This window comes from Lepus europaeus, chromosome 5 (genome assembly GCF_033115175.1).
Source record: "Lepus europaeus isolate LE1 chromosome 5, mLepTim1.pri, whole genome shotgun sequence".
Lineage (NCBI taxonomy): Eukaryota > Metazoa > Chordata > Mammalia > Lagomorpha > Leporidae > Lepus > Lepus europaeus.
Window position 1 is genome coordinate 31,622,405 of NC_084831.1, and position 141,635 is coordinate 31,764,039.

At 49.7% G+C, this 141,635-nt stretch overlaps 3 protein-coding genes across 8 annotated transcripts in view; 1 reads left to right on the top strand and 2 right to left on the bottom strand.

Moving 5' to 3' along the window:
• Nucleotides 1-25,203: 25,203 nt before the first annotated feature.
• Nucleotides 25,204-80,793, bottom strand: TRIT1 (tRNA isopentenyltransferase 1). 5 transcript variants are annotated; one of them, XM_062191039.1, is made up of 12 exons: nt 80,619-80,793; nt 52,203-52,345; nt 44,332-44,428; nt 43,482-43,627; nt 40,373-40,515; nt 35,780-35,891; nt 35,340-35,452; nt 35,030-35,107; nt 30,017-30,126; nt 29,590-29,707; nt 27,359-27,549; nt 25,204-26,997 (listed from the first exon to the last, which is right to left on the bottom strand). In XM_062191039.1, the coding sequence occupies exons 1-11, from the start codon at nt 80,790-80,792 to the stop codon at nt 27,380-27,382; spliced, it is 1,404 nt and encodes a 467-aa protein (XP_062047023.1). In that variant the 5' UTR covers nt 80,793; the 3' UTR covers nt 25,204-26,997; nt 27,359-27,379. The 5 variants fall into 5 exon arrangements, 4 of the variants coding, with proteins under 4 accessions (XP_062047023.1, XP_062047025.1, XP_062047024.1 ...); XR_009865915.1 differs by lacking the exon at nt 25,204-26,997 and adding an exon at nt 27,807-28,066 and having other exon boundaries at nt 27,459-27,549; XM_062191038.1 differs by having other exon boundaries at nt 25,216-27,549.
• Nucleotides 80,794-95,163: 14,370 nt separating this feature from the next.
• On the bottom strand, nt 95,164-101,430 carry MYCL (MYCL proto-oncogene, bHLH transcription factor). The gene is made up of 3 exons (XM_062193275.1): nt 101,350-101,430; nt 100,484-100,988; nt 95,164-97,665 (listed from the first exon to the last, which is right to left on the bottom strand). Exons 1-3 carry the CDS (start codon nt 101,428-101,430, stop codon nt 97,064-97,066), a joined length of 1,188 nt encoding a protein of 395 aa, XP_062049259.1. The 3' UTR covers nt 95,164-97,063.
• Nucleotides 101,431-137,397: 35,967 nt separating this feature from the next.
• MFSD2A (MFSD2 lysolipid transporter A, lysophospholipid) overlaps nt 137,398-141,635 on the top strand; it is a 13,012-nt gene continuing 8,774 nt past the window's right edge. The window contains exons 1-3 of one of the 2 annotated variants that reach the window (XM_062191042.1): nt 137,398-137,612; nt 138,982-139,113; nt 140,459-140,583. In XM_062191042.1, the coding sequence (XP_062047026.1) occupies nt 137,520-137,612; nt 138,982-139,113; nt 140,459-140,583 (350 nt within the window). In that variant the 5' untranslated portion in view covers nt 137,398-137,519. The remainder of the gene's footprint in view (nt 137,613-138,981; nt 139,114-140,458; nt 140,584-141,635) is intronic. The other variant, XM_062191043.1, reaches the window with a different exon arrangement.

Here is a 141,635-nt window from a genome sequence, read left to right on the forward strand (position 1 = left end):
CAGGAAGCTGGAGTTGGAAGTGGAGCTGATTCTCCGATACAGGACATAGGCATCTTCACTGCCGGGCCAAAAGCCCCCTCCTCTGCCAGGGGCACTCCTTGAAGTCACCATTCCACCCTTGGTGTCTTGTGTGAGGGTCAGAACAGCACCTCAGGCCCTGTCCTGCTCTCTGGGGCCACGAGCCGGAGGGCCTGCTCTCCTCCTGACTCCCAGCCCAGTGGCCACTTTGGGCCACATCCTTCACTACAGTATCTCTTCCCAATCCTCCCAGCAGTCCACTTTGGCATATAACGAACCTAGGCCTAGGGAGGCCTAGGGAGGGTTCCGAGCCACGGCACAGCTGGGGAAGACCACGGATGCTACTTTTCAGTTAGCCTGCCTGGGCAAAATGGAAGGAGACTGGGAGCCAGGTATGGTCAGAAGCCAGGGAGAAGAGGTCGGCATTGTAGTGCAGAAAGTTAACCCCTGCCTATGACACCAGCATCCCATATCAGAGCACAAGTTCAAGTTCCACCTGTTCCACTTCCAATCCAGCTCCCTGCTAATGTGCCTGGGAAAGCAGCGGAAGATGGCCAGGTGCTTGGCCCCTGCACCCATGTAGGAGACTCAGATGGAGTTCCAGGATCCTGGCTTCAGCCTGGCCTTTTGTAGAGTAGACAATCTCTCTCGCTCTGCCTTTAAAGTAAATCTTAAAAAATAATAGCAGAGGGGCTGGTGTTGTGGTATAGCAGGTAAAGCCGCCACCTGCAATGCCAGCATCCCATATGAGCACCGGTTTGTGTCCTGGCTGCTCCACTTCCAATCCAGTTCTCTGCTAATGGCCTGGGAAAGCAGCAAAAGATGGCCCAGTGCTTGGGCCCCTGCTATCCATGTGGGAGAACCTGATGAAGCTCCTGGCTTTGGCCTGGCTTAACCCTGGCCATTGCGGCCATTTGAGGAGTGAACCAGTGGATGGAAAATCTTTCTCTCACTGTCTCTTTTATTTCTATGCAACTCTTTCAAATAAATTAATTTTAATAATAATATTATTAATAGCAGAAAGGTACAAGGGGACTGAGGCTGCTGAGGTGGCCGGAGCCCTGAGGATCCAGCTGAGGGGTTTAGGGCAGCACCTGACATGGTCCTCCAGGGGTGGTGGTAGGGAGAGGGCCTCTGGGTAGAGGCACGGGAGTGCTGCAGGGCTTAGTGAGGTGGTGAGGCCGGGGGCAGGGAGCAGAGGGGATGCACGAGGAGCAAGACCCCGAGGACTTACTGACTCCCTGACATGGGGGTGGGGAGGAGGCGGGAGGATGCTGAGAAATTTTACTGGGCACTTCCTACCTGTATGGCTCCTTACAAGTAATCTTCAAAAAATTTGTGGAAAATATGAATTATGAAGAGACTATGCAGAGTTCAAAATTCTTCACACCAAAAGGAGCTTAACAAAAACTTTATGTGTTTATTTGAAAGGTGGAATGACAGAGAGATCTTCCATCTGCTGGCCTGCTCCCCCAAATGCCGGCAACAGCCAAGACTGGACCAGGCGGAAGCAAGGAACCTGGACCTCCATCAGGTCTCCTGCGTGGGTGGCAGGGGCCTAAGAGCTTGGGCCATCATCCACTGCTTTCCAGTTGCTTTAGCAGGAAGCTGGATTGGAAGTAGAGCAGCCGGGACTCAAACCAATGCTCCGACTGGGGATGGTGATGTGGTAAGCAGTGGCCAAAAGCCAGCCCTAACTTTTGGTTCCATTTTTTTTTTTGAAGTCCACCTGTAGCAAGGGATTCGCGTTTATGCCACTGAGTCCTCGAAGCATCCTGATGATGTTGGTACTATCATCATCCCCAGCTAGTAGATGGGTACTGGGATCAGAGGGACCCCAGCCTCTGCGGAGGTCGCTCTCCGTGTCCCGGACCATCTCCGCTGGGTGCTAGGCTGATGCTGGCCACCAGGGGGCAGAGACGGGCCAGGAATTCAGAGCGGCCCGGGTGTGCTCCTGAACAGCTCTGGCCTTTCTTTGTGGTGAGAGAGCTCGGCGGTCACCGGCCCTGACCTCCTGTCGCTCGCTTTCCCACAGGGTGCGCGGAGGCGCAGCGGACGGCAGTGACCAGCCCACGTGGCCGAGCCACCCAGAGCCACGAGTGGGGCCGGGACTCCCGGCTCCCAGCAGCCCGGCCTCCGTTTCCCCTCCGCGCTAGGGGTGGGCAGGCAGGCGTGGATCCGAGCCGAGCCCGCGGACTCCGCAGCCACGCGTGCTCCCTCCACGCCACGCGGCCCCCGCTGCCGAGCGAGGCTCTTTGTCACTCAGCCGTGCGCGCCGCGGGGCGGCCTCCCTGCGAGACCGCGGAGAAGACGCACGCCGGGCCCGGGCGCCGAGGGAGTTCTGCGGCAGCGGGGCCGGGCGGCTGCGGCGGCGGGTTCCTTGTTGACAGCGAGTTGCCCAGCAACCGCGCGAGGCTGAGAGGGGCGAGGTGGGGCTGGGCGCTTGGGGCCCCCGCCGCCGCCTCAGAAGGGCCTCCTCCTCCCGACATCCTCCGCTCCTCCTCCCGACATCCTCCGCTCCTCCGTGGGGCAGCACGCGGGCGAGCTGCGCCCTGGCGCGGGGCACGTGGTCCCGGGGTACAGGACGGGGAGTGGACCACGTGGCAAGAGCAGCAGTGGGCATGGGGCAGTGAGCCCGGGGGCACAGGAGGCCAGGCCCGCTGCTTCAGGCTTGGGCCGCCCCTGCCTGGCCTGGGAGGCTGATCTTCCACACAGAACCGGACCCTGGGGGTCAGCCTACGGCATGGGCAGCCTCGGGACCACCCTCAGCCACGCCAGGGCCAGAGATGCTGGCGGGAGGAAGGCATCGAGGAGAGCCCTCCTTGAGTGTCAGGTTGATTTGGGCCAGGGCGCCTGGCGCAGCCCAGGGAACATCCGGGTCCCGGCGCCAGAGCTCGGGGTCACGTTTTGAGATTGCGCTCACAGGCGTTGTCCCCACCGCACAAGACCGCGCAGGATGGGTCTACACAAGGTCCACGTGCCAGGCAAGGTCCAGCTGCACACCCTGCCCCACTTGGCACCACGGGGCCCTGGCGTGGGGCTGCATCCCCGGGGCTGTCCTGGGCACCAACATGGGCGGGCTTGGCCCTGCCACAGCAGTCCCCGAGGCACAGCGCTTCCGGCCAGCCCCTAATCTGGGTGAAGGAGAAGCTGGGAGGGAGCTGGTCTCTCGTCCAGACCCTGCCCTTGAGGGGAGCGGGCGGAGGAGCGGGTAAGTGGTGGTCCTCTCCGGAAGCTGGAGGCTGGAGTTCTTCCTTCCCCTCCACAAACATCCCCAAGCCCTACGCCGCTACCCGGGCCCAGGCCCAAGTGCCCACCGCTGATCACGTCTGAACCCCTGTGCGCGCTGCCATTTCTCATTCACCCTGGACCCCATCTGTCCTGCTCTGATGAGCCGGGATTCCAGGCCCTGGGCTCCCTGGGTGACCAGAAGCTCAGACAGCCCTGCGGAGCCCCTGGGTGGAATCGGCCGAAGTCAGGCGGTGTGGGGCGGCCCCTGGCCGTCTGGCCGCAGCCTCCCGAGGCCGTGTGAGGACCCGAGCTGGCCTGGCTGCGAGGTCAGATTCCTCAGGAGCTGCAGGGACGAGCAAAGGCGGCCAGCGCGGCGGGAGGACGCCTTTGTACAAGGTATTTTTCTCAACGGCAGGGCTGGGCCGCCTGCCAGGTGCCAGGGCGCGGCTCTGGCCGCCCGCCTGGGCAGCAGCTTTGCCGCCAAGCCCTGTACCTGGCCCCGCGGCTCCTTCCCGCGCTTCCTGGGCCAGGCCCGGCAAAGTGAGCAGCAGGGCTGAGGGGCAGACAGGGTCGGGCGGCCAGGTCCCCGGCGCTTGAGCCGGGAGGGGAGATGGGACTCGTCGGAGCTCCAGTGGCACCTGCTTCCTTCCAGAGCAGATACAAACCTTGCTGCACAAAGTGGGATAGCCCTGTGACGCTGGCCCTGGGCTCTGGCCCGTGGGCAGGTCACTGAGCTTTACTGTTCTCATCTGAGAAATGGGGCCGACCTCAGCAGGTGCAGTGAGGATTTCGTGGTGTGTCAGGCACACATCAAGAGCTGTGGGTGTCTTTGCTGCCACCCTGATGGTGACGTGGTGGGGTGCGGGGTTGGGAAGGCATAATGTGAATCAAGCCTCTTGGTTGCACAGAACAGATACTGGCTCGGGCAGATGGGGGGATTCATGGCTAGTCTTCAGAGGTGTGTGCCCCGGAGTCCCAGGGTAGGGAACGTGATGGGACCGCAGGACTTACTTGAAAGAGCGGCAGAAAGAGAGAGAGAGAACACACTCTTCCATTCTCTGGTTTGCTCCTCAGATGGCAACGTCAGGCCAGGGCTGGGCTGGACCAAAGCCAGGAGCCCAAACTCCATCTGCGTCTTCCAGCTGAGTCGCAGGGGTGGGGAATTAGCAGGAAGCTGGAGTGGAAGCTGAGCAGCCAGGACTCAAACCCGCGCACCATCAGGATACTGGTGCTCCAAGCGGTGGCTTAACCTGCTGCCCCACTAGGCGGGCCAAGCCTGGGGTCCCCACCATTCCACGTGCTGCACACTCAGTCCTGCCCGGTACACGGCCATTAGGTCGCCTGGGGCCTGCCTGTGGGAAGAATTCCTGCAGTTCTCAGGGGTCCCTGGTTAGTCCTCACAAGAGGGTGGTTATAAAACAGCAAGACCGCCCCTTCCGGCTCCCTGGCTCCACCCCGCCGTCTTGATGCCGCTGGCCATCTGGCCCTACTGGAGCCCAGCAGAAGCCAGTATAGCACTTTTTCCCCTCCCTGTTTTTATAAAAAAGTTTTCACATTCAAGAATTTTATTTATGGGGGATTTTTAAATTTATCATTGAATACATGTCCAACATAAATATAGGGTAAATATAGCTGGCTCTTCAAACATGTAATTTTTCTTTATGGTGACAACTTTCAAAATCCCACCTCCAAGGTTGTTTTTAAAATAGAGAAGTCCTCATGATCTGCCCCCTCCCGTGCAGGAGGATCCAGAACTCCGTACTCCTAACTGTGACTTAGCCCCATGCATCAGCCTTCCCCCCTTCCTACCTCCCCACCGTGCCACGCTACTGAACCTCCAGAACGGTGAGCTAAATAATCCCCTTTTCTTTATAAACCTCCCAGCCTCGGGTATTTTGTTTAGCAGCAGAAAATGTCCCAATACAGACTGGAATCTCTGAATGCTGACAGCAAAATCACAGGCGGCAGAACCCATCACCGAGCCCCTCAGAGCCCCTCAACTGTGGCTGGAGGCTCTGCCAGGGCCCCATCCCGGCGCCCAGAGAGAAGAGGAGGAGCTGGGCCGGCTCCCCCAGGAGCAGCTGCTCTAACGGCGCTTGGAGCCGGGTCAGGGAACCCAGGCGTTAGTCCCGGTGTTGCGGCTGGAAATCCCCTTTTCCTCTTGCTGGCCTTGATGATGTCTGTAGGCCTTTATCAGCGCACTTGGGCTGTTAGCATTACTCACTTATGTACTTGCCATCCTCCATGACTGTCTTTCAATGCAGTCGCGATCTGCCCGTCACCAGTCTAGTGTCAGGGACACAGGGATGAACCCAGCTCCCGCGGCTCAGCCTGCTTGGCGTGTAGTCACGTGAAATGGGTCAGTCTTACCGTGCTTCCACCGGGCTCAGGGGCTGGAGGCTTTCTTCCCGCACCGTCAGTGGTGTCAAGATCCCATCCTGGGGCCTGCAGGGCCAGCATCTCATATGGGCACTGGTTTGAGTCCCGGCTGCTCCACTTCTGATCCAGCTCCCTGCTGGTGTACCTGGAAAGACAGTGGAAGATGGCCCAAGTCCTCAGGCCCCTGCACCCATGTGGGAGACCTGGAAGAAGCTCCTGACTCCTGGCTTCTGATCAGCTCAGCTCCAGCTGTTGTGGCCATTTGGGGAGTGAACCAGTATATGAAAGATCTCTGCTTCTGCCTCTCTGTAACTCTGTCTTTCAAATAAATAAATAAATCTTTAAAAAAAAATCCCATCTTTTGCTGGGATTATGAGATTCCTGAGCTGTCAGGAGTATGCGTGCCCACGGGAAGGGGCACAAGCGGGCATCGCTGCCGCTGGGTGAGTGGAGGGCAGCAGTAGGCAGCTGACGAGGAGCAGAGAGGTGACCAAGCCTCCTCAGCAGGGCGACACAACGCTGCTTGGAGGCCACGGCTGGTGGCCGCTGCTGGCTAGCTCACTGCTGACTGCTCTGTCCGCATCTCTGCTTCCCTCGTGGATCACAGATCTCTGCTAGAATCAACCCCGTCCCTGTTCCCCGGCCGGGTTCCCCCTCCCTGGCCTCCCTGTGAGCGGGGATGAGCAGGAAGGGCAGACAGACGCCCTCTGTGCTCCTTCCAGTCCACTGCGAACACGTGAACTTGACACTTCAGGGACACCCTGAGTTCTCCAAACTCCCTTCTCTCCAGAAAGCCCAGCACTTGGCTCTCACACCTCATCCGTGTGAGCATCCACACGGAAGCCTGGTTTGGAAACTGAAAACACTAAACCATTTTTCTTTCTTTTTGCCTTCTTGCTATAAAAGCACTAAGTCTTGAAGGCAACGTGAAGGCTGACTGGGGAGGGTCACGTACAAGGAAGCATGGCAAAGAAAAGCACACATATTAGTATTTCAGGATGTTTTCCTCCTGCACACACAATCAGATTCTTGCAAATACAATGTGATAGCGTCTCTGGTTAGGGCTGACACACACCTCCCGGAGCTCGAGGGCTGCAGAGCTCACCTGGCGATGAGCGTGCGTTGGGCATGGCCAGCAAGGAGGCATGTGAGGAGGGGGTGACGCAAGAGCTGAGCCTGCCCGAAGTTCCAGGGAAACGGGGCACAGGGAGAGCATTGCAGACAGCAGCGCCGGACGAAAGAACACGGAAAAGGAAGAGACGCCGTGTGCCAAGGATTGCTGTGGTCAGTGCTGTCAAAATATCCTTGTGATCATCACAGCAACCTTGGAGGGCAAATTTTTATTTTTGATTATTTGAAAGGCAGAGTGACACACACAGAGAGTATATGTAAAGAGAGAGAGAGAGATCTTGCACCTGCTGGTTCACTCCCCAAAATGCTGGCAACAGGCTAAAGCCAGGAGCTTGGCACTCCATGTGGGTCTCCTAAGTGGGTGGCAGGGACCCAAGTCCTTGAGCTGTCATCTGCTGCCTCCCAGGATGCATTAGCAAAAGGCTGGATCAGAAGCAGAGTAGGTAGGACTCGATCCGATGACTCAGCACTATGGGTTCCAAGTGGCAGCTTAACCCACTGCTCCACAGCGCCTGCCTCCAGGGCCAAAATGTTTACAATAAAGACAAATGGGAGCGGCATTTGGTGCAGCAGTTACAAGGTTGCTTGGGGTGCCCACACCCGGAAGCAGAGGGCCTGAGTTCTTGAGTCCTGGCTCCACTCCCCATTCCAGCTTCCTGCAAATGCTCTTCCAGGGAGGCGGCAGGTGGTGGGTCAAGGAGTCGAGGCCCTGCCACTCATGTGGGAGACCTGGACTGAGTTTCCAGCTCCTGGCTTTGGCCTGACCCAGCCCCAACTATTGCAGGCATTTGAGACGTGAACCAGTGGACTGAAGATGGGCCTGTCTCCTTCTCTTTCTCCCCACTCTGTCTCTCTACCTTTCACATAGGTCAAAATAAATAATAAAATAAAAAAGTGAAACTGAGCCACAGAGAGATTGTTGCTGGCCCAGTTATCCCAAGATTCAAGCCTGAAAAGTTACAAAACTCACACAAAAGTAGCTCTGCAGTGGCTGCTGGGAGATTCAGCTGAGGAGTGAGCCTCACAAAGACCTCAGAAGCCTGCTATGCCATGTGGCGTAGAGGGAGTCAGCAAAAACTTTTAATCAAGAGACACAGCAAATGTCTCGGCCACACCCAGATTGAAGGGCCTGCAGGATACCCAGGTGGACGTAGGAAGCTCGCCAAGTAGGAAGGCTTGGACATGTGAGTGTCAAGTGTCTGGGTCATGTGGCAGGAGGGTCTGGAATGTAGGGTGGAGTTGGGAGCCATCAGCATACACAGACCCCGTCCTAAAGTGCTGGGAGACTTTTGTGGCCAGGGCCAGGGGTTTTCTCCTCACTGCCACTGTGCAGCACCTGAGCCCCAGCCCCCTCCTTACACCCTTTTCTCTGTGGCCCTGAGTGGAAGACGTACTCCAGAGGACAGAAGACAAATGGCCTCTTCCACGGAGGTCCCCAGTGCCTCACCTCTGGTGACACAGGCAGCCATGCACCTGCCAGTGCCTTGCAGGGCAGCCCACAAACCAAGGGTCTGGATGGATCAGCTCTGCCCAATGGGCTCTGAAGGACCACCCTGTCCCACTGGTCACTCTAGAGATGTCTCCAGTCAATAAGTCAACCCAATTCAAGGTATCCCTGTGGCCAGCACCGAGGTGTCTCCAACATTAACAGAAACATCTCAAGGGAATTTTCCATGGGTCAAACTGAACATTCACACACTGCACACAAAGGGCATGGGGTAAAAGTCACATATCACTGGAAAAAAAAAAATCCTGCTCACCCTGCAGAACAGGTGGGAACTAGGGCTGAGGCCTGAGAATGAATGAGACTGTGCTGGACAGCCTGCCGCCCAACAGGTGCGGTGGCCAGGAAGCCCCCGCCTACAGGGTGGGCAGAGGAAGGGAAGGGACAGGGACAGCCTCATCTGTCCATACCCAGGGCGGACATGCAGTAGCAACTCAAAGGACATTTGATGAACAAAATAATTTGTGGTTAGTCTTCTGTTACACAAGAAAAAAGGAGCAAAAAAAAAAAGAATGTGGAAAAATCAGTGTTAATTCAAAGAAAACAACAACAGGTGCATTATTTATTAACCAAATAACTGAATTCAGTACCCAAGCATGAATCTGTATTCCACTCAAAATTACATTTACCTAGAATGTAAACCACACAAGTAAAAATGAATATAATAAAGGCAAACTCAGTCACCTTTAAGATAACCTTAAGAGGTTCATAAAACCAGAAAAACAAAAATAGGCTGTGGAGAGCAAGCAGCACCAGCCACGGACAAGAACAACGTGGCCACGAAGGATGGAGCTACAAAGGTGCACCCCGGAAGCAGACAGAGTCCACGTAGGTAAAAGTGGGGGTGTCGTTTCGGGAAACAGAGGTATCGGGAACCCGAGGAAAAGCTCTAGGCCTGGGCGGAGTTGGCGCCAGAAGTCAGCAGGAAGCTCTTCCTACCACGGCTTCCCTCCACCCTGCCTCCTTTCTCCTGCTCCTAAGACCCGTCCTGTCGGCTTTGCTGTGCACGTTCATACAACGCATTTCCTCTGTGCATCTGCCCCACACGGCTGTTACATTTCCAGGGTCAGGTGTAGCCAGCTGAGACTGGGTCATAGGAGTGAGCACTGTGGCACTGCTGCTTGGGACACCCGCATCCAAGTGCCAGTTCTGGTCTCAGCTCTCCACTTCCAGTCCAATTTCCTGCTACTGTGCCTGGGAGGCAGCAGATGATGGCCCAAGTAGTTGGACCACGGCCACCCAGGTGGGAGACTCAGATGGAATTCCTGGTTCCTGGCTTCAGCCTGGCCCACTCCTGACTGTTGAGGCCATTTGGGGACTGAACCAGCTGATAGAAGATCTCTCTCTCTCTCTCTCTCTCTCTCTTTCTCTGTGTGTCTACATTTCAAGTTTAAAAAAAAAATTTTTTTAGGGGCTGGCACTGTGGCACAGCAGGTTAAAGCCCTGGCCTGAGGCGCCGGCATCCCATATGGGTGCCAGTTCGAGTCCTGGCTGCTCCTTTTCCAATCCAGTTCTCTGCTATGGCCTGGGAAGGCAGTAGAAGATGGCCCAAGTCCTTGGGCCCCTGCACTCATGTGGGAGACCCGGAGGAAGCTCCTGGCTTCGGATAGGCCCAGCTCTGGCCGTTGTGGATATCTGGGGAATGAACCAGCAGATGGAAGACCTCTTTCTGTCTCTACCTCTCTCTATAACTCTGTCTTTCAAATAAATAAAATAAATCTTTAAAAAATTTTAAATACTAAAAACAATAGACTGAATTGCATTGCAATACGACATTCCCATTAGAAAGGGGCTGCTTGTCCTCCGTCAGAAGCCAGGAGCCGGGACAGCGGCTGATTCTTGGGAGTTACAGGATTTCTGATCTTTCATCTCTGTTCAATTATTGAATGTGCTAAGGTAAATGGGAGAGGGCGCCCCCAGGCGGAGACAGCCGACAGGAACCCATGCACAACTTCTGGGCTCTGGGCCCCAGGCCCCGGTTCCGGTCTTGTTAACTCTGCCCTGTGAAGGCCTTTCCAGTCCACGCTCGGCCGGCAGCGGCCTTGTCTGTTAACGTGCACATCCTGCCAAGCAAATAACTCAACCCAAACACTCTCCAGCCCCTCCTGCTGCGATCAGAACAAAATCCCAAATCCTCGCCATGGCTTCTCCTGGCCCAGCCCCCAGCTACTCCTCTGTCTGTCCCAAGTCTCCCCCTCGGTCACTCTGCTGAGGCACCCTGGCCTTCATCCCACCCCTTGAACACAGCGAGCTCGTTTCTACCTCAGGACCTTTGCACTTGCTGTTTTCGTATGGCCGAGGGCACGTCATTGTGGATTCAGGCAGTGTCATCTCCTGAGGGCTTTTCTGGGCTGTTCCATCTGAAGGAGTAGCAGACACACACTAACACTCTCCACGCTGCTCCCCAGGTTTTTCATCATAGGACTGAATTCTCAGGAAACTCTTGTTCATTTCCTTGCGTATTTTCTTTCTCTCCCTACTAGAACAGAAGCTCTGTTTAAGCGGGGACCTGGCTGTCTCACTCTTTGGTATCTTCCCAGCAGCGGAGCGGAGTCTTAGGAGGCACTTAGGAGCCAACAAAGGACACTCAAGTGAAGGCCCGAGGCACGTGGCCTGCGTCACACTGCCAGGCAGGGCCACACAGCACTTCCAAGCGAGGGCTCCCAAGCCAGCAGCCTGGGCTCCCCAGCTCCCCAGCCTCCTCCCTGGGCAGAGCCGCAGAGTTGTTAACTTGCCTGTGAGTACACACCCCACCGTGCCGCTGTGATGAAATGAGTCCGCACACGTAAAAGGCTCCCAGAGGCCTTGCCATGCACAGGCGCTCAACATGTCTTTGCATTATTAATCCTGAGTCCATTCTTTTTTTTTTTTTTTTTTTTTTTTTTTTTTTTTTTTGACAGGCAGAGTGGACAGTGAGAGAGAGAGACAGAGAGAAAGGTCTTCCTTTGCCGTTGGTTCACCCTCCAATGGCTGCCACGGCCGGCACGCTGCGGCCGGCACACCGCGCTGATCCGAAGCCAGGAGCCAGGTGCTTCTCCTGGTCTCCCATGCGGGTGCAGGGCCCAAGCACTTGGGCCATCCTCCACTGCCTTCCCGGGCCATAGCAGAGAGCTGGCCTGGAAGAGGGGCAACCAGGACAGAATCCGGCGCCCCAACCAGGACTAGAACCCGGTGTGCCGGCGCCGCAAGGTGGAGGATTAGCCTATTGAGCCGCAGCACCGGCCTATTCCTGGATTTCTTAATACCCACCGTCGTGCCCTCCACAGCTCTGCTTCCTCTTCTTTCCTACCTTTATCAGCTTCCTGAGCTCCGGAGCCCATCTGGAGTGGGTTTCTCCACTGAATGCATCTACGCTGTCCAACCTGGCACTCACTGCTCTTGGGCAATGTATCTGTTTTTAAGTCTTATTAATTTATTATTTCTTTAAAAGGCAGAGTGACAGAACAGAGATAGAGACAGAGAGAGTGAGCTTCCGTTCGCTGGTTCACTCCCCAAATGCCTTCAGCAGCCAAGGATGGACCTGGCTGAAGCCAGGAGCCAGGAACTCCACCTGGGTCTCCCATGTGGGTGGCAGGAACCCAAGGACTTGGGCCATCACCTGCTGCTTCCTGGGATGCGCATTAGCAGGGAGCTGGACTGGAAGCTGACCAAAGACTCAAATCCAGGCGCTCTGATATGGGATGCAGGTGTCCCCAGAGCCATCTTAACCACTGTGCCAAATGCCTGTGCCCCTGGGCAGCTTTTATTTCAGTAGCCCAATCTTTAATCTCCTCCCGAGCCTTCCCTAGCTCAGATAAATCTAGCTGCAGGATTACTGGTTCTAACTTAATCGCAGATCATCTTTTGAATTCTCCTGAAACATCAATCAAGTATCACCTACACTTTCTTCTCTTCCTGGCGACAGATTGTTCTGTGAGTTAGTTCCTTTAACCCTCAGACAAACCCTGTCTTACTTATCCATAATGGGGGGGGGGGGAGTCCATGCCAAGAGTTGCCACTCATTTTGGCTTGTCCCTCCTCCTCCTCCTTCTTTGTTTGGTCTCCCTTCTTGGGGGTTTCTTGGGACACCAGACATCCAATCCTCAGGCCAGGAAAATTCTAGGCAAAACAGGCTGAGCTGCTGACCCCATGTCCTCCTGCAGAGAGCGTGCAGGAAGAGCTCCATCCTGCGGTCCTGATGGTCCCCCACGTCTTTCACAAAGGGAGGAAACCCCTTTCTGGTGTTCAGAACCACAGCTCCTGCCAAGGAGCACCGAGACCTGGGAGACTCTTGGAAATAAAGGAACAATTTCTTCAAGCCCCAGCTGCCATCTAGCAAACCGCCCTCTCCTTCCTCCCCTACCTTGAAAGTGCGGACACTCACTCTGTTGCCGCTGTCTCTCCTCCTTTCCACTCCGCAGACAAATATGGCTTCCACTGTGAAGCTTCTCTTACTGAGGTCCCCAGTGAGGGCCTTGGAACTGAACCCCAGCGGGTACTTCCTGCTCCTCATCCTACAAGGCTGCTCTGCACGTTCTTCCCTGCTGGCCACTCCTTTCCTAGAGCGCATTTGTAACTTTTAAAATTGATTTTCCATGGCCGGCACCGTGGCTTAACAGGCTAATCCTCCGCCTTGCAGCGCTGGTACACCGGGTTCTAGTCCCGGTTGGGGCGCCGGATTCTATCCCGGTTGCCCCTCTTCCAGGCCAGCTCTCTGCTATGGCCCAGGAAGGCAGTGGAGGATGGCCCAAGTGCTTGGGCCCTGCACCCGCATGGGAGACCAGGAGAAGCACCTGGCTCCTAGCTTCGAATCAGCACGATGTGCCGGCCACAGCGGCCATTGGAGGGTGAACCAACGGCAAAGGAAGACTTTTCTCTCCGTCTCTCTCTCTCACTGTCCACTCTGCCTGTCAAAAATAAATAAATAAATAAATTTATTTTTTTTAATTTTCCAGGGCCAACACTATGGCATAGGAAGTAAAGCCGCCACCTGCAGTGCCGGCATCCCATATGGGCGCAAGTTCTAGTCTTGGCTGCTCTATTTCCAATCCAGCTCCCTGCTAATGTGTCTGGAAATGCAGCAAAAGATCACCCAAGTCCTTGGGCCCCTGCACCCACGTAGGAGCCTAGAAGCTCCTGGCTCCTGGCTCCAGGCTGGCCCAGCTCTGGCCATCGCAGACATTTAGGGAGTGAACCAGCAGATGGAAGATTTCTTTCTTTCTCTCTCTCCCACTCCCTCTCTCTGTAATCCTTTTAAATAAAAAATAAATCTTTTTTTAAAAAATTTATTTTCCTTTAACAAAAGCAGAGAGACAGAGATCTCCCATTTGCTGATTTACTCTCCAATTGCCCACAACAGCTGGGGCAGGAAGCCAGGAATATGGAACTCAGTGTGGGTCTCCCATGTGGGTGGCAGGGACCCAACTACCTGAGCCATCACCTGGTGCTCCTGGTGTGCATCTGCAAGAAGCTGGAATTGGAAGCTGAGCTGGAACTCAAACCCAGGCATTCCGACATGGAATGCAGGCTTCCCATGCCGTGTCTTTTTTTTTTTTTTTTAAAGATTTATTTATTTATTCGAAAGTCAGAGTTACATAGAGAGAGGAGAGGCAGAGAGAGAGAGAGAGAGAGAGAGAGAGAGAGAGAGGTCTTCCATCCACTGGTTCACTCCCCAGATATCCACAACGGCTGGAGCTGCACAGATCCGAAGCCAGGAGCCAAGAGCTTATTCCGGGTCTCCCACATGGGTGCAGGGGTCCAAGGACTTGGGCCATCTTCTACTGCCCTCCCAGGCCATAGCAGAGAGGGGGATTGGAAATGAAACAACGGGGTCTCGAACCAGCGCCCATATGGGAGGCTGGCGCTTCAGGCCAGGGCATTAACCTGCTGTGCCACAGTGCCGATCCCTTCCCATGCCGTGCCTTACACCAAACACCTGCCCCCTTTTCAAGCTCTTTGAGATGCTGCTTGGATCCTCAATGTTCTGCCCTGGACTATTTTCTCTCTATGCCCCCTGCCCCAGTGACTGCACCCTCCACAGCCCCGGGGACCTAGAGATCCCTATCGCTAGCCCAGAATGCAGTCTGGGCCCCGCCTTCAGGTCCAGTTCCCTCCCTGGTGCTCCATCAATGAGCCCCACGCTGAGCTGCAGCTCTTCTCTCTGGTCCTGGCTGCCATCCAGCCAGCGCTCCAGTCAGAAACCTGAGCCTTCCTCTCCCTCGGCACCACCACCTAGTCAGGTCCTGCGAACTCCACCTGCTTAGGTGTCTGTCGCTGCTTCAGTGCTGTGGCCGGGAAGCGCTCTGCTGCAGTCGCTCCGGGATTAAGAGTGACGGGGTCTCCATGCCCGATTCCTGCAGACCACTCTGCCTTTCCCCGCAGTGCTCCCCTCCTTGGGACAGGCTTCCCAGGCTCTGCGGGCCAGGTCTGGTGTGTTCTCTGAATGCCTCTATTACAGCAGTTCTCACATCCACCCAAAGAGCAGGGGAGCCCTGAACTCTTTGAAGACGGGAATTATCTGTCTGCCGCTATCCCTAGCCCCTAGAATGATACAGTTAGCACTCATTAAATGTCTGCTGAATAAATTAACAAACAGACGTTCCTAATTATAAAGCTCTTATCTGTTAGGCTCCCCAAGTCCTCTCCTTGCCTTCATGTTAGTCCAGGTCAAGCTACCATGAACCTCAAGAAAAACATTACTGCTTTCGTTGGAGTGATCATTCAGAATAGTTCAAAGCAGCACACAGCAGGAAAGCAACTACTCCTGGGCGGGCGTTGTGGTGTGGTGGGTTGAGCCACCATTGGATCACCCAGATCCCATTGGGCAGTGCCTGGGACTGAGTCCCACCTCCATTTCTAACGTAGCTTCCCGCTAATGAGCCCCGAGAGGAAGCAGGTGATGGCTCAAGTCCTTGGGTCCCTGCCACCCACATGGGAGACCTGGATGGAGTCCCAAGCTCCTGGCTTCAGCCTGGCCCAGCCTCAGCTGTTGCGGGCAGTTGGGGTGTGGACTAGCGGATGGAAGATCTCACTGCTCTCAAATAAGTAGATCCACTCCTAAACCAGGGGACAGAGTGACAGCCACAGCTCTGCCACTTTCAACTTGTGCTGCTGTGGGTGACTCACGCCCCTCCCTGGGCCTCAGTCTCCATCTGCCTGCTAAATAGAGAGAGGTTAACCTGGATCAGGAATTGTCAGGGTGTCCCACAGGGGAGGAGTCACTGGCGCAGGCACCTATCACTGGGCCAACTCCGTCCTCACCCTCTCTCGGAGGATCTCTGCCCCCACTCCGGCCCACGCTCTTCCCACATTCTACAGGAAGTTGGCAGATCCTCCACAGCGGGCTCTCCTGCTGCACGCAAGGGCGGACAAAATAACTCGGCCCTCGGGGGCATCTGTCCCGAGGATTTTAAACTTGGGCTTCAGTGTCTGCTTCTTTGGAGGGAGGACAGCTGTGAGGCGCGAGGCGTGCAGGCTTTCAGAGACCATCGCAGGAGGCTGCTTGGTGTGGAGAGAAAAAGGCAAGTCAATGGGCAGAGAGGAGAAACGAGGCAGAGACGGCGCTGGCAGTGACGGGCCCCGCAGTAACCATCTGCCCGAACGCAGCTCGGTGATTCGACTCTTCCTTGGGCACCGTGAGCCTGTAAATCCTCCTTAATAGCTCAATGAGCTCAAATTGGCATTTAGTCCCTTACAGCCACACACACACTCGCTCACTCACCTGCTTTAAGTTGCTTAAACAGCTCTGAATGTTTCTTCATTGGTAGGAACTAACGGAAAGGCTGTGGGAAGGACCAGTGAGACACCATGCTCTGTGAGCACCATGCCAAGTGACTACCAATAAGGGATGATGAAGACAATGGCCGGTGATACCCAGGTGGAGTTCGGACTTCCCTTCAGCTCTGCCCCGCTGCTAGGAACACAAGGGCTGCACTGACCGCAGGCAGGCAGGAGCTCCACGGTGGCTGCCCAGCCGCCCTCCCTGCCTCCAGTCTACACTCCTTCTGGAATCATGCTGCCTCCTCTCCATCCATCGGGTTTCCATGGGCACTGCCTACTCCTCGCAGGAATCCATGTCCAGCCTGGCTGATGGGCTCCAGGGCAGGCACTGGACCCACGCTGGGCTCACGTATGTATCCCTTCCTGGGACTTTAACTGTGGTAAAATGCATGTAACAGAAATCTTACCACTTAATCACTTTTAAGTGTACAATTGAGTAGCGTTAAGTACATTCACCTTGTTGCACAATCCATCTCCAGAACTTGGTCATCTTGCAAAACTGAAACTCTATCCCATGAAACAATTCTCCATTTGCCAATCTCCCCACCTTACTGTCTCCACGAACTCCGGAGAAATCAGAAGTGGTATCGAGCAGTATTTGTCTTTTTGTGAGTTGCTTATTTTATTTAGCACAATCTCTTCTCAGTTCCTGATGTTGTAGCACGTGCCAGAATTCCTTTCCTTCTTTTTTTTTTTTTTTTTTTGACAGGCAGAGCAGACAGTGAGAGACAGAAAGGTCTTCCTTTTTCCGCTGGTTCACCCCCAAGTGGCCGCTACAGCCAGCGCGCTGCACCGATCCTAAGCCAGGAGCCAGGTGCTTCCTCCTGGTCTCCCATGTGGGTGCAGGGCTCAAGGACCTGGGCCATCCTCCACTGCCTTCCCGGCCCACAGCAGAGAGCTGGACTGGAAGAGGAGCAACCGGGACAGAATCCAATGCCCCAACCGGGACTAAAACCCGGGGTGCCAGTGCCGCAGGTGGAGGATTAGCCAAGTGAGCCGCGACGCTGGCCAACCTTTCCTTCTTAAGTCTGTGCTGAATATGCTGTCCTAGGTGTAGACTACACATGTCCGTCCTAGTTGTAGACCACATGTGGCCATCCTAGGTGCTGACTACATGTGTCCATCCACTCATTCCTTGGTGAACACCTGCGCTACTTCTCCCCCCTGGCTACCGTGACTAACACAGCTGTGACAAGGACCTGTTTGAAACCCTGCTTCTGGGTCTTTTGGACACATATCCACAAGTGGAGCTGCTGGACAAGAAAATTCTCTTTCATATTTATTTATTTGAAAGAGAAATAGAGGTTGATTGATTTTTTATTCACTGGTTACCTGCTCAAATGTGTGCAAAAGCCAGGGCTAAATGGGGCTGAAAATCGGGAACCTGGAATCCATACGGGCGACAGGAACCCAACCACCCGAGCCATTACCTGCCGCTTCCCACGGTGCACGTTCGCAGGAGCAGAGCTGGTTCTCGACCCAGGCACTCTGATACGGAAAGCAGGTTACCCCAGTGTCTTAACCACTGCAGTCCCCACAGCAGCTGTCCCATTTCCCTTTCTAACACTGCCTCGAGTTCCAACTTCTCCACCTCCTTGTCAACACTTTTTTTTTTTTTTTAAGATTTATTTTTATTTGAAAGGCTCAATTAGAGAGAGAGAGAGAGACAGAGACAAAGAGGTCTTCCATCTGCTGGTTCACTCCCCAAATGGCATAATGGCCAGGGCTGGGCCAGGCTGAAGCCAGAAGCCAGGAGCTTCTTCTGGGTCTTCCACATGGGTGCAGGGGCCCAAGCATTTGGGTCATCCTCTACTGTGTTCAGAGGCACATGAGCAGGGAGCCATGGGGCAGTGGGGACTCGAACTGGTGCCTATATGGAATGCCCGTGCTACAGGTGACAGCTTTACCCACTACACCATAATGCCAGCCTCATGGTTTTCAATAACAGCCATTCTAATGAGTACAAAATAACCTCAGACTTTTGAACTTGGAACCAGAGAAAAGGCATCAGCACAATTTCTCTCCAGTTGTGGTAAAGCGTGGGTGCCACCAGCAGCCTTGTCTCCCGCCACACAGAGAACGCCTGTTTGCAATGGGAGACAGGGGAGGCGATGTGCAGAGAAGGGAGACAGGGAGGCTCCATGGCTGCAGATTAGATAGTACAAGTTGTGTCTGGGCGCACACGCTTTCCCGTCCTTGAATATGAAACACCTTAGTAACCCAATCATAAACTCACCATTTACTTATGTTAGTTAGGCCTGTCTCATTGGCTACTGAGAGTCTTAACATACTTTTTTTTTTTTTTAAAAAAGACCTATTCAATTGAAAGGCAGAGAAAGGGAGGGAGGGAGGGAGTGATAGGGAAAGATGAAGGAAGGAAGGAAGGAAGGAAGGAAGGAAGGAAGGAAGGAAGGAAGGAAGGGAGGGAGGGAGGGAGGAAGGGAGGGAGGGAAGGGAGGGAGGGAGGGAGAAGGGAGGGAGGGAGAAGGGAGGGAGGGAAGGAAGGAAGGAAGGAAGGAGGGATAGAGGGAGGGAGGGGAGCCAGTGTTGTGGCACAGTGGATTGGGCAACAGCCCGCAATGCTGGCATCCCATGTGAGCACAGGTTCAAGTCCCAGCTGTTCCATTTCTGATCCAGCTCCCTGCTAGTGTGCCTGGGAGAACACCAGAGGATGGCCCAAGCACCTGGGCCCCTGCCACCCACATGGAATACCCAGATGGGAGTTTCTGACTCCTGGCATCAACCTGGCCCAGCCCTGACTGTTGCAGCCATTTCAGGGGTGAACCAGAGGATATAAGACCCATCTCTCTCACTCTCTAACTTTGCCTTTCAAATAAAATGAGAGAGAGAGAGAGAGAGAGAGAGAGAGAGAGGGAGAGGGGGAGAGAGAGAGAGAGAGAGAGAGAGAGAAAGAGAGGAAGAAAAAGACAATCTTCCACCTTCTGGTTCACTCCCCAAATGGCCACAAGTCAGAGCTGTCCAGGCTAAACTAGGAGTCTGGAACTCACTCAATCCAGATCTCCCACATGGGTGGCAGAGACCCAAGTACTTGGGTCATCACCTGCTGCCTTCTCAGGTGCATGAGCAGGAAGCTGGATCAGAAGCCGAATGAGCTGGGACACGGCCTGGCCTTGGATATGGGACGTGGATGTCCCAAGTGGTGGCTTAACCAGCTGCTCCAAAATGCTCATCCAAAACATCTAGATTAGTTCTTCAAGATGCATTTTTTTTCCTCCTTTGAGTCCTCTTTATAAACAGATGAACATAAATCATTTTTACACTTTAGAACCTAAGGAGGAAGGGTGGTTGGCACAGCGGCTAAGCTGCCTCTTGGGAGGACCACATCCCACGTCGAGGGGCTGCAGTCCTGGCTGCCATGCTTCCTATCCAGCGGCCTGCTGACTCTACTGTGGGAGGTAACCGATGACGGTTCAAGTCCTTAGGTCCCTGACACTCACATGGGCATCTGGATGGTTCCAGGCTCCTGGCTTTGGCCTGACTCAGCCCCAGTTGTTACAGGAGGTGAACCAGCAACTGGAAGATCTCTGTCTCTCTGCCTTTCAAATAAAATGGAAATAAGTACAAATTTTAAAACTTAAAAAAAAAAATCCCCAAAAGAATGCCCTTGGAGAAGTGGAACATATGTTAGAGCATGGGCTTGGAGTCAGCCCAAACTGGCTTCAGATCTAAGCTCATGTTACTGGATGTGCTAACTAACTTGATTGTGGTAACCATTTCACAACATATCCATGTACGAAATCATTGTGTTATATACCTTAACTACATACAATTTTGTCAATTATCCCTCAGTAAAGCAGGCAAAAAATTTTTAAGACATGGCGTTAAAAAGTAAAAACAAAACACAAACACACAAGTTTACTGAGTACCTTTTAAGCAGGCCCTCATAGGTGCCAGGGATAAAGCGGTGAACCAGAGACAAGAACTCCTGCCCCCACAGAGTGTTCTTTTGAGCACCCAGCAAGCATCTGTACGTCTGGTTGGTGCCAGCCACTGTTTTAATGAAGTTAAGTGTACGTGCTTGTTTACAAAATGTCCTTGATAAATTACCCATCCCATTTGTTTCAAGGCAACAATATCAGGTATGCATGTGCTTAACACACAGTGCTGACACACAGGAAGCATCCAGGGAAGAGCAGCGAGGTCTATGTTTAGATACAGAAGCCCGCCACGTCTCAATAAACAGCCTCGGTATGTACTGGGGGCCTCCTCCCTGGTCTACGTGAACACTTCAGCAGAACTCGCACCTGGCCTAGCTGCCTCTGCACACGGAGCAAGAGGAGTTACAGGCGCGACGCGCGGTGGTGGAATAATGAGGAACACGAACTTGGGAGCCACCCACCTCGTTCCAAACCTCAGCTTGCCCTGGGGAGAATCACCGAACGGCTCTCGTCGGCTTCCTCAACTGTAAAGCAGGGCTACTGACAGCAATGGCAATACCACCGCACAGGGCTGTTGCGAGGCTCAATGAGTCTGTGTGCAGGAGTACTCAAGAGAGAGCCTGGTGCCGAGGGCTATGCAAGTACTCACTAATATTAACACTGCGAGGGCACATACACGAAAAGGAGAAAGTCAGCCTCCCCAAGGGGCAGAGCAAGAGATCTGGGGGCCTTGAAGCATGTGCAGGAGTTCACTAGATGGAGACTTAAAGGGATTTCAGGTGGGGAAAAAACTTCAAGCAAATGACCCCGAAATCACATGCGGCAGATAAAGCCTGAGGCACCAGTTTTGGCTGTTAGTGGCACTGCTGTGTAAACCAGTTAGTTACAGGTCAGCTCTGGCCCTGGGAACTTCTGAGAATTGACACTATCCCCTAACCCACCCAACACTTAGCAGCATTAACAGTCTTTCCTTAGGGAAGCAGATAAACCCAACATACAGTGACCGCCTACTGTGTCCGCCAGTGCCAACATACTAGACTCCTTACAAATGGACCTCATTGGCCCTGAAGTGTCCCCTGGCATGGAGCTAACAGCTCCATTTTATAAGGAAACTGAGGCAGATTAAGCAATTCCCCAAAGGTCACACATACGGCACGTTGGACAGGGAAGGATCCAGATACAAGTAGTGGGAGGTTTTCCCCTGCCTCCGTCAAGGGTCTGGAGGTAGGTGTCAGTCACTGTGGTGTGCTTCCTCACCATGCCTCATACTCTCGGCAGTGCCCGTAATGCTGCTTTTGTTCTTTTTAAAAGACTGATTTATTTGAAAAGCAAAATTAAGAGAGAGAGATCTTCCACGTGCTGGCTCACTTCCCAAATGGTCGCAATGGCCAAGGCTGGGCTAGGCCAAAGCCAGGAGCTAGGAACCCCATCTGGGTTTCCCATGTGAGTGGCAGAAGTTCAAGCACTTGGGCCATCTTCCACTGCTTTCCTAGGCACATTAGCAGGGAACTGGACAGGAAGTGGAGCAGCCAGGACTCCAACAGGCGCCCAAATGGGACGTTGGCATTGCAGGCGGTGGCACAATGCCAGTCCCTATAACACTTCTTTATTCTCATCTTAAAGTCCCACCAGCCAGGATTTTGTCAAGCTTAACTTTTTGAAATATTTTAGAGGTCAGCCCGTACAGTGTACTAATTTCACAGATGGGAAATAGAGAGATTTGCCTCTAGCAAACGAACAGAGCTAATTAGTTAAATGAGCCTGGAATCCAGTGTTCTTTCCACGATACCACTTTGGTGGAGACAGCAAGTTGTCCACCAAAATCTGTTCTCCCATTCTTTCTTGGCACATGGCTGCATGACATTTCACAGTCTTGCTGGCAGGCAGGTGTGGCCATATGACTAAGTTCTCGCCAGTGAAAGTGGGCAGAAGCATGCATGCCGCTGCAGGGGCTAGGCCTCCGGGCCATGGGTGCGCCTCCTCCCCGCTCCCTCTCCCTTCCCACTGGCTGGGACCAGTGGTGACCCAGCTTCAAGCATGCAGATGAGGAGCTTACTCCCGAGGGAGAAGAACAGGATCCGAGAGACCTGTGTCCCTGAATGACCATTTGGAGTACAGCTGCCCCACTGACCTAGACAGCTCACTTCAGAAAGGTTAACTCCCCCCAGAGCTGTTAGGTGACAAAGAATCAAGTTCTTTGTTCTTGAAGCCACTGTATGGTTGAATCCCTTTGCTACAGCAGGCTTAGCCTTTTACCGGTACTAACACAACCATGCAGCTTCCTTTGTGTATGCTCAGAATAGCATTACAAATGACTGGTGAGCCATCATTTCAGAAAACAGCCCTAACCGCCCAAGTAGGTGATAATCAAACAATGAAGTTCCTGCCTGTGGCTACTATCCCAAGATTTCCTCATCCTGGCTAAAGGGTATTTAACGACTGAAACAGATTATTTATGTAGAGACCCATTTAGCTTTTATGCATCCATGCAATTAATATTCATAAATATTTGACTGTTTCTAGGCACTGGGGACAGAAACAGGCCACTGCATTCATAAAAACCAATGTGTGTGTGTACATGGTGGTTTTTTGTTTTAAACGTTGTGCTGTGCAATTTGTTTTCAGTGGAAAAACCCTATGTATGGAATATGGAACTGAGAAGCAATGTACAAATAATTACCAAGTCACAAAGGCTCAAACCATACCCCTGGATTACAGATGAGCTATGCTCTTGCTTAGCCCTAAAGATCAAGCATAACATTCTAAGAATCCAACTCTTTTCAATGTGTTTCTTACAATGGTCTGATCTGCATGTCTAATATGTAACCAGGACTTTTACTGACAGAGGTAGATAGACCTCATAGCTTGCTGAGTGTTGGAATTCATTAGATTAATTCCCAAGGCCATTTAGACAGCACTGCTGGTGACAGAACGGAGACTCCGGCTACCTGGACTACAGGGCCTCACCTGTCTGGGATTAGCTAAAGCCAGATGCTGCAAGACAGCACTCCTCATCCTCACTCCAGGAGGGGCCAATAGCCCAGCGCTGCTCCGCAGTCCCTCCCAGATCTCAAATAAGACTGGAGCGAGATTCAGCAGTTGAGAGGTGACCTGAGGTTTGTCCTGATTTTGTCAAACTTGCTCTGTGACTTGGAATCATGTTTTTGGGCCTGTTTCCCCATCTGCACAAGAACGGGCTGGCGACTCTCATCTCTCCACGTATGACAACGACAAGGCAGAACTAGTTTCCCTCCCTATACTTAACAGCAAAGTTCCTGAGGGCAGGAGGCAAAGAGCAGGAGGTGTACCCCACACAACGCCTCAGACCAGGGCAACGGGCAGGTTTCTAGTGAGTACTCTGCCTGCCACAGGCTCTTGGATGCCATGAAGGAATCCCACCTTGCTGGATCTGATTTCTAAAAACAGGAGTGGTGGACTCACCCACAGTGCCTTGAACTTAGCAAGCACTTCAAAGATACCGGGTACTTTGATTTGACTTTGTGTGTGTGTGTGTGTATCAATCATGCTTTCCAATTGTCTTAGATTGCAATGATTCTTATGAGAAGCTACTGCTCCAGGTACTTCAGATGGAAGGATTAGACTTTCTGAGGTAGGGTTACTGCAACTAGTTTTTCCTGCTTGTCCACTGAAATTTCTTTTATGCTTTAAACTATATTTAGCAATTTGGGTGAAGAACATCTCCAAGTCCAAGGCCCCTCACTAAAAAGAGCCAGCTCAACACAGCAGCACTGAAGCTCGAGTCTCCAGCCCTCGCCTCACCTCCAGCTCTGCCACTCCTGGCTGGAGGGCCTTGCTCTCCCAGTTGGGTAACTCAATGGGAACAGCATCTCCCCCCAGGGCTGTATGACAAAGTGCCTGACAATGCTGGGCTCATAGCAAATACACATCTCCACTCCCAGTGGGGAAATGTAGCTTTCCACCGTTAGCTCTTAGGGAATAAACTGACTGGGAAAATTATATCACATAGAAAACAAAATGCAGTAGATAAAAGGATGATTTCTTCTTTGATCAGAATATAAATTGGGGCTGACAGTGTGGCATAGCAGGTAAAGCTGCCACCTACAGTGCTGGCATCCCATATGGGCACTGGTTCAAGTCTGGCTGCTCCACTTCCAATCCAGCTTTCTGCTATGGCCTGGGAAAGCAGAAGATGGCCCAAATCCTGAGGCCCCTGCACCCATGTGGGAATACCCAGAGGAAGCTCCTGGATCCTGGCTTTGGTCTGGTGCAGCTCTGGCCACTGCAGCCAACTGGGGAGTGAACCAATGCATGGAAGACCTCTCTGCCTCTCCTCTCTGTGTTAACTCTGATTTTCAAATAAATAAATAAATCTTTAAAAAAAACATAAATTTATTCTTGAGTCAAATCAGTCAAAGTGGGGGATGAAGCCCTGTAATTCCATAGCTTTAATAAGTCAATCAAGAGGCCGGCGCTGTGGTGCAACAGGTTAGAGCCCTGGTCTGCAGTGCCAGCATCCCATATGGGTGCTGGTTCAAGTCCTGGCTGCTCCACTTCTGATCCAGCTCTCTGCCATTGCCTGGGAAAGCAGTGGAAGATGGCCCAAGTTCTGGGGCTCCTGCACCCGTGTGGAAGACCTGGAGGAAGCTCCTGGCTCCTGACTTTGGATCAGCCCAGCTCCAGCCATTGCGGCCATCTGGGGAGTGAACCAGCAGATGGAAGACCTCTCTCTTTTTGCCTCTGCCTCTCTGTAACTCCGCCTTTCAAATAAATAAATCTTAAAAAAAAATAAAAAAGGCAATCAAGTTACAGTTCTTTCACTCTGCCTCCTCTGTCATTTTGTATGCACATGGGAACACCTGAGAATTGCTTTTTTAAGGTCCAACAGAAATGTTCTTTCTTCCATGATCCCTCCCTCTCCCCTCTAAACTAAAAATTTAAACAGCTCTTTTTTTTTTTTGACAGACTGGATAGTGAGAGAGACAGAGAGAAAGGTCTTCCTTTTTGCCGTTGGTTCACCCTCCAATGGCCGCTGCGGATGGCGCATCGTGCTGATCTGAAGCCAGGAGCCAGGTACTTCTCCTGGTCTCCCATGCGGGTGCAGGGCCCAAGGACTTGGGCCATCCTCCACTGCCTTCCCGGGCCATAGCAGAGAGATGGCCTGGAAGAGGGGCAACCGGGACAGAATTCGGCGCCCCGACCGGGACTAGAACCCAGTGTGCCGGCGCCGCAAGGCAGAGGATTAGCCTGTTAAGCCACGGCGCCAGCCTAAACAGCTCTTTAAAATAGCATTCTGCCTGGCTTTAAAAGCTGGGAATGTTGTGGTGGTACAGCCTGTTAGGCTGCCACCTAATGCTGGCATCCCATATGGGAACTGGTTCAAGTGCTCTACTTCCAATCCAGCTCTGGCTAAATCCACCTGGGAAAGCAGTGAAATGGCCCAAACACTTGGGCTCCTGCTACCTGTGTGGAGACCCAGATGCAATTCCAGGTTCCTGGCTTCAGCTTGGCCTAGCCCTGCTGTTGTGGTCATCTGGGGGGTGAGTCAGCAGATGGAAGCTCTTTCTCTAACTCTGCCTTTCAAATAAATACTTTTAAAAATTATTTATTATTTATTATTTAAAAGGCAGTGAGAGTCAGAGATAGAGACAGAGATCTTCCATCCACTGGTTCTCTACCCTAACACCCAAAACAGCCAGGACTGAGCCAGACCAATACTAGGATGCTAGAACTCCATCTGGGTCTCCCATTTGAGTGGCAGGGAACCAAGTACATGAGCCGTCACCTATGGCCCCAACAGTGAGCATTAGCAGCAAGCTGGATATCAAGTGGAAGACCCAGGACTCAAACCAGGCACTCTGATATGGAATGTGGCTATCCCATCCCAAACAGCTCTTTAACTGCTGCACCAAATGTCTGCCCCCTATACAAATTTTATGACCTTCAGTACTCTACCATCTAGACTGGTTGTTTGTGTATACATAAGTCTACTTTGCAAGTCCCTGAAAATAAGTTGCACAGCTCATGCATCTCTGTTTTTTTGTTTTTTGTTTTTTAAAGATTCATTTATTTATTTCAAAGGCAGAGATACAGAAAGAATCTTCTACCTGCTGGTTCACTCCCCAAATGGCTGCAACAGATTGGGCTGGGCCAGGCCCAAGCCAGGAGCCAGGAGCTTCCACTGGGTCTCCCATGCAGGTGCAGGGCCCAAGCATTTGGGCCATCTCCCACTGCTTTCCCAGGCCATAGCAGACAACTGGATTGAAGTGGAGCAGCCAGGACTCGAACTGCTGCCCATATGAGATGTCAGCATTGCAGGCAGCAGCTTAACCTACTATACCACAGAGCCAGCCCCTCTAGCCTATATCCACTAGCCTAGTCCAGTAGATTCTGAATAAAAAATCTGAGTGGGAAATTATTACATAATGAGTACTGAGTTTCTGTTTTCAGTGATGAACAGGTTTTCAAAATAACAGTGATGACTTACAGTGTTGTGAATGTAATCAATGCGGTGAATTACACAAGCAAAATGTTTAATTTCATGTTACATATAAATAAATATTTATATAATATTGCTGGCAGCTCAGGTCATTCCAGAAAGAGGATTTCAACTAGAAATAACAAATCTACAAAAAGAGTCTGTCTGGATGTCTTCTAGGAATATAAATGCTCAGCAAACACCTGCTACACAAGTGAAGACGGCATGATCTATGAAGGTCAAATTTGTTGAAAAGCTACCATGTTAATAAAAGCATATTGTATATAAACTATATGTGAACATACCTATCTTTTTAAGGATCGAAAAGGCTCCTGCAGACTTTTTCTTTATTTAACTTTCAGCAAGAATATGGATTTATAACTCAATAGAGAGACACCAGTGATAGTGTCTTCCCACACAGGAGCAGCTCAACACGTTTCCAAGCCTTTAGATTTCAAGTTCCAAGTCCCACACCTTGATCTGATCCCTGCTCTCAGGAATTCCAAGAACTATCTGTGTTCACTTGATCATTTCACAGGGGCTGGTTCTTTCCTGCAGTTCACTCAGATCCAGACCTCCTGATTTGCAGCTCACAATACTTCAGTCATCTACAAAAGCATCTGGAAATGAGATATTTTTAGCTGGCGTCCGGAAGAAAACTTGTTTTAAGGGATATAGTGAATGCTGGTATCCACTATTCAAGAGATTCGCAAGTATAAAAATGTACAATCTGTGCCTTTCTTTAAACCTATAAGGTTCAAAAGAAAAAAAAAAAAAAAAAAGCCCTTCTGGAAATACGTCACTGCCAGACACATCAGCCACACGAGGAGCTCACGAGGTCTGCCACTCCCATTTCAGAGAACACTTCACAGCCACAACACTAAATGAAATAAAATGGCGGGGGCTTTATGCACAGCACTCCTCGGCCCAGAATAGGAGAAAAGGCCCCGCCCTCCTGAATGGAGTCTCTACCACCTTTACCAAGGTTACTGGGGATGTCTCTTATGTGCTGCATATCAGCTCTGGATCATCCTGCCCTGGGCACCCCTTCTTTTTAAGTTCTCTGTCACAGTCAGGGGAGATACTTTGACTTTCTCTGGTGTTGACAGCATTTGATTCCAATCTTCTTTTTTTCTTCAGTTGATGCAAGTGGGATTTGGATTTTATATGAGCTGATAAGACAAAAAAAAAAAAAATCCAGTCAATCAAATAAAAATTAGGATTTTCTAGGATTAATTCTAAAAATAACTACAATTAACTACACAATCCTTTTCTTTAACAATAAATGTGTCAACAGGCACACTGGTATGGCTGTTTGGCTTATTACAATAATGTCAGCTAGCAAACTAGAGTAAGCGACCATGTATCAAGTGCGCCCTGCTACCTGCCTCGTCTCCTTTATACTTCTCCAGGTTTAGAGAGGTCTTACTTGTGTCCAGCGTCCCACAGCAGGCACATTTGTTTGGTTAGATCTTCAGCTTCTTAGAAAGAGATCCCACTTTCCAGAATCAGGTCTCTATAGTGCAGGGCTTCCTGTTTCAGATGCATTTCAAATTCTTGTGTGTATTGCAGGACAGATGCCATGTTGTACCTCACACTGCAGTACCCAGTCCTACAGATGCCAGGAATATGACTGCCTGTTCCAATTCTTCCCTGGTCTCACGGGTGGTCCTGCCTCGCCACCCCAGCCTGTGTCAGATAAACCATTTGAAGGACTGATCCACAAGGCTCCCAATCTCCCCACATGCTGCCCCAGTCAGTCAGGTGCAATAAAGCTGAAAGGCCACTGCTGTCTGATAGCAAGTGCCTGCCTCTCACCCCAAGGCGCCCCCCGCCCCCCCCTCCCCATCTGACTAACTCATACAGGCGATCTCGTCTGGGAATACCTAAAGAAATAGATGACTAGACTAAATCCTCTTTTACTCATATTTAAAGGATCATTTTTAAGGAGTTAGAAGCAAGAATAAGTAAGGAAAAGGTTAGAAGTCAAAGAAAAGTTTACTTGGGAGAAAAATCAGCTTTGTTCTCCAGCTAGCGCCTAAGGCAGAAACAGAGCTCTGGCCCGACTCTCCCTGGCAGCAGGCGAGGGGAGTGAGGACTGGACAGATGGCACTATAGAAGGGCTCACACAGGCAGCGCGCACAACGGCTCACACATGCTGCTGCTCTGAGCTCTCCCTGAAGGACATTCGACAAATCGAACCACTAAGTTTCCTTTAGAAAAAACAATCAAACACTCTCTTTCTCTTCCCCTTTCATCATTATAAACCAGCAACAATCGAGGCTTCTTCTGCTGGCTGGGCAATCACAGCCGTCCCCAGTCTGACAATGGAGTTCATTTTGCCTGGGTTACCAGTTAGTAGACCTAATCATCCCATTGGCTGGTATGGGAAAAAAAACTGTACTTCTCTGAGACTTCCATGCAAAGCAGAACTCTGAACAGAAGGATTCCAGCCACTGCGTAAACTATAAACCCTACTGTGCCTAAAATGAGTGAACCTCACACGTGTTTCTAAATATGATGTAAATTCAAGGCTTGGGGAAGAAACCCTTTGGGACTTGATTGGGTGACGACAGAAATCTGACAGTGGAGTACAATGCAGCTACGGCAGAAGCTGCAGAAGCTGAGCACAGGCCTGGGCCTGGATGGCACCGTCTCTGTCCACATATATGTCTGACAGGCTGCTCTCACAGTTTGCTTTAACAGCCTTCCAACTCCCACCATTTCAACCTAGTACTTTAAAAATCACGAGGAGCTACTACTTTTGAGGGACGTACCGAGAAGGAGTAGCTGCACGTCCTGCTCCCTCCCAGCTATGCTTCGGCTTCTCTGGGATGAACTGCCTGGTTTTCCTCAAAAGCCTCGCTCACCCCCACTGAGTGTAAACATGAAAGGTCAAGCAACTCCTCCAAGGCAAGATCACAAAGTCAACGGAGCTCTAGAAAGCCAACAGTATACACAATGCTCAGTATAAAACCTCTATTCTAGCTGAAGCTAGAGGGCATACGATCTTCCTTCGAATTTCAGAATAGAGACGACTCCCCAACGATTTGGGAAAGCCTCCGAGGAATTTAAGTACAGACTCTTAGAATAATCTGGCTGTCCCTTTACAAGCAAGCAGACTGCAGAATTCAGTCTTTCAAAGATCTTAAATTTCAGGAAGTCAATGCGACATCCGCACGGCTTTCCTCATGCCCTTCCTCATACGCTACCTGCCCATTCGCGGTCCCCAATGATAATGCGATCACAGAAGTCACACATATGATAGCTTCTCTTGTTCTCATTTTCATTGTAGGGCATCTTTATTGGAGTGGCTGCAGGCTTGTGGCCCTAAAAGAACAAGGAGGGCGGGGAGGCATCTGAGTGAACAAATTTTAAGTATAACTTTCTGATAGTAAGGGGAGTGGGATTCAAGATTCCTTTTTCTCATCCAACAGAGCAGGTGAGTTGTGAACAGATTTTAAGAACAACTTTTTTAAATGTGAAAGCAGAAATACAGCCGTTATGGATCTAAAAGCAGCCAGCCCTTCTGCCTTATTCTATGGAAAATAAGGCTTGCTTCCCCAACATAGCAATAAAGGTGTCAGCTAAGGAAAGTGCTCTGAAAATCAAACAGACTGTACGATAATTAATAATCACCTGGATGAAACTTTGCACGATTTCAAGAGCAGGTTCCAGAACAGACTCTTCCCACTTGGAGACATCAGATACCTCTAAGCCATACACTGGAGGGACACTAGGACCAGGTCCTAATGATGACAAGAAAAGTTGTGAGAGGTCAGCTTACAAAACCCAATCTATTCTCCTCTCAGGACTCCAAAAATCCTCAAGGGAAACACAGTGTCCAAGGAATAAACATTCAGATCATGCTATTCATTCTAACGACAAACATGAACCACAATCCAAGAAAGATCTAAAACGCAGCCAGTAAGTCCAACTGTATAATCCAGAAACTCAAATGCAGCATCTTCCAGATCAGTCAGGAAGCCAGAATAGAGCAACAACAACTCAGGTGACAACTGTGTGGGCTACACATAAAGATAACACATCTGAGCCCTGAGGCCAGGGCTGTGGCGTGGAAGATTAAACCTCAGCTTATAGTGCTGGCATTCCACATGGGTGCCAGTTTGAGTCCCAGCTGTTCCACTTCTGATCCAACTCCCTGCTAATAGCCTGGGAAAGCAGTGGCATGATGGCCCAAGTGCTTGGGCCCCTGCACCCATGTGGGAGACTCAGATGAAGCTCCTGGCTCCTGGCTTTGGCCTGGCCCAGCCCTAGCCATTGTGACCATTTGGGGAGTGAACCAGCAGCTGGAAGACCTCTCTCTCTCTCTCTCTCTCCTTTCTTTCTCTGCCTTTCAAATAAATAAATCTTTAAAAAAAAAAAAAAAAGATAACACATCACAAGAGGAAAAACACTAACTTTTTTAAAAATTTTTTTAATTTATTTAATTTTTTTTTGACAGGCAGAGTGGACAGTGAGAGAGAGAGACAGAGAGAAAGGTCTTCCTTTTTGCCGTTGGTTCACCCTCCAATGGCCGCTGCGGCCAGCGCAACGTGCTGATCCGAAGCCAGGAGCCAGGTACTTCTCCTGGTCTCCCATGGGGTGCAGGGCCCAAGAACTTGGGCCATCCTCCACTGCACTCCCTGGCCACAGCAGAGAGCTGGCCTGGAAGAAGGGCCAACCGGGACAGGATCGGCGCCCCGACCGGGACTAGAACCCGGTGTGCCAGCGCCGCAAGGTGGAGGATTAGCCTAGTGAGCCGCGGCGCCGGCCTAACATTTTTAGATAGGTGCCCATTCTAAGTTCTACCTTATAGCAATGTCACTCTGTGGCCAGAGAGCTCACAGCTTTCTTTAGGAACAGACTAGTCTCAGGTTTGCATCCCTAATCTGAAAATCCAAAACCCAGAATGCTATGAGAGCTGAAATGTTCCAAAATCTGAAACAATCTGAGCACTGACGTGATACCACAAGAGGAAAATTTTACAACTGACCGCATGCAATAGGTCATAGTTAAAATGCAGGTGCAGGGGCTGGCACTGTGGCACAGTATACTTGGCTGCCACCTGTGACATCAGCATCCCAAATGAGTGCTGGTTCAAGTTCCACTTCGAAACCAGCTCCCTGCTAATGCACCTGGGAAAGCAGAGGAAGATGGCCCAAGTGCTTGGCCCACTATCACCCAGGTGGGGGACATGGCTATGAGAGGTTCCTGGCTCATGGCTTTGGCCTGGCCCAGCCTGGACATTGCAGCTATTTGAAGAGTGAATCAGCAGAGCATGGTCTTTCTTTTCTCTCTTTATCTCTACCCCCCTCTCTTTGTAACTCTTTCAAATAAATAAAATGCAGGTGCATGGAAAAATATTATATAAAACTAGCTTCATGCTATACGTGCAAGATTAAGTATATAAAACACAAATGAATTTCATGGTTAGACTTGGGCCCTATCCTTAAGATATCTCATTATGTACACACAAATAACCCAAGATCCAAAAAACTCCAAAATGGCAAAAATTTCTGATCTGAAGCGTTACAGATAAGAGACATTCAATGTGTATCCCTTTAGTTATCCTAGCATTCATGCTACTCCTTGGCAGCATGCCAAAAAAATCATGGGCTGGGATCAACATACCAAAGAGCTACTTGAATCTGAGAACTAAAAAGAAGCCTTGGAGATGATCAAGCTGAAGCCCTTCTTTTAAGAACTAGATCTCCGGGCTGGCATTGTAGCATAGCAGATTAAGCCTCCACCTACAGTGCCAGCACCCCATTAGGGTGTGGGTTCAAGGCTCCGCTGCTCCACTTCCAATCCAGCCTCCTGCTAGTGTGCCTGGGAAAGCAGCAGAGAATGGCCCAAGTGCTTGGGCCCCTGTTTGCACACGGGAGATTTGGATGAAGCTCCTGGCTTCAGCCTGGCCCAGCCCTGGCCATTGCGGCCATTTGGGGAGTGAACCAATGGATGAAAGATTCTCTCTGTCTGTCTCTCCTCATCTCTCTGGAACTCTGCCTTTCAAATAAAAAATAAATAAATCTTAAAAAAAAAAAAAAAAAAAAAAAAAACCTCAATCTAGAGGAGTATTCAAGAAGCACCCTGTGGTAAACACTTTGGAATGGAGATGAGCCTGGAGGTAGCAGAACACTTCACCTTCTCAACCAACAACACTGCAAGAGCTCAGTCTCTTCGGGTAGCTGACCCAGCCTACAGACACACTCCATCGCCTTCATGGCTAGGTTAAGTCAGTTGCCTAAAGGCAAAGAGCATCGCCCATGGACAAAACATCAAAGGCATCAGGATGCCAACGGCTGGCAGGTGCTGGCCTTTTGATTGTGCCAACCACAAATAAGATTCTTCATAGACTGGACTGGGCTGCACCTGCCACCACAAGGAAAGGTGAGACTAGGAGAGTGCAGGCGGCACCCACAGCACACCTGGCCTTGGCTAAGCTCTGCACCTGTTTCCAGGCCACTCTACATTTTCCTTTCTCCTCTAAGCCCTTTGTTGGGCTTCTGTGCCCTGTCTAAGCACCTTTCAACAAGTTCTCGGCTCCCAGCTGCTATTTCTGGCTCAGGTCCAAGGCCAAGCTGGGGTGGGGAAGTCCCTCTGGCTCCTTGCCAGAACCATATCCCAGCAGATCGGCGCTGGCCAATCACATGCAGTTCCTGATTTACAGGGCAGCTGTGCCTTTCACTGTAGTACCAGGACTGTGCCGGCAGACACCCGAGTGAGGAATAGGCATATGACACTGTGTCCCCACCCCACCCCAACTCAGACATGGGGGAGTTACCGTGGTTTGACCACAGTAGAAACTTCCAAATTATTACAAAAAAGTCTTTTGTTATAGACTTTTTGTCAGACTTGGGAAGAAGAGAAGATGCATTAGAAATCTGTAGTATTGAACTTCAGCTGCTGCTCAGACTTCTAACAGGACATGCAGGGAAAAGAGGGCTTTGAAGAAAAAAAGCATAAAGAGACTCTTGGCACCAGAATCCCAGTAGAGAGCTGACACAGGGGAGCTGGAAACAACTAGGACAGCAATGAGTGGTGGCACCACAGATCAGGGTGAAAGGAGGCAGTGAGGAGTGGGACAGCCTTCAGTTGGCCCCATCTGTAACCGAAAGCAGAAGCCTACTGGACAAAAGGTAAATATGGGATGATCCAGAGGTAGACTTACAAAATACCCACAAGATAAAATTGGAGTTTCATTTAAATTCATCTTTCAGCTCATAATCACACAATTTCTTATCCAATGCAAATACTAATTATGTTTAGCTGACATTATAGCTAAGGAAACAGGAAGAGCAGTATAAAGCAAAGAGCATGGACCTTGGGGCCAGCCTTTGTTCACTCTCTAATGCCTACTAACTGGGATTTAGAAGTTATTTAACTTATGTAGGCCTTCACTTTCTTATCTAAAATAACACCTACCTTGAAGGTTAAATAAAAAGCCTATATAGCACCAAATTCAGTGCCAAAGACACAGCACATGGTCAGTGAATTCCACTCCCTTAACTAAACTTTCAGTTAAAGCAAACTCAAACACCATGTATCTGGAGATGCTGGGAAAAGTGGTAAAGGTTTGGTTTTTTATATTGCTCATCTCATCTACAACCATAATTAAGAAAGCACACTGACAGAAATCTGACTCCTCTTCAGGTACAAAATGGAAGTTCCAGAGGCCAGCATTGTGGTACAGCAGGTTAAGCCACCTGTGATGCTGGCATCACATACTGAAGCCCCAGTTCAAGTCCCAGCTGTTCCGCTTCTGATCCAGTTCCCTGTTAATGGGCCTGGGAAGGCAGTGGAAGACAGCCAAAGGACTTGTACCCTTGCCAATCATATAGGAGGCCTGGATAGATGGAGTTCAGCCCTGGCTGTGGCAGTCATCTGGGGCGTGAACCAGAGGAAAGACAATCTATGTGTCTGTCTGTCTTCCTTTCTTTCTGTCCCTCTGCCTTTCAAATAAATAAATAAATCTGTAAACAAAACAAAACAAAAACTGGCATTCCACTCAGCCTGAAACACTGCTCTGCTAAGATACTGACTGTTGTGTCACTCTTAACTTGTCTGCGGCCAGTTCCCATCTGGTCAAGAAGTAAAACAGACTCAATGGAAACTTGATTTTTTTTTTTTTAACCTGAGACATCAAAAGAAAATATTCTTGAATAATCATTTATACAAGAGAACTTCCCCAAGTCAGGTCCAAAATCTTAGAACAGGCTCAGAAACCAAAGTGCATTTTCTGGGTGAGCTGAGAACTAGTCTATTGAAAACAAATCTCGAGGCTGGCACTGTGGCGCAGCAGGTTAATGCCCTGGCCTGCAGTGCTGGCATCCCATATGGGCGCCGGTTCAAGACCCAGCTGCTCCACTTCCAATCCAGCTCTCTGCTATGGCCTGGGAAAGCAGTGGAGGATGGCCCAAGTCCCTAAGCCCCTGCACCTATGTGGGAGACCCGGAAGAAGCTCCTAGCTCCTGGCTTTGGATCGGCACAGCTCCAGCCATTGTGGCAAACTGGGGAGTGAACCAAAAGATGGAAGACCTCTCTCTCTGTCTCTGCCTCTCTTCTCTATAGAACTCTGACTTTCAAATAAATAAATATTTTTTTTTTTAAAAAAGAAAACAAATCTGGGGGTAGGGAAAAAAGACTTACTGCTCAAAAAGCGGTTTTTAATCCATCGGTTCTGCTTCCGAGCATATCTCTTAGTTACTTGTTTCAGAGCCTCAATACCTGAAAGATATGGTGGATAAAAGAGCATCCAGGTAATCCCTTCTGACCCTGCAAGAGGCAGGCCCACCCCGCCCAGGAGGAAAAGTCAGATATCCACTTAGACATGCTGGATCAAAGTCTCAATTCTGAGCGGAGGGCTACTTGGAACTCTTCCAGCCTCAGTACTTCCTCAGACCATACCAGCAAGGTATTCTGTCACTCCAGGATGTCCAAGACTAGGAGGAACTCACACCTTTCTTTAGAAGCTGGTTACTAGTCTCTGGTGTGCATTTTCCCTCAGTGATCAGGTACTCGTGAAACTCCTTGAAGCCAATTGACTGGAAGATACCATGTTGATAGTCCTGGCTGGGAACAGGAGAGCATCAACGGATGAGCCATTGCTTCTGAAAGCTAGCAGGGGTCTGGAGATGATCTAGTTGAGCCATTTCATTTCAGAGATGAGAACTAAGATCCTGAGCAGTTATTGACTCTGAAATTCTCCTCTACCCTCCCCACCAGGTCCCAGGTTACTTCCTCGAAAAGTAACTCCTTAGGAATGTTTGAAAGATTAGAAAACTGCAACTGTAATAAGTATACCAAACCTCCTTCCATCAAGGCACATAAATAAGTAGATGTGAAGCCAACCACAGGCCAGGGATGGAGAGCAGGTCAGGGTAACAGCCAAATCCTCACCTATCCTCTGAAACATTCTTCTGATTATAGCGTCTGTGAAAATCTCTTAGTTCCTCCAACAGTCCGGCAGCAAGCATGTCGTCCACCCTCTTATCCAAGCGCTCATCTAGAACTTGAATCAAATTAGTTCATCAACCAACAAGTTGTGAGTGCCTGCTATATATTTCATATATAAGAATGAACAGGCTGCCACAAAGCGAATTTGTTCAAATGGAAGATTTGGACTTCAAAGATTACATATTCATATTAAATTTACACACATTAAGACTGCAACTCCAAATAAAAATAGCCAGAATGAAGCACATGCATAAGAAAGAGAGCTTACAATTACAGCTACTATGAAGGACAAATAGTTTATTCTTACATAGAATATATGTTTTGGAGGTGGCGGAGGGTCCCTTGGTCTACCTCTCTGTGTTTTTCATTATATTTGTTACTTTAACTTTGTGTAATTTTCCACCTAAGAACTTCTTCCTTGGACAAGAATAAGGAATTTTAATTTAAAGCCATCCTAGTTGTATTTTCAACTACAGAACTCGACAAAACAGCAAAGAGTACTAAGAGGTCAGGGCAGGGGTTTAGTGCAGCATTGAAGTCACAGCTTAGAATGCCACTATCTGACATCGGAGTGCCTGGTGAGTCCCAGGTCCTCCAACCTCCTGCTGGAGTGCACCCTGGAGGTCGACATATGAGGGTTCAAGTACTTGTGTCCTTACCACTCATATAGAAGGCCTAGACTGTACTGGGGGCTCCTGACTTCAGCCTGGTTTAGCCCAGGCTGTTGTGGGCATTTGGGGAGTAAACCAGCAAATGGAAGATCTCTGTCTGTCCCTCTGCCTTTTAAATAAGATGAAAAAAAAAAGTAAAAAAAAAAAAAAAAGTAGTAAGATGTCATGACTGCTTAGATGGGTGGGGTAGTCAAACAGAACTTTATTGTGATTCAGTTACCCCGATGAATTGTGTAAGTTTCACTTAACAAAACTTAATTACTGAAAAATTATTTTTCCACAAACAGAATAATTTGGGAAAAAAAGTTCAATTATGCTATTCTATCATCTCTATGTCTTAGCCTGCAATGATAGTAAACTCTTTCTTTCTACCCAAACTGCTTGCATTTATTGACTACTTATCATGCACTGGGTACATTCTGAGTATCCCATATGTATCAACTTATCTAATCCTCAATGATACCATGAGATATATACTATTATTACCTTCTCTATTTTGCAGAACAATCGGGGCACAAAAATGTAAACTAACTCATCATTTTTTTAATATTTATTTACTTTGAAAGGCAGTCATGGGGCGAGGGAGGAAGGAGATACCTTCCATCAGCCAGTTTACTGCCCAAATGGCTACAATGGCCAAAGCTGGGCCAATCCAAAGCCAGGAGCTTCTTACAGGTCTCCCATGTGGTTATAGGGACCTAAGGACTCAGGTTGTCCTCCACTGCTTTCAGAGGCACATTAGCAGAGAGCCGGATCAGAAATGGAGCAGCTGGGACTCGAACCAGCACCCATATGGGATGCCGGCACTGCATGCAGCAGCTTTGCCTGCTACACCACAGCACTGCCACCTTTTGGTTGTTTTAAAAAGATTTATTTATTTATTTGAAGGCAGAGTTATAGAGAGGCAAAGGCAGAGAGAGACTAACTCATCTTAAAACTTACAAAGATGCTCACCCTGGCAGGCAACAGATGATAGCTTGTACTTGGTCCCCGCCACCCACATGGAAGACCTGGATTGAGGTCCAGGCTCTTGGCTTCAGCCTGGCCCAGCCCTGGCTGTTGCATGCATTTGAAGGAGTGAACAAGCAAATAAATAAAAGATCAATCTCTCTCTGTCTCTATCCTTTCAAATAAAATGAAAATAAGTAAACAAAAAAAATTTTTTTAAACTCAATACAGCTGGCCAGCGCCGCGGCTCAATAGGCTAGTCCTCCACTTGCGGCGCCGGCACCCTGGGTTCTAGTCCTGGTCGGGGCATCGGATTCTGTCCCAGTTGCTCCTCTTCCAGTCCAGCTCTCTGCTGTGGCCCAGGAGTGCAGTGGAGGATGGCCCAAGTCCTTGGGCCTTGCACCCGCATGGGAGACCAGGAGAAGCACCTGGCTCCTGCCTTCGGATCAGCGCAGTGCGCCAGCCGCAGCGCGCCACCCGCAGCGGCCATTAGAGGGTGAACCAACGGCAAAGGAAGACCTTTCTCTCTGTCTCTCTCTCACTGTCCACTCTGCCTGACAAAAAAAAAAAAAAAAGAAGAAGAAGAAGAAGAAGAAAAGAAAAAAAGAAAAAAAAAAACCTCAATACAGCTAGAGAGGATAATGGAACACAAATCTGAAATGAGATGGTCAGCTCCATAATCTGTATTTTTAAAAAATATTTATTTAAAAGGCAGAGCAACACAGAGAGATCTTCCATCCACTGGTTCACTTCCCAAATGGCCACAACTGCCAGGGCTGGGCTAGGCCCAAACCAGGAGCCAGGAGCTTCATCTGGATGCAGGGGCTCAAGCACTTGATCTATCTCCCAATAATTTCCCAGGCACATCAGCAGGGAGCTGGATCGGAAGTGAAGTAGCCAGGACTTAAACTGGTGCTGATATGGGATGCTGGCATCACAGGTAGTAAGCATTTCCCACTACGTTACAATGCTAGTCTTTAGAATCTATAATTTTAATCCTAACATTATATTGCCTGTCCACATAATAATTACATCTTTTCAGACACAGCTCATAAGTTACCTTTATAAACTGGTCCCTGACTTCTCCCAGTGAAGGCTCATCATCCCCACAGCACTCTGCATCTATTCTAGCCCAGCAGTTATCACACTGCAGTACATATCTCATGGTTTCCTTCACCAGACTGGGAACTCCTGAAGAGCAGGCACTGTTTCTTTTTCATCCGACATCCAAGTACTGTGCAAAATACTGGGCACTTCATTGAAAGCTTACTGAATGTTTGATGAATAAGTTACTAGTATCACAGGGGACAGCAACAAGAATACCATCAGCCCAGCTGACTAATTCTCATTCTCACTTCTTAGGCCTACTGCTTTTAGCATAGTAAGTGATCCAGCCTCCAGATAACCAAAAGGTCAGACCTGAGGTCTTTCTCTTTCTCCTTTGCACCTCCCCTGGATGGCAATCCCTTTCCTAATCCTTCCTTCTCATCCTATCTTACTCCTGCAACATCTTTGTCTTCTTTTTTTGTAAGATATTTATTTATGGGACTGGCACTGAGCATAATGGGCTAAGACTATGCCTGCAGCACCAGCATCCCATACAGGCACCAGTTCATGCACCAGCTGTTCTTTTATTATTATTATTTTTTAATTTTTTGCCAGACAGAGTTAGACAGTGAGAGAGAGACAGAGAGAAAGGTCTTCCTTCTGTTGGTTCACTCCCCTAATGGCTGCCACAGCCGGCACTGCACTGACTCGAAGCCAGGAGCCAGGTGCTTCCTCCCAGTCTCCCATGCAGGTGCAGGGACCCAAGCACTTGGGCCATCCTCCTCTGCCCTCCTAGGCCACAGCAGAGAGCTGGACTGGAAGAGGAGCAACTGGGACTAGCTCCCAGCGCTCCAACCGGGACTAGAACCTGGGGTGCTGGTGCCACAGGCGGAGGATTAGCCAAGTAAGCCACGGAGCCAGCCTGCTCTTCTTCCTATCTGGCTCCCTGCTATAGCTTGGGAAAGCAGTGGAAGATGGCCCAAGTGCTTGGGCCCCTGCACCCACATGTGAGACCCAGAAGAAGTTTCAGGCTCCTGGCTTCAGATAGGCTCAGCTCCAGACATTGTGGCCATTTGGGGAGTGAGTCAATGGATAGAAAGATCTTTCTTTATCTTTCTCTCTCTTTCTCTCTGTAGCTCTACCTCTCAAATAAATAAAAATAAACTTTTTTAAAAAAGATATTTATTTATTTTAAAGGCAGATTGACAAGGAAAAAGCTAAAGAAAGAGAAAGATCTTTCATTCCCTACATCACTCTCCAAATGCCTGCAATAGCCAGGTCTGGGCTAGACCAAATCCAGGACTCAGGAACACCATCCGGGTCTCCCACATGGGTGGCAGGAATGCAGGTGTTTGGGCCATCATGTGCTGAGTCCCATGTACATTAGTGAGGAACTGGGTCAGAAGCAGAGTAGTCAGGACTCGAACCAAGTACTCCAATATGTGATGCAAGCAGTTTAACCCACTGTGCTATAACACCTACTATAACTGCTATAACCTGCTATAACTCTACTCCTGATATCTTATCCTAGTGCTACAGCCGCCCTTCCTCCCTTTCCAGATAGATATCTGGTAGTGGCACTGTGCCTAAGTCAATGAATAATGGCAGTGATGATAAATTTAATAATTAACACTTGTTTAGTGTTTATTATGAGCCACCTATGGTCCTAAGCATTTCATATATAAGGGAGTTTCAGTTCATAGATATGCATATTATGAAAAACTATGTATGGATTTAAAAACTTTTTGCTTTAAAAAAATCTCACCTTTTAACTCCATTTTTCCACAAATTTTTTGAAGTTCCCTCACATAGGAAGTTATTACTCTAAGTCCTATGTCAGACAGACGCTAGGACATCAAAGGGCCTTTACCTGTCTGGTCAGCGTGAAGCCAGAGGATGCAAGGGTTAGGAAACTTCAGCGGGCCTCCAAGGGGACCACCACCTTCTTCTGCGTGTTGACGATGAAGAAATTCACTGTGAGATATTCCAGTTTCTTCAAACACTTGCAAGCTCCTAAGGTGTTCAAACAGGGACAGGGTGAGGGGCAGGCGTGACACATTCACATAGGCCACTAGGAATATTCATACGCAAGTGAAACAAGGGGAAAGGCTGTTTGTTACAGAAATCTCATTATTGGGGCTGGCACTGTGGCACAGTGGGTTAAGCAGTGGCCTGCAGTGCCAGCATCCCACTTGAGCAACGATTTGAGTCCTGGCTGCTCTGCTTCCAATCCAGCTCCCTGCTGATGCACCTGGGAAAAGGAGCAGAAGATGGCCCAAGTGCCTGGGTCCCTGCCACCCATGTGGAAGACCGAAAAGCTCCTGGCTTCAGCCTGGACCAACCCCAGTACTTTCAGCCATTTGGGGAGTGAATCAGTAGATGGAAAATATCTCTCTTTCAAACTCTCCCTTTCAAATAAATAAATCTTTAAAAAAAAAAAAGAAAGAAAGAAAGAAAAGAAATCTCATTGTCATTTTCCCTGCCTAAGTCCCCAAAACATGAGTGTCCAGGGTTATTGCAGTCCTATCATAACTCAGAAAGGATCCTAAAGAAAACTTTAGATAGAATAAGAAATAATATTATTCTTTTAAACACACACATAAATTTTTCTGAAATCAGTTAAATAGGTTGAGAAATAACAGATTTCTTCTACACAAACGGAATGGGACTCATTTCCAGGTAAGCAATAAAGAGCTTGTAGGGACACTTTGTTATGAGCCAACAGGTCTGGTCTCGCTGGAGTGCCTTTCCCACAGTAGGAAAGTATGTTGTATATCCAGCTCATCAACTTTCTTTTAAAATATATCTAAAATTAATGAAGAATGCTCCTGACTAATCCACTACTCTACTGGCACAAAGATCACCGAGGAAAGAACTCACACACTTACTCTTAAGCTACAATCCACTTCCATCGCTTTCTATTATATTAAGCAGTCCCAGGTAATTTGATACCCAAATCTATACTCCACCACTCTGGGTGATTGCAACTTATCAGCTTGAAAGTGATCTTTCCCTTCCTGACCCAATTCTACTTCCTGAAATCGTAACACAAGAGTAGAGACCCCTTGTTTTTCAGTATCACCAGTCACTCAAAGAGGATCTATGAGAGGGAAAAAAAATAATGCAGTAATGGATATATCACTCATCTGGAGATTCGAATACAGCTTCAAACCAAAAGGAAGATAGAAAAAGTCCTTAATCCTATATAATGCTTGGAACCTACTGCCTCTTACTAAGACCAACTCTCAAGTACTATGCTCTTTTAGATGCATCAAAATGAGGAGGTAACAAGAAAGACTAGTAAAAAGAGAGAACAGGGACCAGTGCTGTGGTGCAGTGGGTTAATGCCCTGGCCTGAGGCGCTGGCATCCCATATGGGCGCCGGTTCTAGTCCCGGCTGCTCTTCTTCCAATCCAGCTCTCTGCTATGGTCTAGGATAGCAGTAGAAGATGGCCCAAGTCCTTGAGCCCCTGCACCCATGTGGGAGACCCGGAAGAAGGTCCTGGATCAGCGCAGCTCCGGCCGTTGCAGCCATCTGGGAAATGAACCAGTGGATGGAAGACCTCTCTCTCTCTCTCTCTCTGTCTCTAGCTCTCTCTGTAACTCTGTCATTCAAATAAATAAAAATAAAAAAGGAGAGAATTAAAAAAAAATTTTTTTAAAAAGGAGAGAATAACAAAGATCAAGCTCTAGAATCCTGTCATAAAAATATAAAACTGAATTTTTCAAAGGTTTCTATTAAACTGTTTAAGATAAAATGTTGGGACATTAAAAAGTATAAGCTTGGGGCCGGCACTGTGGCGCAGCAGGTTAATGCCCTGGCCTGCAGCACTGGCATCCCATATGGACGCCAGTTTGAGACTCGGCTGCTCTACCTCCTATACAGCTCTTAGCTGTGGCCTGGGAAAGCAGTAGAAGATGGCCCAAGTCCTTAAGCCCCTGCACCCACGTGGGAGACCCAGAAGAAGTTCCAGGCTCCTGGCTTTGGATCAGTGCAGCTCCAGCCATTGCGGCCAGTTGGGGAGTGGACCATCAGATGGAAGACCTCTCTCTCTCTCTCTCTCTCTCTCTCTCTCTGTAACTCTGATTTTCAAATAAATAGATAAATCTTAAAAAAAAAAAAAAAAAGAGTATAAGCTTTATATATCTAGAACATGTATTCTCTCCCCAGGGTTACACTGCCTCTAAGAGGGCAAAAAAGCAGAGTCATTATAATGTTACGAGGCTTTCCAAGGACAACCTGGCCTGAGATCTTACTCTTTAGTATTAAATTTTATTAGGGAATAATGAAAAAAGGATCTAAAGGATCTAGGAAATTCATTTGGATGGAATACTTCATAACCTCTATCAATATGAGATGTGACCATTAACAATCTGTGCAATCATCCATAGAACAGGTCCTTTGTCAGGCATTCTACTATGCCAGATGTTCTATCACTCCCAACACTGCAGAAAACTAAAGCTAACATGAGGCTGCAATGTCAAAACAATCTAAGCAAACATGACCTTATGAGTTCATTCATCACCTTTCATCCTTACAAGAAAATCTCCATGTGCAAAGGGGAGCTGATCTATGAGACAGTTTATAGAATCCACCTCCCACTGGGAAAGCTGCTGGGGCAGAACTCAGCATTGCACAACCAATTATGAAACCCAAATCACAATGTAAACGGACTGCATGCCAGAAGAAATTTATATGAAAACTGTTATACAAGCAAAGATCAAATAGAAAATGAAGCAAGATTACATAGGCCCTAGGGAAAAACGATATTGTACTATGCATTTAAAATGTAACAACAAAGTAGGATGCAACTATTTATGAGGGAGTTAGAGGCAGTAACTCAGGGCCTCCCAACCTGCTGAGCCAGAACGACGGATCTATCTCCACTAATGGCTATTACCTTAACCAGGCAAACTCAAGAGCTGGCAGTCCCCCAACTCTACAGGAATGCAGGGTCGGTGAACCAGGGCTTTCTTACCTGGCCACTTTGCGCTTGTCATGTGGGTGTAGCTTGGCAGCCATTTCTGGGTCAACCTGGCTTAGGCGCCTGTGGAGTTCATGGCCATCCTCCTTTTCAAGCTCTACTTTCCGGTCAGTTGTGTTCTCACTGCCCATCTCCTGGGGCTATTACATGAAGGTTTAGAGTAAACTTAATTCAACAAGGAGACAGTGAATATGTATCTGGCACTTTGCTAATGCTTAGGAATACAGAATAGAGGTGAATCAGATGATCTTGCTCTACAGCAAGAGATAACCATAAACGAAAAATTCCAATACGCTGTGGTAAGTGTTCTGACGCCATAGCAAACAAAGGGGAAGGAGGATTTACTGCACAGGGAAGTATTCAGCTATGCTACTTCCTTCTCAGATTAACAAACAGGTAGTGGGGTTACCACACCTATTTTAACATTTCCAGGAGTCCAGTCCTTTCAGCCAGGTGACCAAAGACTGGAACAGAATTGCCAGTACATTATCAGTTGCAAAGGCTCACCCTTTGCAGGCACAAAGGGTCAGTGCTGGACAACTCCCTGACATATATATTGTGCTGCCAGCCAAGAAACGCTGAATCAGACTGATGCACTGTTAACTTACAGAAAGATGCTAATTAAGCCACACAGGAGCACTTTCCCACACACAGCCCCTGCCCTGAGGCCAGCCTGAGGGAACACACTTCACATACGGAGGTGGCATTTGCTTCAGAATATTAAATAGGAAAATTACAGTTGCTGAGTATAAGAAATAGGCAAGAACCAACCCTCCTCCCACTAAAATTAGCTAGCAAGAAAGAGGAACCATTCCTAAGTGAATTACAAAGAAACTAAACATACCTTGGTACTAACAAGAACTTTCCAGAGCAGAGACTCAATATAATAATTGGTTCCTCCCACGACAATAGGAATTTTGTCTCGGGAAAATATATCTTCAATGTGAACATTAAGAAAGACATCACAATACTCAATATCAAGAAGAGAATCCTGACTATGTTGGGAAGCAGAGTATTAGCAAGAAATCACATTCTTTGTCTATAGAGCAGAAGAGAAAGGGTAGAAACCAAAGTAATTCGATATCAGACTTCAATATTTCTCCTAAGTTCTCAGAATCATTTCTAATTAGTTCTGGAGATATTTACATAAACTAGACACAAATGCATAATGGTAATTCTTCCCAGTTCTCTAACTTTCTAGGCCGTGCTTTAGAAGTTCTTTGTTGTTGTTTTTAGTGATTTATTTTATTTATTTGAAAAACAGAGTTACAGAGAGAGGTAGAACTAGAGAGAGAGAAAGGTCTTCTATCGTTGGTTCACTCCTCAGATGGCCGCAATGGTCAGGGCTGAGCTGATGGGAACCTAGGAGCCAGGAGCTTCCTCTGGGTCTCCCACGTGGGTGCAAGGGCCCAACAACTTGGGCCATCTTCTGCTGCTTTCCCAGGCCACAGCAGAGAGCTGGATCAGAAGTGGAGCAGCCGGAACTCGAACCCGCACCCATATGGGATGCCAGCACTGCAGGCCAGGGCTTAACCCACTGCACCACAGCCTGGGCCCCACTTTAGGAGTCCAAGGACTCTCATAGAACCAAGTGTCAGTTGCTCAAGAAGCCACCAGAAAGATAACATTCATGGCTTGACTCTGCCTTCTAAGGCAAAACACAAGCTGTTTTCTCCAAGTGATGATTCTTGGACAGAGCCAGTCACCGCCATCACGAGATAATACTGCACCAGAAACCTCACCAGACAGATTAATAAACACAGTTTTTAAAGACAAATATAGGGGCTGGTGCCATGGCGCAGTAGGTTAATCCTCCACCTGCAGTGCCAGCATCACATGTGGGTGCCAGTTCGAGTTCCGGCTGCTCCTCTTCCAGTTCAGCTCTGCTGTGGTCTGGGAAAGCAGTGGAGGATGGCCCAGGTCCTTAGGCCCCTGCACCCACATGGGACACCAGGAAGAGGCTCCTGGCTTCTGATCGGCACAGCTCCGGCTACTGCGCCCATCTGGGGAGTGAGCCAGCAGATGGAAGACCTTTCTCTCTGCTTCTCCCTCTCATTTTAACTCTACCTCTCAAATAAATAAAATCTTTAAAAAAAAAAAAAAAAAGACAAATAGACTTCAGGGCCAGTGCTGTGGCTCAGTGGTAAAGCTGCAGCCTGCAGTGCCGGCATCCCATGTGAGCGCCAGTTCAAGTCCTGGATGCCCCACTTCCGATCCAGCTCTCTGCTATGGCTTGGGAAAGCAGTGGAGGATGGCACAAGTTCTTGGGCCCCTGCATCCACTTGGGAGACCTGGAAGAGGCTCCTGGCTCCTGGCTTCAGATTGGTGCAGCTCTGGCCGTTGTGGCTAACTGGGGAGTGAACCAGCAGATGGAAGACCTCTCTCTCTCTGCCTCTCCTTCTATCTGTGTAATTCTGACTTCCAAATAAATAAATAAATCTTTAAAAAAAAAATAGACTTCAACTTCCTGGTCTAGCTCTTAATCAAGTTACTCAGTCTTTCTGAGCTTCAGTTTTCTGCCCTGTAAAATCCCCATGAGTTCTTAGGAGCATTAAATATGACAATGCACAAAAAGCCCCTGTCACAATGTCTGAAAAATGGTATTCAATTCACTTTAGACACTACTGTTTTGATGTCCCTGCTACTTTGAATTCTACTCTTTAGAACCTCTGTTAATCAGATGATTATCTGCTTTAACAAGGGCTTTGCTACACATAATTTTCTTAAAAAAAAAAAAAAAAGACTTTCAATACTCAAAAAGTCATTTAATGGGCCAGGCATTGTGGCACAGCAGGTTAAGCCACTGCTTGTGAAACTGAAATCCCAAATCAGCATGCCAGTTGGAGTCCCAGCTGCTCTGCTTCCAATACAACTTCCTGCTAATACACTTGGGAAAGCAGCAAAAGATTGCTTAAGTACTTGGGCCCCTGCCACCCATGAATTTCTGGCTGATGCATGGCCCAGCCCTGGCTGTTACAGCTACGGGAGGAGTGAATCAGCAGAAAGAACATCTCTGTCACCCTGCCTTTCAAATAAATCTAAAAAAAAAAAAAAGTCATTCATACACTTCTCTTTGCCAGTCAATCTGTAGACACTGAGACAGATGATCTCTTTTCTATCTCAAAGAGGGAAGCCCTAATCCTTAAGGGATTTGGGTAGGGTAGAAAGAAAGATGTTTCCAATCAAGGAGCATAAAGAAAAAGCACTTTTTAAAAAGTGTCTTATTGTTTTTGTTTTTTATTTACTTGAAAGGCAGAGAGAGTGAGAGTGTGAGCTTCCATTTGCTGGTTTGCTACCCAGACACCTGCAATGGTCCTTAGATGGTGCCAAAGCTGGGAGCCAAGAACTCAATACAGGTTTCCCATGTAGGTGGCAGGAACCCAACCAATGGAGTGAGTCTTCATCATTGCCTTGCAGGGTCCTCATTAATAGGAAGCTGGACCGGAGCTGGAGTCAGGAGTCAAACCCAGGTGTTCTGATGCAGGACACAGGCATCTTAACTGCTACACTAAATAGCCACTCCTGTCTATTTGTTTTACAAAGAAAAAGTCTCTACACACCCCCCCCTTTAAATTAAGTATAGAAAACATATAACTACACAGTAAAATAAAACTTTGATTACATAATATGATTAACAAAGGGAAAAGAAACAAGGTAGAAAAGAGGAAGCTGGAAATGGTGAGATATCAGAAGAGAGAAAGAGCAGAAAAGAGGGAAGGAGATGTGATAGGAGGGATTTCATGGGCAAAGGCTTAACTTGCCTGCCCAAGCCTTGAAACAACTATGATCTTGGGCAAAACTCTTTTTCTGTCAAATCAAAAGACAAATCAAATACTTCTGAAGGCATTTTCAGTCTGACACTGTGACTACATACTCTTAGTAAAATTCAAAATTCTCCCAGCTGGGGCTGGCACTGTGGAACAGCAGGTTAAGCTGCTGTCTGCAGCACCAGCATCCCATACAGGTGCCAGCTTGAGTTCTGGATGCTCCACTTCCAATTCAGCTCCCTACTAATCACCTGGGAAAGCAGCAGAAGATGGCCCAAATAACTGGGGCCCCCACACCCACATGGAAGACCCAGATGAAGCTCCTGGCTTCAGCCTGGCTCAGCCCAAGTCAATGTAAACATTTAGGGAGTAAACCAATGGATGGAAGATAGATCTCTCTCTCTCTCTGTAACTCTGCCTTTCAAATAAACATAAATACATCTTTTAAAAAAAAAAAAATCTCTTGGCCGGCGCCGCGGCTCACTAGGCTAATCCTCCGCCTTGCGGCGCCGGCACACCGGGTTCTAGTCCCGGTCGGGGCACCGATCCTGTCCCGGTTGCCCCTCTTCCAGGCCAGCTCTCTGCTGTGGCCAGGGAGTGCAGTGGAGGATGGCCCAAGCGCTTGGGCCCTGCACCCCATGGGAGACCAGGATAAGCACCTGGCTCCTGCCATCAGATCAGCGCGGTGCGCTGGCCGCAGCGCGCTACTGCGGCGGCCATTGGAGGGTGAACCAACGGCAAAAGGAAGACCTTTCTCTCTGTCTCTCTCTCACTATCTACTCTGCCTGTCCAAAAAAAAAAAAAAATCTCCCAGCCTCTTAAGTGATCTGATTAAGTCATCTGCTGTTGTTTTCCTTTGAAGGTTTCAGCATTCTTTTTTGTATCAATTCTTTCTGAACAACCCATTGTCTCAGACCCACAACTGACATTTGTTGATATACTGTTATTTGCAAAGGGTTTTCATAAACATTATCTCATTTGATACAACAGCCTCATAAAGCAGGTAGAGAAGGCAAAAAAATTATTTAATTATTTTGATTTGCATGTCCCTGATTAACAGAAAGGTTACCTTTTACATGTTTATCATCATTTGTATTTCTTCCTCTGTAAATTATTGCTCATGCCTTTTTTTTTTTTTTTTAAGATTTGTATATTTAATTGAAAGGCAGAATTACAAAGAAACAGGGAGAGAGAGAGAAAGATCTTCCATCCTCTAGTTTACTCCCCAAATGGCTGCAATGACCGAAGCTGGGCCAATCCGAAGCCAGGAGCCAGGAGCTTCTTCCAGGTCTCCCATGTGGGTGCAGGGGCCCAAAGACTTGAGTCATCCTCCACTGCTTTCCCAGGCACATTAGCAGGGAGCTGGATTGGAAGTGCAGCAGCTGGAACTCGAACCGGTACCCATATGGGATGCAGGCACTGCACACAGCAGCTTTACTTGCTACGCCACAGCGCTGGATTGGAAGTGGAGCAGCTGGGACTTGAACAGGCACCCATATGGGATGCCAGCACTGCAGGTGGCTGTTTTACCTGCTACACCACTGTGCTGACCTCTGTATATATTCTTCATAAGTTTAGGTACATCCATGTTTCTGCTATTAAATACAATGCTGTTATGAATAAGATCTACCAAAGATCTCCTGATAGACTTGTGGCAACAGTTTCTCTCAGGTGTACACCTAAAGTTCTGGTGGATATCTAGATTTGCCAATACAAGTCTTAATTCTTAAATATTTAAATCCAGCTATTTTCCTTTTTTAAAAAAAGGTAGAGGGCTGGCGCTGTGGTGTACCAGGTTAAGCTGCCACACAGAGCAGTTCTAATCCTGGCTGCTCCATTTCCGATCTAGCTCTCTGCTAATGTACCTGGGAAAGCAGATGATGGTCCAAATGTTTAGGTCCTTGCTACCCATGTGGAAGCCTAGATGGAGTTCCTGCCTCCTGGTTTCCACCTGACCCAGCCATGGCTATTGTGGCTATTTGGCGAGTGAACCAGCAGATGAAATATTTCTCTCTCTTTCAAATGAATAAATAAGCTTAAAATGGCATTACTATGGCCTTACTATGGCATGGGCATAGTAGCACTGTAATGGCTTAATTGGACTCTAGCATCAAATATCAAGAGAGCCCAGGATCGAGTCCTACTTTTGCTATTTTTTTTTTTTTAAAGAAAGATTTTATTTATTTATTTGAGAGATAGAGTTACAAACAGAGGGGTGGGGAGAGACAGAGAGAGAGAGATATCTTCCATCTGCTGGTTCACTCTCCAAACGTCCACAACGGCTAGAGCTGGGCCAATCTGAAGCCAGAAGCCAAGAGCTCCTCTGGGTCTCCCACATGGATGCAGGGACCCAAGCAGTTGGGCCATCTTCTACTGCTTTCCCAGGTCATAGTAGAGCTGGATCAGAAGAGGAGCAGCCAGGATACAAACCGGTGCCCATATGGGAAGCAGGCAAAGGCTTAGCCCACTAAGCCACAGTGCCGGCCCCCCTTCCTTCGCTTTTGATCCAGCCTCCTGCTATTGCACCTGGGAATGCTGCAGATGATGGCCCAAGAACTCCCACATGGGAGACCAGGATAAAGGTCTTGGCTCCTGGCTTCAGCCTGGCTCAGATCTAGCTGAAACAACTGAGGAGTGAACCAGCAGGTAGAAGATCTGTCTTTCTCTCTCTCCCTGTTGCTTTGCCTTTCAAAGAAAGAAATCCAGGGCTGACACTGTGGCTTAGTGAGTAAAGCCGCCACCTGCAGCACCAGCATCCTATATGGACACCTTTAGATTCCTGGCTGCTCTATTTCCAATCCAGCTCCCTGCTAATGCAGCTGGGAATGCAGCAGAAGATGACCCAAGTCCTTGGGCCCCTGCACCAACGTGGGAGACCCGGAGGAGGCTCCTTACTTCGGATTGGACCAGCTCTAGCCACTGTGGCCATTTGGAGAGTGAACCAGCAGATGGAAAGTCTCTCTCTGTCTCTGCCTCTCTCTCTAAGTTTGCCTTTCAAATAAATAAATAAATCTTTAAATACACACACACACACAACTACCTACTCAATTATATATTCTCTTATTTGTTTTGAAGTTTCATTATAAATATATATGTTTAATTTCAAATCCATCAGGAATTTATTATGTTGTACTTAATGCATCAGATATAATGAAGACCTGATTTTAATTTTTTCCAAAACAATTAACTGCCCCAGGAACAATCATGAACTATTTCATTATTTCTCCATTGTTTTGAAATGTCACCTTGATCATAAGATAAATATAATATAGATATTTTAATCTATATCTGGGTTTTCTATTCTGTGCAATAAATTTATCAAGTATTAAACATGCTACTATTATAACTACTATGGCTTTTTAATATGTTTCCATATCTGGCAGCCCATACATAAAAGGCAGTCTGGATATTAAACATAAGGGTAGTAATTAAAAAAAAAAAAAGATTTATTTATTTATTTATTTGAAAGCCAGAGTTACACAGAGAGAAGAGAGGCAGAGAGAGAGAGAGAGAGAGGTCTTCCATCTGCTGGTTCACTCCCCAATTGGCTGCAATGGCCAGAGCTGCGCCGATCCAAAGCCAGGAGCCAGGATCTTCTTCCAGGTCTCCCACACGGGTGCAGGCGCCTAAGGATCTGGGCCATCTTCTACTGCTTTCCCAGAGAGCTGGATGGGAAGTGGAGCAGCCAGGTCTTGAACCAGTGCTCATATGGGATGCCAGCACTTCAAGCCAGGGCATAAACCTGCTGTGCCACAGTGCCGGCCCCAGGGCAGTACTTCTTACATTATTTTTTTTCAAACATTACTTGGTCTTACCCAGAACTATTTTGTCCTTCTCCCCACAACAATCCCTGTGAAATTCCGAAATGTAACTCTACTTTATTTCCAAATTAATTCTGTATCCCAACTTAAAGGGTAGGAAACTAAAGGTGAGTGGAGTTGAGTAATAAACAATTTACCCAATAAATTGGCTCAGAGCTAGCGCTAGCGGGCAGAGCCACCACCTGCAGTGCTGGCATCCCATATGGATGCTGGTTCAAGACCTGACTGCTCTACTTCCAATCCAGCTCTCTGCTATGGCCTGGGAAAGCAGAAGATGGCCCAAGTCCTTGGACCCCTGCACTCACATGGGAGACCCAGAAGAAGCTCCTGGCTTCGGATCGAATCCTTTCCTCTCTCTGTGTAACTCTGACTTTCAAATAAATAAATAGATCTTTTAAAAAAGAGATTTATTTATTTATTTGAAAGGCAGAGTTAGTCTCCATCCGCTGGTTCACGTCCCAAATGGCTGCAACAGCTGGAGCTGCGCCAATCCAAAGCAAGGAGCCAAGAGCTTCCTCTGGGTCTCCCACGTGGGTGCAGGGGCCCAAGGACTTGGGCCATCTTCTACTGCTTTCCAAGGCCATAGCAGAGAGCTGGATCAGAAGTGGAGCAGCCGGGTTTCAAACCGGCGTCCATATGGGATGCCGGCGCTTCAGGCCAGGGCGTTAACCCGCTGCACCACAGCGCCAGCCCCATAAATAAATTTTTTAACAGAAAAGAAGAAGAAATTGCCGGGGCTGGCACTGGGGCACAACAGGTTGAGCCACTACCTACAATGCTGGCATTCCATATGAACACTGGTTTGAGTCCCAGTTGCTCCACGTCCAATACAGATCCCTCCTAATGTGCCTGGGAAGGCAGCAAAGAATGAATCAAGTGCCTGGAGCTCTGCATCCACATGGGAGACCCAGAAGGAGTTCTTGGCTCCTGGATTCAGCCTGGCCCAGTTGTGGCCATTTAGAGAGTGAACTAGCAAATGGAAGTTCTCTATGAATCTTTCTCTATAACTACTTTCAACTAAAACTAATAAATTTTTTTTAAAAAGGGGTAGCAGAAGAAAGAAAACCTTTTGGGGTTGGGCTGCTCTGTACCCATCATCAGGACTGGTTACTCTGTTTCCAAAGGATATCAGAGATGTTGCTTTGTTCCTGAAGTCTACCACTGTGTAATTGGTCACAAGAGGATCCACAAAGCTGATCATGTGATGCTGGCAGATCCTCTGTTCTTGGGCAGAAACCTTGTTGGTGATGATGTCTAAACCTTCATAGACCTAGGTGAAAAGAAAAACATGAGAAAGTCATCTGCTTCCACAAAATGCATGGCTGATGGGTAGAAATGGAGATCTAGCCTTCCTTCAGTCAAACACCTGGCCTATCAAAACACCAGGGCTGCTGTGCTGTGAGAGCACAGCCAGATCCACAAAATCCATACAAAATAAAAAGAAAATAGAGCATTGGCTTTCTTATCAAACAGCTCAGACTTTAAGATAAGAAAGGTAAATAAATCCATGCCAAAGTAAGAATTAATTCTGCAGTAAAAATTAATTCTGCTAGATTAAAAGGAGGTTCTTTAGGCCTTAATCCTAAGCATTTTTTAAATGGGCAGGATGTCTTATTTATTCTACTTAATCACAAGTCTCCAGAAAGGTAACATTCTGCAATGCTCATAGTTCTAAATGCTTAGATATTTCTTGGATTTAAATGGCTCTAAAAGGTTTTCAGAATTTGTATAAGATTGATTCCATTTGTGGAGAAGTGGCCTATCTACAAAGGTACACATAAAACACGCACATACACACTTTGAAGTCAGAACCCCTAATACTGCAGCTGTACTCTGGTGGAAACATTGTGATCTATCCAAATTACTGCTTCAGGGGGTCAGCACATATAGTCTAAATACTCAAAGGCAATATCCTGTCTGTAAGCTCTTGATCTGCCAATTCAACTAAAAAGTTCAAGTATATTTTCTCTAAATGTAAGGTCTCAGATGGAGAACAGATCTGAAAATACTAGTTTGAAAACAGGGATGAATGCTTTGGGATTAAATGTTCTCTCTGTAATCACTGATTCTACAGGGAGCACTGAATGAACAAATAATAAGTTCCGCGGAGCCCACAAAGATGTTAAAAGCACTTTTTATCTCACGTTTCCCTTTACTTATATGGGTGTCAAATAAGTGCAGTACAGTGTAATGGTTAGAAGGAAGAAGCCTGGCGCCAGGCTGCCTCAGATCAATTCCTAGCTCTGCCACTTATTCTTGGAATACTCTGTTACGAACCTCTGCATATCAATCCCTCATAAGCAAAATGGGGATAATAGTATCTCTCTCATAGGGTTGTCAATGAGGTAATTCAGGTAATTAAAAAAAAAAAAAAAAAAAAAAACCACTACTTTTGCCTGGCATACTGAAAGTGCATATAAGAATCATTATGTTGGCCGGCGCCATGGCTCAACAGGCTAATCCTCCGCCTAGCGGCGCTGGCACACCAGGTTCTAGTCCCGGTCGGGGCACCACATTCTGTCCCGGTTGTCCCTCTTCCAGGCCAGCTCTCTGCTGTGGCCCGGGAGTGTAGTGGAGGATGGCCCAAGTGCTTGGGCCCTGCACCCCATGGGAGGCCAGGAGAAGCACCTGGTTCCTGCCTTCGGATCAGCGCGGTGCGCTGGCCGCAGCACGCTGGCCGTGGCAGCCCTTAGAGGGTGAACCAACGGCGAAGGAAGACCTTTCTCTCTGTCTCTCTCTCACTGTCCACTCTGCCTGTCCAAAAAAAAAAAAAAAAGAATCATTATGTTACTACCTACACAAGTATTACCATCACCAACCACCACTGTGATCACAACACAGGAGAAAGTTCAATGTCACGGCTTAACCTTCTGAAGCCTCTGTGCTCTCAGCTACTGAGATTTAGTTATCCTGCAAGGATATAAGAAATCTTCAAATAAATAAAATTGTTACACAATAAAACAGTATACAGAAAAAAAATAACAAATCAACCACTGGAAAGTACCACCTCTGACTTTTTAACTCAATCTATGCCTAACAATAGAACTGTGTTCTTTTTTTTGACAGATAGAGTTAGATAGTGAGAGACACACAGAGAAAGGTCTTCCTTCCATTAGAACTGTGTTCTTAACACTTGAATATTGATAGAACCTAAGTCAGTGTCTCCTTTTCCTATTCTGCTGATAAAAGTCATAGGGTGCATTATACACAGATTTCTTCCACTGTACAACTTAAGAAAACTAACAGGAGAAAAGGAGTTAATAATTATGTTTCTCTCTCTCTCTCTTTCTCTCTTCCTACAACCTTAGCTGCCTCTGCAGTAATTGAGAATTCCAAATGCCCCAATGTTAAAAACTTCACATAGCAGGGCTGGTGCTGTGGCGCCGCGGGCTAATGCCCTGTGGCCTGAAGTGCCAGCATCCCAGGCCATCTAGGGAGTGAACCAGCAGAGGGAAGACCTCTCTCTGTGTCTCTGCCTCTCTCTGTAACTCTTTCAAATAAATAAAATAAATCTTTATTTTCACATCTAGATTTTGCCAATAGAGAATTTCTGAAAGCTTGTGAGTCCCTCACAGTAAAAAGGATTCTTATTTTTCACTCTGAGATTAATATTAAGGAAATGCATAGCAGCAAAATGTATAACTGCCAGCCCGCAAACTGTAACCAAGTGGAGATATCTTTACCAGCACATTCTCAGTGATGCAAAAGGCTACTTGATAAACTCATCTTGAGATCTGCCTAGAGGCCCCTAAGATGACAAGTTCAAACAGACAAACAAAAATTATTAAGATGGCCACTGAATGGTTGGCGCCATGGCTCAATTGGTTAATCCTCTGCCTGAGGCAGCGGCATCCCATATGGGCACTGGTTCTAGTCTCAACTGCTCCTCTTCCAGTCCAGCTCTCTGCTGTGGCCCCAAAAGGCAGTGGAGGATGGCTCAAGTCCTTGGGCCCTTGCACCCGCAAGTCCTTGGGCCCTTGCACCCACGCGGGAGAGCCCGAAGATGCTCCTGGTTCCTGGCTTTGGATCAGCACAGCTCCGGCCATTGCAGCCAATTGGGGAGTGAACCATCGGATAGAAGATCTCTCTCTCTCTCTGCCTCTCCTCTCTCTGTATAACTCTGACTTTCAAATAAATAAATAAATCTTTAAAAAAAGGAAGAAAGGGCCGGTGCTGTGGCTCAACAGGCTAATCCTCCGCCTTGCGGCGCCAGCACACCAGGTTCTAGTCCCGGTCGGGGCGCCGGATTCTGTCCCGGTTGCCTCTCTTCCAGGCCAGCTCTCTGCTATGGCCCAGGAGTGCAGTGGAGGATGGCCCAAGTGCTTGGGCCCTGCACCCCATGGGAGACCAGGAGAAGCACCTGGCTCCTGCCTTCAGATCAGCGCGGTGCACTGGCCGCAGCGCACTGGCCACGGCGGCCCTTAGAGGGTGAACCAACGGTGAAGGAAGACCTTTCTCTCTCTCTCTCACTGTCCACTCTGCCTGTCAAAAAAAAAAAAAAAAAAAAAAAAAAAAAAAGGAAGAAAGAAACATTTGGGCCAGTGTTGTAGCTGCAGGCTAAACTATCATGTCACTGGCATCCCATATGAGTGCCCAGCTGCTCTCTGCTTCCGATTCCATCCCCTGCTATTGGACCTGGGAAGGCAGCCGATGATCGCTTGAGTGCTTGGGCACCTGCACCCACGTGGGAGACCAGGAGGAAGCACCTGGCTCCTGGCTTCGGATTGGTGTGGCGCCAGCCATAGTGGCCATTTGGGGGGTGAACCAACGGAAGGAAGACCTCTCTCTCTCTCTCTCACTAACTCTATCTGTCAAATTAAAAAAAAAAAAAAAAAAAGATGGCCACTGAAATGACTAAACTGGTAAATTTTATGTTATATATTTTTACCCCAGTAAAAAAGATTTGGATGATAGATTTTAAGCACAAGGAAAAACTAGTGAATATTAGCAAGGAAGAAAATTTTCAAAATTCTGTTGAGAATTAGCAATGTTCTATTTTTATTTATTTATTTGAAAGGCAAAGTGACAATGAGAAATATGGAGAGAGAGAGAGAGAGAGAGAGAGAGAGAGAGAGAGAGAAAGAGAAAGAGAAAGCGAGAGCGCTTCCATTTGCTGGTTCACTAGTTAACTCGCTATAATAGCTAAGGATGACCAGGCCAAAGGAGCCTGGAACTCCATGCAGGTCTCCCACATGGATGAAAGGGGCCTCAGCACTCAAGCCATCATCGGCTGCCTTCCCAGGTCCAACAGCAGGGGATGGAATTGGAAGCAGAGAGCAGCTGGACACTCATACGGGATGCCAGTGACATGGTAGTTTAGCCTGCAGCTACAACACTGTCCCAAATGTTTCTTTCTTTCTTTTTTTTTAGATTTATTTATCTATTTGAAAGAGTTACACAGAGAGGAGAAGCAGAGAGAGAGAGAGATCTTCCATCCGATGGTTCACTCCCCAATTGGCCGCAATGGCCGGAGCTGCACTGATCCAAAGCCAGGAGCCAGGAGCTTCTTCAGGGTCTCCCGCGCGGGTGCAGAGGCCCAAGAACTTGGGTCATCCTCTACTGCTTTCCCAGGCTGCACCACAGTGCCGGCCCCCCAGTGTTTATTTCTTGAACCAAGTTGTGGTTATACATGTACTTTCACTTTATTTGAAAGACAGAGACAGAGACATACAGACAAATGTTTCACCCACAGTTCACTTCCCAAATACCTACAATAGCTGGGGCTGGGCCAGCCAAAATCAGGAGCCCAGAACCTAATTCAGGTCTCTCATATGGTTGGCAGGGACTCAACGACTTAAACCATCATCTGCAGCATCCCAGAATGCACATTAGCAGAAGGCTAAAATTAGAGGCAGAACCAGAACTTGAACCAGGCACTCCAATGTGGAATGCAGGCACCCCAAGTTGCATCTTAACCACTGATTATTTATTGAGCTGCATAGCTTTAAATTATATTTTATGGGTATATATTTATCAATTACAATCATATTTCAGGCCCAGGCACTGTGGCACAGTGGGTTAAGCAACAAGAGAACAGCTTCCAAGTTTGGTTCCTTCCCCCAAGTTATCTTCCCTTTTTTATTTCATTTTCTTCCCATTTAAAATTAGATTCTGAAGCCCTCCACTTTCTTGCCTTTATGGATTAAACCTGCCTTGAAAACCACAACCTTGGATTATGGATCAACCTTTGGGATCAGGGCCAATGATGTGACACAGTGGGTTAAACCACCACTTGGCATCCCATATTGGGAGTGTTAGTTCAACTATTGGCTGCTTTGCCCCTGGTCCAGCTTCCTGTTGGTGTGCCTGGGAAGGCAACAGAAGATGGCTCAAGTGCTTGGGCTCTTGCCACCCACATGTGAGACCAGGATTGATTTCCTTGTGTCTGGCTTTGGACTGGCCCAAAGCTAACTTTTGCAGCCATTTGAGGAAGAAACCAGCAGAAGGAAGATCTGTCTATCCCCACCTTTCTTTATGGTTCTGCTTTTCAAATAAATAAATCTTTCATGGAAAATATGTATTATCATTTTTTAAAGATTTACTTATTTGAAAGGCAGAGTTAGAGAGAGAGAGAGAAGGAAAGACAGAGAGAGAGAGAAAGAGATCTTCCATCCACTAGCTCACTCCCCAAATGGCTGCAACAGCTGGGGCTAGGCCAGGCTGAAGCCAAGAGCCAGGAGCTTCTTCCACCTATATGAGTGCAGGGGCCCAAAGACTTGAGCTATCCTCTGCTGTTTTCCCAGGCCATTGGCAGGGAGCTGAATTGAAGTGGAGCAGCCAGGATGCTAGAACCAGTGCCCATATGGGATGCTGGTGCTGCAGGCCATCGTGGCTTAACCCACTGCGCACCAGCACCTGCCCTTAGACTTATCTTTTTTTTTTTTTTTTAACTTTTTGTTTTTGACTGTGTGTGTGTGTGGTTTTTTTGTTTGTTTGTTTGTTTTAATTTTTTCACAGGCAGAGTGGACAGTGAGAGAGAGAGAGAGAAAGGTCTTCCTTTGCCGTTGGTTCACCCCGCAATGGCCGCTGCAGCCGGTGCACTGCGGCTGGCGCACTGCGCTGATTCGAAGGCAGGAGCCAGGTGCTTCTCCTGATCTCAAATGCGGGTGCAGGGCCCAAGGACTTGGGCCATCCTCCACTGCACTCCCTGGCCACGGCAGAGAGCTGGCCTGGAAGAGGGGCAACCGGGACAGAATCCAGAGCCCCAACCGGGACTAAAACCCAGTGTGCCAGCGCCACAAGGCGGAGGATTAGCCTATTGAGCCGCAGCGCCGGCCTTAGACTTATCTTTTAATTTCATTTTTCCATGAACTTTCTGAAGCATCCTCATACAATTATCTCTTCTCTGCTTGCTGCCACACCACTGCTCCATGGACATCTCATTCCCTGAGATTGCTAATAAACTCTGAATGCTAAATACTAACAATTCTCTACCAAGCTCTTGAAACAACAAATGGAAAAAGCAGCTATCTGATGCCATTTGAGCTCTCTTCCTAAGTCACTCCTTCAGTTTCTCTGGATTTTCTTCCTAGATCACTATCCCTTCCCTCATTCTCCTTCACCAAGGCCTACCACTGATTACTAATGTCTGCCACAGAAACAACTCTGAGATAGGGCTCAACGGTTCCTATGGTGCCTGCCATTTCTATTCAATAACTTTCTCTGGGTGACACCCATGGCTTGTACAACTATTTCCTGCTGGAATCTCCCAAAATCCCCATCTGCAACTTAGTTCTCTGTTGTAGTGCCAGATAAGTATACTGAACGAACTGTGGACATTTCCATCAGCAGTAACAGGCATATAGCTTAGTGAAGGGGTGAACAGCAGGGATTCTAGAGCTAGATCACATGGACGTGAGTCCCACATAACCTGAGGCAAATTATTTAACTTTTCTATGCCTCAAATCCCTCATTTATAGAATGAAGGTAATCTTAAATCTAACCTCAAAGGGTTATTTTGATGATTCAGTAATAATATATACAAAGCATTTGGTATAGGGGGTCTTCTCCCAGAAAGCAGTCAGTAAATGTTAGCTAACTAGCTAAAGCTATCAACATCACCATTCCAAACAGATACCTGAAACCTGACAGGTGCAAAACTGAATTCATTATCTTCTCGGCCATACTCTGATGAGCTACCTAGATAAACCAAAAACCTTGAAGTGAGGCAGGCATTGTGGTGCAGCAAGTTAAGCCACTACTTGTGATGCCAGCAACCCATTTGGAGTGCCAGTTTCAGTACCAGCTGCACCACCCCTGATCAAGCTTTCTGCTAATGCATCTACCATTTTTTTGTTTGCTTGTTTTCTTGCTTGCTTGTTTAGTTGTTCGAGTTGTTTATATACTCTGGCTTTTTTTTTGTTTGTTTGTTTGCTTGGTTTTTTTTGACAGGCAGAGTTAGTGAGAGAGAGAGAGAGAGAGAGAGAGAAAGGTCTTCCTTTTCCGTTGGTTCACCCCTCAATGGCCGCTACAGCCGGCACGCTGCACCGATCCGAAGCCAGGAGCCAGGTGCTTCTCCTGGTCTCCCATGTGGGTGCAGGACCCAAGGACTTGGGCCATCCTCCACTGCACTCCCGGGCCATAGCAGAGAGCTGGACTGGAAGAGGAGCAACCAGGACAGAATCTGGAGCCCCAACCGGGACTAGAACCCAGAGTGCCAGCGCCGCAGGCGGAGGATTAGCCAAGTGAGCCGTGGCACTGGCCTCTGCTAATGCATCTAAGAAAGCATCAGATGATGGCTCAGATGCTTGGGTCCCTGACACCCATATGGGAGACTGGATTGAGTTTTTGGCTCCTGGCTTCAGCCTGGCCCAGTCCTGGCTGTTGCAGGCATATGGGAAGTTAACCAGCAGATTTAAGATCTCTCTCACTTTCAAATAAAATGAAAATAAATAAATTGATAGCTTTTTAAAAATTACCAGATTAGAAAGAGTAAATTAGCTTCAGGAACAAGTTGGCAAGTATTCCATTTAGTTGTTTTTTTTGGTTTTTTTTTTTTTTAAGATTTATTTATTTACTTGAAAGTGAGAGTTACACAGAGAGGAGCATCAGAGAAGTCTTCCATCCGATGGTTCACTTCCCAGATGGCCGCAACCACTAGAGCTGCACCAATCCAAAGCCAGGAGCTTCTTCCGGGTCTCCCACATGGGTGCAGGAGCCCAAACACTTGGGCCATCTTCTACTGCTTTCCCAGGCCACAGCAGAGAGCCGGATTGGAAGTGGAGCAGCTGGGTCTCGAACCAGTGCCCATATGGGATGCCGGTGCTTCAGGCCAGGACGTTAACCCACTGAGCCACAGTGCCGGCCCATTGTTTTTTGTTTGTTTGTTTTTGTTTTTGTTTTTTTTTTAAGATTTATTTATTTGAAAGTCAGAATTAGACACAGATATCTTTCATCCACTGGTTCACTCCCTAAATGCCCACATGGCCGGGGTTGGGCCAAGCCAAAGCCAGGAGTCTGAAACTTCATCCTGGTCTCCCACATGGGTGTCAGGGGCGCAAGTGTTTGGGCCATCCTCTGCTGTTTTCCCAGGAAAATCAGCAGGGAGCTGAACTGGAAGCAGAGCAGCCAGGAACTCAAACTGGCACTCATGGAATACCAGTGCTGCAGGTGGTGGCTTAATCCATTGGACCACAGTGCCGGTACTTCCGTTTAGCTTATTCAGCAAAAATTAAAAAGCAGATGTGCTGAATAAATTGGACAGCTTAAGATGCTCAAAAAGCTGGAGAACCTGTACCTGGGCCTGTTCCGTCAGTATGGTAAGAGGAGTGGTTTGGAATCTATAGATTTTTTTTTTTTAGTATTCTTATGGCTCTCTCTCTTTAAGAGAAAAGAGACTAGAATCATCCAAAGTCATGTTTTTCAAACTGAGACAGACATAATATGTATGCAATGCACCCTTCCAGAGTATCAATCTTACTAAGTGGCTAAAAAAATTCTGAAACATTTTTGCATCTGAATAAAAACAGATTAGGGCAGAGAACACACAATTGGCACGTACTTTTAAACACATGAGAAACTGCCATGCAGAGCCTCTACAGTGGCTGTTTAGAAGTTCACCTGCAAATACCCAAGAAGGATGAATATGAGTAAACTCAGATCATCCACCCAAACATATCACTGAAATTTTATCCCAGAAATACTAAGACTCAAAGAGCTCCCCTGGCATATGTAACTGGAGGAGACACAGGATTAAAGTCTCCATGTTCTGCCTATAATCCAAGCTGTTTCTGCTGCCTCTCACCAGTAGAATTTTTATCCCTATTTGACTCTGCTTGCCTGCTTGAAGTAATAAATTCCTTCTGAGGTGGAATTAAAGAAGACAGCTACCACACTGAAAACCTTTTCAAGGTTCTCAAGAGATAACATGAAATAAAGTCAGAAATATACCCACAGACAATGCCAGGTAACTCTAATGCTGGGCCAGAAACAAAGGTCTTGTTTGAGAAAATCCAGTTCAAAACTAAGTTTTCATTCTGTGACCATCTTTGTGACCCATTTTGATGGTTTTGGTGATATTTTATCTTAAGACATCTATGATAGCTACGCTGCTCTATTACTCATTTGGAGGTGTGTCTGGGTCAGGAGAGGCAGCATGGTATAGTGGAGCCAGACTGGGTTTGGATTCCGTTATGGCCTCCATTTGGCAGGTTAAGTATCAAACTTTTTTTGCCTCAAATTTGCTCATCTGTAAAATGGGAGTAAGAGCGCTGTAAAATGAGAGTAATAACACTCCTCATTAGGTTATTCTGAAACTTAGCATTATCATATTTAAAATGATTACAACAGGGGCAGGTGTTATAGCATAGTGAGCTAAGCTTGTGGTGTCCATATCCCATATCAGAATGTGGGTTCAAGTCCCAGCTGCTCCACATCAGATCTAGCTTCCTGCTAATTCATCTAGGAAGGCAAAAGGGGCTGGCTCAAGGACTTGGTCCTATCACTTAAGTGAGAGACCCAGATGGAGTTCTGGGCTCCCAACTTCAGCATGGTCTAGCCCTGGTTGTTGTAGGCATTTGAAAAGTGAACCAGTAGATAGAAGATCTTGATACCTCTCTCTCTCTCTCCCTCCCTCTCCTGATTTTTCCCCAATCCCTCTCCCTCTCTCTCTGTAGCTCTGCCTTTCAAGTAGGTGAAAATAAACAAACATTTTTAAAATGTTTAAAATAGGTCCAGGCAAATGAAAGTACTTGACATTATCTATAATGAAATGGTGATAGTTATACAAGATTTTCCTAGGCTCTTCAAGGTGAACTCCGTGGCTAGGGTTTGAAAGAAAAGAACCATAAAATACCAGAGCTGATAGACGTGTTAGACACCGAGGCAATGTATGACCCACAAAGCCTAAAATACTTACTATCTGGCTCTTACAAGAAAAGGTTTGCCAATCCTTGATCTAATCTAATAAGCTTCCCTCCCCAATATATCCAAAGAGCAAACAATTGCTCAGAGAAGGCGAATTGTCCAGGATTACAAATAGTGAATCAGGGACAATGCTGGCCTGAAATCCAGTTTTCCCAGTAAACGTGTTCACCAGGCTAAATGTAGATCTTAGAGTAGGGAAAAAACTGAAAATTGGGAGAGAATAATGGTATCTGAAGAGTTGGGCAAATCATCTAATTATAATCCATAGGTATTTACTGACTGCTGTTAAGTCTGGGCCAACCCTTGGGACATCAGCATCCCATATCAGAGGCCTATTTGAGTTACAATTACTCTGCTTCTGATCAAGCTCCCTGCTAATACACCTGCAAAGCAGCGGATGATGACTCAATTACTTGAGTTCCTGCCACCCATTCTGGAGACGTGGATGGAGTTCTTGGCTCTCAGCTTTGACCTGGGGACGAGCCAGAAGATACAAATGACAACAAACATATCAGAAGATGCTCAACATCATTAGTCATTAGAGAAATACAAATCAAAACCATAGTGGGGTGGGTGCGGAGACTCAACAAGTTTAGCCACTGCTTGCTTGCAATGCTGGCATCCCATATTGGGTGTGCTGGAATACTAAGTACTCCACTTCAGAGCCAGCTTCCTGCTAATGCACCTGGGAGGCAGCGGTTGATGGTCCAGCTACTTATGCTGTTCCCAACCATGTAGGGAGACTGGATGGAGCTTCTAGCTCCTGCTTCAGCCTGGCCAACCCTGGCTGTTGTGGCCATCTGGGGAATGAACCAGTGGATAAATCTCTTGATCTATTTCTCCCACTGTGTCACTCTTTCAAATAAACAAATAAATCTTAAAAAAAAAAAAATAGTGAGATATGACTAGGGTGGTTATTAAAAAAAAAAAAAATACCTGTTAAAGATATGGAGAAACAGGTACCTCACACATTACTGGAGAGAATATAAAATGGGGGAATACTACAGAAAACAGTTTTGCAGTTCCTCAAAAAGTTAAACAGAATTTCTATATGATCCAGCAATTACATTCCTATATATTACCCAAACTAAATGAAAACAAGTACTCAAATACATGTACATACCTATTTATAACAGCACTATTTACTACAGCCTAAAGGTGCTAAAGCCCATGAACAGATAAACAAATTGTAGCACATATAAACAATGCATAACATTCAACCATTAAAAAGAATGAAGCAGGGGGCAGAACCATGGCATAGTAGATTAAGCTGCTGCCTGTGACAGGGCATCCCATATGGGCAACAGTTCAAGACCAGGCTGCTCCACTTCCAATCCAGCTCCCTCCTAATGCACCTCGGAAGGCAGCAGAGGATGGCCAAGCACTTGGACCCATAAACCCACATGGGAGACAAGGAAGAAGTTCCTGGTCCCTGGCTTTCGTCTGGCCCAGCCCTGGCCATTGCAGCCATTTGGGGAGTGAGCCAGCAGGTGGAAGATTCTCATTCTCTCTTTCTTCTCTCTCTTTCTAATTCTGCCTTTCAAATAAATAAAAATAAATTTTAAAAAATGAGGTACTAGGCCGGCGCCGCGGCTCACTAGGCTAATCCTCCACCTTGCGGTGCCGGCACACCGGGTTCTAGTCCCGGTCGGGGCACCGATCCTGTCCCGGTTGCCCCTCTTCCAAACCAGCTCTCTGCTATGGCCAGGGAGTGCAGTGGAGGATGGCCCAAGTCCTTGGGCCCTGCACCCCATGGGAGATCAGGAGAAGCACCTGGCTCCTGCCATCGGATCAGCGCGGTGCGCCGGCCGCAGCACGCCTACCACGGTGGCCATTGGAGGGTGAACCAACGGCAAAAAGAAGACCTTTCTCTCTGTCTCTCTCTCACTGTCCACTCTGCCTGTCAAAAAAAAAAAAAAAAAAAAATGAGGTACTAATGCTACAACTAAGGTGATCAAAAAGACAATATGTCACATATGGTATGATCCCATTTGTACAACATACCCAGAACAGATAAATCCATGTAGAGAAAGCAGACTGGTGGTTTCTGAAGGTTGGAAAAAAGGGGAAATGTGTAGTAATTGCTTAATAGGCACAGAATTGTTTTTTTTTTTTTGAGTGATGAAAATATTTTGTGGATAGAGGTGATGATTGTACAACATTGTGATTGTACTATGCCTCTGAATTATATATTTTAAAAGAATTAAAGGCCGGCGCCGCGGCTCACTAGGCTAATCCTCCGCCTTGCGGCACCGGCACACCGGGTTCTAGTCCCGGTCGGGGCACCGATCCTGTCCCGGTTGCCCCTCTTCCAGGCCAGCTCTCCACTGTGGCCAGGGAGTGCAGTGGAGGATGGCCCAGGTACTTGGGCCCTGCACCCCATGGGAGACCAGAAGCACCTGGCTCCTGCCATTGGATCAGCGCGGTGTGCCGGCCGCAGCGCGTTACCGCGGCGGCCATTGGAGGTTGAACCAACGGCAAAAGGAAGACCTTTCTCTCTGTCTCTCTCTCACTGTCCACTCTGCCTGTCAAAAAAAAAAAAAAAAGAAAGAAAGAAAGAATTAAAAGTGAATTTTACCTCAGTAACAAAATAACATAAAACAAACATATCCTCTAATAATGTGTGCATCCTCTCATCCAAAAATCCCATCCTAGGTATCTACCCTGAAGACAAAATCATATACAGGCGAAAAGATGTATGTGCAAAGATGTTTATACACCATTATTTAGAATATCAAGAAACTTAACACTCTAAATCTTCAGTAGAAATCTGGTTAAGTAAATTAATACCCATCAATAAAATAAAATGCTTCTCAGATATTTAAAACATTTTATAGAACTGGAAAATTTACACTATTCAAGTCCTATTACAAAGCTTCAATAATCAAGACAAAGTAATATTAGCAAACAATAGACACATAGTCCATAAAACAGAAAACCCAGAAATACTCACACAAATATAGTCAACTGAGTTTTGACAAAAGTACAAAAATGCAATTCAATGGAGAAAAAATGATCTTTCAGAGCCAGGGTTGGGGTACAGTGGATTAAGCTGCTGCCTGCTGCACCAGCATTCCCTGAGCCCCTCTGGGTTCAAATCCCAGCTGCTCTATTTCCAATCCAGCTCCCTGCTAATGCGCCTGGGAAAGCAGCAGAAAACAGCCAAATAGCCAAAGTGCCTGGACCCTTGCCACTCACGTGGGAGGCAGAAATGGAGTTCCAGCCTCCTGGTTTTAGCCTGGCCCAGCCCTGGCTGTTGCAGCCATTTGGACAGTGAACCAATGGGTGGAAGATCTCTCTGTCTTTCCCTCTCTGCGTTTAACTCTGCCTTTCAAAGAAACAACTAAATCTTTAAATTTAAAAAAAAAAAAAAAACTTTCAAAAATGGTGCTGCTAGGGGACCACCGTGGGTTAAAGCCCCACCCTGCAGCACCAGCATACCATATGGGCAAGTTCTGGCTGCCCTACTTCTGATCCAGCTCCCTGCTAATGTGCCTGGGAAAGCAGTGGAGGATGGCCCAATTCCTTGGAACCCTGCACCAACACTGAAGACCCAGAAGAAGCTCCTGGCTCTTGGCTTTGGATCTGCTCAGCTTCGGCCGTTGCGGCCGAACCAGCAGGTGGAAGACTTTCTCTCTCTGTCTCTACTTCTCTCTGTAACTCTACCTCTCAAATAAATAAAAAATAAATCTTAAAAAAAAAAAAAAAAAACAGTGCTGGGCCAGCACTGTGGCACAGTAGGTTAGTCCTACAGCATCCCATATGGGCACCAGTTCTAGTCCTGGCTGCTCCTCTTCTGATTCAGCTCTCTGTTGTGGCCTGGGAAAATAGTAGCAGATAGCCCAAGTGCTTGGGCACCTGTACCCCATATGGGAGACCCAGAAGAAGCTTCTGGTCACTGGCTTAGGATCAGCCCAGCCATTTGGGGAGTGAACCAGTGGATGGAAGATCTTTCTCTCTGTCTCTCCCGTTCACTGTCTGTAACTCTATCTCTCAAATAAATAAATTTTAAAAAATAAATAAATAAAATGGTTCTGGTACAAACTGACATCCACATATATCATAACTTATACAAAAGTTAACTCAAAACAGATCACAAACCTAAATGTAAAGTGGAAAACCACAAAACTTCTTAAAAAGAAAAAAAAAAAAAAAAAAGTGGGGAGCGGGGGAGGGAGCAGGCCTTTACAACAGTGGTTAAACCAGGACTGGCCTGCATACTGGAGTGATTGATTTGAGTCCTGTCTCTCCTTTGGATCCAATTTCCTGATAATGTGTACCCTAGGAGGCAGCAGATGATGGCTCAAATGTACTTGAGATCCTGCCACTCATGTGGGAGACCCTAACACCTGGATGCCTGGCCCAGTCCCAGCTTTGGCAGGCACGTAAGCAGTAAGCCAACAAATGGATGATCTCTATATTTTGCTCTCTGTCTTTCAAATAAATAAAACTTTAAAACAATTAAGTTTAAAATAAAGGTAGGTCCTCGCTGTGGCGTAACAGATAGAGCTGCCAACTGCAGTGCTGGCATCCCATATGGATGCTGGTTTGAGTCCTGGCTGCTCCACTTCTGATCCAGCTCTCTGCTATGGCCTGGGAAGGCAGAAGATGACCCAAGTGCTTGGGCCCCTGCATCTGCATGGGAGATCCAGAAGAAGCTCCTGGCTTCACATCAGCCCAGCTCCAGCCATTGTGGCCATTTGGGGAGTGAACCAGAGGATGAAAGACCTCTCTCTGTCTGTGCCTCTCTGTAACTCTTTCAAATAAAAATAAATAAATCTTTAAAAAATTAAAATAAAGGAAAATCTGCATGACCACTGGCATTGACAAAATTTTTTTTTTTAAGTTTTAACACCAAAGACACAAAAGAAACACAATCCACAAAGGAAAATTTAGCATTTTTTGCTCTGTGAACACTGTGAAGAGACTAATAAAATAAGCCACAGGCCAGGAGAAAGGATTTGTAAATAATACATATGGTAAAGGACTTGTACCCAGAATATATAAATAACTCTCAATTTAATAAGAAAATAACTGTACTTCCATGGACAAAAGATCTAATAGGAACCAGCACTGCGACACAGTGGGTTAAGCCAGCATCTGAAGCACTGGTAGCCCAAATGGGTGCAGGTTCAAGTCCAGGTTGTTCCACTTCCCATCCAGTTCCCTACTAACGTACCTGGGAAAGCAATGAAAGATGTCCCAAGTGCTTGAGCCCCTGCATCCACATGGGAAATGTGGAAGAAGCTCCTGGCTTCACCTGCTGTTGTGGCCATTTGGGGAGTAAACCAGTAGATGGGGGGTTTCTCTCTCTCTCTCTCTCTCTCTCTCTCTTCCTCTGCCTCTGTGTAACTCTTTCAAGTAAATAAATCTTTTAAAAAAAAAATCTGATAGACTCTTCACTAAAGATACATAAATGTCAAATAAGCATATGAAAAGATATTTAAAATCATTAGTCTTCGGCTGGAGCCGCAGATCAACAGGCTAATCTTCCGCCTGCGGCGCTGGCACACCAGGTTCTAGTCCCGGTCGGGGCGCCAGATTCTGTCTCGGTTGCTCCTCTTCCAGGCCAGCTCTCTGCTATGGCCTGGGAGTGCAGTGGAGGATGGCCCAAGTGCTTGGGCCCTGCACCCGCATTTGAGATCAGGAGAAGCACCTGGCTCCTGAGCCTTCGAATCAGTGCAGTGCGCCGGCCGCAGCGCGCAGGCCACAGCCCGCAGGCCACAGCGGCCATTGCAGGGTTAACCAATGGCAAAGGAAGACCTTTCTCTTTGTCTCTCTCTCTCACTGTCCACTCTGCCTGTCAAAAAAATAAAAATAATAAAAAATAATAAAAAATAAAAATCATTAGTCTTCAGGGTAATGTAAATTAACCACAATAAAATACCTGATTTAAGGGATCAGGCTGTGGCATAGTGGGTAAAGCCGCCGTGTGCAATGCCAGTATCCCATATGGGCACCACTTTGAGTACCGACTTCTCCACTTCTGATCCAGCTCTCTGCTGTGGCCTGGCAAAACCGCAGAGGATGGCCCAAGTCCTTGGGCCCCTGCACCCGAGAAGCAAAAAAAATCCTGCCCTGAGTCAAATGTATCTAAAGAATCCAACAAAAAACATAGAAACCAAAAAAATTCCATTAAATCACACTAGAGCATATGTGTGAATCCCCATATACCCAAGTCACATTTGTTCTTTAAACATACACCAGCATTTCTTTTTTGAAGTGGTGCTGATTCATCACCCTGCCCCAGGCCCTGAAGCATAAGGGTAGCACCTCCCTATCACAGATCTGAATCTGCAAGCCTCCTGTCTGCTTGCCTAGCTTTCCCAGTGGGCCAGTAGTCACTTCTCCTTCTCTAACTAACACAGGTTTGACTCCAAGTTCTCCCCTTAGAGCAAAAAAATGGCCATATCTGTGCAATCTACCTAGCTTAATACTGTAGCCAAAGGAAAACAAAATCCATTTACAATGGAGGCAGCCCAAGGGACCTGAAAGTCACATACATATGTTTCAAAAACTGAGATTTCCTCTTTAGCCTCTTGTCAGTCTCATTCCATTTAAATACCTCCTCTGCCAACTATGTCAAAGGGCCCCCAGATAGGCCTGGTCTCTCCCAACTTATCAGCCTTTATGCCTTTAATTTCATGTTCTAGTAAACCACCGTGATCTACCATCCCACCTCTTCTATCCCTCCCCTATGCATCCAGGTCTCCCTAGAGCACTATCAGACAGACTGTCCTTTGGTACAAAACACTGTTCCTAAATTATGTCCCAAAGCAGACAAAAAGAACACAGAGTTCCACTTCTATTAGATGACACATACCCTGCTTACTAGTCAGTCTGCCAAAAATCATTTGCTTCTCCCCTTGTAGGTTTAGGCAAACACAAAGGGAACTGCATTTCTGGGTCTGATTGCTGTGTCTCCACAGCACTTGAAGACTTAAGGCATTAGAGACACTTCCTCTCTGTAAACCCAAACAGAGCTCTTTGTTTATTTTTTCTCAGCATATATAGTTGGTGGTCTGTACTTCCAGGCAGTCATTGGCCATGTGTGGCCAGTGCCTTCAAGTCTCTCAGAACAATGTCCCATCTGGTCACTGAAGGCTATGCGTTGTACCTTGAATTTACGTGCCAAGATAGGACTTGGGCTGAAAGGAAGACCGTGAGTATCATCTTCCTGAAATGTATCAGACTCTACACAGGAGCTAGAAGACCCAGATCCAATTCCCAGCTGTGAGTGTCTCACAGTGTGATCTCTGGTCTGCTCTGTAATCCTTCTGTGCCTCAGTTTTTCCATCTTGGAAAACAAAGATTACATTACCTGTCTATCCTGGAATTCAGACTCTCCATTACTGAATGAGAATATTTATGTTTGTTTCTACAATCTGCAAAGGTGCTGGGGTTCGGAAAGCTCAGAAAATTAAGCACAAATGTAGTTTCTCATTCCTGGCAAAAGAAATCTGTAGTAGTACCCAGCAAGAGTGTTTGAGCAACTAAATAATCCCTCAGCTGGCAGTTCTGACCTCCACTCTACAAATCACAGACTAAAGAATGGGAAGCAAGAGGCCAGGCAGGACCTTGAGATGCTTGGTGGCTACAGACCCAAGCCACTGCATATCAGGTTCCACGGAGAAATTACCATGCTGGACATACTACACTTAACCACCACATTGTAGTTTTACCTCATGGAAGCTACCTCAATACTTAAAACATTTACTTATTCAAGTTTACAAAAAACGAGCACTTTCCCTGGAAAGGAAATGCCTGTAGGGTTTGCCTTAGGATCACCATACAGTTAAGGTAAGACAAGGGTTGACAGAAGTAGGAGGTGCAAGGCAATTTACGATTTAAGGCAGTGTTTTACAAATTTTTAAGATTTATTTATTTGAAAGGCAGAGCAGAAAAGAGACAGCGACAAAGATCTTCCATCTGCTTGTTCACTTCCCAAATGGCCACAAGGGGCGTGGCCAGGCTGAAACCAGGAACCAGGAACTCCATCCTTATCTCCTACAAGGGTGGTAGGGACTCACCTGCTGCCTCCCTAGGTGCATTAGCAGGGAACTGGATCTGAAGCAGAGTAGCCAGAAGTTAAACCAGGCACTCCAATATGGAATGCAGGCCCCAGGTGGTGGCTCAATCCACTGTGCCACAATGCCTACCCCTACAATTGTTTCTGAGTTACTGTTACACTTCTGAATACAAAATTCTGAGCAGCATACCAAAAGGGATTATTAAAATGCAAACATCGGTTTCTAAAAACTCAGTTTGGAAACTTGAAAAAGCCCTCTAATTATCACTTTCCATTTGGTCACCCTTTGGTCTGTTACAGTTCTGTCAAGACTCTCCACGAGGTCGTTTCCCCCTTGTTCCAGTAAACACTCTGCGTCTTTGGTATCAACTTCAGATTAAATTACAACTCAGCTGTAGCAAGTTTTAACCCCCAAAGCAACGCATCAAGAAGCCATCAGTTGGGGCCAGTGCTATGGCGTGGTAGGCTAAGCCTCAATCTGTGGCACCAACATCCCATGTGGGCGCTGGTTTGAGACCCAGCTGCTCCTATTCTAATCCAGCTCTCTGCAATGGCCTGAAAAAGCAGTAGAAGATGGCCCAAGTGCTTGGGCCCCTGCACCCACGTGGAAGTTCTGGAAGAAGCTCCTGGCTCCTGGCTTCAGATGAGCTCAGCTCTGGCGTTGTGGCCATTTGGGGAGTGAACCAGCAGATGGAAGACCTTTCTCTCTGACTCCCTCTGTCTGTAACTTTACCTCTCAAAGAAATAAATAAAATCTTAAAAAAAAAAAAAAAAAAAAAAAAAAAAAAGCAGCCATCAGTTGGGCACTGCGGTATAGTGGATAAAGCTGCTGTTTGCAACACCGACATCCCATATGGGCACCAGTTTGTGTCCTGGCTTCTCTACTTCCAATTCAGCTCCCTGCTAACGTGCCTGGGAAAGCAGTGGAAGATGGTCCAAGTGTGTTTGCCTCTGCCACTGACATGGGAGACCCAGAAGAAGTTCTGAACTCCTAGCCAGCCATGGCAGTTGTGGACACCTGGGGAGTGAATCAGCAGATGGAAGACCTCCTCCCCTAGTCCCCTACCCCATAACTGACTTTGAAATTAAAAAAAAGAAGAAGAAGGAGCAGCAGCAGCAGCAGCCATCAGTCAGGTCAAAATTCCAACTGACAGCACTATGAATCCTCCAATATATTATATATCCTGATCAAAATGTAGCACACTCTTGCGGAGAATTAGTGGCATACAAGTGAAGAACCACCCCATAATGACTGAATCCCACAGTTCCTGCCTCACATGGGGGATGACTTTGTGCAAAGGAAAAGGCACTGAACATGCGAAGTAGAGACCAATGTTCAATTTTAGGTCTGCTACTTGCTCTGAGACCTTGGGCCAGATCTTTAACCATGAAATGATTAATATCTATTTTAAGGGCCGGCGCCGCAGCTCAATAGGCTAATCCTCCACCTGCGGTGCCGGCACACGGGGTTCTAGTCCCAGTCGGGGCTCCAGATTCTGTCCTGGTTGCCCCTCTTCCAGGCCAGCTCTCTGTTGTGGCCAGGGAGTGCAGTGGAGGATGGCTCAAGTGCTTGGGCCCTGCACCCCATGGGAGACCAGGAGAAGCACCTGACTCCTGCCTTCGGATCAGCACTGTGCGCCGGCCATTGGAGGGTGAACCAACGGCAAAGGAAGACCTTTCTCTCTGTCTCTCTCTCTCACTGTCCACTCTGCCTGTCAAAAAAAATATCTATTTTATGATATTATAAACACTGATATAAAATCTGAGTTGTTAATTATTTTGCATGTGGACTTACATGAAACTGAAAACATTCTTTCAAGGAGTTGGTGATACAACACTAAGAATGGGGGCCGGTGCTGTGGTGTAATAGGTTAAGCTCCTACCTATGGCTACAGCATCCCATATGGGCACTAGTTTGAGTACCAGCTGCTTTACTTCTGATCCAGCTCTCTGTTATAGCCTGGGAAAGCAGCAGAGGATAGCCCAAGTGTTTGGGCCATTACACCCACATGGGAGACCAGGAAGAAGCTCCTGGCTCCTGGCTTCGGATCGCCAGCTCTGGCTGTTGCAGCCATTTGGGGAGTGAACCAGCGGACAGAAGACCTCTCTCCCTGTAACTCTGCCTCTCAAATAAATAAATAAAACTTTAAAAAAAGGGCCGGCACCACGGCTCACTAGGCTAATCCTCCGCCTTGTGGAGCTGGCACACCGGGTTCTAGTCCCAGTCGGGGCCCCGATCCTGTCCCTCTTCCAGGCCAGCTCTCTGCTGTGGCCAAGGAGTGCAGTGGAGGATGGCCCAAGTGCTTGGGCCCTGCACCCCATGGGAGACCAGGAGAAGCACCTGGCTCCTGCCATCAGATCAGCGCGGTGCGCCGGCCGCAGTGCGTCTACCGTGGCGGCCATTGGAGGGTGAACCAACGGCAAAAAGGAAGACCTTTCTCTCTGTCTCTCTCTCACTGTCCACTCTGCCTGTCAAAAAAAAAAAAAACTTAAAAAAAAAAAAAAAGAATGTCATTCTGTTCACATGTTTTCTGAATACTTTCTGAGTCAACCTCAAGTCACCTAGAAACAGTGTCTCCTACTGTCTTAAAAGCAAGCTGAAGGGCCAGTACTGTGGTATGGTAGGCTAAGCCTCCAACTGCAGTGCCAGCATCCCATATGGGCACAGATTTGTGTCCCCGCTGCTCCTCTTCCGATCCAGATCTCTGCTATAGCCTGGGAAAGCACCCATGTGGAAGACCTAGAAGAAGCTCCTGGCTCCTGGCTTTGGATCAGCCCAGCTCTGGCCATTGCAGCCATATCGGGGAGAGAACCAGCGGATGGAACACCTTTTTTTCTATCTCTCCCTCTCTCTGTAAATCTACTTCTCAAAAAAAAACCTTAAAAAAAAAGCAGAGTGGGGCTAGCATAGTGGTGTAGCAGGTTAAGCTGCCATTTGCAAGCTGGCATCCCATATTGCAGTGCTGGTTCCCAAGTCTCAGTGTTCTACTACCCTCCAGCTTCGTCCTAATGCATTGGGGGAAAACATGGGTCACTGCCATCCACATGGAAGACCCAGATGGAGTTTCTGGTCCCTAGTTTCAGCGTGGCTGAGTCCTGGACACTGCGGACACCCAAGGAGTAAACCAACAGATGGAAGGTATCTCTCTGTCACTCTGCCTTATGAATAAATAAATAATTCTTTAAAAAAAAAAAAAAAAACAAGCAGAGTAGCACTACCCCTCTAGGGGCAGGATGGTGATCAAAGGCATAAGTTAAGAACTGTGTATACCAGGTTTCAAATAAAATAAATAAATCTTTAAAAAAAAAATTTGAGGCCGGTGCTGTGGCATAGCAGGTAAACCTGCTACCTGTGGCCCAGCATCCCATATGGGCGCAGGTTCAAGTCTAATTGCTCCACTTCCAATCCAGCTCCCTGCTAATGTGCCTGGGAAAGCAGAAGAGGATGACCCAAGTGCTTGGACCCCTGGACTCATGTGAGAGACCCAGAAGAAGGTCCTGGTTCCTGGCTTCGGATAGGCTCCGGCCATTGCAGACATTTAGAGAGTGAAAGAGTGGGAAGATTTCTCTGTCTCTGCCTCTCTGTGTGCCTTTCAAATAAAATAAACAAATTTAAAAATAAAAAAGAATTGTATATATTAGGGCCAGTGTTGTGGTGTAGGGGGTTAAGCCACCTCCTGTGATGCCAGCATCCCATATGAGTGCCATTCCAGTCCCAGCTGTGCCAGTTCCAACCCAGTTCCCTGCTAATGCACCTGGAAAGGCACTGGAAGATGGCCCAAGTGCTTGGGCCCCTGGCATCCAAATGAAAGACACAGATGGGGTTCCTGGCTCTGGCCTGGCCCAGTTCCGGCTGTTGCAGCCATGTGGGGAAGTGAACCAGCAGATGGAAAAATCAATCTCTCTCTCTCTCTCCCTCCCTCCCTCCCTCCTCTATCTCTGTAATTGCTTAAAATAAATAAATAAATCTTTAAAAAAGAAAAGAATTATATATACCATAGCAAATGAGTCACGGATACTTTATTTCATTATCTGAACTTAAAAGTAAAATCAAGGGGCCAGCATTGTGGCACAACAGGTAAAGCTGCTGCCTATGAAACTGGCAAACCATTTGGGCATTGTTCCACTTCCAATCCAGCTCCCTGCTAATGTACCTAGAAAAGCAGTGGACTATGGCCCTATTTATTACCTGGGCCCCTGCCACTCATGTGGGAAACACGGATGGAATTCTAGACTGGCCCCCAGCCTTGGCTACTTCAGCTATTTGATGAGTAAGCCAGCAGTTGGAAGATTTTTTTTTTCTCTCTCTCTCTGTCTCTGTCACTCTACCTTTCAAATAAATAAAATAAATCTTAACAAGGTGGGGAGGCAGTGGTGCTGTGGCACAGTGTGTTAAGCCACGGCACCAGCAACCCAAGTGAGCCAACAGTTCCAGTCCCAGGCTGCTCCACTTCTGATCCAGTTCCCTGCTAGTACACCTAGGAGGACGGCAGAGGATGGTCCATTTCCTTGGGCTCCTGCACCCACATAAGAGTCTCAGAGGAAGCTTCTGGCTCCTGGCTTCAGCCTGGCCCAGCCCTGGCCTTTGCGGCCATTTAGAGGGTAAACCAGCAAATGGAAGATTCTCTCTCCATCTCTCCTTCTCTCTCTTTATAACTCTACCTTTCAAATAAATAAATACTCCTTTAAAAAAAAAAAAAAGATGTGTTTACTGGGGCCAGTGTTGTGGCACAGTAAAGTAAGCCTCTGCCTGGGGCGCTGGTATCCCATATGAGCACCAGTTTGCGCCCTGGCTTCTCCTCTTCTGATTCAGCTCTCTGCTTGCGGTCTGGGAAAGCAGTGGAATATAGCCCAAGTGCTGGGCCCCTGTACCTGCATGGGAGACCCAGAAGATGCTGCTGGATCCTGACTTCAAATCAGCTCAGCTCCAGCTTTTGCAACCATTTGGGAAGTCAACCAGTAGATGAAAAACCTTTCTCTCTGTAACTCTACCTCTCAAGTAAATAAAAATCTTTAAAAATAAGTCTATTTTTAAATTTACTTATTTGGTTGAAAATCAAAGTTTCAGAGAGGAGAGACAGAGAAGAAGAGATCTTCCATCTGCTGGTTCATTCCCCAAATGGCCGCAACGGTGGGGGCTGAGCCCAGCCGAAGCCAGGAGTCAGGAGTTTCTTCTGGATCTCCCATGCTGGGTACAGGTGCCCAAGCTTTTGGCCCATCCTCTGCTGCTCTCCCAGGCTCATTAATAGGGAGCTGGACTGAAAGTGGAACAGCCGGGTCTCAAACAAGCACCCATATGGGATGCTGGCATAGCTGGCACTATGCCACAATTCCAGTCCCACAAATAAATAAATCTTTAAAAAAAAAAAAAAAGTAAAAATCAAACATCAAAGTTTCCCAGTAGGGAATCAAGAAGAGTTGTCATGAATATCCAAGATATAATCAAAATTAAAAGCAATCTGTAGTCAATTCAGAAAACTCAATAATCTTTAGTGTTTTCATATATTAATCCTCACAGCATTGAAGAATGAAACCATTTTAATAAGATATTTCATCAAATATTAGAGATCTATCATCTCATCAACACTATATAAGTCATAGATTCCCACTAATCTATTTTACAGCAAGCAAAAACTCTAGCAAATTCCATCCTTACCACACACAGCTATGAGTAAAGAAACACTTTTTTTAAAAAAGGATTTATTTTATTTATTTGGAAGGCAGAGTTACAGAGAGAGAGAAAGAGGGATCTCCCATCTGCTGGTTCATTCCTCAAATGGCCACAATAGCCAAGGCTAGACCAGGCAGAAGCCTGGAACCCAATCTGGGTCTCCCACGTGGGTGGCAGGGACCCAAGCACTTGGACCACCATCTGCTGCCTTCCTAGCTGCATTAGCAGGGAGCTGCATCAGAAGTGGAGCAGCCAGGACCCAAACTAGCACTCAAATGGGATGCTAACATCATAGGTAGATGCTTAACCCACAGCAACACAATGCCAGCCCCAAGAAACACTTCTGAGAATGGAATAGCTATTACAGAGCTACAAACCCAACCCTCACTGCAGAACCCATTTACTTAAAAATATATATAAAATTAAGATGAATTATTGAGAACACTTTCTTGACAGGGACTATGTGTGACGTGTGTGTGAGTGAGGTCAGAGACAGGCCTCAATAAGTTGACATTAATTAGAGGCCGGCGCTGTGGCATAGAGGGTAAAGCTGCCGCCTGCAGTGCAGGCATCCCATATGGGCGCCGGTTCGAGTCCTGGCTGCTCCACTTCTGATCCAGCTCTCTGCTATGGCCTGGGAAAGCAGTAGAAGATGGCCCAAGTCCTTGGGCCCCTACACCCGGTGGGAGACCCAGAGGAAGCTCCTGGCTCTCAGCTCTGGATTGGCCCAGCTCCGGCTGTTGTTGCAGCCATTTGGGGAGTGAATCAGCAGATGGAAGACCGACTTCTCTGTCTCTGCCTCTGTAACTCTTTCAAATAAATAAATCTTTAAAAAAAAAGAGAGAGAGAGAGAGAAGCTCTTGTCTTCTGGCTTCAGATCGGATGTAAGGGATGTAAGACTCCCTCTCTCTCTCTCTCTCTGTAACTCTGCTTTTCTTCCTTTCTTTCTTTCCGTTTTTTTTTTTTTCACAGAGAGAGAAGGAGAGGCAGAGAGGTCTGCCATCCACTGATTCACTCACTCCCCAACTGGCTGCAACGGCCGGAGCTGTGCTGATCCGAAGCCAGGCACCAGGGGCTTCTTCTAGGTCTCCCACGAAGGTGCAGGTACAGGTACCCAAGGACTGGGCCATCTTCTACTGCTTTCCCAAGCCATAGCAGAGAACCGGATCAGAAGTGGAGCACCCAGGACTTGAACTGGTGCCCATATGGGATGCCGGCACTCAAGCGGTGTCTTTACCCGCTACGCTACAACACCATCCCCACTCTGCCTTTCAAATAAATAAATAAATCTTTAAAAAAAAAAAAATGATGCTTATGCTCGCATACCACAAGGAAGTACCTATGTTTCATAACACCTACAATCCTGAATCCAGCTTTCTGCTAATGCAGACCCTGGGAGGCAGCAGTGATGGATAAAGTAATCAGGCTCCTGCCACCCATGTGGGAGACATGGATTGAATTCCCAACTCCCACCTTCACCGTCAACCTGGCCGAGGCTGAGTCCAGCCCCAGCCTGGTCCCAACCATTACAAGCATTTGCGGAGTGAAATAGTGGATAGGAGTTCTCTCTCACTTACTCACTGAGATAATTTTTCTTAAAAAGGAAAGATCCAACTAAAGAAAGGGAGTAAGCCACTAGGTTATATAGCAGCAGAGGTTCCAGAAGCGGATTCACGTTGTAATGTTCTCCAAACATTCACTAGTTGGACTTCCCTTTGCTTGGATGCCTTGTTGCTACTCCCATTGTGCCCTGCAAGATCTTCCTGACTTCCAGGTTCACCATACTCTCCAGACACCCCAACTTGAATCCTGCTCATACTGTGTGCTTAAACTCTCATTCCCCCAAACAGTAACCAAGCCACAACGTAGCAGGATGCTACTTTCACAGTAATACATCTTTCTCTTCCTTTCTATCCTCACTAACACCACACCAACCAGAAAATACAGAAATTACAGAACATAAAGACTGAATGAATTTTAGAGATCATCAAAGTAACCCATCTTACTGAAGGCCATTACTCAAGTCCTTTAAGTATCAGGCCGAAACTCCATTACACCACACTTGGATTTTTTTTTTTTTTTTTTTTTTTTGGACAGGCAGAGTGGATAGTGAGAGAGAGAGACAGAGAGAAAGGTCTTCCTTTGCCATTGGTTCACCCTCCAATGGCCACCGCGGCCGGCGCGCTGCAGCCGGCGCACCATGCTGATCCGAAGCCAGGAGCCAGGTGCTTCTCCTGGTCTCCCATGGGGTGCAGGGCCCAAGCACTTGGGCCATCCTCCACTGCACTCCCTGGCCACAGCAGAGAGCTGGCCTGGAAGAGGGGCAACCGGGACAGAATCCAGCACCCCGACCGGGACTAGAACCAGGTGTGCCAGCGCCGCAAGGCGGAGGATTAGCCTAGTGAGCCACGGCGCCGGCCCGATTTTTTTTTTTTTAATACTCCTCCCACTCATTTCCAATCCAACTCACCATGCCTACTGTTCTCAAATAAATGCCCTTCATAAAATGCCCTCATCACATTATTCATCTCCCATTCCCCATCTACAACACCTCCCCCACTGAACAGTCTCATTTCACTGTCCTATCGTCACACTATGCCCATTTCAACTTCTAAACCTTCATTCATGTTCTTTCCATTGATATCTTTTCTTCTATCTCACCTATCCAAACCTATTTTTCAAGCCATTTTACACAGAGCTTTCCCCAAATATGTCCAACTTCATTCATTTCTCCTGTCTCTGAAATTACATAAAACTTAATAGTTTATCATAATATCTAGCACTTGCAGTCTCTCCTCTCCCAACCCCACCCACCTTGAAAGCATCATTAATATCTCTGTTCACTTATTATCTCTGCCCTGTTACAAGGTCAGCAGGACTAAGCATTGAGGACAGGGATTATGGTTTTGTCTCTCCAACACAGCCTTGAAGAAAATAGCAGCTACCATATTTTTAGCTCTTACTGTGTGCCATATACATATCAAGTGCTTCACATACTTTATCTCATTTAGTCACCACAAGAATGTTGTGTTATTGATATTCTTCCTACTTTACAGAAGAAACAAAGGCAAGAAGAGGGTAGGCTGAAGTCATTTATCTTAGAAAAGAGTCAGGATTTAAGTTAACTTCTGTCTCCTGAAGTTCCAAAGTAGGCTTGCAAATACTTGTTAAATTACCCTATGTCATCACATAAGTTGATGCCATTACCACCCCAAATAAACTAAGGAGGGTAGAAACCAAGCCTGGAGGCTTAGAAGAGGCTCCTGGCTCCTGGCTTTGGATTGGCCCAGCTCTGACCAATTTGGGGAGTGAACCAGTGGATGGAAGCTCGCTCGCTCTCTCTCTCTCTCTCTCTCTCTCTCTCTGCCTCTCTGTAACTCTGCCTATCAAATAAATAAATAAATAAATAAATCTTTAAAAAAAAAAAAAGACATCAAAATGAAAATTTGGAAATGAAGAATTCAATAGAACAAGGACTGCCCTTCCCTGCTGAGTACACAACAGATGCTAGCTTTAGGGCTAGGCATTTTATGCCCAATATCTCATTCATCTTGTTAAGACTGGGAGTAGTAATTCTCTTCCACAAACAGCTCTTGTAATCCCTCCACTAAAGACTTAAAGAATATCATTCACCATCCATGGGGCACAAATGCTCTCAAATGCCATGAATTCTACACTTCCTCTGAGCCTCCCAGCTCAAAGAAGAGGGCAAAGTCCTCTCAACTCAGATCCCCCTCAACTCAGATCAGCCAGGAAAGTTAAAAACCTCAGCTTCAACAAGCATTTATGTCGTGTCTTGGTCTTCTTTGCAACAGGCCACTGTTTTTCATTCTAACACTCGTGATCTCATTTACTAAACACCACAGCCCTCTGAGATATTTTCTCCACTTTACACATAAATAAAGCAACGTCCAAATAGATTTTATTCATCTAAACCACGTGGCCAAGTGGAGATTCCGGACTGGAATCCAGGTCTCCTGCCTGTCCACCGTATTACAGTCCCCCAGAAGACGCTCATAGGTGGTATCCGACTCATCCTGGTCTCGCTGGGTTAAGGGTGGGATTCTAGCAAAACCTCTAGAGTAATCTTCATTCAACAAATACGTGATGGACGCCTATATGTCAACCTTGCGGGTTCGAATATCATCTCTTCCACTTCTTCGCTGTGTGACACGGGGAAAGTCGTTTCAGCTCCCTAGGCTCCAATTCCCTAAGGAGCCTATACTGGCGCTAACAACAGTAGCCAACCCAATAGTAACGGCGGGAGAAGTTACCGCGATGATGAAAGGGAATGCTCGGCACTGTGTCGGGCGTATGCTGGGCGCCTAGTTGGGTACAGGCTCGCTCCATCTACCCTTTCTGCCCCCCGCAAGCTCGGGGTTCACCCACCACCACCACGCGATAGGGAGGCCACTTCGGCCAGAGGCCTGCATGCGGCCGCCGGGATTCCCAGACCTGGGGTCAGCCGCGCGGTCATACCTGCATGGAGTCTGCGCTGACGATCTCGCCCCCGAGCCGCTGGCCTAATTGCAATGCCAGGGTGGATTTGCCTGTGCCGGTGGCCCCGAGAATCACTACCAGAGGTAAAGTCCGTCGCAGACCCCGGAACCCTGGGCCCACAGGCACCGCTCGAGCAGCCGCCACCGCCGCCATCTTGAAGGCCTCTGCGCTTGCGCAGAAGCAGCTGTCACCATGGCAACCGTCACCGCGCCTGCGCAGATCCCAATCCCGGGGGGGGGCGGTGCTAAGCGCACAGGGAGCCTGTGGGCCTGAGGTCCCGAGCCTAAGAGCCATAGGGTTGCCCTGCTAGCAACTACCTGGTGTTAGAAGCTCGACTTTTTGCTCCCTTGAATGGTGACTGACAGCTCTATCTAGAATAAATCTGTCCTTAATCTTCCTTTCACAGTATCTAGCTTTTTCTTCATAGCACTAATTACAATGTAAAATTATATATTAGGCTGGCGCCGGGGCTCACTAGGCTAATCCTCTGCCTGTGGCGCTGGCACCCCAGGTTCTAGTCCCGGTCAGGGCGCCGGATTCTGTCCTGGTTGCTCCTCTTCCAGTCCAGCTCTCTGCTGTGGCCAGGGAGTGCAGTGGAGGATGGCCCAAGTGCTTGGGCCCTGCACCCCATGGGAGACCAGGAGAAGCACCTGGCTCCTGGCTTCGGATCAGCATGGTGCGCCGGCTGCAGCGCGCCGGCCGCGGTGGCCATTGGAGGGTGAACCAACGGCAAAGGAAGACCTTTCTCTCTGTCTCTCTCTCTCACTGTCCACTCTGCCTGTCAATAAATAAATAAATAAAATTATATATTAGCCTCTTGTTTACTCCAGCTGTTAGTTCTATAAAGGCAAGGGTCAAATTGTCTCTAGATCATTGCTGTATCGCCAATGTCTGGCACAATAACTAGTAAATAAACACCCAATTAATTGTTAAATAAAGAAAATGACTTCCCTATCACTACTGAAGCCAGGGAGTTTGGCGTGTGACATTCCCAGAATCGAATCTGCCCAGTTCTCAGGCAAGGGCAGCTACCATACTGTTTTCATTCTATGGTGCAGCCTCAGACACAATCAGAAGGCAGGACAAACTTTCCATCCCTTTGGCCAAAGGATGCAAGAGATAGGGTGAGCACAGAGCAAAACAAGTAATTAAACAACAACCTACAATATAGGAAGATGAAATGGCTAAAAGGCAAAAGGGATAACTTAATAGCAACCCTCAGGTTAGAACGGGACCAAAATTCAGGAGACTTCACAACCTTTTAAGAAAAAGCTTTGGAGGCCCGTGCTGTGGTGTAGCTGGTAAAGCTGTCACCTGCAGTGCGGACATCCCAAACGGGTGCCCGTTCAAGTCCTGCTGCTCCACTTCCAATCCAGCTCTCTGTTATGGCCTGGGAAAGCAGTAGAAGATGGCCCCAAGTGCTTGGGCCCCTGCACCCACATGGGAGACCCGGAAGAAGCCCCCAACTCCTGGCTTCGGATTGGCGCAGCTCCAGCCGTTGTGGCCAATTGGGGAGTGAACCAGTGGATGGAAGATATCTCTCTCTCTCTCTCTCTCTCTCTCTCTCTCTCTGTAACTCTTTCAAATAAATAAATACATCTCTTAAAAAAAAAAAAAAAAAAAAGCTTTGTAGGGCCAGCACTGTGGCATAGCAGGTTAAGCCACCATCTGCAGTGCCAACAGCCAGTTTGAGTCCCAGCTGTTCCTCTTCTGATCCAACTCCCTCCTAATGCTCCTGGTAAAGCAGCGGAAGATGGCCCAAGTCCTTGTGCCCCTGAGGAAAGAGAAAGAGAGAGCCCATTCAAGTACCTGTTGCTCTACTTCTGATCAAGTTCTCTACTAATGCACCTGGGAACCCAGCAGAAGATGACCCAAATGCTTGGGTCCCTACCACCCACCTGGGAGATCTGGATCCTGTCTCTCTCTCTCTCTCTCTCTCTCTCTCTCTCTCTCCCTCTCTTTCTGTAACTCTGCCTCTCAAGTAAATAAGTAAATATTTTTTTAAAAGATTTATTTATTTACTTGAGAGGCAGACATACAGAGAGAGGGAGAGAAAGAGAGAAACGTCTTCCATCCACTGGTTCACTCTTCAAATGGCCACATGCCCGAACTGTGCTGATCCAAAGCCAGGAACCGGGAGCTTCTTCCGGGTCTCCCATGTGGGTGCAGGGGCCCAAGCACCTGGACCATCTTCTACTGTTTTTCCAGGCCATCAGCAGGGAGCTGGATCAAAAGTGAAGCAGCCAGGATTAGAACTGGCACCCATATGGGATGCTGGCACCACAGGCAGATACTTAACCTGCCACACCACAGCGCCACTTCCAATAAATAAATCTCAAGAAAGAGAGAGAGAGAGAAAAGAGACAAAATGGAATCACAGTCAGATGGACCTGAGTTCAAATGCCAGCTCTGTGATTTACCAGCTGTGTGACCTCCATTAACAGCACCTCTTAACCTCAGATTTCCTTATTTTTATTGTTTATGTTTTATTTTTTTGAATCTACTTGAAAGGCAGAGTGACAGAGACAGACAAAGAGAGCTCTTCCCTCCACTGGTTCACTCCCCAAATGCCCACAGCAACCAGGTCTGGGCCAGACAGAAGCCTGAATCCCGGAACTCCATCTGGGTCTCCAAGCACTTGAACCATCATTTGCTGGCTCCTGGGACACATTAGCAGAAAGCTGAATCAAAAACAGAGTCACCAGGACTCACACTGGCACTCCAACGTAAAATGCAGGTGTCCCAAGCACCAGTTTAAACTGTTGTGCCATAGCCCCCCACCCCAACCTCAGGGAACTTACCTTAAAACTTGTCTGCAGATTGCCATAAGGATTATGAAGTGCTGTCTGAAAAGCACCAGCTACAGTGCCCTGACACTTAACAACTACCATTTGTTGAATACTTTGTTTTATTATGATGGTGACATCTCATCTGCCTTGGTAAAGAGGTGAGAACAATAGCCTAAGGACAGAGAAATTTTCAGTGATGTGTAAAAGTGCTTAAGTACCTATTGTGCTAACCCCTTGTTAGTCAATTTAAGAGTTCTAATTGCTTTCTTCCTGCTCTCTGGTCAGACCAGCGTCCCTTGATTAGGCTGCCGAGAATAACTGTCAATAGGAGTACATTTCTCAGTCACTCGAATAATGGTCACTCTTACAGACCCAATCTAAACCTCATAAACACATGTATTGTTTGATAAACACCAGTTCCCAGTTCTGAGTCCCCTGTACCTCCTTTTCTCCATCCAGCCTACTTTGATCAAAAGCTCTGTTCTCTCCCATTTGTGGTACCCGCCTGGGACCAGGTTTAAAACGGAGATGTGTGGCCACATATTGGCAGACACTCTCACATGATGGTTGTTAACTGTAGAGCCTTTGCCTGGAGACTTTCAGAGGGTACAGTTGCCATGACAACCACTAGAAAGATGGCAGACCAGAGAAATCATGCAAATAAAGCAAAGGGGCGGTTGATTTCATGATGACAATCTGACTATGACAGAGTATGCTCACTCACAGATGGGCTAGCACTGTCCAAGTCAGGAGCAGGTGACTGTTACTAGAAAGAAAAACAGAAGGGGGGAGGGCGTTGGGGGGGGGGGGGAGGAATTTACCACTGGGAGACCAGAAGAGGAAGAGACTGGTTACCAAGGCAACTGGGAAGAAAGGAATGAAAAAATGGGACTTCACCACAGCAGCAGAAAATTGCTTCTAGCCAAGCAACACAGGACTGTTGCTATAGAAACAAGGAGAGCAGGGATCCTGTAGACCATGGGGAGAGTTATCACTGAAATGCTGAGCAGCAACGACTCCTAAATCAGGATGGAGCCTGTGGTCCAAAACAGATGAGAAGTGAGAAAAACAGAGCACCATCTCCATCTTTGTAATTCTGCCAGTCTCTTCAAAAGCGAATGGAGACAAATTTTGTAATGCTTTTTATTCATTTTTTGTCTTTTTTTTTTTTTCAAAAGGTAAAAAGATATGGAGAGAGAAGGAGGCAGAGACAGAGAAACATCTCCCACCTACTGGTTCACTCCCCAAATGCCCTCAATCGCCAGGGCTGGGCCAGGCTGAAGCCAGGAACCAGGAACTCAATCTTGCTCTCCTCTCACAGCGGGGCAAGGACCCAACTACTTGACCCATCACCTGCTGCCTGCCGAGGGTGAGTGTTATTAGCAGGATGCTGGAATAAGAAATGGAGCCTAGACATAAACCCAGGCACTCAGATAGGGAAGGCAGGCATCTCAAGTAGAGTCTTGACCACTGTGCCAAATCCCCACCTCATACATACCTTAGGCTACTTTATTTGTAACTCTGTTTCCCTAATAATCTGTTGAACTCTAAATTATACTAAAAATAGTTCCTGAAAGATATTCTGTAACTTGAAATTCTAATTAGAGACATTAAGTCCCAGGGACAATTGGGAAATTATAGTGTATGACCAAGAGTTAATAAGTATTTCTAGAAAACAACGTACAACCCTCTAATGGGAAGCTTTGCAGAGTAATAAGGAGACAAAAGAAGGCAAAGGGAGTCAGAGAAGCCATTTGTACACATGCCCAGATAATGTTCCTAACCACCTCCTTCCCCATCTTCTATGGCGTTGGATGAGGTATGGTTCACTCAATTCTGAAAAAAAGCTTAAGAGGACAGTTTCTCACTATAAGTGTGTGTGTGTGTGTGTATGTAGAGGTAAGGATACAGGTTATTGTTGGCAAAGGAATTCTAGCTTTAAAAGCATAGTGCTGGCCAGCGCCGTGCCTTAACAGGCTAATCCTCCACCTTGTGGCGCCAGCACACCGGGTTCTAATCCTGGTCAGGGCGCCGGATTCTATCCCAGTTGCCCCTCTTCCAGGCCAGCTCTCTGCTATGGCCCGGGAAGGCAGTGGAGGATGGCCCAAGTGCTTGGGCCCTGCACCCGCATGGGAGACCAGGAGAAGCACCTGGCTCCTGGCTTCGGATCAGCACGAAACACCGGCCGCAGCAGCCATTGGAGGGTGAACCAATTGGCAAAAAGGAAGACCTTTCTCTCTGTCTCTCTCTCTCACTATCCACTCTGCCTGTCAAAAAAAAAAAAAAAAAAAAAAGCATAGTGCTCACTGTGGCGCAGTGGATTAAAGCCCCGGCCTACAGCACTGGCATCCCTTATGGGTGCCAGATCCAGTCCCAGCTGCTCCATTTCTTCTTCTTCTTCTTCTTCTTCTTCTTCTTCTTCTTCTTCTTCTTCTTCTTCTTCTTCTTCTTCTTCTTCTTTTTAAGATTTAGTTATTTGAAAGTCAGAGTTACACAGAGAGAAAAGGAGAGGCAGAGAGAGGCAGGGAGAAAGGTCTTCCATCCCCTGGTTTACTCCCCAAATGGCTGCAACAGCTAGAGCTGCGCCAACCTGAAGCCAGGAGCAAGGAGTTCCTTCTGGGTCTCCCACATGGATGCAGGGGCCCAAGCACTTGAGCCATCTTATGCTGCTTTCCTAGGCACATTAACAAGGAGCTGGATTGGAACTGGAGCAGCCAGGACTCGAACCGGCGCCCATATGGGATGCCAGCACCGCCACAGGAAGCAACTTTACCTGCTACACCACAGCGCCAGCCCCCTCATGACTCTTTCAAGCTCTCTGCTTTATATCTCTAGCCTTTTTGTATCTCTAGCTTATCATTCTGGGCCTCAATCATCTTTATGCCTTGATGAGTCTCAGACCTGTATCTCCCAAAGGCAGTCCTTGTAGTACATTTGGTTAAGCTGCTGTTTGAGGTATCTGTATCCCATATTGTAGTGCTGATTTGGGTCCCAGCTGTTCTGATCCAGCTTTCTGCTAATGTTCCTAGGAGGCAGTGGATGGTAGCCCAAGTGCTTGTGTCCCTGCTACCCAGTGGGAGACCCAGATGGAGTTCCAGGTTTCAGTTTGGTCCTGTCCTGGTTATTGCATTCATTTGGGGAGTGAACCAGCAAGTGGAAAATCTCTCTCGTGTCTCTCCCTCTTTCTTTGTCACTCTTTCTTTTTTTTTTTTTTTTAAGATTTATTTATTTATTTGAAAGTCATAATTACACAGAGAGAGAAGGAAAGGCAGAGAAAGAGAAAGAAGTCTTCCATCTGCTGGTTCACTCCCCAGATGGCCGCAACGGCTGGAGCTGTGCTGATCCAAAGCTAGGAGCCAGGAGCTTCCTCTGGGTCTCCCACATGGGCGCAGGAGCCCAATGACTTGGGCCATCTTCTACTGCTTTCCCTAACCACAGCAGAGAGCTGGATAGGAAATGGAGCAGACGGGTCTCAAACCAGCTTCCATACGGGATGCTGGTGCTGCAGGCAGCGGCTTTATCCACTATGCCACAGTGCCGGTCCCTCTGCCTTACAAATAAATAGATCTTGGGGCCAGCACTGTGGCATAGTGAGTAAATGCCACTGCCTTCAGCTGTGGCATCCCATATGGGTGCTGGTTCAAGTCCTGGCTGCTCCACTTCCAATCCAGCTCCCTGATAATGGCCTGGGAAAACCAATGGAAGATGGCCCAAGCTCCTGAGTTCTGGCTACGGCCTGGCTCACCCTGGCCATTTGGGGAACAAATCAGTGGATGGAAGATCTCTGTTTCTGTCTCTCTCTTTCTCTCTCTCTCTCTGCCTCTCTGTAGCTCTGTCTTTCAAATAAATAAATAGATTTTTTTTAAAAAATCAAATAAATAAATCTTTGTAAAAACGCCCTGTGTCCTCCATTCAAAGCTGTTTCTAAAGTTTCAATGTTGAATTTCCCACTTTCTGTTGAGAGCTTCTTTGGGTGACCCTGTCACCTCAGTCTTGTGTCCCAAACCACAATCAATTTGTTCCCTTGACTTCTCTATTTCAAAGACTCACAAGAGGATGTTTGCTTTTGAAATGGAGCATAACCCTCCTTGTTTCGTAAAAGTGAGACTACCCAGCCAGCTACTTGAACCAGATTCCTCCCTACTCCCCAGATTTGACACATCTTCTAACCACTCTTCCCCAAAGCTATTCCCTCCACCTAGAGTATCTTCCTCCTCTTCGCTCAGCCAAACACTGCCTGTATCTCCAGTCCCAGTTAAACTCGGGATCTCCAACAAGAACTTATTTTTTTAAAAAAGATTTATTTATTTGTTTGAAAGGTGGAGTTACAGAGAGAGAGGCAGGAGGGTAAGGCCAGGTCAAAACCAGAAACCAGAAATTCCATCTGGGTCTTCTACAGGGGTGGCATGGGCCCTAGTTCTTAGTCTATTGTCTGCTGTTTTCCCAGGCACATCAGCAGGGAGCTGGACCAGAAGCAATATGAGATGCCAGAGTCACAGGCAGCAATGTAACCCGCTAAACCACAACATCAGCCCCAACAGAGCTAGCTTGCTTGCTTTTTTTTTTTTTTTTTAGGATTTATTTATTTATTTGTTTGAAAGGCAGAGGCAGAGAGAGAGAGAGAGAGAGGTCTTCTACCCTCTGGTTCACTCTCCAGATGGCCATGAAGGTGAGAGCTGTGCCAATCCCAAGACAGGGGCCAGGAGCTTTCTCTTGGTCTCCCATGCAGGTGCAGGGGCCCAAGTACTCGGGCCATCTTCTACTGCTCTCCCAGGCCATACCAGAGAGCTGGATCAGAAGGGGAGCAGCTGGGACTCAAACTGATGCCCATATGGGATGCTGGCACTGCAGGCGGTGGTTTTACCCGATATGCCACAGTGCTGGCCCCGCTTTCATTCTTTCTTAAAAAAGAATTTTTATTTATTTATTTATTTATTTGAAAGATAGTTACAGAAAGGGAGAGGCAGAGAGGGAGAGGGAGAGAGAGAGAGAGAGCGAGAGAACCATCTGGTGCTGCAGGTAGCAGCTTAACTCACTGCACCACAACGCTGGCTCCAACAACGACCTTCTTGATGACTCCAAAGTCTTCTCTTCCTCTTCTGAGGCATTAGCCCTTATCTGAGACACATATTGTCTTATGGTTTTATAAAGATTTATTTATTTGAAAAGCAGAGTGAGTGAGAGAGAGAGAGAGAGAGAGAGATCTTCCATCCACTGGTTCACTGCTTGAATGCCTGTAATAGCCAGAGCTGGGCCAGGCCAAAATCAGGAGCCAGGAACACCATTCAGATCTCTCTTATGGTCAGCAGGGACCCAACCACCCGGGCCATCATCTGCTGCCCCTGCCAGGTGCACCAACAGGAAGCTGGATTGGATGCAGAGTAGCTGAGCCTGCGACCAGCACTCCAACATGAGATGCAGGCATCACAAAGGGCTGCTCAACACCTCCCCCCTTATTTTGTGATCATGTTTGCGCGCCCACGAGCTGCCAGAGGGAACTGATAAACAGACTGCTCTTGCTATGTGGCAAGCACTGTTCAAAGCGCTTTACGTGTGACCACTCATTTAATCTTCACAATAGTCCATGCGGCCATCATGATTATTCCCATTTTACAAAGCGAGAGACTCCCAGGGCTCAGAAAAGGGAGTGATTTGCCCAACATCATACGGGTAGTAACTCCCGAGTTCATATTCTTAACCATTTTCCTATCCCATCCATACCAAGTGCTACAAATACTTTTGTGTCTTTATAAGATCTGGGCTTCAAGCCTTATACCAGTATTTCCCTAAGAGTGGCCTCAGGATTCTACCTCCCTGCTTACTTGTTAACAATGCAGAATCCTGGCCCTGACCAACTGAATCAGTCTTAGGGGTAGGGGTGGGTAGATTTGTTTTGTTTTTGTTTGTTTGTTTGGTTGGTTTTTGAAAGATTTATTTATTGGGGCCAGAGTTGTGGCATAGTGAGTTAAGCCACCTCCTACACCGCTGGTTCACTCCCCAGGTGACTCTAATGGCCAGGGCCAGGCCATGCCAAAACCAGGAGCCAGGAGTATCATCTGGGTCTCCCACCTGGGTTGCAGGGGCCCACAATTTTCTGCTGCTTTTCCCAGGTCCTTAGCAGGGAGCTGGATCTGAAGTGGAGCAGCCAGGACAATACCTGGAGCCCATATGGGATGCTGGCATCTTAGGCAATGGCTTTACCTGCTACATCACAACATTGGCCCCAGGGTTGGATAGATTCTTTTTTTTTTTTTCTTTTTAAGATTTTATTTATTTATTTGAGAGGTAGAGCTACAGACAGAGGGAGAGGCAGAGAAAGGTCTTCCTTCCGTTGGTTCACTCCCCAAATTGGCCACAACGGCTGGAGCTGCGCCGATCCAAAGCCAGGAGCCAGGTGCTTCTTCCTGGTCTCCCACATGGGTGCAGGGGCCTAAGCACTTGGGCCATCTTCTACTGCTTTCCCAGGCCATAGCAGAGAGCTGGATTGGAAGTGGGGCAGCCGGGATACTGCTTTATTTATTTGAAAGTCAAAGTGACAGAGGAAAAGAGAGAGAGAAATAGAGAAAGATTTTCCATTTGTTGGTTCACTCTCCAAATGCCCACCACCACTGGAGCTAAGCCAGGCCAAAACGAGGTGCTCTGTCCAAGTCTCTCACATGGGTGACAGGAATCCAAGTACTTTGACCATCATCCCCTTCTTTCCAATCACATTAACAGACAGCTTGATTGGAAGCATGGAGCAGCTGGGACTGAACAGGCTTTGTGATGTGGGATGCACATGTCCCAAGTGGCGACTTAACTGCTGTGGCACAACACTATCTTAAGAAGACAGGCATGGGGCCGCCACTGTGGCACGGTGGATTATTAACACCCTGGCCTGAAGCGCCGGCATTCCATATGGGTGCCAGTACGAGACCCAGTTGCTCCACTTCCAGTACAACTCTCTGCTATGGCCTGGGAAAGCAGAAGATGGCCCAAGTCCTTGGGCCCCTGCACCCACATGGGAGACCCGGAAGAGGCTCCTGGCTTCAGATCGGCGCAGCTCCGGCCGTTGTGGCCATCTGGGGAGTGAACCATCGGGTGGAAGACCTCTCTCTCTCTCTGTGTGTAACTCTGACTTTCTGACTTTCAAATAAATAAATAAATAAATAAATAAATCTTAAGAAAAAAAAAAAAAAGACAGGCATTAGAGGACTTCAGGACTGAATGGAATTGTTGACCCCAGTGCCCAGTGAGGACAAATAGAGGGCCTGTGTGTGCAACTGCCTTTCCGACAGACCCACAGCCTCGCTGCCCCATGGCCACGGAGGCTGTGGACCACAAACTCAGCTCTTTGCCCTCCCTTCCTCCTTTGCCTATCTCAGTCTCCCCAAACCCTGGCTGCTCCTTCTGGCCCTTGAGGTATGAATGTGTGCACTGCAGATTAACTACGCCTTCACTCGGCCACCTTTCAAATATGACTAACCTGCATTCTAGGTGTGGCTTGTTAACATGCTTAACAAATAATACTAATGGTTAGTAAATAATATGTACTAATCATTTACTGAGCACTTACTGCTCACAGCAGCCCAGGGAAGCAGGTGCTATGATTTGTACCTATTTTACAGATGTGGAAACCGGGTAGGAGAGGTTAAGAACTTGCCAACGATTTGTTGGGCGTGGGCGCCCACTTCATCATGCTGCTTCCAACAGGTTTAAAGGCAATTCAGTGTTTACTGGACCCCAGACACTGAGCCTAATCGGTTAATAATGCACCCGATTAGAGACTTCATAAGAACGTATTTACATTCCCTTGCCATGAGAAGGGTAACGTGGATACAGGTGATCCCTTTGTAGGGAGCAGTTCTGAAAAGACAGACACTAACAAAAGCCGCCCACAGGCCCAGGGACCATTACTGGGTGTTAGACTCCTCCTCTTGCCCCCTTCTCAGTCACGCGGTCATCATTGGTCGTCTCCAGACTTGTAATCCCCCCCTTAGGAAGAATCCCTCTCCCTCTTGTCACTTTCCAGATCAACGAAGGCCTCCCTGTCCCTCTTTCCCCTCCTAAAGTGGACATTCTGGAATATCCTGACCATAGGCGCACTTTAGACAATTTCAGCATCTCGAAGATAGTTCAACCTGTCTCAGGTCCCCAGAATAACTGCCAAGAGGGGCAGGAGTGAAGCCCAGGCTCTCACCCTTTGTTATCCGATAGAGGGTGGCCTCTCTTCTGCTTCTCTGCAGCTCTGATTGTCTACGCTGGGCCAGGGCGTGGAGTCTCTTAGGTGTACTATTCAGAGGCAAACCTCATTTGTAAAAATTGTTCTCTGAAATCCAGAAATAAACTCCCACCTATTTTCAGACAAAGATATAGAGGTAGGAGTCTGTAGCAATGAGCTGGGAAGGAGCTTAAAATACTTCACATTCCAGAAACACCCTCCCTTCCCCCCAGGAGGTGGCTTTATTCTCACTCCTTTCTGGGAAGAATTGACTCAAAAGGAACTAAAGCTTGGAGTCAGGCAGCTGGTTCTAGTCGTGTGGGCTTGGGCAAATGGCTTCACTGATTTTCTTATCTGTGAAATGGAGCTGACACCACCCAGCTTTCTAGGTTATTGTGAGCATTAACAAAAAACCAGCACGAGGACCTGTACCTGCAGCTCCCTACCGTTTTAAGTGCTCAGGAAGTGTTTCAAATTGCTGTGAAAGGGGAGAGGTCCTACAAGTGAGTCTCTTGACAAATGTCCCCGGAAAAGGAGGATGGACACATTGGGAGTTTGAAAGAGTTCCAGTAATTCAAGGTTGTTTTATCAAACAGCTACGTAGGTTCTGGGTTGTTGACCCAGGGAGAGTAGTGGTAGTGGTGGTGGGTGTCAAATGGAAAATATACCAGGGACCGGCGCCGTGGCACAGTAGGTTAATCCTCTGCCTGCAGTGCCGGCATCCCATATGGGTGCCGGTTCTAGTCCCAGCTGCTCCTCTTCTAATCCAGCTCTCTGCTTTGGCCTGGGAAAGCAGTAGAAGATGGCCCAAGAGCTTGGGCCCTGCACCCGCATGGGAGACCGAGAGGAAGCACCTGGCTCCTGGCTTCCGATCAGCGCAGCTCCGGCCGTGGTGGCCATTTGGGGAGTGAACCAATGGACGGAAGACCTTTCTCTCTGTCTCTCCCTCTCACTGTCTGTAATTCTACCTCTCAAGTAAATAAATAAAATCTTTATTAAAAAAAAAAAAAAAAAGGAAAATATACCAGACAGGAGACTGGGTGTGGTTTTTGCTAAGTGACTTTGAGCAAGAAGACTCCCTGGTCTCCAAGACTGCAAGCCAGACACTGCTTACATACTTACCAGGTGTGCTGAGGGTCCCTTCATAGACATGAGGAAGTGAGGGTCATTTCTGGAGCCTATGCAGCCTCCACAGGAGTGCCAGCAGGCAGTACCAACCCAGGTCCAGCTGGGTTCATGGAGGCAGCCTTCTCACACCACAGTGCCCATGGCTGTTTCTGACAGCAGCTGTGTTCTTTCCATGGTCCCAGCAGGGGCCTCGTTGGGACAAGACAACCCCACCCAGCGCACAGACGCCGCGGAGTGCCTGCTCATGGACCATTTGCTGCACTTCATCCCAGTAAGTGGTATAGTGATGGCCCAGGAGACCATCCCAACAGGCAGTCAGGTGATGGGATTCCATGTCTACCTCCCCCATACACCCCAAAAGCAAGCTGCTCATTATATCATGGTTAGGATCTCTGGCTCTGAGGTGGGCATTTGGCACAGTGGTTGAGACACCATTTAGGGGGCCGGTATTGTGGCATGCAGGTAAAGCCACCACCTGCAATGCCAGCATTCCATATGGGTGCCAGTTTGTATCCTGGCTGTTCCACTTTGGATCCAGCTCACTTTTAATGGCCTGGGGAAAGCAGCAGAAGATGACCCAACTGTTTAGGTCCCTGACACCCACATGGAAGACAGGATGAAGCTCCTGACTTCTGGCTTCAGCCTGGCACAGCCCTGGCTGTTGTGGCCATCTGGGAAGTGAACCAACAGATGGAAAATATCTGTCTCTCCCTCTCTGTAATTCTGACTTTCAAATAAAATAAATCTTTAAAAAAAATCACTTAGGACATGCATATCCCATATCAGAGGACCTGGGTATGAATGCCACCTCTGCTCTCCACCCCAGCTTCCTGCGAATGTGCACCCTGGGAGGCAGCAAGTGCTGGCCCAAGTACTTGGGTCCCTGTCACCCATGTTGGGGCCCTGGATTGAGTTCCTGGTGCCTCAGCATGGCCCAGCCCTGCTATTGCAGGCATCTGGGGACTGAACCAGCAGACAGATCTGCCTTTCTGTCTTCCAACTAACTAAATAAAAATTTTTAAAGCATCTCTGGCTCTGAAGATAGACAGAGCTGGGTTCAAATCCCTCACTCACTCACTGTATGTCCTTGGTTAGTGTTCTTTACTCTTAGAACCTCTGTTTTTGAGGCTGGCATTGATGTGTAGCCAGTTAAGCCACTGCCTGCAATGCCAGCATCTCATATGGGTGCTAGTTTGAATCTTGGCTGCTCCACTTCCTATCCAACTCCCTATTAAACTGCCTGGGGTGGAGGGGCCCAGTGCTGTGGCATAGTGGGTAAAGCACCCACCAGCCATGCTGATTTGAGTCCCACAGGCTCCACTTCCAATCCAGCTCCCTATCAACGTGCCTAGGAAAGCAGAAGAAGATGGTCCAAGTCCTTGGGCCCCTGCACCCATGCAGAGCTAGCAGAGTGCTTGGATGTAGGCAGTGTCCCATCAGGAAGAGTTCTTAGTATTCTCCCTTCTTGCACCTGCAGCAAGTTGATAACTATGGGAGAGAAAGAGCCGTACTTTTCTTTCATTGATCAAGGGAGAAGGAAGGAAACTATCTTTCAGTAAGAAAAATCACAGTATTTCACAAATTCTCAGATAATTTTAAGACACCCTGCAAAAAGTCATCATATCACTAAAACGTAGAACAGTACCATTCTAAGAACATGGGCTTTATAGTTTTGAAAAGTCCACATCTTCATTGAATATTTGCCAAAAAACCCTGTAAGGCAGCACTTACCTCCCATTTCACAGATAAGGAAATTAAGAATCAGAGGGGTAAAGCCACAGCCACCAAAGAAGTGAAGGGGCTGGCGCTGTGGCGTTGTGGGTTAAGCCGAGGTCTGCAGTGCCAGCATCCTTATGGGTGCCAGCTGGATTCCCAGATGCTCCACTTCTGATCTAGCTCCCTGCTAGTGTACCTGGGAAACCAGTGCAAAATGGCCCAAGTGCTTGGGCTCCTGAACCCACATGGGAGACCAGGAAGAAGCTCCTGGCTCCTGGCTTCAATCTGGCCCAACTCTGGTCATTGAGGCCATTAGGGAGTAAACCAGTGGATGGAAGATCTCTGTCTCTCTCTGTAACTCTGCCTTTCAAATGAATAAATAAATCTTAAAAAAAAAAAAAGCGGTGGGGCTGGGATATCAAGTCTTCTACAAATTGGGCACTTGTGCAATTCACAAGAGAATTTCACTTCACCCAGTCCTAAGCCTACGTTGTTTAGACATGTCTGAAATGGCATTTCAGGAACCCAGAGTGGATTGACCAGGTTAGCAGTGTGGTTAGAGAAATGCAGCCCTCTGGATTGCCTGTAGCTCCTTGAAGTAGTTCTCCTTGGCGCAGGAGGGCCCAGATGGCAAGAGCTGCCCCCACTCCGACACGTTTGAGAAATCTTTTATTAGAAGATGTCCCAGAAGGCAACATTTTAAAATCAGGCAATCAATAACCACAACTAAATACAAAATTTCAGTTAAACTTGCCTTTCAATATAAATCAGATCCTTGCAACAGGAGAATTGCCCAAGAGTTTTTTTTTTTTTCTTGTACAAAAACAGTTTACACCACTTTGCAAAAGGCATACAAAAATACAGTATAAAAAAAATACTCCCCCCAGCATAACACCCAACAGCAGCTTATAAAACACAAGCTATTCAGTTGAGACATCAGTCACCTACACCCCAGCTGTCCTCCAAAGAGAGTTCCAGAAGTCAGTTGGCTCCTGAAAGTCATGCTCTAGAAGGTAGAGGGGCTGTTTCCAAAACTCCCCTGGGTTTCTCCAAGGCCAGCACACAGCCTCAGAAAGAGACCATGCTGACCAGTAGGTTTGGAAGTAGCAGCTGGTTTTGTAGAGTCAGAGCAGTGCCTACCACCTCCCCTCCCCCACTTCCAAACCCAGAGCCAGTAGGCACCTGCTGTCCAGGGCAGAGGTCTGGAGGGGCTGCTCCTTCTTCCATGTCAGGCTTAGGGGTTCCTGAGGTTGTCCACATGTCACCTGCTGAGTTGGTGGCTTTCCCAAATTGGAGGCTGCACTTGGATTTGACTTGGAGCTACAGAGTCCAGCTGGGGCAAAACCCATCATGGTCGGCTAAGCAGAATGCCTAGAAGCTCCTTTAAAACACACAGGGAAGCAAGTCTACCTTCTGGGGTCCTGGAGGAGACCCAGCAGCTCCCCCCCAGAACTTCAGTTAGGCCCAGACCCTGGGAAAGGGATCTGACTCATGGCAGGCTGGCAGGGACCCAAGCTGGTGGCTGCAGAGCCAGCAAACTCCTTAAAGTTGCATGTGGACCGGTTTGCACAGTTCCACTAGAACTTCGAACTTATCCGTCAAGGATTAAGATGAGAGGCAGGGAAAGAGGAAGTGGTGGAGTTCTCCCTTCAGAGGTGCCTTACATCTGCATGGAGAAAAGATTCCCAGGTGGGCTTCAAGTGCCCCTTGGAAAACACCTGGTCAGGGAACAGGATCCTAAGCCAGGACTCCAAGCTCTCCCCAGGCCCCACCCCAGGCTAGGTCTTATTTCCCTGTGTCTTGGCGAAATATTTTTGACCTATGGGAAAGGGTGCCGGAGAGGCCGTTGCATAACGAAGACAGAAAGAAACCAAAAAAAGTCCCTTGGAGGACAGAAAGGTCCCCCTCCCCCCCATAAAGACTCTAGAAGCAGAACTCTGCCAGTGCTCTCGGGGTCGCAGCCCTGAGGGTGGGAGGAGGGGTGTCGTGTGACACGGTGATACATAAATTAAAGGTTTCCACTCCTCAGCTACTGTAAAGTGTCTGACAGTGAGGTAATGGTCCATGTTGATCCAGTTTGCGAGCTTGTCTTCACCCAAGACAGCTCGAGTGTCTCCCGGAAAAAAGAGCCTCAGGGAGAGCGTCCAGGCCCAGCTGTCCTTGCATCACCCCCAGAGACACCAGCGGGAGCATCCTTTCCCAGCTAAAGCTCAGGCGGAGTGTGAGATTTCATGCCAGCCCGAGCCCCCCGACAACGTCGGCCACCTGTTGCATAGCATCTGTCAGCCTTTTTCTTCTGAGCTAGTGAGCTAGGCAGACCCCAAGGCTCCTCGGTCAGCCGCATGTGGAGAAACCGGGGGGCGCCAGAGAAGACACAGCACTCCCTCAGAGTCGGGGGAGAGCTGGGCTTGGAGGTTTCCAAGAATGCAAGCCCCTATTGTGTGTGCGCCGGCTGCAATGCATTCTGGGAGCCACTGTTCTGCCGGTCCCACCAGAACCCAAATGTGCAAATTATTAAAGGGGAGAGAAGGAGGTTAAAAAATAAGCTTGTGTCTTTGTAGGACAAGACCAGTCGGGCTGGTTTTGGTCAGTTAGTAGCCGCTGAGGTACGCGATTCTTCTCTGCAGTTGCTGCTGCCGGCATCGGAGCTGCCTCTTCTCCGTAGCCATCCTCTTTTCGGCCCCCACCAGGGCTTGCAAGTATTCCAAGGCCTTGCTGAGGATCACTACCTTGGGCGCCTTGGAGCAGCTGGCCAGGGTGGGCACCTGGTCCCGCAAGGCCAAGAACCGCGATCGGAGGTCATTCCTTCGTTTGCGCTCCAGGAAGTTGTGGTTCTTCCTCTTGGTCACGTCCTCCGAATCGGAACTGATGGGTTTGGGGTGGCAGGACTGGGAAGCCTGGCTTTCTGCAGGCGGGGAGCTCACCATCTCGTCGTCCTCTTCCTCGTCTTCCTTTTCCTCCGGAGCGTCTCTGTCCAGAGCTTCTTCTGGGGGTGCCCCCTCCGGGGCCCCTTCTTGGGAGCAGCTTTCGGGAGGGAAGCGGGCAGCATAGTTGTGCTGCTGCTGGTGGATGGAGATGTGGAAGTGTTTCATGCAGGGGTCCAGGAGGTCCGCTCGCACGGTGATGGTGACCGGCTTCCGGATACCCAGAGACTGCCTCTTCTCCACTGTCACCACGTCGATTTCTTCTCCCTCTGTCCAAGGAGAGACAGCAAGAGAAGCAACACCTCTCGTGAGAAACAGGTACCCAGACAGCGGGGGTCGGGGGAGGTAGGTGACATCTCCCCAGTTTAGTTATAAGCAAACTGAAGGGAGGAGACAGCTGATTCGTGTGTAAAGAAGGAAGAAAGGATGGCAAATCAGCAAGAAGGAAAATATTCTCCAATTTCTTTTTGCACAGTAAGGCTTAGATAAGAACAAAAGGCAGACCCAAGCCAAAAGCCCCCAGTCTGCACAGGCTCTCCCCTCCCCCACCGAGGGGATGGAGAGAAAGAGCTACCGGTCTGGGACAAAGTTTAGCTATAAAGATCTTCCCCGGTCCGACTCTTTCATGCCCCATCAGAATTGTAAATGAGGACTCTGTGGGCAGAGCTGCCCTTTGTTCCTGCCCAGCACAGCCTGCACTTGGGGAATTGTTACTTTTCACAAGTTATAAATCCTATTATTCCCCCACCTCTCTATTCTGCCATCCCTTTCAGCTGAAGACTCAGAGGAGGGAGGGCTACAACCCATCCCTCCTGGCCCACAGAGGGAAGAGGCTTCCCTCAGGAGCATTTTGCTGCTGGGTTCAATGGGTTTCTAAAGTCATCCATCACCGGTGGGGCGCCTGCCCCACCCCCTTCCCTGGACCAGAAGAGGTTGCATTTGTAATCGCAGGTCTGAGAGAGCTGCAGAGGTACCAGCAACCATCACCAAGCCACCTGCACCACAGGCAGACTAAGCAGCAGGGAGCTGGAGGCACCTGGACAAGTCCCCATCATTTCCTGACTCCAAGTCTTTTAGGTTAACCCAATGAGGAGAGAGGAAATTGGAGGAAAACCCTCTTGCAGCACACATTTTACAGACCACCCCAAGCCCCCCCCCCCCCCCAGCCACATTCGTGCATCTCCCCTGACAAATGAAGAGCTCTGTTCTCAGCCTCTTTTGCATATTAGGAAGCTTGAGCCCCTTTGTCAGGAAGGCTTCCATTGTGTGGACAATCGCATTATTTCTCCATTAATAAAACCTGACCATTCAGCCCTCCTGGCCCCAAAGCCTGGGATTGGCCAGCTAAGCTGTGTTTGGAATGCTGTCTTACCCAGCCCCTAGCCCCTATTGGCTGAGCCCTACCGTCAGTCACTCTCCCCACCCCCCCCTTCATTGTTTGCAATCTGTTGCATTTTGTTCTAGGCCATGTGGCCTGTGAGTGAACCAGGAGCCCGCAAACAGGTTCAGGTTAAAGGGCAGGTCAGGAAATGATTCCGGAGGCTTCCTTACATCCCAAACCTTGAATTTCCAGTGTGAAACCTCCTGGCTAGGGAAGGCTTGGTGTGAGGGAGAGACAGTTTGAGACGTTCTTTTCCTTTAACAGACAGTAGAGCCTGACTGTACTCAGATGAGGAAACTTCCCCCTGGCACCCCCTCGGGTGCAAAGGGAGACACTGAGACCCAGGTGGGCCAAGTCCACACCTTTGCAACGTTCTGGATTGCAAACTAAAAATCTCCAGACTTGCAAAACAATGCTCTCTCCACTCTAGCACTGGACCCGCCTTTGTAGGGATACATCTTGACCGGTTTCTTGATTTCAAGATTCCTATTCCAGGCACAAGCTCCTGGTGTAGAGAAAGCAGGTTAAAAACGACCTTACACAGTGGATCGTAAAAACCATTGGTTTTTAATTTTTCTTGTTCTCTTCATTTCCCCCGAGTGTACGACAACTGCCGTAGCCCTCTCAAAAGCTCACGGCAGAGTTATTTGTAAAAGTGACAGTGAGTCTTCTCTGTCCTGATTTACAGGCACCCTGCAGGAAAGCATTTTGTCCAGTGCTGCTCGCAGGTCAGGGCTGCTCAGGTCTGCCCTCAGGGAGGTGTGCACTTGCGCCAAGGAGGGGGCAAAGCAGCCTGGAGCTCCATGGTCCTGAACTCTGCACCCGGCCCCAAGGCTGGCTCAAAGTAGACAGCGCCAGTGCGCGTTTACTGAATGAAAAGGAGCAAGGGAGACCAGCAGATGTATTGAGGGGGAGCTGGCTTTCCACCTCCCGCTTCTCATGTCAGCTACCATGAAGATCCGCTCTATCAAGGAAGAGGTGCCTGACTGGGATGGGCGGAGGATTGGGGGAAAGCTGACTAGGTGACAGGAAGCAGGGGCTCACTTTCTGTGGTTTTCTTCCCTCTAAGCCTCAGTTTTTCCATCTGCTCATGGGGAGCATTCATTCCTCCTGGCCCTGTCTCCCGGGTGATGATGAGGATACACAGGTGGTAAGGGGTGGGAGGTAGCGTGTGTGTGTGTGTGTGTGTGGGGGTATTGTCGGCATTTACAGTAAAGCAGGTTGGAGACCCAGGTTTTCAAGAAGCTGAAGGCTTTGGTTCTGCACAAAAGGCTCCTCCCCTTCAGCCTCTTCTCTCCCTAGGGGAGTGTGAGTTTCCCAGGGAAAAAAGCAGCAACAAAAAAAGCTCCAAGCTCAGTGACTCTTAAGGACCCCTTCCAGCCTCGCAAGGACAGAAATCCCCTGCTGTCCAACCCGAGTATTGTCCTCTCTAATCGCCAACCCTCCCCCACGTCTCCCTTGTCCCCTGGGGCTCCAATCACCATCAAAGGGACGCTGGCTCCCTCCCCACTTCTCCAAACTGTTTACCAACACACCCACGTGTCAGACAGGCACTGCCGGGGGCTACACCGGCAGCTCCGGCCCGACACGGGGGGAGGCGGCTGAATCCAGGGCTCCAGAAGCGCCGGCGACTGACCTCCTACAGCGGCAGAGCCTGGGCCACCCATGGGATGCCCCCCTCTCGGACGGCCCGGGGCGGTCCTTACCCGAGTCACTGGGGCTCTCAGACCCCGAGCAGGCCTGGGTCTTGGGCTCGCCCAGCTGACAAGGGGCGGCGGGCTGCGGGTTGCCGGCTTCGAGACTGGGCGTGCAGTCCGGGGCGGCGGGCGCCTTGGGCGGGTTCCCCCGGGGCGCGCCGGGGGCGAGCCGGTCGGTCACCACTCTCTCCAGACGCTCCCGGGCCGAGAAGCCGCTCCACATGCAGTCGCGGCGGATGATGGAGGCGTAGTTCCTGCCCCAAGCTTTCGAGTGGCCCCGGGATTCCGCCTCGTCCCCGGCTCCCCCTCCGGGCCACGTCTCTGGGGGACCGATCCCAGAGGCTGGGTCCCCGGCGCCCGGACCGGAGCCCCAGGGCGGCGACGTGGGGGGCGACGGCACCAGCTCGAATTTCTTCCAGATGTCCTCGCTGGGCGCAGTGGAGGGGTGGAAATCCTCCCCGCAGTCGTAGTCGTAGAAATAGTGCTGGTACGAGTCGAAGTCCATGTCCGCTCCCTGCGGGAGGGGAGGGGACGTGCCGACTGGGGTGCGGGCCGGGGGAGGGGAGCGTCCCCGGGTGTCTGGGCACGGCGGCCACCGGGCTCCTGTCCCTCCCCGACCCCACCGGCTGGCAGCCGTAAGCTGGCCCCGCGTCCCGGGAAGCCTGGCTCAGGCTTAGAGCGCCTGGGGAAGCCGCTCACCGTGAGCGGACCCGGCTGCGGGGAGCGAGTTCAAAGCAAACTTTGCCAGCGCCGCCCGGAGCGCGGCTCCCAGGGCCCGGCCGGGCCGGGCGGGGGCGCGCTGTGCCCTGAAGGCAGCCCGCAGCCCGCCCGCCCCCCAGGACCCGCGCCCGTGCCTGGGCCACCCGCAGCCTCACCTCGCTCCCGCCGCCCGCCACCTGGAGCGGACCGGCTCCCCGCCGGCTCGGGGCAGCCCGGCAGCCCGCACACACGCACATGCGCGCCACCGAGCGCGCGGCCCGCACTCACGAGCACGCGCCCCGCGCGCGCGTCCCCTGCCCCGCTCGCGCACGGCGGCCCGGACGCTCCCGGGATCGGCGCGGGAGCGCGAGCTGCAGGCGCATTGTTTCCCGGCTGGCTTATATCTCGTCGCGCGCCCCGAGCCCGGGGACCGGGGGGCGGGTCCTATGGGACAAGCCCCGCCCCGCCCCGCCCACGGCAGTCGACAGGTGGGGCCGACCCCACCTCCTTGCTGAGCTCGCCTGCCGTATTCTACCCCCCTGGAGCCCCCCAAATAAATTGCACCCTGGTGAGCGCAGAGCGGGAGGAGAGCTGGGGAGTCCGGCGGTCGCTTGGTGGAGGCGCGACTCTAGCGAGGCGCAGGCGGACCAGGCCGGTGAACTCAGGCAGCGTTCCTTGCCCGTTCCGGGCTGGGCAGCAGAGCGATCCCCCGCCCTGTCCTGCGAAACCTACTTCCCTAGTCGCGCCCCGCGCAGTTCAGGTGCGTCCGACCCGCGGCGGGGGGCAACCGCACCTCCACCGCGCCACCTGGCGGTTCTCGACCATGGGCAGAGGTTCGTCACGGTCTCCGCTTCCTCTTCGTTTGGTTCATTCCGGCTCTGTGGCCCAAACCTGGACCTTAGCTCAGCGAGGAGGCGATGATTGCGGGCTTTGGAACCAGCACCGTAACCTTTCTGAGACTCGGTGCATCCATAAATCGAAGGGATGCTAAAACTGGCCTCACAGGGTCGGTGTACGGATTTTGGTTCAGGAAGGGGCCTGGACCCGAGGAGGAAAATTTTCCCCAGGGGCACGTAGGGGGCTGAGACCCTTCCCGCCCATACCAAACGCTCCCTAAGAGCTGTGCTGGCAAAGGAAAGGAGATGCGTGCTGGGAATTTGGAAGCTTCCTTCAAGTCCTCACTTTGCCACTTGCTGGCTGTGGGGCCAAGTCGTTTGAAGCTGTGCCCGGCATCCCAAGGCAAGAAGATAGACATCTAATCCCCTGTGTCTTCCGTGCATAGACTTCCTTTGGTGAAAGAGGGAGAACTAAACCATACAGCCAGTCTGAGATTTAGGCTTGAAGAAAGTAACTTGGGACAGTAGCCAATACATGTAGAATCCTCCACCTGGCATGAAGACCTGGTGTCTGTCTACCTGGCCTGGTTGCCTGCTGTCTCTGTTTCCCTCCCACCCTTGTAGTCTAAGAACAACAAACTACTCATGGTCACCCCAAGCAAGCAATCCAAGCCAGTTAGCATAGGTGGAGTGAGGGACACAGGTGTGAGTTGATACACGGGTTGGGAGAGAAGGCAGGGAAGATGGTACCCTTGGTGTTGGACATGCTGGGTCTCAGATGCATGTGGAACACCCCTGATGGCAGGAACTAGCTCTTCATAATCTCAGTACCTAGAATAGCTTTGGGTAGATATTGGTGAACTGGCTTCAAGTTATATTGAGAGCCTGTGTGCGCTGCTCTGAGCTGAACAGAAGGCACAGATCAGAAGGGCTCCAGGTTGGAATCTAGATACAGAGGGATCCAGCATCCTTTGGTGACTTGTTCTGTGGTCCAGAGATGTCGGAGATGATTGGTGTACTTGTCAGGGTTCTTGGAAACAGATGACAAAAAACAACCTTGGATCAGTTTAAGCAGAAAGCAACTTTATTGTGAGAATTTGGGGTATAGAATTCATGGGCAGCTGGGGAATCCATGCGTGGAGAATTGGGTCTTTTTCTCTCTTTGGGATAGAGGCCTGATTCAGCAGCCTCTTCCCACAGTTTCAAGGTTATAGGAGATATCTGGGGACAGCAAGAGGTGCCTCCCCCCCCCCCCCCCCCAGCAAATAGAAAAAAGGAAGCCAAGTTGTCTTCTGAGAGTCAGGTTGCTCCTTCACTGTGCTGACTTGTAATTATTTGTTTAAGGTCTGTCTTCCTCAGCAGACTGTAAGCTTGATGTGGCAGGCTCAAATATCAGTCTTACTCCTCACTGTAGCCCCAGAGCTTGTAGCAGAGCCTGGCACATCATGGGTGCTTAGTAAATGTGCTGCCTGTTTGAACACAAACCCCTGATACTTAAGCAGAGGGATGCCAGGGCTGTCATTGTGGCACAGCAGGTTAGGCCACTGCTGCTGTGGCTTGCAACATCAGTATCCTGTATTCAAGTGCCAGTCCCAGTCCAGACTACTCTTCTAGTCCAGCACAGTAGTGGAAGATGACCCAAATGCTGGCCTGGCCCAGACCTGGCTGTTGCAGCCTCTTGAAAAGTGAACCAGCAGATGAGAGCTGTCTCCCTCCCATCTCTCTCTGTCTCTGTCTCTCTCCCTCTCTGTCACTCTGCCTTCCAAATAAATAAATCTTTAAGAGAAAAGTAGAGACTGCCAGCCTGCCTGATGGAGTCAGACTAACTCTCAGGCCCAGTCTACACTGTAACCTGGCTGAGGTTGTTAATGCAGCTAAAGAAGATACCACTTGGGAGGGTCAGGGTAGCCAAGGAAACCAGAGATCAAGGTGAGTTGCCAAGGCAATCAGCCATATCCATCCTGGCACCGTTTGGGACAAAGATGCCGGTCCACATACAGGAAGCTGGAAGCATCACTCTGCAGCCATTCAGTTCAGCCCCCATTTCACTCATGCTTGGATCAGCAAGCAACCCTCCGAAAACCATTCTGTTCCCCGTGTAGATCCGCCCACAGGGAGAAAATATACTCATCAGTGAACAGGAAGATCCAGTCTGCTTCAAAGCCCTGCTTCCCCTTAGAAACTAATGAATTGGCATCTGATTTGAAATATCAGTCTCAGGAGCCTGGTTAATGTGTGTCTGGTCTATAGAGACGCTGTTGCTTTTCGGGCTAACAACTCTGGTTTCTAAGCTAATGTCTGAATCCAGAATGGTGGTAAGTGCACCAAGATAACAAATGCTACACTAGAGATGTTCCATTTTACTGCAATTTATTTTTCCTTTGTTGTTATATTAAAGATTTATTTATTCCTTTGAAAGAGTTACAGGGGGAGGAGGGAGACAGAGACAGAGATCACTCCCCAGCTGGCTGCAACAGCCAGGACTGGGCCAGTTAAAGCCAGGAGCCAGGAGCTTCATCTGAGTCATCCACGTGGGTGGCAGGGGCCCAAACACGTGGGCCATCTTCTGCTGCTTTTCCCAGGCCATTAACAGGGAACTGGATTGGAAGGGGAGCAGTTGGGACTCAAATTGGCACCTGTATGGGATGCCGGCATTGCAGGCAGTGGCTTTGCCCGCCATGCCACAACACCAGCCCCTTCTTTATTATTCTGAAAACATTTGGGGGCAGGTGTATGGTGTAGTGGTTAAGACACCTACATCCCAATATCAGAATGTCAAGATTTCAGAATTGGTCTACCAATTCCAGCTACTTGTTAATTCACACGCTGGGAGGCAGGGGGTGATGGCTGAGGTACTTCGGTCCCTGTCACCCACATAGGAGACCTGGATTGAGTTCCCAGCTCATGGCTTCAGCCTGATCCAATCCAGGCTAATGCAGGCATTTGGGGAGTGAACCAACTGATGGGAGCTCTGTTTCTGCCTCTCAAACAAACAAATAGCTATCTTAAACAGAATGCTATATGCACATAGTTTTTATTCTTTTAAATATTCATTTTATTTATTTTTTTTTGAAAGACAGAGTGACCTCAAAAGAGGGAAGAGACAGAGGAATAGATATACCATCTGCTGGTTCACTCCTCAAACAGCCCCAACAGCCAGAGCTGGGCCAGGCCGAAGCCAGGAGCCAGGGACTCCATCCAGGTCTCTCATACAGATGCCAAAGTACTTTGCTTGAATTCCTCTGCCTTCCCAGGCACATTAGCAGGGAACTGGATTGGAAGTAGAGGAGCTGAGATTTGGAATGGCATTCCCATACGGGATGCAGCCATCACAAGCAGTTGTTGAACCCAGGGCACCACAATGCCAGCCCCAATGTATATACTTTAAAAAAAATCAACTGGGCTGGGGTGTAGGGTGTGGGGCCACCACTTATGATGCCAGCATCTCACATAGGTGACGCTTCGTGTCCCAGCTGCTCCACTGCCAATCCAGCTCCCTGCTGATGGCCTGGGAAAGCAATGGAGGATGGCCCAAGTACTTGGGCCCTTGCCACCCATATGGGGAACCCAAATAAAGCTCCTGGCTCCTGGCTTCAGCCTGGCACAGCCATGGCTGTTGCAACCATCTAAGGAATGAACCAGTGGATAGAAGATTGATGTCTCTCAGTCTCTCTCTCTCTCTCCCTCCCTCCCTCTCTCTCTCAACTCTGGCTTTCAAATAAATACATAAATCTTTTTTAAAAATCAACTAGGCAGGGGCCAGTGCTGTGACTCAGCAGGTTGAAGCTCTAGCCTGAAGCACTGGCATCCATATAGCACTGGTTCGAGTCCCGGCTGCTTCACTTCTGATCCAGCTCCCTGCTGATGGCCTGGGAAAGCAGCGGAAGATGACCCATATCGTTGGGCCCCTGTACCCATGTGGGAGACCCAGAAGCTCCTGGTTCCTGATTCCTCACCACCCCTGATTCTCATTCCACAAGGCAGCTAATTATTCAGATAGGTGATTTTAGCCCTAATATTTCTGTCCTTATTTTGAATAATGTAGATTGTCTATTTTTCCTGATTTTTAGATTTTTATTGATATCCTGCAATGGAATAAGAAATATTTCCCTTCTCATTTTCCAATGCTTGGTCTTCCTGTTCTCTCAATAGGAGTATAGTTCAACTTTTTTTTAAAGATTTATTTTATTTATTTGAAAGACAGAATTACAGAGAGGTAGACAGAGAGAGAGAGAGAGAGAAAGAGAAAGGTCTTCCATCTGCTGGTTCACTCCCCAAGTGGCTGCAATGGCAGGAGCTGAGCCAATCCAGAGCCAGGAGCCAGGAGCTTCTTCTGGGTCTCCCATGTGGGTGCAGGGGCCCAAGGACTTGGGCCATCTTCTACTGCTTTCCCAGGCCAGCTGAGGGCTGGATTGGAAGTGGAATAGCCGGGAACTGAACTCGCGCCCATATGGGATGCTGGTGCTGCAAGCTGGAGCTTTAACCTGCTGCGCCATAGTGCCAGCCCCATATAGTTCAACTTTTAAATAAATAAACCCAAAATATCACAGTATGATATGCTATGACCACATTTTCTTTCATATGCAATTGTTTTCAGAGTTAAATTATCTCATTTTCCCCCTTTTGTTTAGATTTCTATGTATCTATTGCGAATCTAACCCTACACATCGCCACCAGAACTCCAAAGATCAAACACATCAGGTAATCAATCTATCAGTTACATTTTAAAAAAATATTTATTTATGTAAAAGATAGGGTGACAAAGACAGAGGGAAAGATGTACACACACACACACACATCTTCATCTACAGATTCACTCCTCAAATGCTCAAAACAGCCAGAGCGCAGCCTGTCTGAAGCTAGGAGACTGGAACTCCATCCAGGTCTCCCATGTGGGTGGCAGGGACCCAAGTACTTGAGCCATCATCTACTGCCAACCGGGCGCATTAGCAGGAAGCTGGATCAGAAGCACAGAGTGGCCAGAAATTGAATCAGGCACTCTGATATGGGCCCTGGGCCGCCAAAGAGGCAGCTTAGCTCTGTACCATAAAACCTGCTCCACATTTATTTTTTTGCTTGGAATCATCACTCTTTTTTTTTTGACAGGCAGAGTGGACAGTGAGAGAGAGAGACAGAGAGAAAGGTCTTCCTTTTGCCGTTGGTTCACCCTCCAATGGCCGCCGCGGTAGCGCGCTGCGGCCGGCGCACCGCGCTGTTCCGATGGCAGGAACCAGGTACTTATCCTGGTCTCCCATGGGGTGCAGGACCCAAGGACTTGGGCCATCCTCCACTGCACTCCCTAGCCACAGCAGAGAGCTGGCCTGGAAGAGGGGCAACCGGGACAGGATCGGTGCCCCGACCGGGACTAGAACCCGGTGTGCCGGCGCCGCAAGGCGGAGGATTAGCCTAGTGAGCCGCGGCGCCGGCCGGAATCATCACTCTTGAAGCTATTTGTCTCCCTGTTGCGATTTAAACTTATGATCTCTCTTTATAATTGTCATCCTGCAAAACCACCATTCTGGAAATTCCCTCTGCTTCTCCTCTGTGCTAGATCCCCTGTTTTCTGAAGCTCAGCTCACTTCTTCCTCTTTCTTGACTTACTTCCTAACTTTGGTGGAGCACATCCTCCAGCAGCTTCCTGAGAAATGATATTTGTGAAGTACATTTTTAAAAAAAGATTTATTTATTTATTTGAAAGGGAGAGTTACAGAGAGGCAGAGGCAGAGAGATCTTCCATCTGCTGGTTCACTCCCCAAATGGCCTTGATGGCTGGAGCTGGGCTGATCTAATGCCAGGAGCCAGGAGCTTCTTCTGGGTCTCCCACACGGGTACAGGGGCCCAAGGACTTGGGGCATCTTCTACTGCTTTCCTAGGTCATAGCAGAGAGCTGGATCAGAAGTGGAGAAGCCGGGTCTCGAGCTGGCACCCATATGGGATGCTGGCACTGCAGATGGAGGCTTTACCTGCTATGCTACTTGCTGGCCCATGAAGTACATTTTTTAAAAAGGATTATTTGTTTCTTTGAAAGGCTCAGTGGGGAGGGGGAGGGGGAGAGAGAGAGAGGAAGAGGGGGAGGAGGAGGAGGAGGGGGAGGAGGAGGAAGAGGAGGAGGAGGAGGAGGAGGAGGAGGAGAGAGAGAGAGAGAGAGAGAGAGAGAGAGGTCTTCCATCTGTTGGTGCACTCTCCAAATTACTGCAACAACTTGGACAGGGCCAGACTGAAGCCAGGAGCCAGGAATTCCAACTGGGTCTCCCATATGGGTGTCAGGGGCTCAGGTATTTTGGTTATTATCTTCTGTCTCCTGGGCACATTAGCAGGAAGCTGGGTCAGAAGTGCAGAATAGCCAGGACTTGAACCAGGCACTCCTAAATGAGATGGGGTTGTCCTAAGCAGCAGCTTAACTCTTTGCACCACATCACTTGCCCCAAGAAGTAAAAAAAATTTTTTTGACATGCAGAGTGGACAGTGAGAGAGAGAGAGACAGAGAGAAAGGTCTTCCTTTTTCCATTGGTTCACCCTCCAATGGCCACCGCAGCTGGCGTGATGATCACGTTGATCCGAAGCCAGGAGCCAGGTGCTTCTGCTGGTCTCCCATGCAGGTGCAGGGCCCAAGCACTTGGGCCATCCTCCACTGCAGTCCCGGGCCAGAGCAGAGAGCTGGACTGGAAGAGGGGCAACCAGGACAGAATCTGGCGCCCCGACCGGGACTTGAACCCAGTGTGCCGGAGATGCAGGCAGAGGATTAGCCTATTGAGCCACAGTGCCAGCTCCAAGAAGTAAAATTTTTGAGACTTTCCATTTCTGAGATTATTTTTACTGCACCCTTGCCTTTGTGTGAGGGTTTGGCTGAGTATAGAATACTAGAGTAGAAGTAATTGCCCTGAGAATTTTATTTTTAATGTTTATTTATTTTCATCTACTTGAAAGGCAGAGAGAGAGAGAGAGAGAGATGGGACCCCATCCAGATCTCCCACATGGGTGGTAGGGTGACAAGCCCTTGAGCTATCATTCACTGCCTCCCTGAATGCATTAGTAGGAAGATGGATTAGAAGCAGAGGCTGGGATTCCAATCAGCACTCTGACATGGGGTGTGGGCATCCCGTGCAGTAGCTTAATCTGCTTATACATGTAGTTTAAAATGCTTACACACCTGATAATTTTAAAGGTATTGTTTTTCTGTTTCCCAGGGACCATTGTGGAGAAGACTAATACCATTCGATGTTCACGCATTTTTATGCAAGATTTCTCTCTCTAGAAACTTTCAAGACGTACAGTCATCCTTCAGGATCCTCAGGGATCGGGTCCAGGACTACTACAGTTTTCAAGATCTGTGGGTGCTCAACTGTAAAACGGTATGGTATTTGTATATAATATATACATATGCTCCCATATATTTAAATCATCTCTTGATTACATATAACACCTAACACAATGTAAGTATTATGTAAATAGTTGTGATACTGTATTGTTTAGGAATAACAATTTGAAGAAAAGTCTGCATGTTCAATACAGATGCAATGTTTTTTTCAACTATTTTTGATCTAAAGTTGCTTGGATCTGCAGATATAGAAGCTGACTATACTCTTTTTCTAAAAGATTTATCTTTTTATTTATTTGAAAGATAGAATGACAGAGAGAAAGAAGAAACAGAGAGAGAGGGAGAGATTTTTCCAGTCACTGTTTCACTCTCCAAATGGTCCAACAAATGGACCCAAGGACTTGGGCCATCTTCTGCTGCCTTCCCAGGCACATTAGCAGAGAGCTGAATGGAACTCATGCTCCACTATGGGACACCAGTGTCCCAGGCAGCAACTTAACTGGCTGTACCGCAATGCCGGCTCCTGACCATACTTTTTGTCTCTAGCATTCTGCATTTCTTCATGATGTGCCTTGGTGTGAGTCTGTTGTAATACAAAATTTGACTGATTTTTGTCTTCAGTTCTTGGTAGGTAACCTCTACATCCTTGAAATTTCCCAGGTGTCTTTGTTATTGATGGGGAGTCCTGAAGTTTATACTAATAAGGTGACTCATGGTGGACCTCTGGAGAGTTTAAGATGACTCATGATAGGGCCTGGGCCTTCTGGAAAGATCAACCAGATGTTTAGAGGACTGGAGTTTTGAGCCATATGATAGCGGTGTGTCCTCTGGGGAAGAGCAGGGGCAGGAGATGGAGTCCGTTTGTGCAGACGATCAATCATACACATATAATGAGCTCCCAACAGAAACTCTGGACACTGAATCTCAGATGCGCTTTCCTGGTAACACTGTGTGTGCTGTTACACACTGGTGTGCTGGGGGGGATGATGCATCCCGAGCTCATGGGAAAAGAACACCATAAGCGTGTCTTTGCTACAAGAAAAGTGTTCCCTTAGTATAGCACTTAGCTGAGTTCTTTGCAGTGTTCTGGTGAATTATCAAATCTGAGGAGGGTAATGGGAATCCCCAAATTTGTAGCCATTTGGTCAGAAGTGTGGGTGCCCTGGGAAGCTCTGTCTGAGTAGGGCCATGCTGGGAGGACTGTTTGTTTAATCTGTGGGGTTGGCCAAGCCCCAGAGAGCTACAGAATTGTATTGCAGCATCTTTGAGTCAGAATTACACAGAGAGAGGAGAGGAAGAGAGAGAGAGGGCTTCCATCCAATAGGGGGCAATGACCGGAGCTGCGCCGATCCGAAGCCAGGAACCAGGAGCTTCTTCCAGGTCTCCCACGTGGGTGCAGGGGCCCAAGGACTTGGGCCATCTACTGCTTTCCCAGGCCATAGCAGAGAGCTGGATCGCAAGAGGAACAGCGGGACTAGAACCGACGGCCATATGGGATGCCGGCGCTTCAAGCCAGGGCATTAACCCACTGAGCCACAGCGCCGGCCCTGCTCTAAGACTCTTGATTTGGAAATCCATTCACTCTATAGTTATTTGTTTGAAACACTCCCCTCCCCCCAGTTTCTATTTTCCCTCTTCTGTCTTTCTGAAACTCCTGCTAGTTTTGTCTACTTCCATATATTGATTTTTAAGATTTTTAAAAATTTATTTGAAAAGCAGAATTACAAAAAGAGGGAGAGATAAAGAAATCTTCCATTTTCTGGTTCATTCCCCAAATGGACGCAACAGCCGGGGCTGGACCAGACTTAAACCAGGAGCCTGGAACTCCATCCAGGCCTTTCATATGTGTAGCAGGGGGCCTTATTACTTGGGCCATCCTCCACTGCTTTCCTAGGCGCATTAGCAGGGAGCTGTGTAGGAAGCGGGGCAGCTGGGACTCAAACCTGTGCCTATATGGGCTGCCTGTGCTACAGGTAGTGACTTATCTGCTGCACCACAACGCCACTCCCACCTCTGTTTTGTTTGACTTTCTAGTAAAGTTTCTCAACTTCCAATCCTTCTATTGTCTTGACATTTTTAAACTTATTTTTATTTTTAAATTTTCCTGCTTCCTGTTTTCTCTATTCCTCTGGTTTCTTCCCCACTTGCTTTGCTCTTTGTTTTTCTGAGGTTTCATCAAACATCTGGTGATCCCAGGCTGCCAGTTCTTATTTCTGTTAAAGGGTGAGGTGGGCGGGCATGTGGAGCAGTGACTGGAATGTTGCTTGGGGTGCCCAGTTCCCATCCCAGAGTGCTTGGATTCAAGTTCTGTCTCCACTCCTGATTCCAACTTCCTGCTACTGTGCACCCTGGAAGCAGCAGACGATGGCTCAAGTACTTAGGTCCCTGCTACCTGTGATGGAAAACTAGATGGAATTCTAGGATTCTGGCTTTAGTCCAGCCCAGCCCTGTCTTGCTGGCATTTGAGGAGTGAACCAGCAGGTGGAAGATCTCTCCTTATCTCTGTCTCTGTTTCTCTTTCAAATAAATGAAAATGAATCAATAATTTTTTTTTTTGACAGGCAGAGTGGATAATGAGAGAGAGAGAGACAGAGAGAAAGGTCTTCCTTTGCCGTTGGTTCACCCTCCAATGGCCGCTGTGGCCGGCGCATCGCGCTGATCCGAAGCCAGGAGCCAGGTGCTTATCCTGGGCTCCCATGCGGGTACAGGGCCCAAGGACTTGGGCCATCCTCCACTGCACTCCCAGGCCACAGCAGAGAGCTGGCCTGGAAGAGGGGCAAACGGGATAGAATCTGGTGCCCTGACCGGGACTAGAACCCGGTGTGCCTGCGCCGCAGGCGGAGGATTAGCCTGTTAAGCCACGGCGCCGGCCATGAATCAATAATTTTTAAAGTTAGTGATAATCACTCATTTAAAAATAAATGGAGTGAGGCATTAATTGTTGATTGACAGCTCCATGTATGTGTGTGAGTTGAGGGATATGTTGATTATTGGACCTCACGAAAGGGTTCAGAGGCAGGAACCTGGCAGTATCAGCAAGGGTTCCTTGGAACCAAGGCATTTTTCAATTATCACAGACAGGGCAAGATTATAAGCCTGGCTGCCAATCTTCTGGGAAACAAGAGGAAAAGGGGTTGAAGGAGTCTTACAGTCTAGCAAATCCCCGCCCCCCGGCCTTCAAAACAGTTTGTCATGGTTAGCTGCACCTGGTGTCCCCAAATCCAGAGCTTCCCAATTCACCCTGCCTCCTGCCGGCTGGAAGGAGAGCAGTTGCCTACCTACAGAAGTGAAGAACATTTAGGAGTCCAATTGCGTGGCCTTTTATCCAGTCCTTTTCTTTTCAGCCCCATCCTATAACCCTGCCTGTGGAGGTATCTGGTGCCTCCAGTTTTTGAGCTATTCTTGGGTTCCCATGCACTGACAAACTTGCTTCTTGTTTATACTTCTCTCTCCTTCACTCCACTCCCATCTAGGAGCTACAATGCCTGCTTTCCCTGGCCTTTGCCAAGTCAGCGCGTCCTTATTGCACAGTGGTTAAGGTATGCTTGGGATGCCTATATCCTGTTTTGGAGGGCCTGGGTTCAAGTCCCAGCTCTGCTCGCCATTCCAGCTTCCTGCTAATGTGTACTCTGGGAGGCGGCAGGTGATGGATCATGTGGTTGGGTCCTTGCCACCACATGGGAGACCCAGACTGAGTTCCAGGTTCCAGGCTTCTGCCTGGCCCAGTCCTGGCTGTTACAGGTGTTTGGAGGAGTGAACCAGCAGATGAGAGACCTCTGTTTGTGTGTCTGCCTTTCAAATAAATAAAATGGTTTTTTTTTTTTTTGACAGGCAGTGTGGATAGTGAGAGAGAGAGAGACAGAGAGAAAGGTCTTCCTTTTTGCCGTTGGTTCACCCTCCAATGGCTGCTGCGGCCGGCACATTGCGCTGATCCGAAGTCAGGAGCCAGGTGCTTCTCCTGGTCTCCCATGCGGGTGCAGGGCCCAAGCACTTGGGCCATCCTCCACTGCACTCCCGGGCCACAGCAGAGAGCTGGCCTGGAAGAGGAGCAACTGGGACAGAATCCGGTGCCCCAACCGAGACTAGAACCCGGTGTGCCGGCGCCACAGGCGGAGGATTAGCCTATTGAGCCACGGCACGGGCCTTTAAATGGTTTCTTAACCACTGTGCCAAATGCCCATACTGAAGGCCTCAATTTCTCCACATCCTCACCAGTATTTGTTATCGTCAGGCTTATTATAATTATTGTTTCTATATCCATCTCCAATGAATGTGAAGTTTTATCATATTCTGATAATGATTTGGATTTCTCTAACAATTAAGAATGTTAAGTATATTTTCACCTGCATATTAACAACTGAAATGTACGTAGTCTCTGGAGAAATGTCTAGTCAGATCCTTTGCTCATTTTTTAATTGGGTCATTTGTTTCTTTGTTGTTGAGTCATAAAAGTTTATTATAGATGCTGTGGCATAGTGGGTAAAGCCACAGCCTGTGGCTCCAGCATCCCATATGGGCACTGGTTTGAGTTCTGGCTGCTCCACTTCCAATCCATCTCCCTGCTAATGCACCTAGGAAAGCAGCAGAAAGTGGCCCAATTGACTGGGCCCCTGCCACCCATGTGGGAGATGAAGCTCCTGTTTCTTGGCTTCCGCCTGGCCCAACCCTGGCCATTTGGGGAATGAACCAACAGAAGGAAGATTTCTCTCTCTCTGTCTCTCCCTCTCTCTCTGTAACTATGTCTTTCAAATAAATAAAATAAATTAATCTTTTTAATAGAGAGCTTCCATTTGCTGGTTCATTCCCCCAATGGCCACAGCAGCCAGAGATAGGACAGACTGAAGCAGGAATCCCACCTGGGACTCCCACGTGGGTGGCAGGGGCCCAAGCATTTCGGTTGTCATCTGCTGTCTCCCAGGGTGAATTAGCAGGAAGCTGGATAGGAAGCAGAGTAGCTGGAACTCCAACTGGCAGCCAAACACCACTTTTGCCTGTTCACTCACCCCTCTTTATTGTCTTTTTTTAAAAAAATATTTATTTATTTGAAAATCAGAGTTACATAGAGAGAGGAGGAGAGGCAGAAAGAAAGAGAGAGGTCTTCCATCCGATAGGTCACTCTCCAACTGGCTGCAATGGCTGGAGCTGAGCCTATCAGGAGCCAGGAGCTTCCTCTGGGTCTCCCATTTAGGTGCAGGGTCTCAAGGACATGGGCCGTCTTCCACTGGTTTCCCAGGCCATAGCAGAGAGCTGGATTGGAAGTAGAGCAGCCGAGACTCCAACCAGTGCCCATAAGGGATGCCAGCACTGCAGGCAGCAGCTTTACCGCTATGCCACAGTGCTAGCCTCTTTACTGTGTTTTTAACAAAGATTTATTTATTTATTTGAAAAGTAGAGTTACAGAGAGGCAGAGAGAGAGAGAGAGAGAGAGAGAGAGAGAGAGAGATCCTCCATCTGCTGGTTCACTCCCCAAATGGCCACACTGGCCCGATCCGGGCCTGTCCAAAGCCAGGAGCCAAGAGCTTCTTCTGGGTTTCCCATGTGGATGCAGGGGCCCAAGGACCTGAACCATCATCTACCAGTCTCTCAGGCATACTAGTACAAAGCTTGATGGGAAGTGGAGCAGCTGGGACTCGAACCCTGGAACCTGCACCCATATTTGATGCCAGCACTGCAGGCTGTGGCTTTTACCCTTTGTGCCATAGCACCAGCCCCTTCACTTTCTTTTTCTTTTTTCTTTTCTTTTTTTTTTTTTTTTTGACAGGCAGAGTTAGACAGTGAGAGAGACAGAGAGAAAGGTTTTCCTTCCGTTGCTTCACTCCCCAAATGGCTGCTACGGCTGGCGCACTGCGCCGATGTGAAGCCAGGAGCCAGGTGCTTCCTCCTGGTCTCCCACACGGGTGCAGGACCCAAGCACTTGGGCCATCCTCCACTGCACTCCCAGGCCACAGCAGAGAGCTGGCCTGGAAGAGGAGCAACCGGGACAGAATCCGGCGCCCCGACCGGGACTAGAACCCGGGGTGCCAGTGCCGCAGGCGGAGGATTAGCCTAGTGAGCCACGGTGCCAGCCTTCTTTTTCTTTTTTTAAAGATTTATTTACTTGAAAGTCAGAGTTACACAGAGAGAGGAGAGGCAGAGAGAGGTCTTCCATCTGCTTGTTCACTTCCCAATTAGCTACAATGGCTGGAGCTGGGCAGATCCGAAGCCAGAGCCAGGAGCTTCCTTTGGGTCTCCCATGTGGATGCAGAGGCCCAAGCACTTGGGCCATCTTCCACTGTTTTCCCAGGCTATGAGCAAGGAGCTGGATCGGAAGTATAGCAGCTGGATGCACGAACTGGTGCCCATATGGGATGCCAGTACTGCAGCTGGAGGCTGAGCCTACTACACCGCAGTGCTAGCCCTTTGTTAATTTTTTAATATGATATGAAGAAAAGGTCCAACCTTCATTGTTTTTATTTTCTTCCATTTTATGTCCCTGTGAGTTTGAATTTTTCTTTTCTAATCCATTTGCTGTTACCCTAGTGGAATTTCAGGAGTGAGTGGAGATAAACACATGTGATCAATCCTTGTATTTAGCCAGAAATCTGCTCTTTCTTTCAAACTGCAACAATTCTTACTTTCATTCCCCAGATCCCAGAGCCAGGTGGTCTGAGAGGGCTTGCTGGAGGAGGGAAATTTGATCTGAGCCTTAAAGATGTCTAGGATTCCAGTGCAAGGAAAGAGTTGGGGGGGGGGGGAGTGGGAAAGGGGAGTTGGGCTGGGGGGTGGGTAGGAGGAACAGAGGCAGAGGGAGGGCTCTGGGGCCAGCACCAGAAGAATGTAACCCATTTAAAGCTGGTTTCTTATCCCGTATCTGTGGCTCTGTTAATTCGCTTGGGTTTCACTGCAAAGCAGTCCTGCCTTAGAACCCTAAGGAATGTGGCCTTGCCCTAAGTGCTGTGAGAAAGGGGTTCTGGAGACTTTGCACCTCATTTTGCGGCCAACCTGGGGGAAGGGACGGGGCCTGGAGAGTCCAGGACAGCTTTGGAGCAGAGAGGAGAGAGGAGAGAGGTCTCTGTTGGCAACTGTGCCCCATCTGTAGAGTGATTCCCCCTCATCGGCCACCTCGCTGGAGAATGAAATCAAACCGCTGGCGAAGTGTTCAGCGCGGGGCCTGTGCAGAGGAGAGTTGCCCAAATGCCAGTTTGCTTCTCTTTCTTTGGTGATTTAAAGCAAACCGTCAGGGCCGGGTCCAGATGCCTGGCGAAGGGACTCAGACTGCACTGGCGAATCACGGCAGGTTTGCACGCAGAGGAGTGAACACTTCTGTCTGTGCTCTGTGAGGATCCCTTCCAGAAGACGAGAGTCTGGGGAGAGGGAGGCGGTAATGCAGGAGGGGCGTCCTGAACCCCAGCCGGTACTTGGTGACTCCAGTGTCTCCTATGTGTCCCACGCGTGCGTGGTTTCCAGCAGTGGCCCCCCAGTGGCTCATGAGTTTACTGAGCGCTTAAACTGGGGCTTCCAGTTTGCCTTCTTAGCAGGAGACCTGACTGGGGGTGGGGGAGGGTGTTCCCCAAACCTGAAGGGCTGATGTAGCCAGCCTGAGCTGCCTCATGCGGGATGAAATGGCGTTTCTGGGAACTTGGAGGGTGTGATAATGACAGAAGCCCAGGGGGCCCCTGGCACTGCCCCTCATGGGGCCACAATACCAACTACCCAGGGCCTGAGATACTTGTGAGACCTTGCCCAGTGCCGTGGCAGTTTATCCGCTCCCTCCTCTGGGTGCTGAGCTCTGGAGACCGAGGTGGAGCGAGGGAATCACCTGGAAATGACTCTTCTGTCCACTAGAGGGAAACCCAGCCCAGAGAGATGGGGCAAGTTGTGTGTGGGCGCCCTGAGGCTGGAGGATCAGGAAGAGGCTGGCAGCCCCAGGAGCTAAGCGACCTGGGCCCGGTGCTGTGCTGCCTGCGGCGGGCAGCAGCTTGGCGAGAGCCTACCGTGGCACTGTCAGGGGTCATGGGAGCTGCCCGAGAGACAGTGAGTAGAAATTAAGTTCTACATATTTACACTCAACTATGTTAAAACAAAGACTCCAAACTCATTACTCTCATTATTTTACTGAATTTGATTTTTTTTTTTTTTAAGATTTACTTATTTATTTGAAAGGCAGAGCCACAGAGAGGCAGAGGGAGAGAGAGAGAGAGAGAGAGAGAGAGGTCTTCCATTCTCTGGTTCATTCCCCCGTTGGCTGCAATGGCCAGAGCTGGGGAAGCCAGGAACCAGGAACTTTTTTTTTTTTTTTTTAATTTTTGACAGGCAGAGTGGATAGTGAGAGAGAGAGAGAGAGAGACAGAGAGAAAGTTCTTCCTTTTGCCATTGGTTCACCCTCCAATGGCCGCTGTGGCCGGTGCACCACGCTGATCCAAAGCCAGGAGCCAGGTGCTTCTCCTGGTCTCCCATGCGGGTGCAGGGCCCAAGCACTTGGGCCATCCTCCACTGCCTTCCCGGGCCATAGCAGAGAGCTGGCCTGGAAGAGGGGCAACCGGGACAGAATCCGGCGCCCTGACCAGGACTAGAACCCAGTGCGCCAGCGCTGCTAGGTGGAGGATTAGCCTGTTGAGCCGGCGCCAGCCAGGAGACAGGAACTTCTTCCAGGTCTCCCATGCAGGTGCAGGGGCCCAAGGACCCGGGCCATCTTCCACTGCCTCCCCAGGCCATAGCAGAGAGCTGGGTCAGGAAGTGGAGCAGCAAGGTCTCCAACCAGTGCCCGTTTGGGATACCGGCACTGCAGGTGGCAGCTTTACCCTGTATTTGACTATTATCAATCGTAGCTGCTCTGGTAGAAATACCATGTGTGTGTTACTGTCCAATTTGAACTTCAGAGGCTTGAAATTGGCCATGTGGATATTTACTCTATGGAAACTCAAACATGCCCCAACTTGGGGCTGCCTGTCTCTCCTGAGTCCCCTCCCTGGGCTGTGAAATATTTATCAGGACATCACCGCCCAGGCCTTTCCTCTATCAGGTGTTGCGGGGCAGAGAAAGGCCTTTCCAGAGGTCCCCGCCAACACAGACATGCTGGAGGCTGTCCCTGTGTCGGAGTACCGAGGTGGGGAACATGGCTGTGTTGCAGCAGGAGCCTAGCCTGGGAGGTGCTGGCCCGGTCTGCATGCCTGTCTTTCCGCCTACCTGTGAGTAATTAGGGTGTCCCTGTCCCAACCCTCATCTCCAGAAAGGCAGCTTCCGGAGGGCCAGGGAAGCAGTCACCTGGGTCTACATCCCCAGGCCAGTGGGCTGCAATAGGCAAGATGCTGGAGTTAGATCCCTGCTGTGCCGCCCTGAGGAAGGCACTTAACCCCTCTGGTCTTGAGTCTCCTAAGTGTAAATAGGGAACCGGGACTCATCCTGCATGGCTGTGGAGATTAAACGAATCAGTCCCACCAAGCTCTCAGCTGGACGTTTCCAGCCACCTAGAAAGTGTCCCGCAATGGCGAAGGCTTCCTGGTTATCGTAGCCGTGGGGGTGGGGAGGATACGGAACTTCAATGGGCTCTGAGCGCCTGATTGACTACCTGGCACCTTGCGTGTCAAGAGGCGCGGGGCGCGGAGCACAAGGAGGTAAATCTGTGATGGCACAGTTGGCAGATGTGCCTAGAACGCCCGAGGCCGGGCAAGGAGCGCCTCTTCCCCACCCACCCCCATCTCCGTTCAGGGCTTGAGGGGCCGCGGGGCCGGCAGCCGGACGTCGCAGGACCCGGGCTGCGCGCAGGAAGCGGTGGCCTGGGCTGTCCTGCAGCCTCAAAGCGGCGGAAGGGAGGGAGCAGCCGGCACCTGCATTGTGCAAGCCCCGCTCCCCACCGAGCCGCCGCGGACCCCCGGTGCGTCTTCCCCGAGTCCTCTGATGGGGCGGGCCGCTGGCTTTGCAGGCAGGTGTTCGCGGGAGACATGTGCGCTTGAGTTTTTCTTCTTGAGTTCCCTCATTCACGCACCCGCCAGTTATCGAGCTGTGGAAGGAATTAGCGCACAAAACATAGTCTGTGATCCCAAAGATCTTTACAGTTAATCCTGGCCCTTCCAGGGATGAGCTGTGTTTCTCAGCAAATGACCTCATTTCTCTGGGCCTCAGCGGGAAAAGTGTTGAATTCAATGAGTGGAGGTTTCTCCACTACCTGGTGGAGTTTTGGATTACAAGAATTTATTTATTTTTTAAAGATGTATTTATTTATTTGGCAGAGTTAGAGAGAGAGAGAGAGAGAGAGAGAGAGAGAGAGAGAGAGAGGAGAGAGGTCTTTCATCCATTGGTCCATTCCCCAAATGGCCACAATGACTAGGAACTGGGCCAGGCTAAAACCAGGAGCCAAGAGCCTCTTCCAGGTCTCCCACATGGGTGGCAGGGACCTAAGCCCCTGGGCCATCTTCTGCTGCTTTCCCGGGTGCATTAGCAGGGAGCTGGATTGGAAGTGGAGCAGCCAACACTGCAGGCAGGGGCTTACCCGCTTTGCCATAGTGCCAGCCCCAGATTACAAGAATTCTATGTGAGGTCCTTGAAACCATGATTGCAACTAATAAGCATTGGTTAAAGTAGGATTTTGTTTTAAAAAGTATTTTTGTTTCTGTTATTAGAGAGAGTGGAAGATAGATGAGAAGTGCCCAACCTTGTGAACTGGGGGCCTGAATAATGTTTTTAAGGATTTTTTTAACATTGATTGCCAACATTGAAAAGTTATGAAATTTCATCTAAAACTCAGATTTTGGCTCCTTTTGAAACAACTGAGGATCTGGGAGGCTTGTGTTTTATAAGCGACTGGTGGCACTAGGCTACAGGCAGTCTCTTTTAATACTGTATTTTTGTATGCCTTTTGCAAAGTGGTGTTAATTGTTGTTGTACAAAGAAAGGTGGGGGGAACCCTCTTGGGCAATTCCCCTGTTGCAAGGATTCGAAAGGCAAGCTTCTCCGGAAAGGCAGATCTTTTATTTGGTTGTGATTCTCGATTGCCTGATTTTTAAAACGTTGCCTCCTGGGGCACCTTCTTCTCATAAAAGATTTCTCAAACATGTCAGAGTGGGGCAGCTCATGCCACTGGGATGCCTGAACCTCAGAAAAGATCAGTAGGCCTGTGAGTGTACACAGCTGAGCTGGAGGCCACGAGAACAAGTGCCTGGGCCGAAGAAGCGCCTGAAGGGGAGTGGAGATGGCAGGGGACAGACAGGTGACAGGTGTTCAGAAAGTAAGCTTGAGGAGCGCAGTGCTGTGGCATAGCAGGTAAGTCCACCACCTGCAGTGCCGGCATCCTATATGGGCGCCGGTTCAATTTCCGGCTCCTTTACTTCCTATCCAGCGCTCTGCAGTGGAAGATGTCCCCAGTGCTTGGGCCCCTGCACCTGCGTGGAAGACCCAGAAGTACCTGGCTCCTGGCTTTGGATCAGTTCCAGCTCTGGCCATTGCAGCCATTTGGGGGAGTGAACCAGTAGATGGAAGACTTCTCTCTCTCTGCTTCTGCCTCTCTTAATGCTGCCTTTCAAATAAATAAATAAATAAATAAATAAACTCTTAAAAAAAAAAAAGAAAGTAAGTTTGACAGGCTATGAGGTCTGTGAGTGAGAGAGGAGACAGAACTGACTTTGGCGTTTCTGGCCTGGGAGAATGGGCAGGAGGTGAATCCATTCACTGACCTTAGGGGGTCTGAGAGTCTGGGTCAGCCCTGGGGAGATGGGTGGAATACTACTGGGGCTCTGGGGCTCAGAAGAGGGGTCCGGCTTAAGATTCCTCACTGGTAAGACAGGGCTCCGGGGAGCAGTAAGATAACCCTCATAGTATAGGCACAGCCAGAGGCTTGGAGCAGACTGTGAGGATCCATTTATACCTAAGGGGTTAAGAGATTGTCTTTAGGGGAGCTGGCAGGATATTAAAGGAGGAGACAAGACTGAAAGACACCTGCCTCCCCAGGTGGCCTTAGCCTCCATACTGCAGACTGAGCCCTTCCCCGATACCTGAGTGCAGAGGTAGACTGAGGAGCAGGTGGGGAGGAGCGGCTGTGATCAGAGCCTGCTGTGGTCAGACAACAGGTGAGTTAGGGGCAAGCCCAAGGGTTCCAAAGTGCCCTCCGGCAGCTCCTTCCTGCCCACCAGGGTGGTGGGCCTCTGGGACACTGCTGGGAAGGGGAGCCCCAGTGGCTGGAGAGTGAGGAAACAGGACCCCCGGGACACTCTTCCCAGCTGTGGGGAAGTTGGGAGACCAGTGGCACCCAGAGCTGCCTGACTGGCTCCTGGAACCGTCCCTGGTGGGATACTTAGCCGGCGGCATTGAGGTCACTACTGAGAAAGGCCTGCATCTTGCTTGGCAGATGGAGATCCGATGTATTGACTCCTGCCATGTTCCAGACACCGCACATGTATAGTGTTCGATCGTCACGAAATCCTAAGGGGAGACACAATCTCCCCACTCCACAGACGAGAAACTGGCATTCAAGAGCATTAGTCACATGCGGTGTAGACCCAGCTGGTGAGAGGCGGAGTTGGGAGGACAAGCCTGGAGCTCAGGCTCTGGCCCTCTGGTTTCTCCTGGGGTGGCCCCGCCCTTGCAACCCAATCGCCTTTCAGTCTAACCCTTGGGCTCTACCCTGGTGTCCTCCTCACCTTCACCCTGTCCCTCTCATTCCATCTCCAAATGATTAGCAAATCTGTCAGTTCTGCCCTTCTGCAGATCTTACATCTGTCCCCTTCCCTCCCTTCTGGCTCACTCTCCCAGTTTGGGCTTCCCGATCTCCTTCCTGGGCCAACACACCAGCCTCCTCCTTGCTCTCCCTGCCTTATGGTCCCCACCCCCTCCCTCAGCCCCTCTTCCACATCAGCAGCCATAGGGCTCTTCTACATTGCAAGGCTGACCACGTCACTGTCTTTAATTCCTGTCAATGATAGCCTGTTGCCCTCTGGATGAAGTTCAAGTTCCCAAACAGGTCACCAGATCGTGTGGGCCCTTGTCACCAACCTCAGCAGCCTTGTACCCACTGCTCTGTTGGCTGGCTGCACACTCAAGCCAGACAGAATGCTGGCCCATCCTCCTCTGAACAGGCCTGGGACTGGGCTTTCCTGCCTCTGAGACTTTGCTCCTGCCACACACGGTCTTTCTCATCCCTGGCTGCCTTCCAAAGCTTAGCTTCACGCAGGCTCCTTTTGCCAGAGGCTGGCATGCCATGGATTAAAGTTTTCTGTGTGGCTCGTTCTCTCCCGTGTTGAACAGCATGAGTCCCGTGGATCCCTCCTCTGCAACCAGCCTACTGCCTGGCGTGCTGGGCAGGTTCGCTGTCACTCATCCCCTCCACAAAGGCCCTGGCTCCAGCTCCAACCCCTTGCCCTGGCTTGGGTCTGTTCCAGTGGCAGCAGCAACTCCAGGTTTGGCTCCTGGCTCAGCTCCACCTCTGATTTCTAGTTCTGAAAGACCTCAAACTATAGCTCCAGCTCTTGGCCTAGAGCCAGTTTTGGTTCAATATCCAGGAACAATATGGGTTTAGCTTGTGGTCTTGGTACAAGCTCACAAGTCAGCCAATTGTTTCCCTCTTTCCTAATCCCCAGCTCCACTTGCTCAGACTGAGGCTTCCTGCCTCAATGCTGCCAATCAGTGGGAAAGTATGAAGGAGGAAGAAGCCTAGGACAGAGCACCATGTGGCTCAGGACCATTGCCTGAGTCATGGTGGCCTGGAGCCACCTTGCTGCAGCATCACAGCCCGTCCTCGGGGCAACAAACGGTTCCCGGTTCCAAGCCAGCCCCTACCATTCTCTGAATGTGCAGCTCTGGCCATCTCTGTGGGCCCCAGTTCTCTTTCTTGTTCATAAAATGGGGGTAACAGATACATGAGAATGACAGGTGACAATATTGTGGCGTTCTGGGTACGGTACCTGGCACAGAGTAGGTGTCAATACCTGTGAGGACCTTTGCTCTTCACACTCTCCTGAGGTCTGCTGGGGTCAGCTCCTGCAGGTGCCCTGCACATTCCACAGTATCTGTTGCATAAGGGCTCTTTTACCACCATAACACTGGGAGGCCTGGCATGGCCAGCCTGCCAGCCAGGGCTATTTTCCCTAGGGCATCTTGGGCCTTGGGGGCAGAGCTGGGGCATCATGCTGGGTCTCCTGCCCAGAACTCCATGTCCCTGACGTCAGGGACAAATATAGGCTCACAGGTTAGTAGGGGAAAAGTCAGTCTCTTTTGCTTGTTGGGGGCTGAGCCTTTGGCACGGGGGATGCAAAGGTGCTTCCTTCTCTACTCCAACTGCCTCTCTGGGTCTCTGTCCTATCCAAGCTCAGAAGGCAAAGGCTCATGTGGATAGGAGAACTTGAGGAGCCTGTCCCCAAATGTAGGGGACATCCATAGGGTCTGAGAGTGATGTGTAGGTGAGTGAATAGGTTTGGATGTATGTGTGTATGGGATGGTACATATGGAGGGTAGGCATGTTAGAATATCATGTGTATAGTATGTCTGTATACCACGGGTGAGTCAAGGTGCGTGGGTCTGTACGTACTGTGGGTGATGGGAAGACTTTGCCTATATGTAGCATATGTATGATGCATGTGTAGAGATAAGTGAGGACTGGGTATGTGGTATAAGCAGCGTTTATTGGGAGTCTGTGTGTGATATATGTGTTTCTTGGGAGAGGGGACAGGGTGGGGACACTGTGAGCTCACAGTAGGGAGCGGAGAGGTGTTGGAGCATTTGGGATTCCCTGTTGAAGTCTCTTAGTGGCCTGGGCAGAGATCGTTGTCTATTTGCTACAGGATCAGAGGGCAGTGGGGGCAGAGCCAAGGGGATTGAGTCCCTTCCTCCAGAGAGCCAGACGCCCCACGCCCAGCTGGCTGCCCTGCCCCGGAGTCTGCGAACACACAAGGGAAATAAACACAACCTTTGGAAGGCCTGCTAACGTGTCTCGGGGGAGGCCCCAGCTGGTAATTTCTGTGGGCTCAGCTGCCCCTGCTTCCCTGCCATTGACCAACAAATGCAGCTGATGGGGCCGATGGCCTTGCTGCCACTGACTGGCCCCAGATTCTTGCCTCAAGGCCTTAGCCCAGCTCGGGAGCCTCCAGCGCCTCCTTGCCCAGGGGACTTGGCCTAAATGCAATGCACGGCTCTGGTGGCTCCAGGCCTGAGCCAGGGAGGAGGGAGGAGGGAGGAGGGAGGAGACTTTGGGGACTTCTAGGGATAAGCCACACCTAGGCTCCCAATCAGGAGGAAACTAATTTTAACCCAGCTTGGCGCCTCCTCTAGGTGTGCCTCTTTCTGCGGGGGGTGGGGGGGGTGTGCCCCCACCCTGGAATGACTCCTATGTAACCATCCTTTCTGTGCCTCCTATCACATTCCTATTTACACTCACTCCATGCTGCACATGCCTGGAACCACTTGTATTTCCAGGAATGTGCTCTGCAGCCCACTGCCCAAAGCACCCCCCACCCCCCCCACCCCCCGCTTGGCCAAGTGGAGTCTCCTCTCACATTTCAGGTTAGGTTTAGGCATCAGCACAGCTGGATGCTGAAACTACTAGTTGTCCCCTAGTATCCGTTTTCTTGTTTGTCCTTAGTCATAGAGGCCGGGTTTTTGGTGGCACCCATGGTTGGACTGGAATAAAATTCATTTTTTCCCAGAATTCCTTGCAGCTAGGTGTGGTTATATGACTCAATTCGGCCCGTAGCCTGTAGATCGAAGTGTTTTGTGCAACTTCCAGGGATTATTATTTAAAGGGAGAAGGTGCCATTTTTCGCTCTTTCCTCAGCTGAGGTGGTTGGAAATGTAGGTGCGATGATGAGAGCTTGAGCAACTACATTGGACAATGAGCTAGAAACGTGGTGTTGTGGATGGTAGAGAATGGTCCAGCAACAAAATGGAAAGTACCAGGGCTCTAATCAGGCATACATCATACTAGCTCTGGACTGATTATCTCCAGACTCCTAACTGGTTGTACCGACTGTGATTTGGGATTTTTCTGCTACCCACAGCCAAACCTGAGCCTAACTGACACCTTTTTCTTGGATCAGCCCTCTCTTCTCTGGTCACCTCAGTGTCCTCTGCCAACACACTCCTTTCTAATTGCTTGGTTATACCTGCTTATTTGACTGTGGGCCCACGAGGGCAAGGTCCATGCCACCTTCTAAGCACAGTACCTACAGACGCAAAAATGTTAGTTACATGAACAAGTGGGTGGGATACAGTGTTCGGGCATGCAAATCTGGGTGGAGACATACATTTGGAGTTATTAGTATAATTGTAGTCATTGAAGTGGAGGGAGAAAAGGGGGTGAAGAAAAAATGGGTTCAAGGAACAGGTCCCTCTGAACTCCACCATTTAAGATCATGTTGAGGAAGGAAAATCCTGGAATAAGCCTCAGGAAAATCTATTAGCAAAAAAAAAAAAAAGAAGAAGAAGAAGGAGGAGGAGGAGGAGGAGGAGAAGAAGAAGAAGAAGAAGAGGAGGAGGAGGAGGAGGAGGAGGAAGAGGAAGAAGAAGAAAGGCAGCAGGAAGCAGGCAATGCGCTGCAGGGCAAGTGTGCTCAGAGACCCCACCCCTGGGAGGAGCTGGTTGCCTCCAGCAGCGCACAGCAGCCTGGGACAGGTACAGATAAAGGAATCATCTGGGCCTGAGCCAGGATGAGGGCAGGGGACGGGGTTGGCCAGAGACATGCCAGCCCTACGGGAGGGCAGATGCAGTGAAGCTAGGGAGGGCGGCTAGGCTGGGAGACATGGAGGGCCAGGGAGTCCTGTAGGGCTTGGAAAGCAGGTGATGTGGGAGAGAATGCCGACGGGGGTGAGTGGTTTTCAGGAAGCAACCTAGCCACGACACGCCCGGGAAACACAAGTCAGCAGAGAGTGCTTTCTCCCTCGGATTCCTTCTGGGGAGCTTGGGAAACCCAGGGGCTCCTCGTTGGAAAACTGGCTCATGGGGCTTTCTCTCCATGTCCCCTTCCATTCAACACCTCACTGGAGTCGACCCATGTCAATGCCAAGACCCACCAAAGGCACTGCTGCTGACCAAGCTCAAAGCAGGTGTGACCACTGCCCAAGGTCAAGGACACCCGGTGGAGCAAAGCAGGAAGTAGAGGTCAAGGACCCAGGTTCTAGGTTCTACCCCAGTGCTGTCATTCACTAGCTTTGTGAGCCTGAGCAAGCCGATTCACTCCCCTGAGCCTCAGTTTCCTTGTGTGCACGGAGGGGGTACAAGAAAGCATCAACCTCATGGGCTTGTTATGAAGCTAAAATAAGAAAATGTATGCAAGCCACTTAGCACAGTGCCTGGCCTAGAGTGGGTAGTTAGCAAATGTTGGTGATTATGACTTTTGTTATTATAGTCCTTGCATTCATTAACTTTTATTTAACAAACAACCTCTAGGCATTCCCCCCACATGGGCCCAGTACGTCAGCCAAAATGTATTTCCTGATATTTCCCAACATTTCCCATGTTCCCTTGCCCTCAGTGGCTTTGCACATGGGTTTGCTCAGCCTTGCTTGCCCTCTGCCTGGCAACCTTGCCCTTGGAGCCTCCGCTCAGGCCTGGTCTCCTTAAGGCACTTGTCTGGGTCAGACGCTTCCTCCTCTGGGTTTGCCCCTGGCCAGGGCCTTCTCACTGCACAAATGCAGAGGGGACCAATCATATGGATCCCCAGAGTTATGCAATGTGGCAACTTGGCCTGTATCTTTGCTGTTTCCCTCTGTCGTCATTTTTATCATACTTGTACCGTAATCACTGATTTACTTGTTGGTTTCTCCCTCAGACTCTGAATTCCTCAGGGACCGCACCTGACCCAGAGTCAGGCTGTGACGTGAAGGGATCCTGGCCTAGTTCCTGCATCCCCGGCCCGGCTGGGGAGACAGGACGAACCAACATCAAACATGTCAAGAATGAAGCATGACCACAAGTTCACGTGACCCGGCGTTTTTCTAGAAGACAAACAGCTGTAAGGGAGGACGCCGTGGTCAGCGTGAGGCCTGGAACAGAGACGGAAATGACGAGAGTGAATTTGGAAGACCCAAGGCCCCACGCTTTGGAGCACTCGGTTTAGGGGAGTGCTCAATTCCAGCCCCCTTCTCAATTGTCACTTGGTCTGCAGTGAGGGACTCATAGCGTCATAGCTCTTACAGGGACATCCTGTAGCTAAGGGGGCAGCATGGGCAGATGCTCCAGGCTTCTTTGTCATGCATGGTAGCCAGGGGCACAGGCTGAAGCCCAAGGACCCACCCAGAGGACGAATGGACATTGTTCCGAAAAATCACTGGGAGGCGGGCGTAGGGCCCCGTGGTGAAGACAGCCATGTCGTATACCAGAGTGCCTGAGTTCAGTGCCTGGCTCTGCTCTTAGCTCCAGCTTCCTGCTGATGCGGATCCTGGGAGGCAGCGGGGACAGCGCCAATGACTGGGCTCCTACCCCCCACATGGGAGACCCGAACTGAGTTCCTGGCTCGTGACTTTGGCTCTAGTCAGGGGCCAGTGGATGGGGGTTCTCTCTCTGACTCTCAGAGAAATAATAACAATTTGAGTGTTAGCCCTTCTGTAGGCAGGAGCCAAATGATAGGGCTTTTAGGAACGAGTTTCTCTTTCTCAATATGGATTTAGACTGTACAGTTGGTGAGAATAAACACTTGTATTTTGCAGGGGCATTCGCATCCGTGTGTGTGTGTGTGTGTGTGTAGTTGATCTGCATTTAACCACCCCACTGTCATCCCTACTTGCTCCAAAAGGCCAATTCTGGACAATGAGGAGGAGGCATAGTTTATCCTTTCTCACTGGGAGGAAGACTTTAAAGGGACAGGACCTCAAGGATCAAAACAGCCAAGCCCATCCTAGCTGTTCCGCTAAAGCCTATGTCTGAGCCCCTCCCTCCATCCTCCTGCTGGGTGCTATTCTAGACCAGTAGCTAGAATAGCTTGGGAAGTGTTCTACTGTTCCTTATCCTGTTGATCCTATCCCATGTGGCTTAGGGGGTGAGGTTTCCTGCACAGAGCCTCATGGAGGTTTCGCCCAGGGGAGGGCTGACAAGGTGGTCTCGTTCCGGGGGTGGAGGGAAGGGCGAGTTGATACAGGAGAATAAAGGTAGGAACTGAATGTACTCTCGAAGGGACATCCTGTGAAAACGCAGAACAGGTTCTGATTGTTTTCCCCTCGGGTGGTTATGTGCTATGCACAATTTTAAATGATGGCTTCCAGTTATATTTCCCTACAGGAATTCCTGTCCCTTAGGTGCAGTCTGCTGCACATACATCTTGGGCCTGGGGTTCCCAGGGCTGGAGGTGGCCAGGGAGGGGATACAGCAAGTGAAGAGGGTGTAGCCTGGCCAGGAAGCTTCCATGAGGTCACTGTGGAGGAAGCACCATGGTGGAATGAGGGGTCAGGCTGCAGAGGGCTCCTGCTGGGTCCAGAGCAGGCAGGGGAAGGAAGGGGGCCTTGAAGGGGAGCAAACGTGGAGTGGGTCCATTGGAGGGGAGAGACAGGGTGAGCAGCCAGGCTCCCACAGAGGCTCAGGTGAGCCCCCACCATCTCCTCTTCTGGGGCCTTAAGGCTTCCAGCCTGCCTTCTGACTGGAAGGGCAGGTGGGGCAAAGTTAGGGGGATGAGGTAGGAGAGGTGGGGGGTCCAGGCCCTGGTCACCACCCACCTCTCACGCCTTTCCCCAGGAAACCAGGCTGTGGGCTGTGCCTGGGCTTCCTCGCTGCTCTCTGCTGGGCAGAAAGGTCTTGATACAAGCAGGATGGAATTGGGCCACCTGAGGATGCCCCTACATGCCACCTGCTTTGCCCTTCCCCTCCCACGTCTTCCTCGTGGCCAAGAAAGTCCTCAGGCAGCTCAAGAAGCCTTCACATTGGCTTCTCATCTGGGAGGAAGGAGCAAAGCTCCCAGGAAGAGGAGTGGGGGGAAGAGAGAGCCTCAGCAAGTCGCTCCTCTCTCTTCTGTGACACTCCACCCACCTACTCCTGCCCACAGAAGCCCAGAGTTCTGAGACCATCTAGAACTGAGGTCTAGAACAGAGCCCAGCCCAGTGTCCAGCCCCCAAGGCTACATCTGGAGCCCAGAGCTCAAGACCCATCCCAGGTCTCACAATACAACCCAGAACCCAAAGCCTGAGCCAGGCCAATGCTCATCAAAGTTCAATTCAGAATCAACAGAACCAAAGACTCCAGACTGCACAACTTAGAGCCTAACTCAGTTGAGGCTTAAATTCTACCCAGAGCCAAAGAGCAGAACTCAGGACTTAGAGCAAAGCCTAGCTTATAGACCCAGAACCCAGAGGACCTCAGATGCTCTGAGCCTGGAATTCACACCAAAGTTAAGCCTGAAGTCTAGAGTGCAAGGCACCCAGCATCCAGCTCAGAGCCCAGCTGAAAGTCTAGACTCTAGCACAGATCTTATCTTAGCTCCTAACTGCGGTCCAGCCCAATAGGTGGCCTACACCCTACACCCAGCCCAGGGCCTAGCAGTCCCAAGGAAGAGGCCAGACTGCAAGCTGAGGAGAGGGAATTCCAGCTCCCAACCAATCCCTGGCAGGAGGAGACAGGACCTGGTGTTTGGGGGCCCTGTGGGCCTTCTAGCACCAGTCTGCAGGGCCCATCCTGGGTCTCAGAGACCAGGCAAAACACGGCCTGGTGTTTCTCTGCAAGGGCGACCTCTCAGAACCCCAGTGGGGTTGGAGGCTAAGTTCTACTGCTGCTGACTTGCTCTGTGAGCTTGGGCAAGTCCCTTTACCTCTCTGGTCTCACTTCTCTTAGGAAGGAACTCAGGTGGTGCTTTGGAGCCCCCGACCCAGAAACTTAGGGGAAGGGATTATTACTGATGGCCCCTTTGCTCATCTATCCTTTTATTCACCAAATATGCATGGAGGCCTGCAATGGCAGAGAACGAGGGCACGCGATGGAGGCAGGCTGGAGCCGCCGCCGTCTCTGCAGCCTGTAGGGACCAGCATGAGCTTGCCTGCCAGAGAAACTGAAAAAGCAGAGCGGCTCGGTTAGGAGGACGGGCTTCCTGCTGCGCCTGCAAGCAGAGGGACTTGGAGGCCGAAAAGGGCGAAGGAGAAGAGGAACCTGAGCAGCTGAGTGGCTTCAGGCCCCAGCCTCTTGCCCCTCCCCTGGAGCCCAGCCCGCTGTGTCTGCATTTCTTCCCTGGTCCCAGCGTCAGTTGGAGTCCCTGTGGCCCTGAGCGCAGCAGGTCCCTTTCTTGCCCTCAGGTGGCCTCTCTCCCCTGGGGCTACTCCTGGGGGTGGGGGTGAGACTTACCTCTTCCCATTGTTTTTTATTCCTGTGGGGCACACCCCAAACTATTAAAAGTAGCTTTGGAATTTCTTGAAAATTTATCCAACGCAAGTAACAGGTAGATTTTAAACAGGGAGATAAAATGGTCTTATTTGAGTTTTAAAAAATCTGGCTGATCATTGTTGGAGATTGGATCAGAGAGGAGCCGTGAGGCATCGCTGCCACAGGCCACTGGGGATGGGATGGGGGTTTGAGATGACAAATAGCGGTGTCTTTTTAAAACAATGTTTAGATTTATTTGAAAGGCAGAGAGAGAGAGACAGAGAGAGAGAGAGAGACAGAGAGACAGAGACAGAGACAGAGAAATATCTTCAATCCATTAGTTCATTCCCCAAATGTCTGCAACAGCTAAGGCATGCCAGGACAAAGCCAGGAGCCTGAAACTCCATTCGGGTCTGCAACGTGGGTGGCAGGGACCCAAGCACTTGAGCCATTACCTGTTGCCTCCTAGGACACACATGAGCAGGACGCTGGATTTGAGGTGGAAGTGGGACTTGATCCCAGGCATTCTGACACAGGATGTGGGCATTCCAAGTAGCAGCTTAACCCCCACTCTGTCACAACACCCATCTCTCTCAGTATATATATATATATTTTAAAGATCTATTTATTTGAAAGGCAAAGAGGGAGAGACACAGAGAAAGCCAGATCTCCCATCTGCTAGTTCACTTCCCAGATGGCTGCAACAGCCAGGTCTGCACCAGGCCAAAGCCAGGAGCTCCCACATGGGTGGCAGGGGCCCAAATACTTGAACCTTCCCGCATTAGCTGGATCAAAGTGAACCAGCCGGGACCCGAACTAGCACTCTCCTAAGGGATGCTGGCATTGCAAGTAGCAGCTTAACCCACTGTGCCAAATGCCCGTTCCTCACGGCGTCTTCGTTATACAGCAGGGATGTAGTCAATTTCCTAGTGTGCTGGGAATCCTTTCAGTGGCTGCCCACTATCGTCCCAATGTGAATGTGAGATCTCCTTGCTTCTCAGCCCCGGTGCCTAGCAATTTCCATTTACACCCAGCCAGCGCAAGCAGCTTCCAGGTTCTGCACCCACCATCCTCCTCTCCACCGTCTGTGCTGTGCCCCTCCTTACTCACTCCTCCACCTTGGCTCCATCCTCCCCTGCTCCGAGAGGCTTTCCCCGACCTCCACCCCTCAAACAGAATCTTTTCTCTGCTATGCACGTAGACAGATCTCTGGGAGGCATCGGCCACATCATTTTGTAACATTCTGCCTGTATTTGTCTCCACAACTGGAGGTAACCCTACCTGCTCCCCTCCACCGAAGGACAAGACGACCCATGCTTGGTTCATCTCTGAGCTGCTGGGGAGGCCCAGAGTAAGCCAGGCAATGCAATGACAAGCTTCCTTTCTAAGCATGCTTTTGTATTTAAGCATAAAGCTCCTGTGTTTTAAGTTTTTAATCTCAGAACGAGGTAAGAAGCTTGTTTTCCCATTGTCATATAGCCTGCCAGTCCGAGGGAAGGGATAAAGGAAATATATTAATATTTGTCGAGAGCCAACTGTAAAGGTTGTTTTGCACACACACATTGTCTCCCTGTGTCTTCAGGATAGCGTGAGGAGGCATATTACAGATTAGATGAGGATCACAGGAGGGAAGTGACATGCCTAAGGTTGTGCAGTTAGCTACAGACAGAACTGTATTTAAACTTGGGAGCCTGACTCCAGGCCCACACTGTTTAACCATCCTGGCTTTTCTCTTATCTGTGACTCTTAATCAGTCTGTGATCACGCACTACCATGCAGCTCTGGAGCCAGCCAGAGAGCTTGGCCTAGCCGGAGCGCAGGCGGAAGCAGCCATCACGTAACAGCGGGTCGCCCAGCACACTTTTCATGCAGATGAGTAGAAGGAGGTGCCAGGTGAGGGCAGGACTCCAAGGGGACCTGAGCAGGTTCTGCTTCTGCCACCTGCCAGCAACTCTCTTACTCTGAAAGACCCTTCCAACTCTGAGAGGTTCAAGGCCAATAGACCAAGGCAGGGCTTCCTTGAAGGGATGTGGGGTGAGCATGAGGAGGGCAGAGGTCTGACCAGCCAGGAAGGGAGAGGTATTGCTCAGGCATCAGTCCCCACCCTCTCTGCTGAGGCCAGGCACTGGGCTCTTGCCCAAGGAGCACCTCACCTGACCTACTGGGCCCTGGGGCCACCTGGGAGCTTTGTCCAACCCAACCCCTGGGGTGCCCTTTGTGTGTGATTCCATGGAGGGAAAGCGTGGCTCTTTGAGCCAAGGCTGACATCACCCAGTTTCTTCCACCCTGTCATTCTTACCTCTTCTCAGGGGTCAGAGCCTTCCTGAGGAAGTAGGGTTGTCTCTTCTGAGCAGGACCTTGAACTTGGAGGAGTTTAGGGTGAGAAGATCCTGGCACACTGGCTGTCACTGGTGGCGAGGTCCCAGCTGTCTCAAGGGCTCTCTGGGCACTCCCCGTGCTTGTCAACCTCCTGAGAACGAAGGCTCAGAAGTCAGACCCACCACCCAGCTCTGTCCTGAAGCTCAGCACAGGGAGTCTCCCTCGGGAATGCTCCATAGCTTGTGAGATCAGATGGGTCAGCCTCGAGGCCTCTCTTGCCTCGCAATTGCCCAACCAACATCCAGGCAGGAACGAGCAGCCTCTAGTGGCTTCAAGGGCCCTCAGATACTTCCTCCCAAAGAGACTCTTTCGGGACCCTCAAGAGTCCTTCCAATCCTAATTTTTGCCCTGCTTACTCCCCATAGGGCAAACAAAGGTGTAAGATGGGAAGAGGTGAGGCATCCTCATCATAGCGGCTATTCCAGGAAGCCCTGGCTCCAGGCTCCGCCTAGACCTTACCTCTTCAATTGCCCATTCCCTTGGAGCCTCCTAACCCCAGATTTGGTTATGGCATTTGCTATTCGCTACTGAGCCATGTGGGTGCTGCCAGGGCATGGACTTGGCTCCTACTTTTTCCCGAAAGTCTAGATCTCACCACTGGATGAGCTCGCAAGTCACCCCACCTAGCAACACTGGCATCTGGCAACACATTCAGTCAGCAACAATCTCCTAGCACCAACACTCCAGCAGCTCCACCTAGTAATCCTGCCTCAGCAGCACCCTACTGTTCCAAAAATAGCATTTTGCGTCACCAGACATAAAGTTAGCCCCTAACCCTTGGTGTGAGTTTTCTCCTCCTGACCAAAGTGGCCTTGGGTTCTAATAACAATAATAGTCATGAGGATCTGTGTGCCAAGCGCTGCTCTGAGCGCCCCACTTCGTCCTCAAGCCAACTCTACTAGAAAGGTTTGGTTTTCACCTCCAATTCACAGCTGGGACCCGAGGTTCAGAGAGATTCATTGCTTGCCAAGAGTGAACTGTCATGGTGGTGACAGGCGATGAAGCCGGGTAACCTGCCTCTGGGATCTTTGCCCTAACTCTGCTGCTAGGCCTCCCAGGAAGCTCGGAGGGTCCGGGGGCCTCCTCAGCAGCCATGCAGCGGGTATGTGATGGCAAAGGAAAAACCCACCAGGCTGGGCTTGGTGCCCTGGGGGACACAGACTATGGACAGTGACAAGAAGAGCTCTTAAGGTTTGTCTTCCACCATGAGGCTGGGCCGGACCCAGAAAGGGTTAGAGATGGCTGAGGGGTGGTCCTGCCACAGAAAGGGGGGCTGACTGTCCCTTGGGGGCAAGCCCTTGTTCTTACTGCTGCTCTAATGAATAGAATATTGCTACGGAGAAATGGGCCCACGGCTTCCTTCCAGGCTCCTGAGGCCAGTAAGTACCTGTGGGGTTACCCTTTGGCCATCACAGACTGGGGAGCCTCAGCAAGGCCCTCAATGGCTTTGGGTAAGGAGGTGGGAAGGAGGATGGGGATAGGGATGGGACAGTGGGGTCTGTGGTTGGACTGTAGGCTAAATGACAAGCCTATGGCCGGCCGTACTCTTCATCAGAAAAAGGGGTCTGACTCTGGGTTGATAAAGTTTAACCTCTGCTTTGCTTCTCTTGGCCTCAGGCTTTCCATTTATTAGATGGGGGTATTAAAAACAACCTTTTCCAGGCCGGCTCCGCAGCTCACTAGGCTAATCCTCCCCCTGCGGTGCTGGCACCCCAGGTTCTAGTCCTAGTCGGGGTGCCGGATACTGTCCCAGTTGCTCCTCTTCCAGTCCAGCTCTCTGCTGTGGCCCAGGAAGGCAGTGGAGGATGGCCCACGTCCTTGGACCCTGCACCCACATGGGAAACCAGGAGGAAGCACCTGACTCCTGGCTTCGGATCATGCAGCGTGCCGACTGCAATGTGCCGGCCATGGCAGCCACTTGGGGGGTGAGCCAATGGAAAAAAGACCTTCTCTCTGTCTCTCTCTCTCACTGTCTAACTCTGCCTGTCAAAAAAATAAAATAAAATAAAATAAAAAACCTTTTCCAGTGGTGTTTTAAGGCGTGAATGCTATGATATATGCACAGCACTTAGCGCAAACCTTGCCCAGCTCACAGTGGGTGCTCAATCATTGCGAACTGCTGTATTAGCAGTGCCCCAATAGTGTTCACAGACACCAAAGGTAACACATAAACGGCGTGTTATGGGGTTCTGTGCTGACCGACTACAGAGGTGAAGCTACAAGGGGCAGGCTGGAACTACATTGAGAGAGAAAACAGTGGGCAACAGAAACAGCATTCAAAACAATTTCAGCAGGCTGGAACGAGCAAGATGACATTGGACATTGTTGGGCCATGGCTTCAAGACATTACACAAAGCAAGGGAAGGGGGAGAGGCCTGACTTGACCCCAGCTCCGGTGAAAAGAATCTGAATGATTTAGTTGACCATAACCTGATGGGAACTAATCATGGGAGAGAAAGCTCCGAAGCCCAGCAGTCTTAGGCTGCATTAACAATGTGTCGTGTCCAGACTGGGGGAAATAATAGGCCTATTGTGCTGGCTTGGTCAGGCCATATCTGGAATCTTGCGTTGCTACACTGACAGACTGGAATCAGGCCAGGAGGGGGACCAGCCTGGCCTCAGCTCCCAGGCACTTGTGCTAAATGCTTCCTGTGCATTTTCTTGTTCTGCCCCCCAAACAACCCCATTAGGGTGACACTGTTGATATGCTCGTTTTACACACAGGGAGGATGACTGGGCTGCCTACCATCAACCACACAGCTAGCACATAGAGGAGCCTGGGGCTATACCCAAAGGGCTTCTCTGATGCCTGTATCTGAGGGAGTCCAAACATTCACTCACTGGACACAGATTCATTACACTCCTACTCCAGTCCCAGGTCCCAGGTGAGGATTCAGAAGTGAAAAAGACATGGTTCCTGTCTTCCAGGAGCTGTTGCAGGTCCGGCAGGGGGATCCGGATCCCTTGGGAAGCACTGTGACTCCATGGGAGGGAGGATTTTGGGGCTCACTGCCACACAGGTTACAGTAGAGTCACAGGGGCTGGGCCCTGCCCTTTGCCCGGTATTCAACTGCCTGGCTTTGGCTCACCTCCACTCAGCAGTGGTCAAGAGCTGTGTGCCCAGATGGGACCTTCTAGAGCACACAAAGGTGCTTGGTGTGGCTGGTTTGGGGACAACCAGAGTTCATCTTTCCTCCCTGCCACCAGGGATTTGAAGAAAGGAAAAAGAAGCCTGGCATCGGGACTCACAGGGACAAAGGTGAGTGGCCTCTGAGAGGTCCCGGGCCTCTTCACGAAGCAGACCCAACTGACACTAACAGAGCTCTGAGCGCCTGGGACCCAAGGGCCCCAGAGGCAGAAGGAAAGACCCATCTTCTTTGGCATCAGTGCCTGGTCTCCATTCCAATGTGCCACCCCTTTTGAGGTCCAGATGATGCAGTAGTGTTTCTCAATCCTTTCCTTGACCTGTGTTAGCCCCAACATATCCCAGGGGGCTTCATGCTGGAGAGTAGGGAGTGGGCGGGGGGGGGGGGATCCACACACGTGGTAAAGCCTCCTGTAGTAGCAGGGCTGCCAAGTGCAAAGGCTCTGGACTTGGACACTTCCAGCCTTGGCTTTGCCGCAGACCAGCTGTTTGGGCTCTCCATCTCCTGGGCCCTAAAATGGGGGATAATAATAGTACCGCCCTCGTGTGGTGGTTGTGGGCGCCCGGTGAGGTCATGTGTAGCACGGGGGAAGCTCTCCTTAAAAGGCCGCCGTTACAGTGCCGGCCGGTCCGTCTCCTCTCCACCATTTGGGAACTCCCTGGCGGCGGCGGCGGCGGCGGCAGCGGCGGCAGCGTCAGCGACCAAGTGGATTCATTTCACCACCACCCCCCCAACCCCGATCTAGGAGGGCCCCATAGATGCCCATGACAAGAAGAGGGAATGGCCGGTTTGGGGGAGGAGGTCTAGAGAGGGGCAGCAGTAGGGAAAGTGTTAGCTCGCCTCCTTCGGGCCTGGGGTAAAGGGAGCGGAGAACCGTCCCCAGATTCTAACGGGGACGGCGGACTCCCCCGGTCCCCACCTGTTTTGGGTCTGGAGGGGTTGGGGAGTCGGAAGTCGTGGGCTGCAGGCTCAGCTCAGAGAGAAACTCACTCTGGAGGACCCTGGGCAGGCAGGTCTCTTTCAGCCTCGGGCCTCAGTTTCCTCACGCGCGTCAGGTGGGTCTCGCAGCCGTCCCCTCGGCTGCGAGCGCTCGCAGCCGGATGCCGGTTCCGGGCCTTGGGGAACGTGGCTCAGCAGCAGGCGCCGCCGGACGGGTGGGGCAGGAGAGAGGGCTGGCGGGCGAGGGTGATTGGCTGGAGGCGGGGTAGCCGGCCTCGAGGATTGGTCCGCTCCGAGAGGGGCGGGGCCGAACCTTTAAGAGGCGCGCAGGGGGTGTGCAGGGAGTGTGTGTGTGCCTGCCCTGCCTGCCGGCTCCTCTTGGTGCGCGTCGACCGTGGCCGCGGCTGCTACGACGGGAGCCCAGGGGCCACGGAGGCCGTTAGAGCAGACGAGCATCCCGGCATCCCAGTCCCAGGCGGCGTGGCCCGCGGGACATGGCCAAAGGAGAAGGTGCCGAGAGCGGCTCCGCGGCGGGGCTGCTGCCCACCGGCATCATCCAAGCCAGTGAGCGCCCCGCGCAGGTGAAGGTGAGAGGGAGGGCCGGGGGTGTGGGCAGGCTGGGATGGGGGCGTCAGGAGGGGCAGGCCTGGTCCTGGGGCAGTGGGGAGAGCCGGGGGCTATGCAGTGATGGAGGTGGTCTGTGGGCGCGGGCGCCCCCTTTTGCTCTCCGGGGCTCCGCAAGTGCGCGGAGCGGCTCCGTCGGCAGCTCCACGCGGTGCTCGGCTTTGCCGAGCCGGCTCCACTTCCTGCGCGCTGGGCGGCCCCGGTTTACCGCCCGGGAAGCGGGAGAGACCCTGAGAGCTCGGATAGTCCCCCTCGGCTCCCCCATCTCTCCTCCTGCCCCCACCCCACCCGCCTACTCTCGCGCCTCTACTCCGCCGTGAGGGCCGCTCAAGTTCATTCATAAGAACAAGGGCTCAGCTCTTAAAGGAGCCGCGTTCCGCCGGCGTCAGCGTGAGTGTGAGTGTACGCAGGCACGCGTTGTGCCCCTCCAGCCCCGTTGCCTGCCCCCTGGGCCTATTCCCTGACCGAATGAAAACAGGCGGCCACAGGAAGAGCTCAGAGGCAATATCTGCCTGCTTGGGAGGTGATCACTTTTTTCCCTTTTAATTTTATTAACTGATCTTGGAAGGAGCCGGGGTGAGCAATTATGCTGTTACTATGCATGAGTAATCTCTACTTTCTCTGAGCAACCCCAGCCTCCCTCGTGCCCCACCCGGAGAGGGCCCAGTCCTGTACCTGGAGGCACCTTTCCTCGCCTCTCCAAGGTCCCTTGGGAACTGGGGTGGGGGGCAGGGGGAGAAGGGGTGCAGGCAGGGAGCCAGGGGCAGGACAGTTTCTGGTTTTGCCTGGCGCTCTGACTGCCTAGAGGGCCCAGGGACACGCTGGGACAGATGGAAGGAACAGCTGGGCCTGCAGCCAGCTGGGAAGAGCCCCTGCAACTCTTCCGAGCTCTCACCCAGTAGGCAGGTGGGTCCCAGCTTCAGCGAGGGCGGGAGCCTGGGCTGGGCTCAGGCAGCTCTTGGCAGCAAGAGGATTTTCAGGTTGTGGCAGCTGGTGCCGGGTGGGGACAGGTCCGCTGCTGGAGCTTGTCCCCCCTCTGGAACTTGGGAAGGAACAGGGCTGAGGCTCCCGGAGTTCTCTAACGGTGGTGGCCTGACCCATTTCCTGAGTCTGAGGGAGACGGGCGGGAGACGGGCAGTTTAGCCGGCAGCTTCGTCAGGGGTCAGAACTCCTGTTCCTGGTTCCTAAGAACAGAGAGTGCCTCTTTCTTTTCTTGTGGGAGGCGAGAACTCCCTGCGTGGCAACAGAGCACGGCAGAATTGGCTGGAGGGATCCTCCCAAGATAGGGAGCTGCGTTTTGAGCCCCTTTTCACCTTTTCCTCTTCTTTCCAGAAGGAACCAAAGAAGAAACAGCAGTTGTCCGTTTGCAACAAGCTCTGCTATGCAGTTGGAGGCGCCCCTTACCAGGTGACAGGCTGTGCCCTGGGCTTCTTCCTACAGATATACCTGCTGGATGTGGCTCAGGTGAGTAACTTGAGCTTTCCAGGGCTCCTCCGGCATGCGGAGATGGGAGAGACGAGGCAGCCCTGGGTGGGTTCACTCAGTTTTCCCCATCCGTGAAATGGAACCAGGAATCCCTACTCTGCTGTGCATCACAGTGGCTGAGCAGTAAGACGGCTGTAGGAAGTACCCAGGAGAGGAGCCCAGGTGCCCCAAATGTCTGAGTGGGAAAGGTCTGACGACTCCCTGCAAAACAGTTGATCATGGAGGGGAGAGTGGGACCTGCCGGTGATGCTGTTCTTACACCAGGCTGGCACGCCATGTCCCTGGCTGCGAGACAGGAAGCTGGCCCTGCTCAAGTGTGGGGAGAAGGTGGGTCCCACCCCTCACCTGCGGAGCAGAGGTCTGTTGGTGGGTGGTGGGGCCCTCAAGCGCTGGGCTAAGTCACAGTGCCCTGGTCCAGGGGGTCTTTGACAGGGAGGGCTCCTTGGGCTGAAGCAGGGCTCTTCTGCACTTTGGGAGGTCTTGGCCAGCAGCCTGGCATCCCGGGAATTTGCCCTGTCTGGATGGGGGAGTGGGAGGCTGTGTAGCCATGGCTACCAAGGCTCCCGCTTGGGCCATCTTTTCTTTGTAGCAAGCGATTTGGCAAGCAGGCGGCTTGGTTGTATCCACTTACAGGTGGGGAACACTGAGCCCAGAAGGGACAAATAGCTTCATTCAGCAGCTGGTTTTCAAGTAACTCCCCTAGGCTGGTCCCTGAGAGGAGTGAAATATGAGGAGCTGCAGGCTGTTTTAGTGGCTTTGGCAGAGGGGCTCTGCTGGGGACACTGCAGGGTGGGAGGGGCTGCCAGCTTCCCATAGAATAGCAGGGTCTTGGTGGAGGAGGAGGGGTCCAGAGAATCTGTCTTTGGGGGACAGGGGCATGGTGAGCTTGAATGGTCAGCCACAGGCTGCTGTTTAAAAAGCATCTAGAGACTTGTTTTTCTGCATCCGAGATGGAGCTGGATTGTAAGATAAAGATCATAACTTCCATTATACAGATGAGGAAACTGAGACCCACGTGGCCACCCAGGGGGTACCCTCTCTGAGATCAGATGATCAGTGTCTCTGGACTGTGAGAGGGAGGGAAGCAAGTGATTCTGGATTCATTCCAGTGGATAGGGAGGGTAAGAGATCTGCAAACGCCCCTAAGGAGGCCCCTAGGGCTGCTGTGATCGGAGACCTGTTAACGATTGATTGTGCTGATTGTGCTTAGCCAGCCCAGGGAAGGTGGTGGAGGCCCAAGAGCAAGCCCTGTGCCTCTGCCTCCCAGCGAGAGTTGAGTGACTGGAAGGATGAGGGAGGATTCTTTTGCCTCTTCCCTTCCCAGGTGGACCCTTTCTCTGCCTCCATCATCTTGTTCGTGGGCCGAGCCTGGGATGCCTTCACGGACCCTCTGGTGGGCTTCTGCATTAGCAAATCCTCCTGGACCCGCCTGGGCCGCCTCATGCCCTGGTGAGTGGAAGGGACTGCTTCGAGATGGCCGGAGACGGGACTTCCGGCATATCCACCCTTTGGTCCTTGCATCTGGCTTGTCCCAGGGTTGAGGGAGAGCTTCTGATGCAGTGATGTCAAAGCATGGGGCGGGGGGCGGGGGAAGGTGGGGTGTTGGAACCCCAGCTGAAGCCTCACCTGCCAGTCCAGCCCGCTGCTCCCTGAGGTCCACGCCCTGCCTTTGGTGGAGCTGGAATTCCAACCTAGCAGTTGAGAGGTTGCCCTCTGGAACCAACCTGCCTGGCTTTGAATCCCAGCTTCACTGCTTCCAGCTATGCAACCTTGAGTGAGCCACTTAACATCCCTGGGCCTCAAGTTTCTTCAGCTATAACGTGCAGATAATAATTACGGGGTTGTGGTAAGGATGAAATTTTTTTTTAATGTGTCAAGTACTGAGAACAGTGCCTGGCACCCATTAAGTAGTATATAATTTGGCATCCCTTCAGGTTGTTTCCTGGGGGACAGGGGCTGGGATAATCCTGGGAATGGGGTAACCTCTGGCACCTTGGGTGATGTGAACTCTGTTTGCCCTTTGAACAAAGCCAGCACCACTCAGCCCCGGGCTCTGGGGCCAGTGGGGGTGCCCTAGATGAGACAGCCAGGGAGACCCATGGCACAGGCTGTTAGGTGGGGCTCTGCTTCTCCCCAGGACATCCTGCTTGGGTGGAGGGGGCCGTGCCCCTTTCATCTCCAGCCCATCCAGGCCCAAGTGGGCGCCTTCCTGCCCGAGGGGCGCCCCCACCTGGTCTCCGGCCTTCAAAGCTTTTCCTGCAGCCCCTGCTCCTCCACAGCTTCCTTTCCCACGAGGTTCCCCCCTCCTCCACCTACCCCGGTCCTGCCAGCCCCTGGCCTAAGCCCAGGTTGTAGCCTTTGATCCTGGTTTCAGAGCCAGAGGCAGGACAGCCTGCCTTACCTGGACAGGCTGCTCCTGGCTCCCCGAGCGCCAGCCCTGAGACTTGGCCCCTTGCCACCTCCTTGGCAGCCCGTGGGAGGCGGGGCCCTGCTGCCACATC

Coding starts and splice junctions, on each gene's coding strand:
- TRIT1 (XM_062191039.1), bottom strand. CDS start 80,792: ATGGCGGCGGTGGCGGCTGCTCGAGCGGTGCCTGTGGGCCCAGGGTTC. Junction 35,892..40,372: donor GCTTCACGCTGACCAGACAG/GTAAAGGCCCTT, acceptor ATTTGATTCAAG/TTCTAGATGAGCGCTTGGAT. Junction 27,550..29,589: donor TGGGGACCGCGAATGGGCAG/GTAGCGTATGAG, acceptor TTGTCTTATCAG/CTCATATAAAATCCAAATCC.
- MYCL (XM_062193275.1), bottom strand. CDS start 101,430: ATGTGCGTGTGTGCGGGCTGCCGGGCTGCCCCGAGCCGGCGGGGAGCC. Junction 100,989..101,349: donor TGGCGGGCGGCGGGAGCGAG/GTGAGGCTGCGG, acceptor CCCCTCCCGCAG/GGAGCGGACATGGACTTCGA. Junction 97,666..100,483: donor TGAGAGCCCCAGTGACTCGG/GTAAGGACCGCC, acceptor CTCCTTGGACAG/AGGGAGAAGAAATCGACGTG.